This window comes from Wolffia australiana, chromosome 3, assembly GCF_029677425.1.
Source record: "Wolffia australiana isolate 7733 chromosome 3, ASM2967742v1".
Taxonomy (NCBI): domain Eukaryota; kingdom Viridiplantae; phylum Streptophyta; class Magnoliopsida; order Alismatales; family Araceae; genus Wolffia; species Wolffia australiana.
The window spans coordinates 2,686,582-2,829,010 of record NC_135837.1 but is presented as its reverse complement, the minus strand read 5'-3'; the positions used below and the strand labels follow the sequence as shown (position 1 = coordinate 2,829,010).

General features: G+C 39.9%; 11 protein-coding genes and 1 long non-coding RNA gene across 22 annotated transcripts in view; 6 read left to right on the top strand and 6 right to left on the bottom strand.

The window, feature by feature from the left end:
- LOC144700620 (casein kinase 1-like protein 3) overlaps positions 1-6,570 on the bottom strand; it is a 6,875-nt gene extending 305 nt beyond the window's left edge. Inside the window, exons 1-14 of the mRNA XM_078572067.1 lie at positions 6,256-6,570; positions 6,145-6,185; positions 5,747-5,816; positions 5,518-5,666; positions 3,671-3,766; positions 3,522-3,592; positions 3,388-3,449; positions 2,819-2,882; positions 2,654-2,738; positions 2,456-2,582; positions 1,239-1,351; positions 1,087-1,135; positions 682-746; positions 422-560 (exon numbers count right to left, since the gene is read on the bottom strand). Coding sequence (XP_078428193.1) covers positions 432-560; positions 682-746; positions 1,087-1,135; positions 1,239-1,351; positions 2,456-2,582; positions 2,654-2,738; positions 2,819-2,882; positions 3,388-3,449; positions 3,522-3,592; positions 3,671-3,766; positions 5,518-5,666; positions 5,747-5,816; positions 6,145-6,185; positions 6,256-6,331 — 1,197 coding nt within the window. The 5' untranslated portion in view covers positions 6,332-6,570 and the 3' untranslated portion in view covers positions 422-431. The remainder of the gene's footprint in view (positions 1-421; positions 561-681; positions 747-1,086; positions 1,136-1,238; positions 1,352-2,455; positions 2,583-2,653; positions 2,739-2,818; positions 2,883-3,387; positions 3,450-3,521; positions 3,593-3,670; positions 3,767-5,517; positions 5,667-5,746; positions 5,817-6,144; positions 6,186-6,255) is intronic.
- Positions 629-3,170, top strand: LOC144700621 (uncharacterized). Its single transcript, XR_013580803.1, has 3 exons — positions 629-761; positions 2,189-2,275; positions 2,716-3,170. It is a non-coding gene; the product is annotated as an uncharacterized LOC144700621 (long non-coding RNA).
- Positions 6,571-10,535: 3,965 nt separating the features above from the next.
- Positions 10,536-11,007, top strand: LOC144701468 (uncharacterized). Its single transcript, XM_078573275.1, has one exon. The coding sequence runs from the start codon at positions 10,570-10,572 to the stop codon at positions 10,987-10,989; it is 420 nt and encodes a 139-aa protein (XP_078429401.1). The 5' UTR covers positions 10,536-10,569; the 3' UTR covers positions 10,990-11,007.
- Positions 11,008-18,631: 7,624 nt separating this feature from the next.
- Positions 18,632-23,795, bottom strand: EMB2726 (elongation factor Ts family protein). Of its 2 annotated transcripts, XM_078572064.1 has the most exons (6): positions 23,637-23,795; positions 21,400-22,939; positions 20,991-21,107; positions 20,038-20,734; positions 19,607-19,648; positions 18,632-19,511 (listed from the first exon to the last, which is right to left on the bottom strand). In XM_078572064.1, the coding sequence occupies exons 2-6, from the start codon at positions 22,871-22,873 to the stop codon at positions 18,896-18,898; spliced, it is 2,946 nt and encodes a 981-aa protein (XP_078428190.1). In that variant the 5' UTR covers positions 22,874-22,939; positions 23,637-23,795; the 3' UTR covers positions 18,632-18,895. The 2 variants fall into 2 exon arrangements, with proteins under 2 accessions (XP_078428190.1, XP_078428191.1); XM_078572065.1 differs by lacking the exon at positions 20,991-21,107.
- Positions 23,796-39,543: 15,748 nt separating this feature from the next.
- LOC144700617 (eukaryotic translation initiation factor 2 subunit alpha homolog) lies at positions 39,544-42,815 on the bottom strand. Its single transcript, XM_078572063.1, has 7 exons — positions 42,310-42,815; positions 41,495-41,551; positions 41,331-41,417; positions 41,107-41,253; positions 40,928-41,032; positions 40,711-40,809; positions 39,544-39,862 (listed from the first exon to the last, which is right to left on the bottom strand). The coding sequence occupies exons 1-7, from the start codon at positions 42,691-42,693 to the stop codon at positions 39,707-39,709; spliced, it is 1,035 nt and encodes a 344-aa protein (XP_078428189.1). The 5' UTR covers positions 42,694-42,815; the 3' UTR covers positions 39,544-39,706.
- A 9,439-nt stretch (positions 42,816-52,254) lies between these two features.
- On the top strand, positions 52,255-59,247 carry VTE1 (tocopherol cyclase, chloroplast / vitamin E deficient 1 (VTE1) / sucrose export defective 1 (SXD1)). Its single transcript, XM_078572061.1, has 10 exons — positions 52,255-52,569; positions 53,152-53,396; positions 53,833-53,912; positions 54,565-54,641; positions 55,350-55,519; positions 56,446-56,543; positions 57,232-57,339; positions 57,511-57,627; positions 57,956-58,105; positions 58,993-59,247. The coding sequence occupies exons 1-10, from the start codon at positions 52,301-52,303 to the stop codon at positions 59,164-59,166; spliced, it is 1,488 nt and encodes a 495-aa protein (XP_078428187.1). The 5' UTR covers positions 52,255-52,300; the 3' UTR covers positions 59,167-59,247.
- A 1,644-nt stretch (positions 59,248-60,891) lies between these two features.
- Positions 60,892-64,538, top strand: LOC144700613 (RNA-binding protein-like protein). 4 transcript variants are annotated; one of them, XM_078572058.1, is made up of 4 exons: positions 60,892-61,162; positions 62,302-62,818; positions 62,892-63,259; positions 64,402-64,538. In XM_078572058.1, the coding sequence occupies exons 1-3, from the start codon at positions 61,000-61,002 to the stop codon at positions 63,229-63,231; spliced, it is 1,020 nt and encodes a 339-aa protein (XP_078428184.1). In that variant the 5' UTR covers positions 60,892-60,999; the 3' UTR covers positions 63,232-63,259; positions 64,402-64,538. The 4 variants fall into 4 exon arrangements, with proteins under 4 accessions (XP_078428184.1, XP_078428183.1, XP_078428185.1 ...); XM_078572057.1 differs by lacking the exon at positions 64,402-64,538 and having other exon boundaries at positions 60,894-61,162; positions 62,892-63,334; XM_078572059.1 differs by lacking the exon at positions 64,402-64,538 and having other exon boundaries at positions 61,021-61,162; positions 61,637-62,818; positions 62,892-63,334.
- A 26-nt stretch (positions 64,539-64,564) lies between these two features.
- LOC144700612 (aspartate aminotransferase, cytoplasmic) lies at positions 64,565-78,487 on the top strand. Of its 3 annotated transcripts, none has more exons than XR_013580802.1 (13): positions 64,565-64,820; positions 66,616-66,687; positions 66,803-66,864; positions 67,022-67,105; positions 73,428-73,527; positions 73,601-73,721; positions 73,822-73,985; positions 74,073-74,210; positions 75,055-75,176; positions 75,342-75,436; positions 76,073-76,193; positions 77,248-77,394; positions 78,111-78,487. XR_013580802.1 is itself a non-coding variant. In XM_078572056.1 (12 exons), the coding sequence occupies exons 1-12, from the start codon at positions 64,617-64,619 to the stop codon at positions 77,330-77,332; spliced, it is 1,368 nt and encodes a 455-aa protein (XP_078428182.1). In that variant the 5' UTR covers positions 64,565-64,616; the 3' UTR covers positions 77,333-77,527. The 3 variants fall into 3 exon arrangements, 1 of the variants encoding a protein (XP_078428182.1); XR_013580801.1 differs by having other exon boundaries at positions 78,107-78,487; XM_078572056.1 differs by lacking the exon at positions 78,111-78,487 and having other exon boundaries at positions 77,248-77,527.
- Positions 78,488-83,046: 4,559 nt separating this feature from the next.
- On the bottom strand, positions 83,047-83,721 carry LOC144700472 (uncharacterized). Its single transcript, XM_078571869.1, has one exon. The coding sequence runs from the start codon at positions 83,719-83,721 to the stop codon at positions 83,047-83,049; it is 675 nt and encodes a 224-aa protein (XP_078427995.1).
- Positions 83,722-128,350: 44,629 nt separating this feature from the next.
- LOC144700611 (coiled-coil protein) lies at positions 128,351-131,646 on the bottom strand. The gene is made up of 6 exons (XM_078572055.1): positions 131,382-131,646; positions 130,779-130,906; positions 130,507-130,610; positions 130,046-130,133; positions 129,168-129,229; positions 128,351-128,672 (listed from the first exon to the last, which is right to left on the bottom strand). Exons 1-6 carry the CDS (start codon positions 131,492-131,494, stop codon positions 128,520-128,522), a joined length of 648 nt encoding a protein of 215 aa, XP_078428181.1. The 5' UTR covers positions 131,495-131,646; the 3' UTR covers positions 128,351-128,519.
- Positions 131,647-137,976: 6,330 nt separating this feature from the next.
- On the top strand, positions 137,977-141,274 carry LOC144700610 (chloroplast processing peptidase-like). Of its 5 annotated transcripts, none has more exons than XR_013580800.1 (8): positions 137,978-138,387; positions 138,913-138,981; positions 139,067-139,135; positions 139,219-139,305; positions 140,032-140,099; positions 140,190-140,321; positions 140,770-140,831; positions 141,055-141,274. XR_013580800.1 is itself a non-coding variant. In XM_078572053.1 (7 exons), the coding sequence occupies exons 1-6, from the start codon at positions 138,007-138,009 to the stop codon at positions 140,305-140,307; spliced, it is 792 nt and encodes a 263-aa protein (XP_078428179.1). In that variant the 5' UTR covers positions 137,978-138,006; the 3' UTR covers positions 140,308-140,321; positions 140,770-140,969. The 5 variants fall into 5 exon arrangements, 3 of the variants coding, with proteins under 3 accessions (XP_078428180.1, XP_078428179.1, XP_078428178.1); XR_013580799.1 differs by having other exon boundaries at positions 140,190-140,345; XM_078572053.1 differs by lacking the exon at positions 141,055-141,274 and having other exon boundaries at positions 140,770-140,969.
- LOC144700609 (protein disulfide isomerase-like 1-5) overlaps positions 140,351-142,429 on the bottom strand; it is a 4,965-nt gene continuing 2,886 nt past the window's right edge. Inside the window, exons 4-12 of the mRNA XM_078572050.1 lie at positions 142,201-142,319; positions 141,898-141,978; positions 141,740-141,826; positions 141,469-141,540; positions 141,310-141,378; positions 141,163-141,240; positions 140,943-141,077; positions 140,750-140,803; positions 140,351-140,675 (exon numbers count right to left, since the gene is read on the bottom strand). Coding sequence (XP_078428176.1) covers positions 140,562-140,675; positions 140,750-140,803; positions 140,943-141,077; positions 141,163-141,240; positions 141,310-141,378; positions 141,469-141,540; positions 141,740-141,826; positions 141,898-141,978; positions 142,201-142,319 — 809 coding nt within the window. The 3' untranslated portion in view covers positions 140,351-140,561. The remainder of the gene's footprint in view (positions 140,676-140,749; positions 140,804-140,942; positions 141,078-141,162; positions 141,241-141,309; positions 141,379-141,468; positions 141,541-141,739; positions 141,827-141,897; positions 141,979-142,200; positions 142,320-142,429) is intronic.

The following is a 142,429-nucleotide window of genomic DNA, read 5'->3' as shown; positions in this document are numbered from 1 at the left end:
AATCTTATTCAGTTGTGAATAAAAAAATAGTGATTGAAATCTCCTTAATGTGACACTAATTTAAACATAAAACTGTAAACACATTTTTAATCCTATTGAATGATGATGAGTACGAAAGTAGAGATTGAAATCTCATTAATGTCACACTAATTCAATGATAAAACTGTAAATGGATTTTACTCCCATTGAATGATAATAATTTATAAAATCGTGACTGAAATCTACTTGACGTGACACTAATTTAAATACAAAAAATATAACAGGTTTTTAATCCTATTGAATGATGATAAAATAACCATTGAATTCTTCAAGATGTCAAAATAATTTAAACCCGGAACAGTGAATAGATTTTTAAACCGTTGAATTTAATATTAATTTTATTTGAACAATTGAATTTAATATTAATTTTACTGTGAAATACCTGTATTTCATTAATTTGGGGATTGGTTTCTGTGTAAGTTGGGAATCCATTGTGCTGATGAAGTGTTCTTGCTCCCAGAGCCTTGAGCGAGTTGGGCAGTTTCATATAAGCCACCAAACGGCTTAAGAACAGGACTAACCTGCAAAATAATTGCGATGAAAAAAATAAATTAAACAAAAAAGGCGCGCATGAATAAGGTAAAATATATTTATATTGAGAACCGTAGTAGTGTAATTTTCTATATTATAAGAATGTCTAACCGTAATTTCATGAGGGTGACTGCCAGGTGGCAAGGCACTGCTGGATGCCAAGTGATCTCTTGTCCCTGCATAGAAGCAAGGTTAGTTCTACATTAGTCTCACTTGAGGAAAAGATAAGACTTGAACGACAGTTTTAAATTTCACAGGAAAAACAACGAAGAACAAATAAAAAGTATTTTTTTTCCTTAAAATTTGGTCACTAGATACGTTAGATGTCTCAATAAGGAGCTATATTTTGCATAACAGTATATTATGTGCAGAAAATGAAGAGGGAAATAAACTCACAATTAGAGGCCCTATTAGTGTAGAGTAATAAGTGAAAGTAATATAAACAGTGGAATTAACCACTGTCTGGCAAAAATTATAGAGAAGTGTAAAAAGTTCTAAAAAAATGCTGAACCTCACCTTGAGATATATCAACATCCATAGGCATTCGTCGGGTTTTAGTCGTCGGCTGCGATTCGTCGATCAAAAGTAAAACTCCGTCACAAGAGTTGTACATTGAAAAAAGATGACAATCAGGAAGGAAGAAAGGTGATCATTGGCAGAGTACTAACAGAGAAAAGAGCTTGTGGTTGGCTTTCAGGTAATGGCTGAATCTGTTGATTCACTTTTTGAGCTTGCTGATACTTCAGAATCGTCCAGTCGAAGACGTAGTCGGCCTTATACCCTGCGTCCAATTTAAGAAATTATATTATCATAGGATCAAGCAATCTGAATCTTTTAGGATAATGGTCACAATATTCATGATAACGGAGAAAAAGGAGATTCTGAATCTTTTAGGATCAAGGGTGTAAGTTGAAGAAGTCCTCGCATGGCATCAAGCAATCATCATTAGCTTGGTATGTCAAGTTTTCCCACAGTATGAGAAAAATGGGATATTTTCATACTGTCTGTAAAGAATTCTGTGGCTGGGAAAGTTTCCATTGTGATTGTGAGTGGATGACATAATTGGTGATGATGAGCAAGAAAATCACCAATTGAAAGTCAAACTATTTCAGGCATTTGAGATAAAGTCCCTGGAACACTGTCCAAAGAGTTACCGGGAACTCTCTTCCATTGACTCGGCGACAAGCAAGGCATCAAAAGCATCTATCCAGCAGCTTGAGGGAGGATGTCGGACGAGGAGTGTATTGGCGTGTTTTTTGTTCTTTTTTTTTTAAAGAAAGATATGGGAGATCACACAAAGTTCGTGACCCTCCACTGTGATAAATAGATATGATCGTTAAGTACACATAAGGCCTAAAAGGCCGTCCAGTCCTTAAAACTGTGCAGCGGTAAATCATGCCACTGCTTGTACAACATCGTCCATAGATGCATCACGTCTGTCGAAGATGACTTCGTTACTTTGTTTCTCTATCTTGCATTTTGTATATTTGCGCTATGGTCCTTTTAATAGGCCCAGTGAGGATCATTCAACAAGAGCTGCCCACATTTAACCCACATAATTGTGTTGGGGGGAACCCTTTACTAAGAATAAAAAGTCTGTTTTTTTCTCTCTTTTCAGCTAGGGTTTCTGCAGGTTGGTGCTGACAGAGCCAGCGACAGCGACGCCAGCTGCTGGCAGCATCGTCCTCTCGTCGTCCTCATCCAGGTTGGCACCCAATACCTCTAAGACACGCAAACCAGACGTAGTTCTTGAATTTGGCTAAGTGATAATCCTGGAAGCAGGTTCAGGTGCCAATCCAGGCTTTTAACCATTCTCGATCTCTCGCCCTGCCGTACTTCGATGAGACCAGTTCATTGTTTTAGAAGATAAGTTTATAGTGGGTACCTTGGCGAGAAAACAAGTCCTTGAATAACCGTTTCAAAAACCCATAATCTGGCCGCTGATCAAACTTTAGAGAATGACAATAGTGAAAGTACGATGCGAATTCCACTGGATGTGATTTACATAAAACCTGCAAACAATCATGCATTAGAAAGAGAAAAATATTTGAAAATTTTGAACTCGAATTCTGAATCTACGCACCTCAATTGGGGTCGAAAGTTTCTTTTCACATATTTTCTCATATTTCTGCTTTTTTGTGGCAGCCCTCAGTCCTTGCCATGGAAGACTATGTTGAGCAACAGAAAATATGTACGCATCACTCTTCAGAGATGACAGATATGAAAAATTATACAGAAAGGCTTGTACCTTCCTCTTAAGAAGTATAGTAATACATAGCCGAGAGATTCTAAATCATCTCGTCTGCTCTGCTCTGGTAATGAGACAAGAAAAAGATAGATTAGATTAAATATCTGAAAAATAAGGATAACATTGACTTTAGGGCAGGTACTTCAATGTATCATCATGTCAACCATTGTCGTTATTGTATACTATTAGTAAAACTTTAGTTTATCATCATGCTTATGATACCTAATTTTGTTATTATTAACTCGTATCATTCGGCTAAATAGAATGGGTCACATAGAATATCGATAAGCATTGATAAAAATGGTGATTTTTTTAATTTAATGAAGTTGATTCCCTAAAATGAGCCAAAAAATCGGGCGAAATGAAAACTTGAAATAGAAAATTTGATTTAATCTCTTGTAAAATAAGAAGCATCGGCTGTGTCAACGATAACATTATCATCACCATTATAGTCGACCCCCTTTCATGTCAAGTGACAATTTTACACGTTAATGATACAGTTAGAATCTTCATTATTTCAGATGATGGATAATGCAGATGGCGATAACAGATATCGATGATTGGCCTACCGATGCCAAGATGAGTGTTGCAGCTGGCATAACGCGCCGTGCCTATCAAGCTTTTGTTTTCCCTGAGAAAGAAGAAAAATAACTATAAAATACATCCAATAATCAAGCAAAAAAAAAAGATTTAGCATTGATACTTGTAAGTAATATGCCGGTTGCTTCCTGGATCACGGTATCTTTTGGCCAATCCGAAATCAATGATGTAGACCTGAAGACCCAGTTTGTTCAGTATCCCATACATTCAAAATAATGAGAGGATAAAGCAGAAATTCAACAGAGTTCTTGCCTGGTTTGCTTTCCGGCCAAGACCCATGAGAAAGTTATCAGGCTTGATGTCCCGATGCAAAAATCCTTTTGAGTGAACATATTCGATTCTGGCGATCTAAGATTAAAACACATTGAAAAATCAACCACCCGATTACCACGATTATTTAATTTCACACCTACTACCCACAAATTAAAAAAACATTTGAAGAAGAAGCAATTAATAGTTTGAAATCAGAGCTGGCCAGAGGGCTTAAGAATAGTAGCCCTTTTTAGGAAACTGATCGATCTACTTGAAAATCAACCGTATTAACCATTGTTAGATTCAAGTGCGGACCAACTGTGTTAAAAGCTATAGCTTATATCAAGGGTACTACTTTTCATCTTTAAGTAGGATGTTGTATTTCGGCGCTAGACATGGTTGTTCTGTTCTTTTCGTTTTAACGAACAAAAAATTCGCACAAAAGAACAGCACAGCGCCTTGTTCTTTGTTCTGTCCTTTTTTTTTTCAAAAACGAACAAAATTCGCACATTCGCACAAATTCACACATTCGCACAAAAAATTCGCACAAAGCGAACAAAAGCACACGGGTCTGTGCGATGTTCTGTTCGAATTTGTTTTTGTTCTGTTTGGAAAACCGAACAGAACGAGCAATTCACACAAATTCTCACAAAAAGAACAGAACGACCATGTCTATTCGGCGCTCCCCTGCAACTGCCGCTTGCCTATTTATGGCCCATGCATGCAGTGTGTTGCTTTGGGGGTTCGAACCTGCCACTTGATCTAATACCATGTAAGATTCAAGTGCTTACTGACTGCGTTAAAAGCTATAGCTGATAGCAAGTAGACATGTGTGTTCTGTTCTGTTCGTTTAATTCGCACAAAAAATTCGCACAAACGAACTGCACAGGGGTCTGTTCTCTGTTCTGTTCGTTTGATGTGCGAAAATAAGAATGCACAATTTGCACAATTTGAGATGAATATACGCCGTGAAAGGGAGAGAGATTGGCGACGGGAGAGGGAGAAGCAGAGGAAGAGTGATTGAGAGAAGGGACAACGCAGAATTGGAGAAAAAGGGGAAGATGAACAGGGAGAGACATAGACATGGAGACAGATAGAGAGAGGATGAGAGATTGAGAGAGGAGGGTGGGACAGAGTACTTTTGAAGAAGAGAGACCGTGAGAGGGGGAGACATGGATATGGAGAGGGAGAGGGAGAGGGGCAGGAAGAATGAATGAGAGACAGTGGGGCAGAGAGTTGGAGATGAATATACACCGTGACATTGGCAAGGGAGAGGGAGAGGCCTAGAGGGGAGAGTAAGAGGGAATGTGGGAGATCGAAAAATGGAGAAGAATAGGGGCAGTGAGATCGTGAGGAAGAGTCAGTGAACGAGAGAAGAATAAGGAGAGGGAGAGGGAGAGGGAGAGAACGGGTGAGTTCTTACCTCGCAGAGGGTGATCCGACAGCAAGGAGGGCGGAGAGCGACGGCAAGGAGGGCGGACCAAGGGTTGAGGAAGCCCTAGAGGAGGGCGGACTGACGGCAAGGAGGGCGGCAAGGAGGAGGACAGAGGGAGTGGGGAGGGAGTGAGGACAGAGGGCGGCAAGGAGGAGGACCTAAAACACTCATTTCTTTCTTTTTTCAAAAAATAAATCGCACAATTCGCACAAACGAACCGCACAGGGGTCTGTGCAAAGTGCAATTCGTTTTAGAGTTTGTTCTGTTCGGAAATCCGAACAGAATGCACAAATCGCACAGATTCGCACAAAGCAAACCGCACGACCATGTCTAATAGCAAGGGTGCCACTTTTCATCTTTAAGCAGGATGTTATTCTTCAACAACCATAAAACTGTTTAAAAAAATACTCACCATCTGATCAGCCAACATTAATACCGTCTTTAAAGAAAACTTTCTCCCACAGTAAACGAAGAGGTCCTCAAGACTGGGACCAAGCAAATCAAGAACAAGAACTTTGTCCTCCCCACTTTGTCCACACCACCTGATGTTTGCAATACCAACTGAACCAAAGAAGTCCAAGCTCTATAAGGATAAAATAGATACGTATATATATTTTTTTAGAAAATTAAAGAAAAATCACCTTCCCCTTGAAGGGCCTTGTAGAGCTTCGCCTCATAAAACAACTGGGGATGTTTCGTCTTGCTTGTCTCCTGAAAAATTATTATAGAAAACAGCCTATCAAGATCCTTCACAGAGAGTAAAAGAGTACTTCCCACGGTTTAAGAACTCTGCTCTCTCAAGATCAAAAAAATCCCAGATTAAAAAAAATCCCTATATTCCATCCATAAACAATGCAATTAATCATACAACATTGAAATTTTCCAACAGTTTTAGAAATTCTTCCATTGATAAAGAATTGTTTTCTGCGTGATTAACTGTGGACCAGGCACAACTAATAGCCATTACGATTCTAAATTCCACCAACAAAGTAATTTCGTGCATTCCAATACAACGCAAAAGTCCACCGAAGAGTCTTACGATCTTAACCGCGACGGTCTCGAAGGTATCCACATGAGTCGCTGAAAAAAAAGAGAAAAAAAAGCTTAATCAGATTCCACATAAAGACACAATTCAAGTAGAAGAACGCACCGAAATAGATCTCCCCGAACGATCCGCTCCCGATCTTCCGACCCAGCTTATACTTCTCCCCGACGATCCGATCCATCAGCTCAGAATCTCAGGAGGAAGCTCCGAGGATCATCAGGGTTTAGGGATTATTTAGACCGTCAATTGATCCCCAAATCAACAAATAGATTGCCCAGAACGACGGAGAAGAGATCCAGCGATGAGATTCTTGCTGATCTGAGAATCAAGGCGGGGGGCGGCGATCGTCTTCTTCTACTGCGTCGATGGCGATCGTCACATCAAAATCTAAGAACGAAAGGCGCCATTTTTACCATCTGAACAACGCTCCTGCGACTTATGTCCACAAGATCAATTGTTCAATGACTTAAATACCCTTAGAATATTGCCTTTATCGCTGTCATTGTTTAGGTTTTTTAGTACTTTCATGTGGATTTTACCTGGGCCAATCGTGGCCGTCCGATGATTTTTGTATTTATTTTTCGTTTGATGTTGTATTGTTAATGCAATGGATAATGTACTTGTTTGGCAAGGGGGAAATAAAGAATTCCTCAATGGACTTGTGCTTTAAGTTTGTTCTTGCTGGAGGATAACATTTGCTGAGATTTCGTCAGAGGCAATCATTTTTGTATTTATTGACGAGGGAAATAATCTAATTAGCAAAGGGGATTGATGGTGGTTGCAGATGTTTGGTTCGACAAACGTCCTTCGTCACGTCTTCTGTCGTGTCATGAGCAGCATCAGGAAAGTTAGGGCTAGCAGGCTGTCATGGGGATGGAAGATGTGATGATTTTCCTGGATGACGATGATGTGATCGATGTTGATGGGGTAATGTGATGGGACTTGATGTCGCTATGACGTCAGTAACAACTTTTAGAAATGAGAAAAATGAAATTTAAAATGATTTTGTTGAAAGGAACAATTAGTTTATTTAATCAATTTTTACTATTCTAAAAATGTCAAATAATATTTCACTTTAATACAGAGTTTTTGAAAATGATGGACATTAAACCCCCTTTAAGTGAATTTCCACATATGCATTAAATGACAAGGAGAAATAATATAACTCTTTATATAATGTAATGATAAAAAATGTATAAATTAAATTGTCTATGAAAAAATGTCAATGTTGTTGATAATTAATGGATCATAATTTTGAACCTTACAATGTTTAAAGAACAACTAGGTATTTTCATTAAAACTTCAACAGTTCTTCAGTGTGAAACTTCTGTTAATATTGTAATTAAACAATCTCATTCTCTCTAGAGACAACATAGGTGGCATTAATTTGGTAAGCGATGTTTTTAATGAGATGGTAATGCATTTAAACTGACCAAGTATTATGGAGTTTAATAATAAAATGACAAGCCAAATGTTTGCATAAAACCCCATGAAATTAGTTTAACAAACTCCCTATTCTTCGTATGACATTGATCCAAACACTGCATGCTGACAAAATGTCACCATGTCAATGCCACAAAACAACTTGAATTGAGCTGAGTGACTTTTAGAATTTGATGCGTACCTTGCACTACTCCTAATTGGTAGGAAAGCCATTTTTCATCATCAACATTGTAAAGTCGTGAACTCTTGGCACACAATTGTCACTTCATAATGACAAGAAGCTCAACCCTTTCCCACCACATCTACCTCTGATTCCCTAACAGTCACCAATGTCCCCCCACCCCCATGGACCCCCCATCTATCATGTTAATTATAAACAATGTAGAACGGAGAGATCATGCTATGTTTCAAAATAATCTCTTCGAAAAAGTCAACATCTCAAGGGTAAGTCTTCCACTAAATAACCAACAACTAAATTACTCTTAGAGTATGAATGCTTGTACCAGGAAAGCTTTCAAATAAAAAGATTCATAAAAGCATACTCACCAACTAAACTAAATAACAGACTTTCATGTCTAGTTTCTGTGAAAATATCCAACATAGAAGACTGATAAAAGATTTAGTTTATTTAAAAAAATATACCTTATTCATATAAATTTGTCAATTGATGTCACAATAATGGTTTTAAAGTTGGTTTGCTAGAATATCTTTACTATAATCACAATTACCCTTAGAATTGCACACAAAAGCTGCTTACTTATGGGGGTAACATGAAGAACAATTGAGGCACACAAAATATAGAGAATCATATAATGATGTCTCCCACAAAATATAGCATAAACTTAGGCCTCAAAGACCTAAATTAAAACATAACATGATGAATTTTATTAGTTTCTATGCCCTTAAGTGATGGTCAGTTACGCTGTCCAAATGATGTGACTGATGTATATTATGCGGTCGTCATGCCTAACACACTTCCATGATTTATTTAAGTTCATTGAAAAAATTATTTGTTCATTCTTACTCTCAAGTGATGTTTATAAGGAAGTCCTTGAATACATGCAATGACTTAGGGAATTATGATGAGATCATAATACAGTGATAACTAGTCTTCAAGCATGTATGCAATATGTTTGGATGATCATATGTTCATTTGTGTTGAAATGCTAAGGACATAAAATGATTTCTCTTTAGACAAATTTTTTATTAAAATAATTTGTATGATTCCCCCAATTGTATTACGCATGAGTCAATGAGTTTGATTCATCTCATGGTTGTGTGAGTATTTCATCTCGTAACAAGGACATCTTGTGCATAGACGACCATGTGTTGACTAAGACGTATGAGTCCCTCAAGATGGGATTCACATATGTCTTACCTCAGAAATAACAAGAAATACATGAAGTTGATTGAGTGGTCAAGACATGATCGGGTTACCTTGGTTCGGGAGGAGATAAACTCAAGGAAGAAAATGAATCAAATTCATGGCTAGGGTAGTTGGGATATTGGGGAAGGTGTTCTCCAATGATCCTTGTTACGCATCAGTAATACCTGAATAACTGATTAGGGTTTGATGAATAATCATACTCTAAGTCATTATTGTGTCTCATGTGCATGAAGAATTATACACAGCAACTGATGACGGGAAAGTTCCATGAGAGACCTTGAATACAACTATGTGTATTTTCGAGGATGAGGTTTAGCTTGGCAACCCACAAGGTTGGAAACTTAACCTATCAATTGGATTAAATCGATAGGTTAATTATATAATCTATATATCAGTATAGTTAATTCATAAGGATGATCAATAAATATTATTGGGTCTTTAAAGAATTTAAATATATTGATACATTCTCCAATCATTCATTCATTCCCCAGAAACCAATAGTGACTTGACGATGATGTATTAGGATGATTATCTCTTAAATTAAGGGATGTATGAGAGGACATGGGACGTGATGAAGTGCCCATCACATTTTGTCCTTTCACTAGTCTTCGTCTGGCCCTTCATGTCATGTTCCATCAATGGAGAGGTACAATTTGGATTCACCACCTTTGATTGAAGTTCAATCAGACCAGCATGAACCAAGAGCATTTATTTGCCATTTTAGTGCAGACCAGCCTACAAGTCCGGTCCAAGGATCAAACCGGACTGAGGACTGATTATATTTATCAAACATTAACCATATTTTATACAGTAAAATATAATAAACATTGGGCTCTCGACTCATTGGAATTCCCAGCTCCTTGCTCGGTGTCCCGCTACCTAATGTTCGCCTCTTCCTCGTGTTCCTGCTCTCCAATCCCCATCCGTGGTCTCTCTTCCCCCGTCTTCCTCCCCCTTTACACCCCCCTCCCTCGTTCCCCATGTCCCTGCTCCCTGGCGTCTCCCCGCCTCGTCCCCTTTTTGAGCTACTCTGCCCCCTCTGTGCTCCCCGCTCTTGCTCAACCCTGCACTCCTTCCCTGGCTCTCCACTTCTCCCTAATCCCCACCAAGAGACCGAGTATGAGGACAGTGGGAAGTGTATGTCAACTTTTACATTGACTAGTCAGAGCAGACCGAACTCTCCACTCTGACTATGACCAGAGCAGACCTAACTTTAGGTAAGGTTTAGGTATTTGCGAAAAACCCAGATTGAACAAAGGAAAAACCAAACAGTACTCTCTATACTTACAACCGTAGACATGGTTGTTCTGTTCTGTTCGTTTGCAACAAACAAAAAATTCGCTCAAAAGAACTGCACAGGCCTTGTTCTTTAGTCTGTTCTTTTTTTTCAAAACAAACAAAATTCGCACATTCGCACAAATTCGCAAATTCACGCAAAACTAGAACAAAATTTGCAAAAAGTGAATAAAAGAACTGCACACGGGTACGTCGAATTCGTTTTTGTTCGAACAAAAACGTGTACTTATAAGGCTTCTATTTAAATCCGGGCTTTGCTTGAACAGAACTCTTTCTCTGCTCAGAAGATATCAATGGAGAGGGACGTGGGGAGTATGATCGCGGTGGGAATTGTGTGGGGTGCGACGAACGCGTGGATGCGCCAAGGAGCAAAGATCTGGGATGAAAATCTCAGATCCAAGAAAGGATTTGACCAAAAAATCTCAAGAAATCCTCGTCTTCACCGGCAAATTTTAGGGCAATTGAAAAAATGGCTCGATCTTGTCCTGGTATGGCAATACTCCGTCCCCTTCTTGTTGAATTTGTCGGCGTCCGCTTCCTTCTTCTACGTTTTGAGCAGTTCACCGATCTCCGTGGCCGTGCCGGTCACGAACGCGGTCACCTTCGCGGCGACCGCGGTCTTCGCATCGTTTTTCGGGGAGGAGCTTCGTGTTTGGCATTTCTTGTTGGGAACTTCTCTTATTGTTCTAGGGATTTGTCTTTGCATTTCATGATAAATTCCCGTTCGATCTTCTTCCGCCTCCGTTGATTATGGAAGTAATTAACCCATTCAAAACTCTACAGAATGGGAAAAAATACACAATAGAGTAAAATTTAGTCTCGTTTTCATCATACATACAACTGATTGAACACAATAATGTAGTTTCTGATATCGATCATCCGATAAGGGTATCAGATTTCTCGGATGAGATTGGAAGGCCTATCCGATCCGATTTTTGAAGTCCCAAAATTATCTGATATCTATTCCGGAACAGAGTTTCTAGCAAAAAATTAGAAGTTTCTGCCATCAATCCGAATGGGAGAAGCCGATGAGTAAACAGAAGCAGAATTATGAAATATGGAAGGTGAGCAAATGAAATCAATATGAAAAACTTGATGCTAGACGAACAAATTTAACGTCCTTGAAAATTTATCAAATTAGATGGTTTCTGAGGTTCAATGATTTTTGTGAGTGTGTGTAGATTATGTCGAGTTAGATCAGTTGAATAGTCTCTCTGTGTATTCAAAAGCAGGTTTTTGGAGGATGAACGGAGATTGAGGATGGATCGTCAATGAAATAACATGGGCTTTTGGGATAATCAGTTTGTATGTTTAGAAAGTATAAATGAAGTTTAACCTACTGAAAGGGACTCCACCATTTTTTTATTTTATTTATGACTTTATATTATATTTTGCGGTTTAATAATATTTAATATAAAGTACTATTCATTAAAAATCTAAACATCCATCATTAAAACTAAGAGTCTCATTCTCTTAGAGCACGGCGAGAATCAAAAAACGATGTGATGTTATTTATGAGATGATGTTATGAAACTTAAGTACTCATCTGCCACAAATTACTATGATCTCAAATATGTTGAATACTAATCAAGTTATTTTCCATATTTATAATTTCTTCTACAATTTGAACTCAGACTGCATCTAAGATGATGAGTTTAAATCTTGAAGAATACTGCTCCACTAGGGTTAAGTTATTCATATAAATATATTCATACTCATCCAGTTTTTTCATATTTATTATTTCTTCTACAATTGGAACTCGACTGTTTATAAGATGATGAGTTAAATCTTGAAGAATACTCCTTTGATAGAGTCAGTTATGTCATAATCTAATATTTTATCAGGTAGAACTTAATTTTTATAATAGAGTATAAACAAGAGATCATTACTACTAGATATTGGTAATCTTCTGACATCCCATCTTCCTAACTTTGACTGTTTGTCTTTAATTAGCTATATGGGTTTGGAATGCCCAAGGAGAATGATGTATCATTTTTTTTCTTTCGGCTAGCCTAAAGATTATGCTGACTCTGGACAAATACATCTCACAAATTTGTTTATTTTTCTCCATTATCATATTAACATATACTAATAACTACTACTCATTTTTTTATATAAGATACTTTAACCTAATTCAAACCCAATCAGCTATTTACATGGCTCAAATTACACTAACTTCAAGATACATTATATTATTCTTATTTTGTTTCATTTTTTAGTATAATTTAAATTTTTATTTGAGAATCCATATCTAGGAAAATATAGATATTTTGAGCTAGTTATAATTTTGTTTTTATATTTGCGTGTTGGCTTCTAATCCAGTGTTTCAGATTTACTTGAAAAAAATAAATCAGTTATTAAATGCAAAGTCTACCAATAAATTGTTACTCAAATTTCCCTGAAATTTTTAGTCAGGTTTTGTTTCTTACGCAAGAAGTAGGAAAAAAATAACATTCAATAATCTCAGTTTCATCTTGCGTTTTTTGAATTGAAACTTTAACATGTTACGGCATTTTACGTGTGCACTTACGAACGTTATGTTCAAAGTTGTGGACTCTGAATATTAATGAAATGAAAATTGAGAAAAAAATTGAATTCTTCAACTTAACGATCTAACCTATTGGGTGTATTAGTATTTCAACTTTTAAATGTATTTATCTCATGATTTTATCTTGTTTATTGAAAATTTGAGACACAATGTACATTAAGACCAAATATGTGAATTAAAATATTCAGAGAGTTATTAAGAAGTATAAAATGCATAACATATATAAATATTTACATTTATAGTATAAAGTTGGTTTTAAAAATTTTAAGACCATTAATACTTCAGTTTCTCAAAATTTATTGATTTCATTTATTTAGGGTTCTTGACTTTGTCTATCAATATATTACATTTCCAGAAGTACCAGTGCAGCAATGCACTAGACTGCAGGAGGGTGGGATTGTTTTATAATTTTTTAAACAGTGTTCTGTGACAAGATGTTTTAAGAATGAACGGAGCATAAAGATACAACAAAACATAGATAGCCCAAACTGCATGTAAACGGATAAGAAGGATGACCAAGTTGATGAAATAGTCATGACATGCCATTCCTGATTTTGCACTATCTAAACCCCCTTAACAAAAACAAACTACCTTCTCAAATGCATTGGGCTTGAGGTAGCTCCTCTTCGCATCATATGATGTATGCTATATAAAGTCCATGAGGGGGTGATGTGAGTTCCCATGCTCATTTTCAATGTTTCACAGGTATATCACGATAGATTTGCATGTTGTTTTTTACTGTTAGCCATGATATTCTACATTCTTGTCCCAAACAAATAGATAATAATTTTCCATTTCCCCCAGTATGCTGGGTTCTAAGGTTGGGATTGACATCATAAATATAGAATGTATAAAAATAGAATCATTATGGGCCCCTAAAATAATTTAAAACCAGATGATCAAATCATCTTTCCACAAATCTGATTTGTGCTTTCTTGGTTCCTTAAGCGTGTCATGGTGAGAGGTCCAATTCCCCAGCATCTAGACATATCAACACAATCATCAACACATCAAATCTCCTCCATCTTGATAAGCAATTTTGACTGATCCACCATAATCATTTTATCATTTTGATCGTATTGGAAGGGAGGCACCCAAGGAAGAGAAGGAATAATAATTATAATCACCTGAGGAACTCTTGGCAGGGCAAATTTTTTCCATGAGACTCTCTTATTTAAGTATATGACTCTCTAGGCAAGATACTTGTAAGATTATTTCTCAATTTGACACTCTTGAAGGATACACATCATGACATAGTGTATCATGAGTGCAACAAGTCAATGGCTGAGTGTGACCAACCAAATATTTCGGTAACGGGACTGTTTATTGTGTCAAGCCCATGAGACATTAGGATGATTTGGTATATGACCCAATTTCACCAACAAAAAAATTATCCTACACCTTCTGAAATGTCAACGACCATAAGGCAGGAGGATGATCAACTTGAATTGTGCAACAAAGTTATAAGTTCATTTTTGGGGTTAAAAAATTTATGAACTGTGTTCACCATAAACAGTTTATACCATATTTATTTAGTAAGGGGTCCATCCTTTAAGAAAAAAGGATTTAAGATATGATCTTTAAATTTTAGTAAAAAATGTGGAGTATTTTGGTTAGAAGAATTTATGAAAAGGTGGAAAAATCAAATAGAGAAATAATATTTTATGTAGAGTGCGGAATCCTGAGCTACATCAAATATTATTTCTCTATTTGATTTTGCCACCTTTTCATATATTTTCTCTATTTGAAATGAAGAGACTCCTTTAGGTATCTGAGTAACATATTTGTTTTCCCCAATCCATATTTGGAGATTGCCATCTATATTTTTTTCCATTAGGATCTACACGGGACTCCCGCTAATGGATTCGGTGAAAATTGTTTGCTATTGTCTTGATGTAAATGCTACATTCTTGGTATGAGCATTAGGTCAAGGGGAAGACCATATGATGTAATACAACGGATGCCGGGATCGAACGGCTCGCGTTACACATAGGGAGGGCGAGGGCAATCATGTCATGTAGTGCAGACGACTAATGTGGACATAATGCAATCACTTGATGCAACAATGAAATCACTGAGAGGTATAAATCCGGCGTCGACGGACACCAACAACCACTTGGCTACGGTAAGTGTGACCTGGGAATGCCACTAGGCTTCCGATGACCCAAACAACGGGTTGAGGGCAAACGGTGCAAGTACGACTATTTTCGCTCGTGCAAGCACTGTTCGAAGTGCCAACAAATATTGTACCAATAGAAACCTATTCCCACTTACGTATTCCTATCTATCACTAACCTAATCCCGGCGGTGGAGACATACTCGGGAGGCACTGAAAGAAATAACTGAACGCATAAGAGGGAAGAAGTGTGGGCGTACCTGATTCGGTATGGCTGGCCTGACATTTGTATAGCGATAACGGGGTGGCAGGTGACCTGGTGAGGACGAGCGACGACAGGGGCACTGACGAATGACGGCAGCAATGGGAGCAGCAACGGCGGTGATTTGTGTGGTGGCGGCATCGGTGAGCACGGCGGCAACGACAACGGTGCGACAGTAGAGTGGCATGGGCGCGACGGAGAGGAGGCCGGAGCAGCGGCGGGCGCGGCAGCGAGGCGTGGCGATAGGTACTGCGCCAAATGCGGAGGCGGTCGCACCAATGGGTGCGACGGCAGGAGCAGCGTTAAGCGTGGTGGCATAAGCAGCAGCAGGGCTTGGCGGCATAAGCGGTAGTGGGCGCGCCAACGATGGCAGTGTTTGGCGGCTCAGAAAAGAAAGTAGGGTGCTATGGCTAGGCGATAGTAGGGTACTGCAGCATGGAAGTTGCAGGGCAGAAAGGCGTGACGGTGGCTGGGCACGACGGCGATGGCAGAGCACAACTGTGGTAGCAGGGCGCGGCGGCGGTAGCAGGCGGCTGGCGGCCACGACGGCAGTTGCGGCTGGCGGCCGTGGCAGCAGTTGCAGTTGCGGCGGCGGCTGACGGCCGCAATGGCAGTTGCGGCGGCGGCGGCGGCTGGCAGCGGCGGCTATAGTTGCGGCTTTGCTGGCAATGGCTGGCAGCCGCGGCTGGTGGCCGGAAGGCCGTAGTGGCGGCCCGCTCGCCCGCGGCGGTGGCACGTGCGACCCAAGGGGTAGCGGTCGCGGGCAAGAAGGTTGCCGCCGCCAGCAGTGGCGGCGGTGGCGGCGGAGCTCCGGCAAAAACAGTGGCAGTTTCAGGCAAAAACAGTGGCTCGATCGACAGTGGTATTTTTGTAAATATAATGAAAACTCAATAAAACACTAAAAATCAAGAAAAATCCTTAAAAATCACATTTTCTTCAATATTTTTTTCTCTTCTTCACTCATATGGGCGGCCCCACCTTTTATAGGAGCAAATATGGGCCCTCCCCCTTAGAAATAAAGGGGAGAAGGCCCAATTAAAATAATTAGGGCCCCCTAATAGGAGAGAGACCCCTAACACGCCCACACATGGGCTCACACACGCGCAAACGTGTAGGTCCATACAGCGGTCCAAAAATGTACGAGCAAACAAAAACAAACACATATGCGGTCGACATACATGTCCAACTAAACAAGGAAAATGTAAGGAAATATAAGTCAAACCTTTGTGGCCCGTTGACTAGGCCGGATACTCAGAAAGCTGGGTCTCGTGCGTGAACCTCGCTCGATGAACTAGTTCGACGAGGTCTTCAAAGTTGGATGGTCCCTCATCACCATACCATATCCATGATATATGGGTATTTCTTTGTAGTATATGTGCTATTGTGAGTAGGATGTTTCAAATAATAAAGTCTAGATGATCAACCAATGGAGTGTATGTTACCCATGTGTTGCATCATGCTCAATTTGTTTTGTCCAGTGTGCCATTGGATGACTTTATTCATTTTCAACCAATGTAGTATCCATGCTTGTAAAGGCTTATTCCCTTGGAGTTACTCCATTTGATATCTCCATTCTCCAAATTATGAGCATTTTATGGCTCAAATGAGTGTATTCATAGTGGGTGTATGCTACATTAGTTTCTTGTGTAGCATATCGTGGGTGTCTTTTGATCTAAGGAAACTCAAAATCCCATAAAATTTCTAGAGGCAAACAGGATTTCTGCCATGATACTCATTGATGTTGTGATGGTTTTCAAGGTGTCTATTTGGTGAGAAAGTAGGACTTATATGTTCACAAACTATGTTGTTTCAAGGTTTTGTAGAGTGGACTGCTAGAGGGTGTAGTGAGATTGTCATGAGGGTATGCCAAATCAAGTGAATTCATTCACTTGGGAAATGGAGCCACCAATTAAATGTGTCGTAATGGAGACACCAATTAAAATTGATAAATATTTCTCTTGGAGACTGACCTCCAGAAGGCTAGAAATCACTTCAGAGAAACCAAAATATCTAAGCATATATGTAAGGAAATGCACTTGGAGTAGCTAGGTCTTATCGTGTATTTTCATTCCCTTGATTAAACTACCCTACTTGGAAGAGATAAGCCTATCTAGTACAATCTCGAACCTTCTTAAAATTAAATTGGATGATGTACTATAACACATTTCAGAGGATAAAGGGTACCATCTTTAAACGATGCTAGTCTTTCAACCTTCTGGTCAAATACTGTGATGATGTTTTTCCAGCTTTGAGGGAAGAAGTAGCAACCAAATGATTCTCCTATGGCAGTCTCTAAGTTCATTCCGACAATGATTATTTTATTTTAAATGGCATGTGAAAATGGTAGCAGTGAAATTATTAATATCCTCTAATTGTCTTGGAGTATTCTCCCTCCTCTCAGATTTCCCCTTGATTCAGTATCTACATCATTCTGTTTGTTTGGACTCCATGAAAGTTTACCAGAACCTTTGCCAGCCCTTGCAGAAGCTAGTGAATGAACTTCAATATCCGAAGCAACTAGTTCCTTTGTGTTTAGCTATGTATTATGCATGTGGATGTGCATAAATAATAGACATCTCTCAACAGGGAAGGATTTGTGGCATCACCCTTCCATTCACTTTCATTTTAAAACAACCATCCCTGCTGGCTCTCAGCCATTTTTTTTGCTTAGAAGTGGATTCAAACCAAAGACACTAGGATTTTCAGTCCTTCACTCTAACCAGCTGAGGTACATGAACCACTTTCCTAAACTAAATAGATTGAGATCTTTTTTAAAATTGATGCACTAATAGATGGAACAACAGCAAATAGTATCTTTATATCTTTACTTTGTAACATTGAACTCAATTTCATTTAGAGACATGCTTAATCAGTATCTATAATTCTAATTATGTGGATAGTTGAATATGCTATTAGATCCACTGATATCTGTTGAGTGTTTCTGGATTTCTGCTTGAGAGGGATTCTTTAGTGGAATGGAGCATGTCACATCTTGCATCCATCTTTTATTTACTACAATAGCTGGCCATTGTGTCATTCCACAGTACACTAAATTTTCTATCCTTCCATATCTCCCACAACAAGTGGGATAAATATGTAATAAGAGTTAAGACAGTGAGGATAAGAATTATCAACTAAAATAATAATAAAATAAGGCAGTGTAGTCTCCATTATGTTGTGTAGGAATAGACTATTTGAGGATCCACTTTCAACATGGAAGTCACCAGAGAAACTATGAACACTACAAGCAGGCTTCCAGAATAAAGAGCAAAATAAGGAGAAAAATACACTAAATCATCTGTTTTCTCTCTCTTTCCGTCAATATTTCTCCAAAAAATCCCTCCTCCCCCTGTCCCTTGACCAGAGCTCTGCCCAAGTGAACTGGGCAGACCTCTCTCCCTCACTCAAGATAAACACTTACTCCTGATATGAGATGCCCTCTGAATCAGATCCAGATTCTTATGAACATTAGCTACAATAGAAACAATCAGTAGCAGAGTCCACCAGAGAAACTACAAAAGCTGCAAACAGGCTTCCAGATAAAAAGGTTAAAAACAGAGAGAAAAAAATGAAAAACTCTAAACCAAACGTTTGCCCCCTCTTCCACTCTCTCTCTCTCTCTCTCTCTCTCTCTCTCTCTCTCTCTCTCTCTCTCAAAAATCTCTCTCCCAAACTTCTCTCTCTCCCATCAACTCAACCAGAACTCTGCCCAAGAGTGAACCGTGCAAACCTCCTGACTCTGATATTCTCACCCAGAGCAGCCACCGTCTGCTTCACCAGGTCCTTCACCAGCAAACTATCATCCTTGATGAAAGGCTGCTCCAGCAGCGCCAACTCCGACAGCCACTTCGCTATCCTTCCCTCCACAATCTTCTCTCTGATGTTCTCAGGCTTGCTGGCCAGATCCTCTCTCTGCATCTCTATCTCCTTCTCTTTGGCCACCACCTCTGCCGGAATCTCCTCCACAGACACATACTTAACCTGCGGGCATGCCGCCACCTGCATGGCCAGCTCGTCCACCAGCTCCTTGAACTTCTCGCTCCTGCCCACGAAGTCCGTCTCGCAATTGACTTCGATCAGAACTCCGATTCTGGCATCGTGCACGTAGGCGCCGACTCTGCCCTCTGCCGCCACCCTTGATGACTTCTTGTCAGCGGAGGCCAACCCCTTCTTCCTCAGATAATCTTGTGCCTGGGCCAGGTCCCCGCCCGTCTCTTTCAGCGCCTTCTTACAGTCCATCATCCCCGCCCCCGTCTCCTCTCTCAACTGCTTCACCAGTGCAGCCGAAACTGCCACCGCTGGGGCCGCACTGTAAAAAAAATGCCAACGAGGTCAAAGATCAAAACCCACTTTGGAATTCAATCCCAAGGAAGAATTGACTAAGAAATGATGCAGATCTCTTACTTTTCTTCGACTGCTGGCTCAGTTTGCGCGGGCGCTTCAACCCTGAGAGCAACCATGTTAGAGGCAAGTCAGCGTCCTACCATGGAGGGTTTGATATAAAAACTTAGACACATACATAGATAACGATGGATGGATAGATAAGTGTACAAAGACAGATTGATAGGTAGACAGCTAGGTAAATGGAAAGATAAATAGATGGGTAGATAGAACAAAAAAATGATAAGTAGATATAAAGATATATTGATAGGTAGAAAGATAGATAGATTCCTAGAGAGATAGATTAATAGATTGAAGGATGAACTAGGGACGGAGAAACTGAATGACATGGGCGGGGAGGATGGAAGATGGACAAACTGATGGAGGAATGGATAGATATGTACGTGCATAAATAGGTAGGCAGATAAATAGACAGATAGATGGAGTTTTCTCACTTGTTTTCAGTAGCTTCTGGGCTGCTTGGCGGGGGCTTGGCAGCTGTCTGGGCTGCCACTTCGGCTGCAAAATCCTGAGACTTCTTCTCCAGGCCCTCGCCGAGGTTGAAGCGGACGAACCTTGCGACCTTGATGTTCTCCCCGATGGTGGCAATGGTCTGCTTGATCAGGTCCTTGATAACAAGCTTATCATTCTTGATGTAGGGCTGCTCGAGGAGGGCGAGCTCCTCCAGCCGCTTCCTCATCCTTCCATCCACAATCTTGGCCCTAAACTGCTCGGGCTTGGACTGCAGGTCCTCTTTCTGCATCTCTATCTCTCTCTCCTTAGCAATCATCTCCTCTGGAACGTCTTCCGTAGACAAGACCTGAACTTGGGGGCATGCCGCAACCTGCATGGCAATGTCTTCAACAAGGTCCTTGAAGATGTTGCCACGTGAGACAAAATCGGTCTCGCAGTTGAGTTCGACAAGGACTCCAATGCGGCTGTCATGGATGTAGGAGGCAATTCTACCCTCTGCAGTGGCTCTACTCGCTTTCTTGTCGGCGCTGGCCAGCCCCTTCTTCCGGAGGAATTCCTGGGCGGCGACCAGGTCTCCACCAGATTCTGCGAGAGCTTTCTTGCACTCCATCATCCCTGCTCCAGTCTCTTCCCGGAGTTGCTTCACCAGAGAGGGGGAGATTGCTGCTGCCGCAGGTTCTGCCAAAAGAACACCGTGATGATCAGAGAAATACACTAAATTGTGTGATGATGATGATGATGATGATGATAAAATCCCTATAACAGGGCAAAAATTACCAAAAAATGCTACAGTGATAATGATGGCAGAGATAAAATCCCTGGAAGAACAAGGTGATGATCACATAAACCACTTGAAGTACTACATGATGAAGAAGATGATGATCATGCAAATGATGCTCAACTGTGTTTGGATATCTTGGAGATGTTCACTTACCTGATGGAGTGTCTTCGACAGAAGGGGCAGATGGTTCAGAAGAAGTGGGTTCCTCTGAGACTGGTTCTTCTACCGTGGCGGCAGTTGAAGGCTGCACTTCCTTTTCTTCTTCTCCTTCTGTCACGGCCTCAATGATTATGATGATGATGATAAAATACCAGAAAGAACAAGATCACGATGAGAGAAATATTAAAATATAGTGATGGTACTGATGATGATGACAATGATAAATCCCTGGAAGAATAAGGTGATGAGCAGAGAAATAGTAAAAATATTGCATAATGACAATAAATACATGGAAGAACATGCTGATGATCAGAAACCACATGAAGTACTACATGATGAAGAAGATGATGATCATGAAAATGATGCTCAACTGTGTTTGGATCTCTTGGAGATTTTCATTTACCTGATGGAGTCTCTTCAACGGAAGCGGCAGATGGTTCAGAAGAAGTGGGTTCCTCTGAGACTGGTTCTTCTACCGTGGCGGCGATTGAAGACTGCACTTCCTTCTCTTCTTCTCCTTCTGTCACGGCCTCAACAGAAGATTCTTCATCCTTAGAGATGGGAACCACGGATTCTTCTTCTGCAACGACTTTCCCCTCATCCTCTGAGACAGGCCCTTCTGGCGTAGTGGCTGTCAAAGGCTGAGCTTCCTTCTCTTCTTCTTCTTCTGCAGCTGCCTCAACAGAAGACTGCTCGTCGTTTGAGGTGGGAGCAGTGGATTCTTCTTCGGCAACACTTTCAATTGAAGACACTGTTTCTGCCTCGGCGACAGGTTCGGGGGCTTGCTTCAGCCTGTCTCTCTCTTCCAGAAATGACGCAATGTCCTTGTTCTTCCGGAAAGCGAGCTCAAAGGGGTTACTCGCCGCGTAAACCATGCCCTGATTGAGCATCTTGTTCAGCTCCTCAAGGTCTTCTTCCTTCTTCATTGTCAGAGTGACCTGCCCCCTGGCAACGCGAAGGACCCGGACGCTAACCTCTTGACCTGCCTGCAGAGATGAGGTTCCCAGAATGCTGAACCCATCTGCTTCCTCTGACGAGGGGAGAAACCCTTCCTCTCCCTCTGGAAGAGAGATGTAGGCCCCAGACCTCGTCAAATTTTTCACTGTCCCCTCCAAAACCTGCCCTTTGACAAACTTGGAGGTCTTCTGAGGAGGCTTGGGGCCGCCTTTTCGAGGGTTCCTCGGCTTGTTGTCCCTGCTTGAAGTCTCACTAGCGTCAGCCAATTCCTTTGCAATTGGCCTGCTCTTCTCTTCTCCATCCTTCATTGTCAAAGAGATTCTCCCAGTTTCCATGTTTGCCTCCAAGATCTTGACCTTGACTTCTTGCCCAACTGAGACGAAGCTTCCCACGTCCTTCACGAAACCGCCGCTCAAGTTTGACACATGGACCAGCCCGTCGGTGAAGGCACCGAAGTCGACGAAGGCGCCAAATGGCTGAATAGACCTCACTTTGCCAGTGAAAGCAGCCCCCGGCAGAAGCTCTTCGTTCTTCACTGGGGGCATATCACTCTTCCTTGTTGGCCTTGTTCTCCTCCCCTGATTAGAACTGGCAGTTCTCGGCGAAGATGAGGACACATCGCTGGCTTGTTCCTGGGCTTCCTCGGCAATTGTCGGGTTGGGCTCATTGGTGGCAACATCGGTGCCCACAGCGGCTAAGGCCTGGACGTTTGTCCTGGCACTTAGCCCAACACAAGATCTCTTCTTCTTCTGCAACAGCGCAGAAGTGAACGACTGTGGGAGCATGACTCGCTGCTGAAACGACCTCTGCGGTCTGCCATGCGTGCTGCATCGAGGAAGATGGCTTTCTTTGCTAGGAGTGGAGGAGGAGACGGCGAAGATGGCGACGCTGCCCAATGAATAAGGAATTGCAGGCACCATCTTGAACTGGACTGGTATTTGGAATGGTATTCTTGACAGTTTACACTATTCTCATGTTCTTCCCAGCTGCATGGAGAAGAGAGAAGGGTTAGATCACCAGGGTAGAAAAAAAACGATGACAATGAGTAGCACTCGAAAAGTGGAAAACAGAAATCGAACGGGGGCATGAAAACAAAAAAAAGATTTTCTGTCGAATATCTAGCATATATTCTATGCTAGTAAACCCTCAAGTCGGTTTTTTTCAAGTTCTGGCGCCTTCGTAAAATTTGAATTGGGCTCTAATTTGTGAATTCGATCCCTACTTCGCCGGAAAAAAACTATTATTCACTTCTCTAAAGATCGACTGGCATCAACAAAAAAATCATTTTTCCCACCAGACTTCTGAAAATTCAGGAGAAAAACTTAGGAGCCAACAAGAGGTTTCCCCGATATTCAAGGAAACCTTCTAATTAAATCTTAAAACTCACGGAGATAACACACAGTAAAATCCTTAAAACATTCAGCATCGCCGAAGAACAGTGCGGGGTTTTTACCAGCACGAACCAGATCTAAAATTTCTACGAAACACTGGCTAAACATTTCCAAATGGGTCAGCACAAATTCAACAAGAACAGAATTGCACCCATCAAAAAAACCCAAATTCAGGACTAGCAACACACCCGGAGGATGAATCTCCCAGACCCACAGAACAAATCCACAAGTGGGTAACAGAGAAACAGAGATTTAGAGAAGAGAAAAAGCAGAACCCAGTTTAACAACTCACCGAGCAGAGGAGAGGAGAGAGAGCGAGAAGCCTGTAGAACAACGGAATGGGTAAGATTAGGAGGAGGGCCGAAAGAGAAGATAGAGGATAGAGAAGGTGATGGCTTTATACCCTTATCTTGCAGGAAGCTAAGGATTTTGGGGTTCTGAGCGAGTGAGAGGTGGTAGCAAGAAACGGGTGACGTCACTCTCTTCGCTCTCCCCTGCACTAACGGCGTTCAGCCTCAGCTATTGGCTCTTGGAGGGTTTATCTGATCCCACGTAGGCTAAAGTTCTTGGAATGGACGGCTGAGATTGCATGAGATATAGATGGATAAAGAGATTGCGATAACAATAGATAAAGATAGAGATAGAGATAATGATAGCAATAGATAGAGATAGAGATAGAGATAGAGATAGAGATTGAGAGAGAGAGAGAGAGAGATAGGGATAGAAGTAGAAATAGAGAGAGAATTAGAGATAGAGATAGAAATAGATATATAGATAGAGATAGAGATTGAGAGAGATACGGATAGAAATTGAAATATAGAGAGAATTAGAGATAGAGATTGAAATAGAGATAGAGATAGAGTTAGAGATAGATATAGAGATAGCGATAGAGATAGAGATAGAGATAGATATAGAGATAGCGATAGATATAGAGATAGAGATAGATATAGATATAGAGATAGAGATAGATATAGAGATAGAGATAGAAATAGAGATATTGATAGAGATAGAGATACAGACAGAGATAGAAATAGAGAGAGAATTAGATATAGAAATAGAAATAGAAATAGAGAGAGAATTATATATAGAAATAGAAATAAAAGTAGAAATAGAAATAGAGAGAGTATTAAAGATAAAAATAGAAATAGACGCAGAAATACAAATAGAGAATTAGATATAGAAATAGAGACAGAGATAGAGATAGAGATAGAGATAGAAATAGAGAGAGAATTAGATATAGATATAGAGATAGAGACAGAGATAGAGATAGAGATAGAGATAGAGATAGAAATAGAAATATAAATAAAGAGATAATTAGATATATAAATAGAGATAGAGAAAGAGAAAGAGATAGAGATAGCGATAGAGATAGAGATAGAGATAGAGATAGAGATAGAGATAGAGATAGAGATAGAGTATAGATAAAGATAGAGATAGACGTATAGATAAAGATAGAGATAGCAACATAGATAGATATAAAGATGGAGTAAGAGACATGACAGAGACTGCCTTGGAATTTTGAATTTGGGTTTTAAGTATAGATTGGAAATTGTGAAGGCCTATGGAAATGAAGGTGGCGACTAATCCCAAATGTTAGAGTTCAAAGTATAGATTGTGAAATTGGTACTGTGTCGTTAAAATTCGTTGAAGTATTTAATATTTATTTAGGTTGTTTATAGATGCATTACCTCATTTTCTATGCACATATTTTTTAAAAAAATATTTATCCAAATTATAAGTATGTAGAGTATTAACTTGATATCTGATATGATTCATCAGCGGGTTTATGCTCGAAGGGCCCAACAATAGCCCACTACGATCCCACCCGCCCGGTCGACTTCGGCCCCTAGTTAAACCAGGCCCATTCTGGAAAGACGACAGGAAATTAGTTGCCATTGTGAGTCTTGCCTTCCCTCGCCCTCCTTGCCTCTCCCTTCCACTTTGTTGTGATCATCTCTCCATTCTCTCTATGCTCGCAGACCGATGTCATCCCCCTGCCGACCACAACTGTCTTCGACGTTCTGTCGTTGCCTCTCCTTCATCCTTCCCGATTTTCCTCTCCTGTACCACAGGAATATCTTCCTTCTCTCTCCCTCTCTATTCCATCTCCATCCTCATTGAACAATAGTGAAAGATTGTGGAACTACCAATTTTCATTTGAATGTTTGAGTTACAACTATGCTCTCTATCGTGACAGGCTGGGATCTTATCATTGGAACCTAAATTGGAGCACGGATATTCATCTAGTGGAGAGGACACAGTGGCGAAGGCCATCGCCAACGCCTTCAAACACCACATGGTGCTGCTCACCGCGCAGATGCAACTGCTCATGACGGCGCACCAGCAGCATCTGGCACAGGCATTGGTATCCCCAGCCACCGTTGACCCCTCTAGTGAAGCGACAGCCGCCTACACCACTGCAGTTCACGGCAACGCTTCACACCCCTGTCCCACCACAGAGGATCGGATTGTGGGCGACACCTCCAACGACGACGGTGAGGGGGACGAACTGCTACTTCCACCCCCTTTCTGCCCAACTACGGCCAACGTTACAACACCGGATTGGGGCCCTCGGTCATGGTGAGAGGACTCTGGCGCCGCTAGGATGTGCCACCACCAGATAGGGAGCCACGCTCACGTTGGGAGGTCCGTAGGCGTCGCTCCCATCCTCTGCCACCGCCTCCCTTGCCCCGCACGGACAACCTGGTCTCCCTACCCCAGCAAACCCTAACGGGCCGTCGCCGGGTGGAAAGGGATCTAGGACCCTGGGCAACCTTCGTGGGCCAAGGACAAGGGCCCCCTTCTACCACCGGGGGTGGGGGGGGGGGCGGTCCCGCCAGGCTTGCCCCTTGGGGAACCATTGGTACCCCCTTTGTACGAGTCAGCGCAGGGATCCACGGGCCAACGACAATGCCCACTGGTTTCCTCGCGCCAAAAGAGAAGACCGCCCCTTGGCTGACACGCCTTGCCGACTTCTGCCCATGCTTCCGTGGCACGATCAAGCTAGTGGGCTCATGGGGGAGGATGATGGGGGAGAGTTCAATGTGGAGGCAGACACTTCATGGTGATGTCCACCGCGACTGCCCAGAAAGATCATCCGAGCTTTCTTGATGGCCATCCTGACAGGGGTCACACTCGACTCTGAATGGTGGAACCCCCCATCTTCTTGGAGGGGACCCAGACGGCTGGTTGTGGAGTTTGGAGCAGTACTTCTGCTCCGTACCCGCAGACGACGTGGAATGCCTGCACATAGTATTGTCGTATTTGGATGGGAAGGCATTGGCATGGTTCTGCTTCATCGACAATCGCACGAGTTTTCAAGATTGGCTTGATTTCAAGTGGCAGCTCAACCGCCGCTGCAGCCCCAACCCTCACGTAGCGTATTGTCATCTTGTTCGACTCCAACAAACCAGAACAGTGGATGAGCTGGTGGCTTCTTTCATGGAGCTTGTGGGATACATGTCAACCCTCACTAGTGACATGGCCATGCATGTTCTCCACACAGCATCTGTCTCGCTCTCCGAGCTGAGGTAAATTGCCTCCGACTTGGCACTATTGACGAGCTGATTGCTTGTGCGTTCAAAGCTGAGGTGAGCCTCGCCAAGCTGCGAGACCCTAGGGACTTGCTGAGCGGCGAGGCCTTCCTAGACTTCGGCGGGTGCGCCTCCTCGATTACCAGCCGTCATGCCTAGGGGTTTGAATGGGGGCGATAGACCCAAAATATGCGATGTAATTATACATATTTTAAGGGAATTTTGGGATCATTTCATGTGTATTTTACCTAATTTATGAAATATTACACTTCATGCACTAAATAGAGGAAATGATAGAAATTGCATTTTAACGTCATTTTTTATACATGTTATACAATTGAAATATTTCCTAGTTAAATATACATGTCAGAGTGGTTTAATTTTCTAATGTGCTATTTAGTATGTTTATGAAAGTGCAGGGGTAAAGCCTGTATTGAATCTGAAGAAAAAAATAGATGAAATTAAATAAAAAAAGAAAGAAAAGATAAATAAAAAGGGGATCCTATTGGGCCAGCTATGGAGCGGACCAAGAGCCGGGCCTCAAGCTAAAGGCCAGTCCCTATGGAGACGACCTTCCTCATACTATACACTTTAGTAAGTTTCTATACTTTATTAAATTTATTTGATTGTAGGAAAATTAGTTCCAACGACAAATTAAAATTAACACTGCAATTTGCCTCCATCACATATTTTGAATGGGGGGCGGGATAGGCCTCCTCGGCACATCGCTTGAACCTTACGGAGGAGGAATTCCTTCGCCACCGAGCGTGGGGACTCTATTTTCAATGCAACAACCGGTTCACGACCGGGCATCATTACCAAAAAGACCTCTGCATTCACATCATCACCTACCATCCAGAAGACCCGGTCACAGACCCGACCAAGGATGGTATTTCCGAACGGGAGGCGGAAGACCAAGTGGTTGATGCCCAGCTCAATGCAATGTAGGTGGAGTCTTTCGCCTCCCTAGGTCTGGCATCTACCCATAGCCTCCAGATCTATGGAGACATCTATGGTAGGGTGTTATACGGTCAAATCCCGAGCTGGGTCTCTTGCTCGAATCTGACGTGTGCCGGCCTTAGTGCTCGGAGCAAAACGCTGAGCAGCCTTGATCTCTTGCAGTGGAAGTCTTTGCAATTGCTTAAGATCGCATAGAAGGGGTAAGAGGAGATGGTGGGGACGCAGCCCCATCAGGGAATAGGGTCATTTATTAATATCATGAAAGGTTACATCGTAGCTAGAACAATTACATGGAGGAAGACGAGGGGTGATACACGGCGCCTTACGCCGGGGTAGTATCTCCTCTCCAGCTCTAAGCCGCTGCTCCGCGTGCGCGTGCCCGCTTTGTCGCTACACAAGTGCCCCAGGCTGGGCGCCGCGCGCCCACAGGCGTGGCGATCACACACGCCACTTCTGCCTTGACGACCACACACGCCAACGGCGCCCGCATCGACACCTTTGCGCGCAGTCTGCGCAACGCCACCGCATTCGCAATGCCCCAAGTTGGGCGTTGCGTGCCCAGCACTACCCGCAAGAGCGCTACGCGCCCTCTGTGCTGCCTCTGCGCTCTCAGTGCGCCACATGCCTTAGTCTCATGGCGAAATGTCTCCCTACCCCGCGCCCCGCAGACGCAATGCGCACGATGCCCGCGCGGCTACTACACGGCACCCCGCACAACTTCGTGCGCTGCATCTGCGGCACGTCGCCTGGCTTGCGCATCTCGCGCCTGCGCGCAGTGCTTCCTGCTCTCGGGCGGTGCTTGGCGCTCGTGCGTAGCGTTGGCGCCCGGCGGGGCGCTTGGTGCTGGCGCGCGCGCTCTCACGCCGATCGGCCTGCACGCCCAGCACGCGCGGATCTCACCTGATCTGTCCTGCCTTGGGCATGGACGGGCACGCGTACCGTCTGTAGTGTATCACCACATACAGAAGCAATGTCCTGAAAGATCAGGTTTTGGGCATTGCTACCCATAATGACTTAGTCCTTTAATGTCGTGAGTCTAAAACGCGAACATGCCCTCCCAATAAGCACGCAGGCCTCTGGGCAGGGAATGTCACCTAGTTAGGGGCCTAACACGTAGGTCTTGCTTCTCCCCCATAGCCTCCAGATCTAGGGAGACATCTATGGCAGGGCAATATGTGTGTTCATTGATACGGGTGCTACGGTAAACTTCATATGCTACCGCCTTGCTCGCAAGTTGCGTCTCACTTTCACCTGCGCCCCACCATACCAAATCTGTTATGGTAACAGCACGGTCACCACAGGTACAGAACAGATTTGTGGGCGTCCCGGTGGGTCTCCAAGGGTACACGACGGTGGTTACGTTGATGTCGGTCCCCGACCTCAGTTCGGACGTCTTCTTGGGTACCCACTGTTGGGCACCCTTGGATGGATGCAAGCGCACTGGGACCTTTTCCTCTTGAAATTTCAAGTGGATGGGGTGTGGCACACCTTGGCGAGCAACCCCAACATTAGTCGCACAAGCACTGCAGGCTCCACCACGACCATGCTCCTGGCACTTTAAGTGTCATGTACACCTCGCCGATAACCCCGACGTCTTCCCAGGCGTCCGTGGAAGCGCATGCCTTCGTGGCACGGCAGTTTCCTCAGGTCTTTGCCTCACTAGAAGAGCTCCCACCTCAATGCGCTATCGACCACCAGATTGTTCTCCTTCTAGGTACGGGGTTGTCAACTCTTGCATGTATCGTTATCCTCATTGCCAGAAGAATGAGTTGGAGTGGCTCGTATGGGAGCAACTGGAGGCCGGCCTATCTGCCTATTGCGCAGCCCTTACTCGAGCCCCACTCTCCTGGTCTGCAAGAAGGATAATGCATGGCAGTTCTACGTCGACGATCGGGTCCTAAACAAGATTACAATTCCCAACCAGTTTCTAATCCTTGTGGTCGATGAGCTATTTGAAGAATTGCATGGTTTGGCTTACTTATCCAAACTTGAGCTCAAGTTGGGCTACTGCCAATCCGGATGCATGATCTCAAAATTGAAAAGACGACACACACCTGAGGCACTAAGACTAAGTCATCATGCCATTTGGCCTGTCTAGTGCACCAGCGATCTTCCAAGCCCTGATGAACCTCATCTTCCAGCCCTTGCTCCGGAGGTTTGTGCTAGTTTTCTTTGACAATATTTTGATTTACACCCACACCGGGGACAAGCACCTTGAACACCTCACTCAACTTCTACAACTCTAAGCGGACCATTCCCTCCAAGAGAACGCCAAGAAGTGCTTCTTCCTCCAATCCAATTGGAGTACTTGGGCCACTAGGTTTCATCTGCGGTGGTCGCCACAGATGCGGACAAGGTGCGAGCTGTCCAATAATGGCCGGCACCCCTCACTCTGCGAAAACTCTGGGGGTTTCTCAGCGTGGCAGGCTACTACCGGCGCTTCGTAGCTGGCTATGCTTCGATCATCTATCCCCTCATCCGTCTCCTCAAAAAAGGGATGTCGAGGGGTCTATTGAATGTCAAGCTGCATTCGATCGCCTCAAGTACGCTCTCGCCACAACACATGTTCTCAACCTCCTTGAATTTTCTCAAGAATTTGACTGGAGATCGATGCTTCAGGTGTGGATGTGGGGGCCGTGCTCATGCAGCATCGTTGCCTGATCACATATTTCAGCTAGACTTTTCCGCCCTCCATTCGTGCTCGCTCGACGTATGAGCGCAAACTGATGGGCATCATCCTTGTTGTCTGCAAGTGGTGCCACTATTTGTTTTTCCAATCTTTCATCATCCCCACATAACAACAGAGCCACACACACCTTTATAGCAACGTGAGGTCCAGGGTGATTACAACAAATGGCTCTCCAAGATCCTCGAGTATCGCTTTACCACCCACTATAAGGTTGGGTGCACGAATGTCCCAGCATACGCTCTCTTGTGCCTTCCTCCACACGAGCCCCTCATCCTCAATGAAACTTTTTGGTCCCACTAGGACGATGTGTCGGCCATCCGTCAGGCAGTATCTAAGGACCCCAAACTATCAACCATCATCCGCGCCATTGAAGCAGGCCAGTCTCCTCCTCTATACTTTGCTCTCACTAACGGCACCTTACTCTATGATGACATGTTGGTATTATCCAAATATTCGCCATTCATCCACATCATCCTTGAAAATTTCCATACCCAAGCACTTGGGGGACATGGTGGATTTCTCAAGACCTACAAGCACATTGCCGCACAATTTTTTTTGGACGGGTATGATGCATGACATCAAAGCCTTCGTCAACAAATGTCACATCTGCCAGAATAACAAAGCATTCACACTCTCCCCCTCAGGTTTACTCCATCCCTTCCTACAACCACTCGGGTTAGGGAGGACATTTCCATGGACTTCATCGAAGGGCTTCCCAAATCGCAATGAGTGAACACCATTCTCATCGTGGTGGATTGCCTTAGCAAATACACTCTTCGTCGACCTGTGACATCCTTTCACAGCCAAGGACATCGCCGCGCTCTTCATTGCCAACATCATCAAGCTGCATGGCACACCTAGCTCCATCATCTCTGATAATGGTTCCGTCTTCATGAGTGTTTCTGGTGGGAGTTACACTCCCTCCAGGGCACCATACTCCAGCACAGCTCGGTGTACCACCCCAAAACGGATGGATAGAGTGAGGTGCTCAATCGCAGTTTGGAAACTTGCCTTTGTTGTTTTGCAGGCGACCAACCCAAGCACTGGAGTCAGTGGTTACACTAGGCCGAGCTCAGCTGTAACACGTCTTTCCATTCAACCATCAAGATGAATCCCTTCGAAGCCGCGTATGGGCGTGCCCGCCCACTCTCCTCCGCTATGGTGCTGCCCCGTCCCTTGCCAGCTGTTGCGTGACTGCGACACCCATCTCGCCTTACTCCACCAACACTTGGACCGCTCGAAGGCCATTATGAAGACCCACGCCGATGAGCATCGCCGGGCCGTGGACTATGCCGTCAGCGACTTGGTCTACTTCAAGCTTCATCCATTTCGCCAACAATCGCTTGCCTCAAGGCCCTTTGCGAAGCTTGGTCCTCGTTACTTCAGGCCCTACCCTCTCACTCAATGGTGGGGTCCCATAGCCTACAAGCTTGCTCTCCCCCCCGGCACCCACATTCATTTGGTATTCCATGTCTCACAACTCAAGCGCGCCGCGCCTACTGTCGTCTCCCTGCAGCCACTACCTTCGGTGCTCACATAAGACCATATCTGGAAAGTGGTGCCTGTGAAGATCACTTCCTTCCAGCCCTCTCCAGTGGGTTGCCAAGTACTCACTCATTGGCATGGGCTACTTGCGTCCGAAGCTCCCTAGGAACTCGCTAGCACCCTCCGCAAACATTTCACCGCCTTCCAACTTGAGGACAAGCTGGTTCAACTAGGGGGGAGTATTGATATGATTTTTCAGCGGGTTTATGCTCGTAGGGCTCAACAGCAGCCCACTATGACCACTCCGGCCCCGCCCACTCCAGCTCCTACTTAAGCCAGGCCCTGCTGGAAAGGGGGGGAGGAAATCAGTTAGCGCTATGAGTCTTGCCTTCCCTCTCCCTCGCTGACTCTCCCCTCCACTTGGTTGTGATCATCTCTCCATTTCTCTGTCCTCACAGACCAACATTGTCCCCCCTACCAGCCACAACCGTCTCCGATGTTCCATCGTCGCCTCTCCTTGATCCTTCCTGATTCTCCTCTCCTCTATCACAAGAATATCTTCCTTCTCTCTCCCTCTCTACTGCCTCTCTGTCCTCAGTGAATGATATTGGAAGATTGTGGAACTACCCATTTTAATTGGAACGTTTGAATTACAACCATCGATCTCGTTCGCGACAAGCTGGGATCTTATCAATATCATATAGAGTTTCATTTTAACTTGTCACTATTTTTATAAATGGTTGAACTTGTCGCTATTTTTATAAAAAACTGGTCAATATTTTTATAAGATCAGCATAACTGTGGTGTTGACTTGACAAGTTCCGCAGTGCCCTCAATTGTTGTAGTCACCAGTTTTTTAGGCATGGAGCATGCTTAATATTATCTCTTATCCATGCCTATGAACAGATAAAAATCTTTCACATACTTAGCCAAGTAACCATGAAATTCTATGTAGGAAATACCATTTCATAATTTTTAGTGCACTATTTTAAAAGTTAAACTATGATACGGAGGAAACATCTAGATGCACTGGTAAGATTTTAGATGTGGAATTTTGAAATCCAAACGTCTTAACCAGTGGTGACTTTGATTATGAGAATTGAATATGCATCAAAATATAATAGAGATAAATATAACAAGAAGGGCAGAGGAAAATCAGGACACGTAACATTAGATTTTATTGAATCATCTTGTGATACATATTTAAATGTTCAAAAAATTGTACTGTAAACTATATTGGGTGATTACTTATCATTGAACATCCTTGAATATATGTCCAGATGACGTTATACACATATCCAAATGAGTTTTTGGATTAATTCAATGTTCATACTTTAATAGATTCAAGTTGGATTCGAAGGCTTAACAAGAGAAGCCTTCAGGGGCCAAGTCGAAGCAGGCCAAGTGCCATCACTTGATGGAAGGCTTTGGGGTAGAGGATGACAAAGCTTCAATGATTTTTTTTTTATCTTGGTATCCTTGCAGCGTTTTATTTCAAAATGTATTTTCTTGGGGGGGCCTTCACAAAAACTTGATCAGAACTCATCTTACATCAAGCTTGATACCCCAAATAGCTTTAAGGACTTGCCTAAACTGTCTAAAAATATAACTGAATCCATCCTATCATCTATATCATTCCCTAGATATAACGAATGTATCTCACATAGTTCTCTATATAAGAAAAAATGAAATCTTAAAGTCCAATTAAACCTCTCCCCTATCTTAGGTATACCTTAGCAGCCTTAGGTAGCACTTCATGTTTCTATGCTTCTGGAATTTTCATATTTCATAAAAAATATTTGTGGGTAGTCTTTTCAAAAATGATTCTTTAATAGAATCAATTAATTCCACCACCTTTTTTGGCTTTAATTTTAAAATCAGTATCCATTCAGTGCTTTTAAAATCAATAGTTTTGAAAAGAGATTATGAATGTGGGTAATAATCTACAAAAACATAACTCAAAAAATAAATTAAATTCCTCAGTAGAAAATGTGAAATTCACAATCACTCTTTGATGTAATGTGATCTAATAGATATTTTGAATCTGGCATTTTTCTTCATGTAATATGTTATTATGAGTAACCAAAGTACTTAATTTAGGCTACCATGGGAAACTGAATCGTGAAAGTATTTTGAATTATATTTTCTTGAGAGTGATGTGACCTTAGTGTTTTGAATTATATTTTGATGAGAGTGATGCGACCTTAGTATTTTGAATTATATTTCGAATTTAGGCTATTATTTGGAAATTTGAATTGTAGATCTCCATTAAATTGATGTTTTTTTTGGAATTCAAGTGGAGACTCAAACATCTGTCTAAGTCAAATTACATAGAATCAAAGTTTAAAAATCATTGTTATAGTGGTTGAGAATGTTCTGTGAATTTATTGTCTTGTTTATCTGTTGTGACACACCATATATCCTAAAATATGGATGTTGATATTCACTTGCGATATTATATTGTAGCAATATTTGAAGGGATTCTAATGAACTGAATCTGAATTGGACAGAATATTTTTCTCTATAATGTCTGATTACATGGTATACAAATCCTTGGATATTCATGAGAGTATGAAACGCCCTATCTTTCTAAAGTATTTGAAGATAATCGGATAATAAAATGCAAAGAGAGATAAGACTGAATCTTCTCTAGACAAAATAAATAACATATATATAACTAATTTTAAAGATACGTCAATAGATAACACAAGCCTTGAAAAAAATAAGATCAATTGCACAAAGAATAAGATCAAACTACATTACATTTTTCGTGGCGCAAAGAATTCTTATATGGCTCATTATTCTCTGATGTCCTTGTTGTGTCGCCAAATTGTCATGGTCGTGGGTTTAGATGTATGTCTTTAGTTAGACATTAAGTTATAGGAACAGAGAGTTGGAGAACTACTCTTCATATGTAGAATATAAATTAATTGTAACTAGTATAGAAGAGTCGTGCCATTATCTTTCTCTTGTTTCCATGAAAATTTTCTATAGACCACACAAACACATTCATAACTTAATGATAGTCTAATCAGGTGATGATGTGATGAAGTGTACCTTTTATACATAATTCAGACTCTTTATCTTATGAGATCACTACACACAAAAACTGAAAATACTTGCAAACTAAGTCAATGCAACCAGTACAAAAATCATCTTAAAGTCTCATACGCTCAATGAGAAATCAGAAATTCTTTAAGTTGTCTCAAATACTCATGTTCATAAGTGTACACTTTCAGAAACTTATAACAGTGCAAAGTAAAAATTATGTGGCCATCTTAGCAGAAGAGGGCGTTCAAATGGGAAAGAAGACAGTAAGTAGGAGGAAGAAAACAGTGCCTATAAAATCCAGTGATAACATATAACCTATGAAAGACAAGAAATTCATAATAAAGTCTCCCTTCCTACATTTCACTGGTGAAGGGACCTTTTGACTCCATGATCATGCTGAATCAAGTGTTGACAAAAAGATTAAGAGATACTGAACTTAAATAAAACCATGTTCTCTAATTTCAGACCAATTCAGGATAAAATTAGACTTATAAAGTGATATGACCCCATATATTGGAGATAAGAGCGGTCGGAAAATGGGTCATCAATGCAAGATGAGGAAGTAGTCAAAGGTCAACATGGTCATAAAAAGTTTCAATTAATGGATGACCTTAGTCCAACAAAGTTAAAAATAAAGAAGCTGATCATGTGTTGGAATGGCAGCGACAACCCAAAAAGGTATTGAATGCAAGAGAAGAGTCAAGAGTTGTAGAAATCCTAATCAGATGGAAAGGCCAACCGATTATAGATGCATTATGATATGCCAGTTTAACTGATCTGTCAGATGTTTCCAGGATTCTACCTTGGGGACAAAAGGTCTTTGATGGAGGGGGCATTCAAACCAATGCTGTATATTCAATAAAAAAAGATATTTTGGATTTTCGTTTAGTTTGTTTGGTTTTGAAGTGCAAGGCTTTGGGCTGGATTAGAAGATCTGGATTTGATGGTTAGATTTTTGTTTACTTGAATTGTAATTTATAAATTTATTGGACTAAAACTTGAAATGAAAAGAGAACAAAGGGATAAATTTAGGTGTGAAAATTAGGAGTGTTATGAGCAGGCTCTTAGGAACATACAAATGAATGAAATGAGCTGAAGCTTAGGCACGAGTTTACGAGCAGGTCCAGGTGCGAGAAGCGGGAGAGAAGAAATGAAAATGAAGAACAGTAAAAAGTTAAAAAAGATAGCAGTTCTTGCAGAACCAGGTTACGAAATAAATAACATAATAGCAGAAATACTGGAATAGAAGAAAAAGGGTCTTTATTTGTAGAAAGGAAGCATCAACCAAAAATATGCTTAGAGGGGCAGAGAGATTTGAAGGCTCAGAGATGGAATAGAGTCAAGAATAGTCCAATCAATGGTTAACCTTTTAATTTGAGACCATGAAAGCACAAACAGATTTAGGTTCTGCAAGAAGTTACCATAATTTAGGACTAGATATGAAATGGTTGAAGTTTATGATAAATCAGAACCTTCCCACTAACACAGTGTTACCTTTATCATGAAATATTTTCTCCTCCATCTGTCAGAAGATATTCATGATGAGCAAGTAAGAACCTACCCAAAAATAGAATATCAAATACCTATGACTTTGATTTCTATATTAGTGTAAGTGAGGTTATTTATTAATTTGTGGTTGGAGACATCACTAACCAAGAATCGATAAAGATAAAAAAGAATAGTTGTGAGAGTTGTGCTATTAACTTGTAATCTTCATTATGATGTTGGTAAAAGGAGATGAAGTATATTTTCCTGATAAATAAGAACCTTGATAAGAAAATAATATTAACAAAAAGCATTCAGTAAAGTCTAGAAATGATGAGCTTTAACCCATTAGCCATTACGTAAACATACTTTCACAGACGTGGAATCAATGACTTTCATCTCGGTATATACAACTATTGTGGTTATTTGAAGAAAATAAAGAGGATATAGATGCAAATATGGATGGGAAGACTCACTCATTAAATAGACTTTTAGTTCTGATTTATCAGAATGTTGGATGCTTCTGATCCATAGGAATAGGATGTTCTGAAAGAAAGTCAAATTATAATGAGTTGGTGTCAATCATTTCCGAGAAGCAATTTCAGTTTTTTACGATTGCTCTCTATGGATCCCTCCAGACTGCGCACAGGATAAGTAATTGGTAGGGATGAAAGGATTTGAACCCGAAGCCTTTTTACTCAAACCAAACATGCCACTAAGCAACACTAAATCCCCTTTTTTTAATATGCCACTAAAGAGATTCCTTTATTGTTTTCCATATCGTTATTTCTTCCATCAAAGAGGATTTCCATTTTTGCTTTTTGTTGAAGAAGATTGACATTTTTGTTGAATCCACACATTGTATGAGAACATATTATCTATCTTTGGGAACAAGGAGTGGAATGACCTCTCAATCTACTTACAGCTACTTTTGTCATCCTCTAGATGTTCCCTGATGCTCAAATCTTCTCGACGCCTTGGACGTTGTATGGGCCAAGAGCCAAAGTTGGTTGCCTTTTTGTTGTCTTTTTTATTGATGTTAATACCATAAAGACCAAGATAGATGATGTCTGCTGATTAGTAGTGAGAGGACTCTTAGTACCAAAAAAAAGAGGCACTGGTGAAGAGACAATCATTTCATTTAGTTCGGGTGACGAATGTTTGCAGTGGGAAAGTAGTATTTCTTTTTGCCAAGCATCGGTGCATTTCCCTCAACAACAATCCACAAACTGAAATTTCACAAATCCTCTCTGGAAAGTCAGATAACTCAGCAGTGGGTTAAGTTTCTTAACATAAGAAGTCGAAACATTATCCAGCGGATAAATAAGGAAACACAGAATTAACCAAAGTCATGTATGGTGTGACTCTATGAGTAGAAGCGTGGAGCAGCATGACAAGCAAATGAAGTCAATGAATCTGAAGATGAAAGGTATGCAGTCAATTCAGGTTGATAATAAGAATAAAAGGTTCAGGATGGTTGGTAAGCCTAGGGATAAAGACTATCTAGCCTGGTTCAGAGAGCACTTGTTGGGTTAAAGATAAGTGTTACAACATAAATGCTTAACTATTGACCATATTTGTTAGGTTGGGGGTTCACCCCAAAGTGTTTTCCAGACTGCAAGCCTACATCTGTTAGTAACTAAGTGCCACATGGCAAATTTCATTGGGAGGAATCACCAAAGAAAAGACAAACGGCATTGAAGTGTACTTGAGAGATCATCCTGACACTAAGGAGTGTCCTCATGAGTTTGTTGATCTGAAGTCAAATCACCCTAGGTTCCTCTGGTTTTCTTCTAAGTAGATATACTATTATTTTTTTCCAAAAGGACATACATTCATTTCTTTATTCCCCACTAACCACTAGGATTGAAAATAAGTGACAAGTCAAGGCCCGAAAAAGAGAAGGGCAGATGGTGGACATTTGGGAAATTCCAGCCAATAAGGTGTCTCCAAAAAAGTGTGGTTCTGAGGCATGATTAAGGAGCAGGAGCAAAGAGAGGTGTGTATTTGTTAACTCATTTCTGGGTCACACAACTTCAGGCAGATTAAGCAGCTATAAAATTATGCATGTAAATTGAGTAGGTGATTTTGTACTAGCTACTTAGGTTTCGGGTCATTTTAATCTCTTTTGCTTCTGCTAGTGCCCCAAGAAATTTTTAGATTTCTCCCAACAATTCTTATTTCTATTTTACCTTAACTGGTACTGTGGGGAAATCTGCACAGATAGGATCACATACTCGATCACCAGATGCAAGGGTTCTCTTGCATTGTAGATTCCTGTCCAAAACTTGCATCATATGATGCTGCCATGCAAATTGCGCGAAAAATGTGAAGTGTATGGCTAACCAAATAACGAAAGTTAGTATGGAGACTAGAGCAAGCTACCACGAGAGGAAGGATCTTCATTCTAAAGAGATCCAATTTGTAAGAATTATGTCCTAGGTCCAATTTTGAAATCATTCTAAAAGTTTTACCTTAGTTTCTCCTGCGACAACAAACAGTTAGAATAGACCCTAGTCAAATCGCAATGATTCAAAGCACTTCTTTTTACATTACACAATTTCGAAAGCACTATGGATATAAGTCTCAGATGAAGAAGGAAGAGAAAATGGCCAATGCAGGTCAGAGAAAGGGTCAACCAGTTAATGACCTTAGTTCAACAAAGTAGACGAGTACACAAGGTGGTCAAGAGTGAGCCAATTAAGGGCCAAAGACATGACTGTAATTTTTAATCTCTCTCAAGTTTTTAGTCGTCATTCTGGCTTAATCTACATTTCTTTAGAGAGCATCCCTTATAGTCAGGCATCAGTGAATCGTGTAGCCTATTTTCTTTCCTAAAATGTCAAGAATCGACATGTTTTACACTTCCTCCTGTCAATGACTTTCATCATTTTAATGTAGACATGCCTTTGAACGAATCAAGTGCAGCAAGAAAAACACTTCCATCGAAAAATTTCACCCACTTACCCAGAAAAATTAGAAAAAAATATTGACACTTAAAAGCAAGAATCCTGCAAAATTGATTGATAATAGTAAGAAACTCCAACCAAGACGAAAATGAAGTCAAGGGCAGCAGACACAAATGGGTTGATAATACGAATCGCAGGCTTCTTCTCAGCACTATACAAAAATCTAACCTCAAAACTGACCCCCGGCAGCTCATTCAGTTATGCCGCCAACCGCCTTGTCCAAGTCAATCTCCCCCATGCCTGTGTCTTCTTCATCCTCACTGCCCTCGTCACCGCTCACCTCTTCGTTTGCCGCGATAAGCTTCGCCATGTGCTCAGCAAGAAGCTTGTCATCCCTCTCGCTCACCTATTGTTCATTAGACAGCCATAAACATACGCAAATAACAAAAGGAATATGATTTCATTACTACCTTTAGGAAATTCGTTATATATGAATATGTCAGAGACCTATAATTCTATTGGTAAAATAGCCTCTATCAAAAAAAATAGATTTTCTGGCGCCCATCTTTTGACTGTTATCAACTAATCTCTTCAATCTTTGATCTACTCTATGCTAGAACATTTCTGTGAATGCTATTCCGATCTAGGAGCTGATAAATGGAAAGATCTTATCAATGTCGAAGAATGATAGATCATATGATAAGTCAAACTGCCGTCAAAATTGCATAACCATCAAGTGTAACCCCAAACGAACCAGATTCCGTAAACAACATAGAGGAACATCTCATAGATGCAATCATTTAAGTTTTAAAAGATGCGCTCAGCAACCATCTCCGTGTTGCAGGTGGGTTGATGATGTGGATGAGGAGGATGATGAATAGTCACTGCCATCAATCAGTTGATGACAAATTTCCTTTGTCGTTGTCTTTTGTGCATGTTAACGGCGACAATGACGAGTTCATCAATGTCATTGTCATTGTTATAAAAAACAGATGACGATGACAATGGCATGTACATGGGGCGACATGTAGCAAAATGTATAGGTAAACGCAAAATATGGACCAGGGTTGCATGTTGTACATAAGATCAGGAACACGCATCACCCTTAGTGTTAATATGACAATGACGAAGAATTTGCTGGGGTCCAATTTAGCAGTCGTCATTAACTATGTTTTCAGGACTTTCACTTTGAGGAGTTTAAGATTAATTTTTTGAGGCAAATTACAGGAAAAAATACACGGGAGTAGAACTTACAGCCCTGGGAGCCTCCTTCACAGTAAGCTTCCCCTTGTACTTGTCGATTTCCTCAGTGCAAGTTTGGATTGCATTAGTGAGGACAGAGATTCCTTGTTCCTAGAACACGCATTCAGAAAATTTTAAAAAGTAAATAGAAGTTACATTTATAAAATAAAATAAAGAGAGTAACTGAAAATAGAACGCCGCACAGGCAAGGATGTATAAAAAGGAAAACCTTGTCAAGCGTTTGAGTGGTGAGAACATATAATGGGGGGGCCACTAGCTTAATTTTCACAGGGCAATCGTGATTTCCAGCTGCTTCAGCTTTCCTCATTGCTTCCTAAAAACTCATGGAAAATGTAAAAAACTCGCTCCTTGAAGAGAAAATCCAGCAAAAACACTAAGAAAATAAACCTTAATATGAAGAACGCCATCAAAGTGAAAGCACTTCATTTCAATATCAGCGCGAATCTTCAGCGGCTGAGGAGTCATCCTCCTCCTTATGTTCTTCACCAAAGCATCCTTGACTTCCTCAGTCAATGCAGGGACCACTTTAGTCACCTGCAATTAAGGCACATGATTAGGACTAATTAAAATTAACATAAAATTAATGAGTTTTTCAAAGTAATCCTACAAACCTCTAGTCCATTAGGGCCCACTTCCTTGACTTCTCTAGTTAGAGTATCCAGGATAGAGTCGGGATCGTTCACAATTAACTTGAAGGCCTGCAGGGAAAAGAATAAAATTAGATGACGTATTTATGGTCAAGAAATCACAATAGAAGGTTGAATGCTGAAAATACCTCAAACGCATGACCGTATTTGCGGTATAAAGGCCATCCAACGTGAACATATAGATCCTATGAAGAAAGAACAAAGAGACTATCAGCACTAATTGGACATTATACATACCAAAGAAGAAGGTTACACAAAAAAAGGATTAAACCTAGAAATCCAAGAATAAGGCCAAATTTTTCAATGGTTTTGTCAAAACGCAGAAAAAATGAGAAGCTTGGACGGACAATAGAAGAAAAACACGCGATTAGCTCACAGGTTCTGCCGAGATTTAACGCTAGAAAACAAAGAAAATAACAAAAGATTTAACTAAATTCGATAAAATACACATCAATTAATAAGCTTACATGAAAAACAGAACAAAAACAAGTCATTAATCCACGGTTTGGGCAAGATTAAAGGCAAGAATCCTAGAAAACGTGAAACTGTCAATCAATTCGGTAAAAAATTGCGCATAACAAATAAGAGGATAGCACGCAAAAAAGTGCAAAAAAAAAACATTGAAGTCACAGATTGCCGAGATTTAAAGTAATAAATCCAAGAAAAGCGCAAAAGGCAACAATCAATTCAATAAAATGTACACATCGAGGAGAATTTTACACAAAAAACAGAACGAAGACAATCGACTAATTCACGGTTCCCCGTGATTTACCGCTAAAAAACCCAGAGAATCGTCAAAATTTTCAATCACATAAATATAATGCACAGACCAAATCAACAAAAACAACCAACTAATTCGCGGGACGCCGAGAATTATCGCTAGAAATCAACAGAAAAAGCGAAATTTTCAAACGAATTCACAACAGCCGGTCCCAGGCGCAACCTCAAGATCAATCAGCATGGTCTCCCCCACATGGCGCATGATCGAATGCACAAGCTTGCTCTTGTTGTACCGTTCCTCGCAGGCCTTGATGTCCTCCTCAGAAACCCTCCTCTTGCTAAGATCAATATACCCCTTTTCCTTATCAACACGCAGCACCATGACGGGTTCCTGGCGCCCAACTTTGATGAGACTGCCAACGCTTCGAATCCGGCGGCGAGAGAGCTCGGAGAAGAGGATCATGCCTTCGATATTGTTGTATTCGAGCAGAGAAACGTAGGCGCCCATGTCGGCTATGTTCTTGACCTGCACCATGACGGCCATGTCGACTTCTGGGTACTTGGCCTCGTACATCCGGCACTCCAGATTCGGCGAGTTGCCCGCCATTGATGATGGAATTCCGAGCTCGGAGATCTGGATTGGCCGCTCGAGCCGAGCTTCAGCTGGAATTCTCTGCAATGGCTTCGGCCCCCGAGTTTGCCCTAATCAATATTGGAGCTTCTATCAGGCTATAATTATAATACTGTTCTCTAGAGGCGGCCGGTGGTACTTTATTGCATTTGTACTTGGTATTTCTCTTCACTTGCCAAAACCCCTTGCAAGGTATTATAATACAGACATCTGATTACGGTATCGGGACGGATGCTGTACTTGATACTGAAAATCCAATTTTTGGTATCCATTTATACCTATATCCGGATATCGGATATCGGTTGCTACAATAGCGATAGGCCATATCGGTATCAGTCTCGATGTCATCATCCGCCTCCGTCTCTCGGATACGATGACGATATCAGATATCGGAGTTGGATGTCAGATTTTGATATCCAACATAGAAGGGTTGTTAATATATATTCAAGTTATTATATAATCCTCAGGCAGTCAGGCGTCATGGGATTGTTTTGATGGGATGCTTTGAAGATGTTTTTTTTTTCCTGATTTTTTTCATGTGAAGTTGCATTCATACTTGCTAAAATACATTATAATACTATGGCCATTTGGAGTTATTGTGCTTGATGGAATCATGTCTGGAATTGTTTTGGAGAAGTTTTGATGGGGTGCTTGGAAATGTTCTTTTTTCCCTGAATGTTTGCATGTGAAGTTGCATTAATGTATGTTGTGATTTAGTGCTTGCTAATGTACATTACAATAATGTGGACATTTGGGGTGCTTGTGCTTGATGGAATCATGTGTGGAATTATTTTGGAGAAGTTTTGATGGGGCGCTTGGAAATGTACATTTTTTTGCTGAATTTTTTAATGTGAAGTTGTATATATATGTTGTGATTTATTGCTTGCTAAAGTACATTATAATACTGTGGACATTTGGAGAGTTTGTGATTTGATGGAATCACGTCCGGAATTGTTTCGGAGAAGTTTTGATGGGATGCTTGAAGATATTTATTTTTCCTTCTTTTTTTCATGTGAAGTGGTATTAATACACCTTGCGATCTATTACTTGCAAAAGCCCCTTGCAGATAATTAAAATACTGAGGCCATTTGGGCTGACCAAGCTTAATGGAATCATGTCCGGAATTGTTTTGGAGAAGTTTTCATGGGAAGCTTGAAGATATTCATTTTTTTCCTGAATTTTTGCATGTGAAGTGGTATTAATACATTTTGTGATCTATTACTGGCTAAACTCCATTGCAAATAATTATAATACTGAGGTTATTCGGGCTGCCCATGGAATCATGTGTAGAACTGTTTTGAAGTACGTATCATGGGATGCTCAAAGATATTTATTTTTCCCTGAATATTTACATGCGAAGTGGGATTAATAAATATTGTGATCTATTATTTGCTAAAATCCCTTCCAACGAATTATAATATTGCGGTAATTTGGGCTGCTTGAGCTTGATAAAAGTGTGTCCGGAATTGTTTTGGAGAATTTTTTATGGGATGCTTGAAGATGTTCATTTTGTCCAGAATTTTTACATGTGAAGTGGTACTAATATATATTGTTTTCTATTACTTGCTAAAATGCCTTGCAAATACTAAGGCTACTTGAGCTGCTGTTGCATGATGGAATGATTGCTGATAATTATCTATGAAGAAAAATTAAGGGATCTTAGAAGATGTTTACTTTTCCAGAAAAATTACATGTGAAGTGGTATTAATATATTGTGTTATGTATTATTTGCTAAAATCCCTTTCAAAAAATTATGATACCATTTGGGCGCTCGTGCTTGATGGAACAATGATTATTATTGAAAATTTTTCTGGGATCCTTGAAAATATTCAGTTTTAAGCGGTATTAATACATATTGTGATCTATTTCTTGCTAAAATCTCTTGCACGTAACGATAAGATGATTGCCATTTGGTTTGCCTGTGCTTGATGGAATGATGTCTAATAAATATTATTGAAATTTTTATGGTGTCCTTTGAGATATTCATAATGCAATCTATCTTTTATGTTGTTTTTTTTGGGCTTGGTGTTGTCCTTTCAAAAAATTTAATGCATGGTAACAATGAAGGCAAATTACAAGTGTATTTAATGCATTTGTGATTTAATTTACCCAAATCATAACAAAACTTATAATTATACAAAACTTGCTCATGTTTGCATAATGAGTGAGGTCGTCTCCACAGGGAATGGCCTTAAGAGGCGAATCTAATACTTATGTTAGGTTAATTTATAATTTTGGATGAGAATAAGGGTAATTAAAGAGGTTAGTTATATGTTGAGTTAGAGAAGTAATAATAATAATAACGATAATGAAAGTTGAAGAATAGTCAGTAAAAAGATGTAGATAGGGAAGCGGAGAAATTAGGACTATATATGATGTTAAGTAATAATAAATAATGATAGAGAGAAGTTGTGAAAGGAAGAGGTAAGATAGTTACAATATAGGATGTTAACTATATTATTTATTAGGATTAATATTTATATATATTTTATATATACTAAGTAAGAAAGATTATAAATTTTATTTATAGTGTTACAATGAATGAATATATTAAGATATGCAGTGGAAGAGTTATATAAAATTAATAAACTAGAGAGAAAAATAATGTACTATTCGTAATAGAAGATAGGAGAATTATTTATTTAATTAATAGTAGGCTATGTATAAGATAGGAGATTTATATAGTAATGAGGAATTATTGAGTTAGTTATAGATTAATGAGGCAAGAAATATTTGTATATGATATAAATGTCAGTTTAAGAGAAATAGAGATTTTTTTTTTTTTAATTCTAGAAGAATATCTTATGAAAAAGGGAGAAAGGAATAGAAGGACAGAGAGATCATTAATAGGGGAGTTATGGAATCATCTGTGTATTAATGTATAGTTAGGGAATATGATATATAATAGCATAATACATTAGTATTTTTAACGAGGTAAAATCGAGGAAAATTTGTGTAAAATACCCAATGCCAAGAAGATGTTTGTCAAAATGCCTCAAAGAGGCCGAACTTAGAAAAAAAATTAAGAAACCAATTTTGACTTTCATTTGAATCAAATACACATGTCCAAATGACATAATCAAATACTAATCTACCTATGGAGTTAAAAAAACACCTGAATTGCCCTTATTTAGGAGAATGGTGACAACGATCTCTGCCTCCTAGCTTTGGTGTTTGTCTCCTCCTGCCTTGCTCCATGCTGGCATGAATCTGAGGAGTCCTAAGACTCCCAAGGTATCATCCTGGGTGTTCCAAGTATTGGGAGAGGTTTCACTCCTCTCCCCTGTTCATCTCACAACCAAAGTGTGTATGGATCAAAAGATGTGAAAATGGGGGGGCCTTCGACCCCTTTTTAAACCCTTTGGAGGCCTCTAGTGGTCGTAGATGAGTTGTACTTTTGGAGGATCACCCTAGTTGGTCCCCCAAAATTGGAAACTGTCGTGAGGCCATCAGAGGTGACGACCAGGGGAAAAGATGGACAGATGTGCCTGCTAGCCGTTTGATAGCCTTTGTAGGCAGTACAACAGCTGTGATAAAATTGTAGTGCTGGACCCCTTTTAGTTATGATGTACTCATGAGCCATGTCAGTGCCTTGGCATCAGGCCCATTAGCCTTTTTCTCCTTTATAATTCTTCCATGTAAGGGTCCCGCAATCCCCATCACTAGTCGTGGCCAATCAGAGGCCTAGAAAAATAAATAATAATAAGAGTCATATGTAACACAGACCATCCGATCCTCTGTATGAATATTGGACGGATGGGATTAAAATGCCAATTATAATTCAACACATTATGACGTGGGCTTTGGGTAGGGTCAGCTTGAAGCCCAGTCAAGCTTTCTTTTCATTTGTCTTAAGATTGCGGCCCATTGGTCGCGATCCTTCTTGTCACTTGTCATCCCAACCCATTGCAAAGTTGAAACAGAAACAATAGCTATATAAATCTAATTAGAATAAGATATATGAAAAATAAAGATTAAGTTTTAACAACATTTTAGCTCAATGCTTTAATGTGTGTTTTGATGAATTTTCAAAGTAATGTGTGCCTCAAAAAGGGTTGTGATCAAAGCACAATAAGTCCTCAGTCAACTAATTGACTGACAGTGAAGATTAAATAGGAGCCTTAGTTTTATTAAAAGGTTACTTAGTTCGACCATATTGTGAACAAGTCAAATCCTGTATTTAAGACTTGCACTTTCTGTGGTATTAAGATAAATATATTTTCTAGCAGTGTTCAAATATTTGTCTGAATTTGAATCCATTGATTTATTTAATAACTTATTAAAATTCCTAATGATTACCTTCAAGTATTTAAGACTGAATATACCAATGATTTAATGAAATTAATTACATGAAAATGACTACCGAATGGAAATATCTTGATTAAAATGATTTGGCAAACATACCTAAAAGTTTAAGATTATTTTAAAGTTGAAACCCTAGGCATGACGGCTAGTTTTTGCTCTTAACTCTTGTAAGGTATTTTGAATGTATGGAAAAATTGTAAATGTACAAAAATTTGAAATTAAAATGATTATTGTTTTATATTATTTAATCATAATCAATACACATGACTGTTGGACTTTTGAAAAATTACCATTAGGTCCTTTCAGATTTCTAAGTCTATATAGACAGCTTGAGACCTAATTTCAAATCTCCATTCTCATTGCCCTTTGATAATCGCAGTCCAAAAGCTAGAGAGATCTATCAATCCTTGGAGAAATTTTCAAGCAGTTCTTAGCATTCTTTAAAGAGATTATTTTTTCTAACATCAATCCAAGTCCAAAGAACTTGGTATGGTTTTTGGTTTCGGGTGTTTCAAGATTCAAAGGAAAGAATGCTGGCCTCTGAAATTTGCACATCCTCAATCTTGTGATAATTTTACAATCTTTAGCATAGTTTTTTTACTGATTTTGAGATTTTTTCAACATCAGAATCATTGCTAACATCCATAAAAAATCGAAGAAATTTGAACCACATCATTTGGTTGAGTTTTGAGAGAGTTATAGGAGTTTGAAGTTGGACACGGAGGAATCAGATGGTAAACTAAGAACTGATGAATATTATGTGTTTGTCAAGCCAATCACACCACCATGTTTATTTACATTAATTGAATAAAATATTTACGTTCATTATTATTCTAGTGTGATGTTCATAATGAAGTCCATGAATACTTGCAATGACATAGTGAATTATGATGAGATCAAAATACAATTATCAATATTCTTTAAACTTGTATTCTAAATATTCATATTTGATGGATAGTCAAGACAGACATCGAATTATCTAGATAGAATAACACTAGTTGATCCTACTTATACGATAAGTGTAACTTATCATGTGGCTATAAATGTGGCAACACTAATGATAGATATTTGGTGCTCTTTGGAGAAAGAGTTTACTAAATTGATCCGCGGGAATCCCTAAATGGTATCATACCTAAACGTAAATCAGGTCGATTCATGTCACCGTAATATAAGTGATCCACTGACCTAAGATACCAAGGACATCTCGTGAATGGACGACTACATTTGACTACAACTTAAGAGCCTCTAATCATGGGATTCAAACAAGGCATATCTCTGATGTAGTAAGAAGCTCACGGATATGATTGAGTGGTCAAGATGGGATCATCTGCCCTTGGTATAAGAGGAGATTGACTCAAGGAAGATGATGTATAAAAATCCCTGGCCAGGGTAATGAGGATATTGGAGAAGGAGTTCTCCATTGATCCCCGTTACGCATCAATACTAATCAAATGACAGATTAAGGTTTGACGATAAACCATACCCTAAGTCGTTCGAGAGTCTCGTGCGAATGATGGGTTATACATATACAGTAACCGATGAAGGTAAATGTTCCATAAGAGAGTTCAACACTACTCGATATCTTCTAGAGCACGATGTAGCTTGGCACCCCACGGGCTGAAAACTTAGCCGATCGATTGGGTTAAATCGATCCTTATTTAATTAATATATATGTTGATATAGTTAATTAATAAGGTTGACCAAAATTGTTATTGGGCAACTAAAGTTATTAACTAGAGCAATACAAGGGTGTAGAGGGTCAGACACATAACATTGGTAGATATATTTTACTTTTAAAGGTTTTTGAGAAAAAACTTAAAGTGAAATATAAATAGGGAAGGGCACTCATTTCAAGAACTTAGGCCAACCAGATTTGAGAGCCCCTCCCGTTCTCCACTTTCTTCTCCACTCATCCAAGGAAAGTGTCTTCATGGTGAGAAGATCTTCTAAATTTTAAAGAAGATTTGAAGAAGAAGACGTGGAGATCAAAGCGCCGAGTGATTGCATGGATACTTCTGAAGGCCAGACGCGTGAACAGCTTCAAAAAAATTTCGGAGCGGCAAAATCAAGGGTGGAATGAGTTCCCCAAAAGGTACATTCAATGTTTGATTTTAAAGTTCGAATATAAATTGATCAACACGCTTCCACATCAATGGAATCGTGTTTTCCATGGACAAACCAAATCACATAATCCAACAAGAACATGGAAAGAGTGATCTCTAGAGATTTATCTGATTTGATTTTGAACACACTGTGTGAGATAACAGCTGCGCGAAATTATATTACGAAACCACGTAGATGTGGAATCAAAAAGATATTTGAGTTTTAGGGACCAAATGTCAAATATGAATCAAGGAATTTCATCCAAAGAAAATCATGGAGGAAAAGAGGACTTGAAGAAAGAACGACCACAAAGAGGGATTTATTACTACATGGTAGTCATAGTTACATTTATGATTTTTTATCTCTTTATCAATAAATTTATGATCTAAAAAGATTCATGTTGAAATACATGAAATTGATCCTTGTCTTCAATACTATTTAAGGAGTTTTGATACTAAGTGTTGTTGAGGAGAAGATATAATTCCGAAATATATTGTTCTTGCTAGATCTTTGTGGTCAGTCAGGTTAAGGCTTCAGGGGCCATAAGAAGAAGGTTTTGGGGACAAAGTTAAAGTAGATCAAGCGATGTCGTTTTGTGGAAGTCGTTGGGAGTTGATGATTAGTAATAAAGTTAAAGCTTCATCGACTTTTTATTTTTCTTGGTATCCTTGTTCAACCCTATTTCCAAGTGATTTGCTCGGGGGAATTCACACAAATATGTTTAGTGCACATCATCACTTTGGGATGGATACCCCCAAACGTCATAAAGGATTAGCCTAAACTGTCTAAGAAAAATAATTGTGTCTCCCATTTCATCTACCTCCCATTTCATCTACCTCATTTCTTAAGTAGACCTAGTTCAACCCCTATTTTAGGTTATTCCTTGGCCACTTAAAATAATAAAATAAAATGACATCTCCCCCGTGAGCGTGTGATGGCTACCTCTATGTGGGATTTTGTGGGCTCTCTTTGATGGGCCTTCTTAGGCTTGGCTTTTTGTGTCTGTACGATTTTTGGGCAGTGTTTCTAGGGTGTTGGTGTTCGCCCGCTGCAGGTGGGCTTGAGCGCTCTATGCTCGCCTGCCTACGGCTGGCTTGTGCACTGTTGCGCATAGCTAGATGCCTTGGCCAGTGGAACTATTTTTTTCTGTATGTATGTGTGTGCGTGTTTTCTCTTATTCTTATAATTTTATTCCTTCTTTTACCTTCCACATTCTGAAAGGTGGAATAACCATCGGAGAGAGAATTTAACTCATTAAAATTAGTAATGTTAAAACTCCTTTTAATGAAAATAATTGGAATTCTAAAATTATGCAAAATTACATTAAAATATATTTTTTTAACAAAACACTCCATCTAATGCACGAGATGAATTTTTCTATAATAGGGTGATGCCAAAGTGGCCATAAAATATGTATAGTTTCATGTTTCATTTTGGGTTCATCGTGTAACCCATCCTGAATTGCTTCTACCACATAAAGCTTCACTGGGGAGCATACAATGGATGTTCATAAATTTCAATAAGATGTATCGTGCATATGGAAGTAAAAGGGATTTAACAACATTTTTCATGAATTATATGTATAATTCATGATATGCGAGATAATTGTAGTGCGGTCTCGTCATAATTCAATTATTATTATGGATGAATAATATTAAACATAGTTTGCATTGATAATTTTAAACAAGATGATGATGTGAGTTAAGCTTGTAGGCCATATAAATCCATCAAATTTTTTATGATCTATCCCTACCCAATTGCCCTTAAGTAGGATGGTTTCACATATAACAAAGTAGGGAAAGACTATACTCAAGTTTGATGACTACAATAAATGACAATCCAATCACATTTACATGGTTTTTTTAATGTGCTTTCTTGGTTCCTTAAATGAGCTGCGTTAAGATGTTCAGTGTGCAACCTCTGGACATATCCGTGCAATTGATCCATCACTGTTGTTTCACCTTTTCCATTACATCTGGAGGTAGGGCACAAAGGGGAGTAAGCACATGAGGAACTATTGTGTGGGTGAAGTTTTTTGAAGACATACTAGCTAAGTTAGTTTAGTTCGATGATGATGCAAACAACAACGTTGACGATGGGACGATGACCAACTACTACGTGGACCACGACAACAACGATGGGGACAATGATTGACGACGACATGAGGATGAATGACAACAATGGGATAACCACTGCTGGTGACAGCATTGATGACCGTTGATGAGGGGGATGATAACTGTCCTCAAGGGGGATAATGACAATCAAGGACATAGACGAAGACCATGGACCACTGGGACGACAACCATCGTTGACGAAGAACATAACTGTTACATGGAAGGTAGCGACAACAATTATCTCAATCTCTCTCTCTCTCTATCTTTCTCTGTCTCTCTCTCCCCATCTATTTTCTCGATGTCTCTCTCTCTCTATCTCTATCTCTCTCTCATAAAGCTTAAAAAATAAAACCCATTTCTTTGAAATCCAACTATATTAATGCCTATGAAAATAGAAAATGAGAGAGCCAAAGTAATGAGAAAATGACTTGTCACTGTGAAGCTATGTTCTCTTGCCTGCCTACTATCTCTCTCTTATTTATCTTTCTCGTTCCTCTCTTTATCTCTCTTGCTATCGTGCTCTTTTTCTATTTATCTGTATCATTCTCGCTCGTGCACTTCTCTTCCTATTTTCCACAACGAATGAATGAAAGAATGGGCCTGATGATGGCGTTGTGACGATGACAAAACATGGACGGATGACGACTCAGACAGAATGAAATGATGTGGACGAAAGACTGAACAGATATCCATTCAGTCATGTCGAGTCCGTCCGAAAGCGTCATCCATCTTTCGTCCAACAAGCATAGCTCTCAGAGCACATCATGGTATCCAACAGTGCTAGAAGCTCCAGACCAAATCAGGCAATTTAATTATTTTAATTAAAATCACCCGACTTAATAAAAATCAGGCATTTTGAGAAATCACCCGACTTAATATTTTAATTACTCTTTCTGTGGAGGGAAGCGACGAGAGTGAACCACGTCAGTAAATTCAAAAGGCGGAGAAAATGACACGTAGGCTCTTTACCAGTCGAGCAGCGTTCAACCTGTACCTATAAATACCCGAGCAGTTGGAACCGCTTAAGCCTGAACAGTTCGTGATCGATCTTCCCAGCTTCAATGGCCGCGGCGAATTGCCGTCTTCCTTCTCTCAACGAGATCCGACCGGCGTTGATTTCCGATCTGATTAGCTCGTGGAGTGGATCTGGCAAGGCATGTTTTTCTCCGATTTCTCGGCCTTCAAATGTGCGGATGCGACGTCGGGAGGGGTTTCGGACTGTAATGGCGGTCTCTGCTGCCGAGGAGCAGCAGGAGAGCTCGGCTATTGTTAAGAGGCCTGTTTACGCGCCTACTCCCAGCAACAGGCAGCTCCGGACTCCTCATAGCGGGTAGATTTATTGTTTTTGGTTAAATTTTGTCGCGATTCAATGCCTGCTGGCAGAATGCAGTCTATTTGGTCCATGTAAAAGTCGTTAATCATCATGCATGTCGGTGCAAGGTCATCGAGCGGATCGGTTGATTTTTGTGTTAGATTTTTTGTATTTCTCTGCGACCAGTGAAATTCATGTTTCGATTCCAATTCTCGATTGATTGGGATAATTGAAATGATTGAAATTATTTTTTAAGAGGCCCGTTTACGTACCTAAACCCATTAACGGACAGCACTGGACGCCTCATAGTGGGTAAATTTGTTGTCTGATTAAATTCTATCACGATTCAATGCCCACGGGGAAATGCAATCAGGGCGCTGAAAATTCGTCACAATCATGCATTTAGGAGAATGATAATAGAACTTGTTATTCGATCCGTGTATTTGATTTTTCAATTACGCGCCTACCGTCTCGTTTCGATGTCAATAATTATATGACTGGGTAATTAATCCCCTAAATCCTTCTTTCAAACAATAAAGCCCCTAAATATTTCAAAATATATGTAATGCAACCCGTCTCATCTCTTTGATTGTGAACCAGGTACCACTTCGATGGAACAACACGGCCGTTCTTTGAAGGATGGTATTTCAGGGTTTCAATTCCAGAATGCCGGCAAAGCTTCTGCTTCATGTATTCAGTTGAGAATCCTGCCTTTAACAAGCCACTGGGAACGTTGGAAAGTATTGTGCATGGACCTAGGTCTACAGGAGTAGGGGCTCAAATTCTTGGAGCTGATGACAAATATATTTGCCAGTATTCTTCAGAATCTTCGAATTTTTGGGGAAGTAAGCTTACCAGCCCAATTTCTTATTGGTTATTTTGATTATTTTTAATAAATATGGAGCATTTCAGATTCCAGGAAGAAAGCATTTGATGTTAACTTTTTAAACTAAATGTTGAGTATTTCAGAACCCAGGAAGAAAGTAATTGATGATGTAATAGTTTATACATCAACTTTAGAGAATCATTGGAAATTATTTTGTTACAGAGATCGCATTCATTAAGCTTTTATTTAGAAAAAATTCCCTAATGCGGATTTTGATGCTCAATCACTTCTTTAAGATAGTATCTCTCTATTATCCTTCTTTCAAACAAAGGTGTGACAACCGTTTCATTTATTTTTATTATTATCCACAGAATATGCTGATATTTCTATGTTGGGATCCTTTGTTATCTGGCTAACATGTGAAATTCATTAGTTTAATCGTACCTCAATGCTAGGCAGGCATGAATTGTCGTTGGGGAGTACTTTTTCCTCAAGGGAAGGTTCAAAGGCACCAAATAGGGAGCTTACGCCTGAGGTGCATATCTTTCACTCTTTAATCTTTCAGTATTCGTTCCAATATCTGAAAAAGTTGAGTGATCAATCTCTATCTGCTTATTTAGCCTTTTCATTGGGCTACTTGGAAAAATGATAGCACTGGTAAATGTCTCCCGTTATTTCAGCCAATGCACTGTTCTAGGAGAAAATTCAAATTGGTTTCATGTCGAGTTTAAGATACATCATCACCGGCTAAGCTTTATGCTGGAGATCATGCGCGTTTTATATGTGCTGTGATCGTCTCAAACATCTTACAGGAACTTATGATCATTTATCCTCTTTCCGACCATGCTAAATTAATAATCTGGCTTTAAGTATACTGTCTCAATCATTATTTTATAATATTTTTGTTTATCCTGGGGCCAACTTAAATTTGGATTCAGATCTAGACTTTCTCTTCCATTATGCTGTCCTTGCTTTGCATCTTAAACTGAAACAGGTCTACCATTGTAATTCATGAAAAGAGAGTGATCAAGACCTTAAATGTTACAAAACCATTTCCCATCCATCAAGACCTTAAAGATCGGACTACCTTTTTAATAAAGAAGTTTTCCACCTTCTATTATGCAGAGCGTTTCATTTCCATTCTATCCAGAATGTGATATAAATACTAGCATTGTCATCTTTCGTAGGAATTCAACAGTCGAGTCTTGGAAGGTTTTCAGGTCACTCCGATATGGCACCAAGGTTTCATTCGTGATGACGGAAGGTAAATTTTCTTTGGATTTATTCAACTTTTATGAATGACGTGCTGGTTATAAATCAGTTAATAAGTGTGTTAGTTAGTCATACCAGTGTCAGTTGGATTTATTCGACTTAAATTTATAGAATAATGCGTCCAGGCTGTTTAGCACAGGGTAAATATTTCATGTTTAAACTATTTCTCATTTAAAAGGGCTTAATCTATATTTTATTTTATCCAAATTGTTGATTTTGCTGAAAAACATCAAATAAAACATAACCCAGTAATGAATTAAAAAGAAACCCCCTTTCTTGAATTTGTTATTGGTGGCAGTTTTTTATCTAACAAATAATAAATTTGGTAGCAGCCCTAAATCCCTCTGTAACTTTCCGTCAAATGTTAGAGTCGGAGGGACGGCAGTTGGACTAAAACTTAAATAATTTATTTGGAGATTGATGCTCATCTTGAAATATACTTTAAGAGAACACAGCCCATGGTCCCGATAAACTGAGTGGATCGAGAGAGAGGTAGACTATCAGGCTTATACACAATAGTAAACTCGAACAGTGGTAAGATTCAAATGTCATTGAAGTTTTATAGCAAAAAACAGGTCTCGCCGAAATAAACTCATCTTATTCTTGACGAAAATTCACTCAACAAGGTTTTTGTTTATTGTTCTGAATGCTGAGTTGCAAGCATTGCATTTCATCACTGGGATGCAATCCTCTTTCACAGATCAAGTAACTTACAAACAGTAAAGACCGCACGGTGGGAGTACAGTACTCGTCCAGTTTATGGTTGGGGTGACGTGGAATCAGTTCAGAAGTCCACTGCGAGTTGGCCAGCTATGTTACCCGTCTTTGAACCGCATTGGCAGATCTGCATGGCAGGCGGACTCTCAACAGGTTTGTACTAATTTGACGTTTTTTTTTTATTGAAAGATGTACTAATTTGACGTTTTGACTGGGGGATTTTTGGGTTGTAATGATCTTGTCAAATCGAAATTGGTGTGCAGAAAAATGGCATTTTAAAGTGGGGAAATTTGCTTCCTTCTAGTTCTTCACAAAGCTTAGAATGTTAAATTCTCGATCTGTACACCTTGATTTTCTTACACTCGCTCATTCTAGACTACATGCTATATGAGTTGTAGTTCAATGATTAATTTAAGTCTGAACTTTGATTTTTTTTAATAATGAAGGGATTTCTCAGAAATATGAAGAATGGTCCCTCCCAAAAAAATATTCCAGATTAAATTGTCAGTAGTTAGGAGAGGTGCACCAGAATAAATTGTTCTAAACGGCAAGAACCAAATGTGCAAGTTTCCATGCTCTTGGCCCGTCCATGATAACTTCTTCAGATTTGCATGAACCAGTGGACAAATCTCTAGGTGGGGATGCTCCCTCCAACATATTGGTTAGGAATGAGCACCACTATCCCAGCTTGGATTCAACCATTATTTACTTCATAACATTTCATAGTTGATTCATCTTTGTGATGCTTATGCTCCAAATTACTGATAACTAATATCAATTTTCATGTTCATTTAGTCATTTTAAAATATTTATTTTGAATGTTCTCATTTATTTCTTGTAGATTCTGTATTAAAATTTATTTAAGTTGGTATATGGGATCTGACTTTTTTTAATCCATAAAGTGTTAGTTTGCCGATAATTCAGCATTTTCTCACCATTTCCATCCCTCTTTGAACGTTCAGCTAAAAAGAGAGCATGTTTACCAGCTAGGTGTTACAATTGTTGGACTTATTTCTTCATCATCTCTAAAAATGCATAAATTCTCTTAAAGTCTTAAATGACTGGTTATGGGATGTCAGGCTGGATTGAATGGGATGGGCAGCGTTTTGAATTTGAGGATGCACCTTCATACTCTGAAAAGAACTGGGGGGCAGGCTTTCCCAGAAGGTGGTTCTGGGTTAGTATTTTTTATATTTATTTTATTTAACATACTGGAAAATATTTAAAACCTGTAGAAAATATTTTATTCTAAGATTTCTGCTCACACTTCAACCACCTAATCTGCAAAATTGAATCAGATGAGGATTGGAAACAAGCTCCTTCCGACTTTGAGAGCTGAAACTTCTTATATTCTCTAAATTGGGATTAGTTATGGGTTTTGTCTTCATAGAAAAGTGTTAATTGATCATAACACTGGACAAATCATTCATATTTTCTCCTCATTTGAAGTCTTTGGTCTCGGATCTACCATTTGCGTGGTTAGATCTGCGTCCGTTTTGTTGAAGCTGTAAAATAGTCGTAATGAGATAAACAGTTTCATATTGCACTTATCGATGAGTTAAATTAGTTTTTCAGAATAATTTGACCACGAATCAAGATTCATTTACTTGAATGATCTCGAAAGAGATGTTGAATCCTTTTGCAACCCAATGACAACCCTTTTCTCAAATTTCCAATGCGATGTGTTTTGAAGTAGCATGTGTCCCTCGCATGCCATGACATTATTTATTTTTTGAAGAAATAGAGGGAAGATCGCCCCAGATCAGTGATCAACCCAATTCTAGGTTCAATGCAATGCATTAAGTGCGACCATAATCTTGATGTCTATACATACGTGTTAAGAAATGAAGAAATACATTTTTTAGGTTCAATGCAATGTCTTCGAAGGAGCGAACGGTCAAGTGGCGTTGACTGCAGGTGGCGGGCTACGTAAGGTGCCTGGGCTAGTCGACATTTATGAGAGCGTTGCCATGGTATTTTATCTCTCTATTTCATCTTTTTTCTCCTCTCCTCCAACTTCTAAATCTGGTAGCTATGAACAACTTATGATGCTCAGGATCGTATCTGATCGGTCACAATAATTTGGAGTTAAATTGGATCTTTTTTCCCCATCCGTCATCTCCTTTGTTCTGGTATTGACGCAGATTGGAGTGCACAATGGAGGCAAGTTCTACGAATTCATTCCCTGGGACGGCGTTGTTAGCTGGGACATTACTCCGTGGGGTCGCTGGAGGATTTCAGCTGAAAACAAGTCATTTCTGGTGATTTCCCTACACTTATCGCTCTAGAAGCAGTACATATATTTTTACTTTCCAAGAAAATTCTTCTGGGATATTATTTTGGCCAAGTACGGTGCACTTTTTTTTATGTTTTCGAAATCTTGATTATGGGTTTTATTTTTTATAAATTTCATCATCCTGATACCTTCAATCCTCTTGGAGTTAAGCCATGAGAAGATAATTGATATGTGCTCTCTAATCAGGTGTCCATTATCAGGGACATCAGAAAAAACAAGAGTCTTACTTCCAAACATTTTCAATTATTTAATTTTTGTTTTTGATAAATGATGAGAATGTTATTGCGGGGCAGGTAGAATTAGAGGCTGCTACGGAGGACCCGGGAACCCCTTTACGAGCCCCAACCACCGAAGCGGGGTTCACCACGGCATGCAAGGACACGTGCTTTGCTGACCTCTCCATGAAGATATGGGAAAGAAAGTATGACGGATCCAAGGGCCAGGTACTCTTCAACATCTTATTTTCAGCTCCCTTAAACTTATAGAAATTAATTTATATCAGTTTTAGGAAAAACAAATGTGCACAAAGAAGTATCGACAACACTGGAAAGTCCAATTTCAGCTGCTCTCAACTGTAAAAAAATGATTTTCTATGAGTTTTATGAATAACCCTTCGCATGAAAAGGTGTATCAAGGACTGTGAAAAATCTTATTCCAGTTTCCCTGAATTAGATAATTCATATTTTTGTATTAGTTTTGCGAGTTATCCTGCACAGAAAGTGTCGATGGCTCAGGAAAATCCTATTTTCAGCTGCTGCTAGTAAAATTTGATTTATAAATAATCTTGCTGGTACTTATTTTAGCTGCTCCAAACTTCTTTCAACTGATTTTTTTAATGGATTTTAGGATGAATTATCTACATCTCCGGGAAATCCTGTTCTCAGATGTTATAAACTTCTTTATAAATGATTTTTTAATGAAGTTTAAGAAAAATCACGCTCATAAAAAGTGTCAACGATTCAAGAAAATGCTATTTTGACTGGCCTTAAATTAAAAAATGAACTTCTACGAGCTTTAATAATAATCCTGCTCATAGAAAATATCAAGGGCTCTTGAAAATCCTAATTTCAGTTGACCTAAACTTTGAATGAAAGTTTTTTTTCCTGATTTTAAGGAATAATACTATTTTCAGGTGCCCAATTTTATTGAAAATAAGATCCTATTTTCAGCCGCCTTAAACTTTAAAGAATGAATTCCTTTGCGTTTTAGGAATAATCTTTTATATGAAAGAGTGTCAACTAAAGTGCATTTTTTTAGTCGCAAGGTAAAATCATTATTTTTATTGATTTTTAATGATTTTAAGAATAACTCGGGTGGACTTGGTTGGCAGCTGGTGCTGGATGTGACTAGCAATATGGCAGCGGTTGAGGTCGGCGGGGGGCCGTGGTTCGACTCTTGGAAGGGCTCAACTCTCGTGCCCGAGCCGATTCAACAGATCCTCAGACTCCCCATAAACGCGGAAGACCTCTTCCCCATTCCCTTTCTGAAGCCCCCTGGGCTCTGAGTTGACTCTTTGCTGAGGTCAATGGTCAAGTCAACCTCATCATCTTTTACATATCCTATTTTTTCCCTCTTCATCCCATGAGGTCGGAGATGGTACTAGACAACAAAATTGACATCAATTCACTTAAATAATAATTGAGAAAATGAGTATTATTAATTTGTTTTTGAAGCGCTCGTGTAGGATTGGAGCGCGAATGATGGATGGTCGTCCCAACCCATCATCTGTCACACACCACAGGATGACTGTACAAAGTCATCTCCATCATTCCCGTCACTGATCATCAGCCATCCATCATTTCCGTCATTAGTCATTAGTCGTCCATCATTTGCATCATTAATCATTAGTTATCCATCATTTCTGTATTAGTCATCCATCATTTCCGTCATTAGTCATCAGCCATCCATCATTATCCTCAATTAATGATCAATCATCCATCAATTCTGCAGTTGGTCATCGGTCATCCATCATTATCCATAGACAGAGACAGAGACGGGACAGATTTTGTTCTCCTTCATAGACAGAGACGGGTCGGGACAGATGGAGGCAAAATTTGGGCGGAGTAGAGACTTCTAATCCTCCGAATGCATGACTGAACTGACAGCCATTCAGTCCTGGTCCATCGAGGGAATGGCTGTCCAATATCCAGTATCGGACATCCGATATCTGATATCCAGAAAAAATCAGGACGGCGTCTGATACCGGATATCAGATATCGAACGGATACCGACAGTCATGTAAAACGGATATATACGAGGTAAGGACGAGGCGGATATCGGATTCTGGATATCAGCTTTCGATATCCGAATATCTGAACCAGTATCCGGATATCGATATCCGGTATCAAGAGAAATAATCAATAATGAACATGATTTTAGATGTTTAACATGAACAACGCCCAAATCTTTTACTAATGTTACCTCGTTTCATAAATGTGCTTCAAAATTTTCATTTTCTTCCGTATGGGATAATAGCATTCGTAGTTTAAACTTCGAGTCCTATTATCCCATATGGAAGAAAACACAAAATCTGAAGCGTATATATGAAACAAGGTAATAATATAGTATATATCAAATGAGGTAATAATAACTTAAAAGTTCTCTACTTGCCTCCGAATCCTATTCTCCCATATGGAAGAAAACAAAACTTTTGAATTGTATATATTAAACGAGCTGATAATATATTTGAAAAATTCTCTCCAAACCATTGCAGGATGACAGCTTCAATGAATAAATATATTTTTACAAACATTTCATGTTGGATTTTGAAATCTGATATCCGGATAAATTTTTAAATCTGATATCATCATCCTTCCCGAGAGACGGAGGCGGATGGCGACATCGAGACGGATAATGATATCGGAAATATGACATCGAGACGGATATCGGTACTGTATCAACCAATATCCAATATGATATCCGGATATCAGTAAATACAGATATCGGAAATGTGATTTCTGATATCTGATTCAGCATCCGTCCCGATCCCGTAATCTGATGTCGGTATCGGGTCGGGCGAACACTATGTCTGTCTATAACCAACTCCCATATCCCGGCACAATTACATTGAAAGTAAGCAAAAAAACAGATCTTCTAATGTTATTTATTTATTTCTGAGGTCGCATTTGTTTTTTCCTTTTTACACCACGAGTGTGAGATTTGAAATAAAATAAGACAATTAGTTTAGTCAAGCAAATGGCAGAAAATTTCGATTATTTTTCTATTAAAAAATAAATAGCTCAGGGGATTAAATAACAAATAGCTACGCGTGGGGTTTAAATATGAATGGCCTCGTTGGATTTGAGTTAGGGCAGATCTTGCGGAGAGGGCGGGAGAGATGAGACCGCGAGAAGGAGAAGAGGAGACGGAGTCGCCGGCGCGGCCGTCGAAGGGAAGCCTCAGCAGCGTGGTAGTGAGGCCTGATCGAGCTCCGGATCGCGGTGGAAGCAGTGAAAGGGAGAATGGTGATGCTCGTAATCGGAGATTTTCGGATGATTCAGGTCCGGCGACGTTCTTCCTCTGATTTTCCCTGAATTCTTGATTGGATTTTGGTGCTTCCTTGATTGTTTTCTTTCGACTGGTTCTTGTTCTTGGGTCGGCTGGCTTCGTCGCTTGAATTTTCGTGATTTTGGTGGCCGTTCTTGTTCTTATGATCGAAGGATCTTTGCTTTGCCCGGTGATGTCGCTTCGCACGGTTAGATATTGATGCGAGGTTCATAGTTTTTGATATTATCTTGGTCTTTTTATCGGTCTAACTTTTGTGCTGATGGGTAGTTTTTTGGCCCCCTGAGTTCCTTTGGTTAATTGCATTCAAACCATGAATGATGGATTGAGATAACTGCTGCTTAACATCTGACCACCCCTCTCAAATCTGTGGTAGTGGGTTGAAATTTGTTAAAAACATGACCCAAGTGATCATTGTGGCCAATTTTTCTGGGTGTGAAGTAAGATGTGTGGTGTTGTACGCATTTCAGATTACGGGTTCGATCCAAGAACATTTGTTGATAAATAAAACTGAGGTTACTGTTGCGAGGACCAGTCCTGCGTAAAAAATACCTCCATCTGCTGATTGAATTTTGCTTTTCGTTCTGCCAAGGGTGTCAGAGATTGAATTTTGCTGGAGATTTCTGCGACATTTCCAGATCACGGTAGCCAAAAAGATACTGGTGGTTCATGCAAGATAGAGGATCTATGAATCAGAAGAATTCTTTGAGATCTTTGTCTGAAGTGTCTGTCCTGGAGCTCTTATGTTTATCTTTACAACTCCCTGGAGCATTTGGGCAAAAATTGTAAAAAGAGAAGAAGTCTGTCTTTGTCAGAGTCTCCTTACAGGGATTCAAATACAGGGATTAAGTAAAGTTCGGTTTTGCTTCATGATTTTTTTAAGCAAAAGGAAATTTGGGGGAAAGAAAGCTGTGCAACCTGCTGGGTGCTGATTAAAGACTTAAGCTTTGGCTGATGGGTTAAATTAACTTAAACTGCTTAGATTGACTTGGAAATCCCTGCTTCGTTAGGTCAACTCTCCTAGTTTGGTCAAAAGCTCTTGAATGATGGATGGATCACTGGTCGTGGGATCCTTCAGTTGTTGCGCCTCGTGGCTCGGTCTCTCGACTTGGGTGCTCACTCTTCTTCTTTCCAGGGTATGGCACTCGTGCGGATTCCCCATTGTCGACACAGCCCAAGTACCGTCACTTTGACCGGGATGACATGCCATCAGGAGATCCCCAACCTCGTCGTCGCCCCAATGCAGAGTTCGACCTGCGCTGGCGAGGGCCACATAGGCGGCACGATCAAGAGTATGATGATTTCCGGCGATCGCCGAGCGTTGACCGTCGACAGTGTGGGTTTGGGTTTGACGGCGATAGCCGTGAGTCTTGGGGTGGCCGGGGCAGCAGTGGTGGCTGGTATAGTGACATATCTCAAGCTTATGTGCGCAATGGCGGTAGCGGCAGTGTCAAGCATCCGGATGTATCGCCAGGCTATATGTGCAATGGTGGCAGCAGCCGGAGCTTCAGTCCACCGCCGTACGGTCGTGGCGCGCTGTCAGCATTTGACAGGGCCCGAGATTGTTGGCATCGTGACGGTCCCGACGGCCAAATTAGGAATGACCCCAATTTGGCCCCACGAGCCGGGGACTGGATCTGCAAGAACCCTCTGTAAGTTAGTGAGGATTAAATTCTCTGAGGAATTCTGATTTTTTTTTGATTTGTTAGTTTTTTTCTCTTTCAGGTGTGGTAACTTGAATTTCGCCCGCCGGGAGTACTGCAACAAGTGCCACAAGTTCCGCTTCGAGTTCGCGGGCAGCCGTGTATTTGTATCTCCGCCACGGGGCCGGAGCAGAGACAGGCCAAGGATGAGTCCTCGGCGGGGAAAGCCGGGACTTTACCGGGACGAAGTGGGATTTAGGTCTGGGGACAGAATTCCCCGGGCAGCGGCGCCGAGGTTAAGCCGGGAGCATTGGGATGTGGAGGTGCGGCGGCGGAGCCGATCCCCCCCTTCTCGACGAGATTATGGCCGAGCACCCAGCCTGGGTCCAGGCCAGGGCCAAAGATTCCGTGATTGGCCCTAGTGATGCTTTTTTTGGCAGGATTATGCTGGTGAGAGGTCTCAACTTTACTGAATATATGCTCGGGAACTTTGCTCAATTTACTCAATATATTCACATCTCTCTCTCTCTCTCTTATTTCTAGCCTCTCTCTCTCTTGTTTCTAGTCTATTTCTTCCTCTCTCTCTCTCTCCTGTTTATTGTCTCTCTTCTCATCTTTTTTTATCTACTGTTTCTCGTCAATCTCTTGTCTTTAGTCGCTCTCTGTCTCTCTGTCTATCGCTTTTCATCTATCTTGTTTCTTGCCTCTTCTGATCTCTCTCTCTTCACTGTATTGTTGCTCATCGCTCCCTTGTTTCTAGTTTCTCTCTCTCTCTGTCCCCCCCACTGGCATCTGTCTTTTGTTACTTATCTCTCTCTCTCTCTCCCTTATTTCTAGTCTCTCTCTCTTTCTCTCTCCCGTTTCTTCTCTCTCTGGTCTATCTACCGTTGGCCATCACACTCTTGTTTCTAGTCTCTATCCCTCTCACTAGTCTATCTATTCTTGCTCATCTCTCTCTCTCTCATCTATCCGACGTTGCCCATCTCTCTCTCTTTCTCTCTCACTTTTCTATCTATTCTTGCACATCTCTCTCTCTCTCTTGTTTCTAGTCTCTCTCGTCTATCTGACGTTGCCCGTCTCTCTCTCTCTTGTTTCTAGTCTCTCTCGTCTATCTGACGTTGCCCGTCTCTCTCTCTCTCACTAAAGTCTATCTATTGTTGTTTTTCCCTCTCTTGTTTCTAGTCTCTCTTTCTCGTCTACCTACCGTTGCCCATCTCTCTCTCTCTCTCTCTCTTGGTTCTAGTCTCTCTTTCTCGTCTACCTACCGTTGCCCATCTCTCTCTCTCTCTCTCTCTTGGTTCTAGTCTCTCTTTCTCGTCTATCTACCCTTGCCCATCTCTCTCTCTCTCATCTATCTACCGTTGCCCATTTCTCTCTCTCTTGTTTCTAGTCTCACTCTCTCATCTATCTACCGTTGCCCATTTCTCTCTCTCTGGTTTCTAGTCACCTCTCTCATCTATCTACCGTTGCCCATTTCTCTCTCTCTAGTTTCAAGTCTCTCTCTCTCGTCCATCTATCATTGCTCATCTCTCTCTCTACCGTTGCTCACTTCTCTCACATTATCCTTTCTCGTCTCCGTCAAACGGGGTAAGGCAAGCGCACCGCAACGGTGCGTATCGAAACGGATGGGGCTACCTCGGACGGCGAACCAAACTCAGCCAGCTGCCCTATCCAGGACACAATGCAACGGTCGCCACGTCACTTTCCCTCGCAGGATAAATACCGGGGGGCGGCAAACGGGGGCCGTCGTGGTATTCGCGCGCGCGCGAGAGTGGAAAAAAAATAAAAAAAAAATTTGATTATTCGAATGATGCCGATGTGCGAATCGACCACCGGCCGGAGATTAAATACACTTGGAAGGCATCTCGCGGCTGATCGTTGCGATCGAACGAGCAGCTCTTCTTCGGGTATGGCGTCTCAGGGAACGATCTCGCCGTCGCCTACGGCCGGAGTCTTCGCCGAATCGGTGTTCGGGAACGTTGCGCAGGCTCCTGAGGATCCGATCCTCGGGGTGATGATCTCGCCTTCTTTTTTTAATGTTTTTTCTTCGCTTGATTGTGCTTCCGTGCTCGTTTATGGCTCCTGCTGCGTGTCAATGTTTGTTTGTTGTTGATCTGGTCGGTGGATTTTTTTATTTTGTTCTGGTTCGATGAATTGCTTTTTTATGGCTCCTGCTGTGTGTCAGGATTTTTATTTTGGTAATTTGCGGAGTTGTCTTGGATTTTGTTCGGCTTTGATGGATCGCTGTCTTTCTCTCTCTTGATTGTGCTTCCGTGCTTGTCTATGGCTCCTATTGCTTGTCAATTTTTGTTTTTCGTTGATCTGCTGAGTTGAGTTTTTATTTTGTTCCGGTTCCATGGATCCTGTCTTTTTCTCTCTTGATTGTGCTTCCGCGCCTTTTGCGTGTCAGGATTTGTGGCTCCTTTTGCGTGTCAGGATTTGTTTTTTTGTTAGTCTGCTGAGTTGATTTGTATTTTGTTCTGGTTTGATGGATCGCTGCCTTTCTCTCTCTCTTGATTGTGCTCCCGTGCTTGTTCTTAACTCCTGCGGCGTGTCGAGGTTTGTTTTTTTGGTAATCCGCTGAGTTGTTTTTTTATTTTGTACTGGTTTGATGGATCGCTCTCTTTCTCTCTCTTGATTGTGCTTCCGTGCTCGTTTTCAACTTCTGCAGCGTGTCAAGGTTTGTTTTTCGTTGATCTGATGAGTTGATTTTTATTTTGTTCTGGTTTGACGAATCACCGTCTTTCTCTCTCTTGATAATGCTTCCGTGCTTCTTTATGGCCACTGTTGCGTGTCGGGGTTTGTTTTTGGTAGTCTGCTGGCTTGGTTTGGATCTTGTTCTGCTTTGATGGATCGTTGTCATTTTCTCTCTTGATTGAGCTTCCGTGCTTCTTTGTGACTCTTGTTGCGTGTCAAGGTTTGTTTTTTTCGTTAGTCTGCTTAGTTTCTTTTGATATTTGTTGTGGTTCCATGGATCGCTCTTTTTTTCTCTCTTGATTATGCTTCCGTGCTCGTTTTTGACTCCTGTAGCGTGTTTTCTTCCAAAATAATAACTCCTCTGGGGGGGTTTGTTTTTTAATTTAATCTGCTGAGTTTCTTATTGTTTCCTTTTGGTTTGATGAAATCGTTGTTTTTTCTCTATTGATTGTGCTTCCATGCTTTTTATGGCTCCTGTTGTGTGTCAGGATTTGTTTTTTTGGTAATCTGCCGAGTTGATTTGGATTTTGTTCTGATTGTGGTGAGTCGCTGTCGTTTTCTCTCTTGATAGTGCTTCCGTGCTCTTATATGACTCCTGTTGCGTGTCAACGTTTAACTTTTTGGTAATCTGCTGAGTTGATTTGGATTTTGTTCTGGTTTTGATGAATCGCTGTCATTTTCTCTATTAATTGTGCTCCCGTGCTCTTTTATGACTCCTGTTGCGTGTCAAGGTTTGTTTTTTTCGTTAATCTGCTGAGTTTCATTAGATTTCGTTTTGGTCTGATGGATCGCTGTCTATTTCTCTCTTGATTTTGCTCCCAGCGCTCTTTTTTAGCTCCTGCAACGTGTCAGGTTTTGTTTTTTCGTTAAAATGTCGAGTTTCTTTAGATTTTGTTTAGCAAAATCGTGTTTTGCTCGCTTAATCATTCAACACTTAATTGTTCGTACATTCTTTCCTAGAATTACGAACATACTCAACGCTTTGATTCGCTTTGAATCTTCTAATATCTTTACGTATCGCTCAAAAAGTTTTATCTTTTCCTTCAGCCCCGTATATTATCTTCATTTGGAAAGTCATGTAATTTTCTTCTTTATTTTGGGTAATTTAGGTGACCGTCGCGTTTAACAAGGATCCTAGTCCTATCAAGGTTAACCTAGGAGTTGGTGCTTACCGTACGGAGGTGAGATGTTCTTGTTTTTGTGATGTTGCATTCCGGAATTTTTTTGAAGGAATTCTTTGTGTGTTACGTTTGACATTTGAGGAATGCATGAACTAAAGTATTTGAATTATTGTAGGAGGGTAAACCTCTTGTTTTGAATGTTGTGAGAAGAGCTGAGCAGCTTTTGATTAACGACCAGTAAGTTCTCCTTCGATGAAGCACCTGTAGACTTTCAGAAGTTATTTTAACTAGATAGTCGAATTATCATATTTATTTCAGGAAATATACACTCTTATTCTTGATTAGCTCCAGTTTAATGGTATGATATTGAACCATCGGAACCTTGTTTCTTCAGGACACGGGTAAAGGAATATCTCCCCATCACTGGTCTCGCGGAGTTCAACAAATTGAGTGCAAAGCTAATTTTTGGTTCTAACAGGTGAAATGATCATCCAGTTTAATTTCATTTTTTTCATTGCATGTCCATATAACAACTCGCCTCCAAGTAAGGGTTTGAATTTTCAGTGGCTTTAACATTAAATCCAATGCTGGAAAATCGCTTCGCTGCGCAAGCATTTGAATATATTTCCAAAATTTTTCGAGGGCGTTGTTTTTCTTGGTCTGTAATTTTTCTAAATACAAGAAAATGACCTGTGAAAATTTTTTTGTACGATTGAAGTAAAATGCGGCCACGAGCATTTCTACTGAATTTCAATGGTTTTGTTCCACTCTCCCAGGGTTATATTTCATTTTTGTTAGACTGCAGGGTTAAAATGTCACTCCATAATCTACTAGCAGATTTCATATGAAAACATATATCTCTATCTCTCTATCTAATGCAGAAAGAGTGAAGTAAAACAATAACCTTTTCACTGATTTTTGTTATCCCCTCTATAAATATTCCTCATATTTATAGAACGGCGAACGGGGAAGTGAGAAGGGAGAACAGCGGTGAACGGGGAAGGAGAAGGATCTACGAGAACGGTGAAAGGGGAGAAGAGTGAGAAGGAAACGGTGCTGAAGGGAGATCTGCGAGAACGGCGAGAAGGGAGAAGGGAGCTCGGGACTGAAAGGGGATCAGCGAGAAGGGAGAAGGGAGCTCAGGACTGAAAGGGGATCAGCGAGAAGGGAGCTCGGGACTGAATAGGGATCAGCGAGAAGGGAGAAGGGAGACCTGCGAGAAGGGAGAAGGGCGGTATGCGATCTGCGATCGGCGGTGGACGGTGATCTGCGGTCTGAGGGAGAGATTGGGAGTAATAGCATCACCATCAAACGCCGTTCTCATCACCGACCCCGACCGGCCGGCGACCCCCGACTTCAACCGGCCGTGACCTCCAACCTCGGCCAGCCAAGACTCACCGGCATCCTCCGGCCTCTGACCTCGACCTCCAACCTCGCGACTTCCGAGCTCCGACCTCGCGACATTGAGGGGCGATGAGACAAAATCCAAAGTCACTCGGCCAAGGCAGCATTGTCAGGCAAAATGAGCGTCGGGACCTGCAGGTTCGGCGATCTCGTTTCAACTACTAGCGCGGAGTCGACGGGCGCCGCAATGGGGTGAGGCAGGATGCCGAATGGCTAGGTCCGGGAGGGAGGTCCCAGAGGGGCGACCTGCAAGGGGCATCGTTCCAAGAAAAATTTCGCCACGGTTACCTAGGATCTGCGCATCAAGATGGAGGACGTCGCGCCCATGTCGGCAGGACCTCCAGTAACCGAAGAGGCCAACGAGATGACGGTCGAAGGTCATCATGCCGCGGTGCCAAGCAAGCAAAACAAATCTTCGACAGAAGGCCTCATCGAGATCAAGACGACGGGTCCGCCCGGGACACCGGAGGAAACCCACAACATGACGTCCTGCACATATCCAGCTGGCGCGATGCGGTAGTACATTGTTACGACGACAGAAGGGTGGAGAGATGGAGGCCAATCCGAGGCGGTTACCTCCGCACAGAAGACGAGAGCGCCCCCCGTTGCAGCGGGGAGCTCCGACAGAAAGGCCATCGCATGGGCTTTGTCCAAGACTCCCATCGAGTTGTCCAGGCACACTCCATAAGAGAAGGGCCTGGACGAGAGGAAGGCAAGCGAGGCATCTCCAATTCAAGGCAGACGCTGTTGAAAAACAATGAGGGAACACTGGAGGAAGGGCGGGCAGACATCAGAGGAATGGTGGAGGACAAGGAAGGATGGGTGACCGTGAGGTCTCGACGTATTAAGAATACACAAAGCAAGAACAAACTGCCCCACTGGAGAGGAGGGTCGAGTCTTTCGGGAGACTCATGCATATCATTTCGTCGGGATTGGAGTCCGGGGACCCCAACGTGGTAGTGTTGGAAGTGGAAATGGTAGAGGGAGATCTGATACCACAGTCAATCCAGTTCCCTAGCTATCAGAGTATTTTCAGGGCAAGTTTCCGAGCTAGGGCACTCTCGCCGGCACCTTGCGTACCCGGGGGTCCAGAGGCGCGATGGGGCGAGATGCCGCGAAGCTCCCCCATTCAAGCGCAACCGACAATGCAGACGAGGGAAGACATGCCAATACTAGATGGAGATATAGGGTGCCAGGCTCAAGGAGAGTCGGAGACATTGATTCCTCCGGCGGCCCCTACTGCAGACGCGCAGGCAACTGAGTGTGGTGGGTCAGGCCTTCCACAGTTGTCAGAGGAATTGGCTGAGGCGGTCACACCGGTACCTCAAGAGGGGGACGTCGCCATGAAGGGGCAAGGCCCAGGAGGGAGGAGGTTAAGGATGCCCCAAAGAACACGACGCATCAAGAAGGGTGATTTTAGCCGGTTTAAAGGCATTGTGTACCGTGGGGGGAGATTAGCCTTGACGGATGCGGAGGGTAAGGAGACATGGCTAGTGGCGGGGAAAAATGGTCTTATGCGTCTGAGAATGGAAGGACCATCAAGAACGGTAGTTCCTAAGCGGGAATGAGGCGACGGAGATTGCAACTCCCCCAAATCAGGGAGCGGATCTCGTGGTAGAGCGAGATTTGAACATGCCATTGACGGTACGAGAGTTGGCTGAGAAAGTGGAGCTTCTACTGGCGCAGATACAAGGGGGGCCACCATCACTCTGGATATGAGATGCATCTCCTGGAATGTACACGGTCTCCGTGACGAAGGGAGACACGGTGTGATAGGAGGGTATTTGCGGCAATGGGGAGCATATATAGTATGCTTGCAAGAGACGATGCTAGAGAGATGCGACGCTAGGGCGTGGAACTTGGTGGGGCGGGGTTTCTTGGAGGGTTACGTGGCCATTAATGCAGTCGGAAGATCAGGGGGTTTACTGGTGGCATGGAACACATCGACCTATGCTAAAGAGGGGTCCTAGACGGGGCAGTATGTGGCTGCAGTTAAACTCAAAAGAAGAAGTGACAATGTTCAATGTGTGGTGGCATCAGTCTATGGCCCCGTTATCACGACTCACTGACAGGGACTATGGGAGGAGCTGGAGGGGGTGGTTGCGCTCTTCTAGCGGATCCCAATGCTTATTTGAGGGGATTTCAACGTGACGCTGGAGTCGGATGATAGACCAGATGGGACTGGAGGACAAGACATGGGTTCGGAGGAATTCTGGTCCTTTCTTTCATGCGCGGGCATGCAAGAAATGGGGCCTACGAACTGTATCTACACATGGAGGAGTACGAGGAGACCTAATACTCTCTCCCGGCTTGATAGGTTCCTTTGTTCAGTGGAGCTGTTGGAGGAATACCCGCTGGCCGAGGTGCATGCACCCCCTAGACCATTGTCGGATCACGTCCCAATTATCTGGCGGGCAAGTGTTGGCCAGAATAGATCCACATACTTCAAGATGGATAGATCGTAGTTGAAGGAAAAAGGGTTCAGGGAGGAGGTGAGTTCATGGTGGTCATCCCAAGCCACCCAGGGCACAGCTACAACACAATTGGCTACCAAATTGTCAGGTTTGCGTCTTCACTTGATGAAATTGAAGAAAAAGATCCGAGAAGAACGACACAATCGTAGAAATGAGGCCTTGTCACGGGTCCAACAGCTCGATGCATTGGAAGACGTAAGGGGCTTAACTGATGCTGAATGCTCGGAGAGAAAAAGTTGCTATGGCAGGCGGCAGCACTCTCGCCAACTATGGCTATCTGAAGGAGACGCCAATACTCGATTCTTTCATCTGGCAGCGAATGGAAGGCGTCGTTCGAATCAAATACTACGTTTAAAAGTGGGAGATCGAGAAGTTAACGGGACACAAGCTGTGGGAGGAGCGTTGGCAAACCATTTTAGAGAGATGACTAAACAAGGGACTCGAAATCAATGGAGATGGAGCGGTAGAAGCGCATCCAAGGTGACACAAGGACAACAAGCTGAGTTGGTGAAGCCTTTCTCAGTGGAAGAAGTGTGAACAGCGATCAAAGGTTTAAATGAAGAAGGTGCACCGGGTCCGGATGGGTTCCCTGTTTTTTTCTTCCGTGAATTCTGGGAGGTGGTTGGGCCAGAGTTGATGGGTACACTAGACCAGTTTCGGCGAGGGAATTATGGCGTGGAGCGGCTCAACCGATCCCACCTATTTCTACTGCCCAAAAGGCATGGCGCCATCAACGTGGGGGATTTCAGGCCCATTGCACTGTCAAACTCTATATACCTTATCATTGCCAAGGTGTTGGCAAACCGGCTATGGGTGGTAATTGGGGACCTAGTTGGGCCGTTTCAATCGGCCTTCATTCCTGGAAGACAATTGGTGGACAGTGTGGTGGTGGCGGGGGAGATTGTATCATCATGGAAGACGAATAAAACTAAGGGTTTCATGTGGAAGGTCGACTTCGCTAAAGCGTACGACTCACTCGATTGGAGATTCTTATGGTCGGTAATGCGCAAACGCGGGTTCCCCGAGGAATGGGTGAGATGGGTGAGGCAATGTGTTACGTCTCACTCATTCTCGATTCTGCTCAACGGTCGAGCTGAGGGAGGGTGGATCCACCCACAAAGAGGAGTCAGGCAGGGATGTCCGTTAGCACCGTTGCTTTTTGTTCACCTGCACACTTAAAGCTTGCGAGCAGGGCCTACTACGGGGTTTTCAGACGGCGAGCTACTCAGAGGGAATCCTGCTCCTGCAATATGCTGATGACACCACTTTCTTCATTGAGGGCTCATTGAGAGAAGCTCGTATCTTATCCGCATTGCTTGAACTATTTGCGGACTTCTCGAGCCAAGTCTGCCTTTGTGGGTTTCGGACTTTCTTCGGAGGAAAAGGCACAGTGTGCAAGAGCTCTAGGTACACCTCAAGGCTCGCTCCCGATGGGCTAATTGGGTCTTCCGTTGACCGGGAGACGGATCCTAGCAGCGGAGTGGCATCCGGTGGTTGAAAAAGTGGAAAGGAAGCTCGAAGGTTGGCAGAACAAGACACTGTCAAAAGGGGGTCGTTTGGTGCTGCTACGGTCAGTCCTGTCAGCAATCCCGTTATTCTACTTGTCAGTATTCAAAATGCCAGCAGTTGTGATAAACAGATTGGAGGGGGCTATGAGAAGGTTCTTTTGGGGAGGCACTAGAGAGGAAGGGGGCAAGGGAGTGCCTCTTGTGGCGTGGGAGATATTTTGCAGACCTATGAAGCAGGGAGGGCTGGGGATCCTTCATTTGGAATCAATGAATCTGACATTGTTGACCAAATGGGTGGAACGGATTATGAAGTCAACAGAGGGACTAGTTTTCAATGTCCTGAGAGATAGATATGGTTCTGAGATAAGTTGGGATAGGCGTTGGGCTCGTGTCAGGGGAGAATCCCCCTTTTGGAGCAGTCTACGCCGCACGATACCTCAAGTGCGGGAGTTTTTTGAGCCCAAATCGGGGGATGGGGCAAGGTTCCATTTTTGGACTGATAATTGGTCTAACCAAGGCACCATGAATTTGAAGTTCCCAAGACTATTTGCACTAGCGAGACACCTAGAGGCCAAAGTCAGTGAGTGTTGGGACGAGGCTTGGGTCCCTATATTGACAAGAGCCTTATCAGAGCCACGTTTTGAGGAGTTTTGCGGATGCAAGAGTCACTTCTACCACTCAGCCCTTCAACTGAAAGTGGAGACGGTTGGACGTGGGGGGGGGGTCGGCTTTCTCAGTGAAAGAAGCATATTTGAGGATTAGAGGAGAAGCGAGGGATGACGTGACTATCAATAGGGCATGCCACAGGTTGATGAAGCTCAAAGTTCCACTGAAAGCGCGAATTTTCAGCTGGTTATTGCGGAGGCAGAGGCTGATCACATAGGTCTATCGGCGGAGATGGGCCCCCATGGATCCTGCAGACTGTCCTATGTGCGCTAGGGGTGAGGAGGACTACTCACACCTATTCTTCACGTGTCACTTCGCCCAGAGAGTCTGGGCATCGCAACAGGTACCGGATGTGAATGTCTCCTCAGATGAGGCCTTTTGGACTTCAGTCATAGAAGGAAGACACAGAAGCGGAGTGGAATGGGGGCGACTACTTGCAGTGCTCTGGGCGATATGGCTACATCGGAATGAAGTGGTGTTTAAAGGAAAGGCAGCTTCGGTAGTGGACGTTTCTCATGCCGTAGAGGCACTCGTGTATTTTTGGGTTGGAAGGGGAGGATAGTCCTTTTTTGGTCGGGTTTGTACATTGTTTGTACAAAACATTTACAAGTTAATGATAGCAGGTTGGCCACCGGTTCCGGGTGGCCTTCCATGTTTTCTTCAAAAAAAAATAAATCCTCATATTGATGTATTTTATGGAAGTTCCCGGCGGTGGCTGTCCTAATATCTCAGTTATATCGTTGTGCAGCCCTGCCATCAAAGAAAACAGGGTAGCGACCGTTCAATGTTTGTCAGGAACAGGCTCGCTGAGAGTCGGAGCAGAGTTCCTGGCCAAACATTACTATGAAGTAATCTTCTGGTCTCTCCTGCCTACCTTATGTTCTCTAAAAAAACAATTTTTAAACGGTCAACCTTTTTCAGAGAACAATTTACGTTCCTGTCCCCACCTGGGGAAACCATCCCAAGGTTTTCATAATGGCCGGGCTGTCTGTGAAAACATATCGGTACTACGACCCAGCAACACGTGGACTAAACTTTCAAGGTCCTATTTCATACCATGATTCATATTTTTTCTTTAATATTTGTTTATTTATTTGAAATTAAAATCATAAATATTCATGACTTTTATTTTCATGCTGCAGGTCTTCTAGAAGACCTTGGCGCAGCGGAGCCTGGTGCTATAGTACTTCTTCATGCATGTGCTCACAATCCTACTGGAGTTGACCCCACGCCGGACCAATGGGAACAAATCAGACAGTTAATGAGATCGAAAGGGCTTCTACCTTTCTTTGACAGTGCTTATCAGGTTGATTCCTCTTATTTTTTTAATCTCATCGCCATGGGCTTCATCCAGAATATCTTCTTATTATTAAAATTTCCTTTTTCCAATTAGGGCTTTGCAAGTGGTAGTCTGGATGCAGATGCACACTCTGTTCGCTTGTTCGTTGCAGATGGGGGTGAATTGCTTATGGCTCAAAGCTATGCAAAAAATATGGGACTTTATGGGGAACGTGTTGGTGCCTTGAGCATAGTAAGATTTTGCTGCCTAGCTACTTGATTTCCTGACATTTTGGCAAATTTAAGCCTCTTAATTGTGCTTGTCGGGATTGTTAGTAGAATGTAGAGGGTCATGGTGAAGATGATGAGGAATTGTCACCGTCCTGGTTGTTGTCATCCATCAGTTGATGTCGGATCATCATCATCATCATTTATTGGTTCACGACGAATCATCATCACCGAGCCATCAGCATTCGTCCAAGACCAACGATGATGGTGACGAATTCCTTCGCATCATCATACAACCTAGTCGCAAGTTTAAAATTTGAGTGATGGGAAATATCTGAAACGATGTCAATGAGAATCATCATCCTCGTTGTTGTTATCCATCTGTTGATGATGGACCATTGTCTTTGTCATTCATCAAAGCCCAAACGTGGATTACAATGATGACGAGATGCGGGATGGCAAAACTTTCATCATCTGCCTTTCCTAGTTCGATGTCAATGATGATGTCAATTACGGGTGGACACTGAAATCGACAATGATGAATTCATCATCATCTTTGTCCTTGTCATTTACTGGTTCGCCGCGACTCACCATCGCAGCGGCATCGGCATTTGTCCAACCACAACGATGACGATGAAAAATTCCTCATCGTCATCATCCAACCTACTAGCAAGTTCGAAGCTTGAGTCATGAAAAATCTCTGAAATGATGAAAATTTTGACCTTTGCCTCACTTTTCCGAGAGTAATGTTTTTCCCCCGATTTGAGATAAAATATTTCATCTTATGGCATAGTTCAGAGCTATGAAATCTAGGAAGATTGGATGATGCGGTAGTAAGTCTTGTTAAAACGATACATTTTGTATTCCAGGTGTGTAAGGCAGCTGACGTGGCATCGAAAGTCGAGAGCCAGCTGAAGTTGGTCATCAGGCCAATGTACTCCAGTCCACCTATTCATGGCGCAGCCATAGTGGCCACCATCCTCAGGGACAGGTGATTCATGAAAAATAATTATTTTAATTTTCATTTATCTCGTGAAACGGAAAAAGAAAATTGTAATTTCCCATCATTTATTGTTACATCCTTGTCTATGTATTAAAATATGGTGTTTATTTTGTTTCAAAAAAAAATATGGTGTTTATTTGTGTTCTATTGCAGTGAATTGTACAATGAGTGGACCGTTGAGCTGAAAGCCATGGCAGATCGCATCATCAGCATGCGCACAGAGCTGCAAGAAGCGCTCTTGACCAAAGGTACTTTATAAACTTATAATTTTTTCAATTTTTGGGCAATTCTTTTGCTTCTCGTGGTCTCAACTTCTATTTAGTTTTAGACACCTTTCAGAATTCGACATGTAGGATCAATTGGGAGAAACTTGATTAAGATTGGGAAACGATGGTTTAAATTTATTTGGATAAAACTATTTATTTATTTCAAGGAAAAATAGAATTTATTTCCTTCCAGTTACTCCCTTTTAGAGGTCCTATCTATATTCACTTGTTACCTCCTAGAAGAAAGTATCACTAATTCTTTTAAGCGTTTGATACCCTGGTGTTATTTTTTTAAGAGTTTTCTTGAACCCATGAAAATATGTTTGATCCACAATCCGATTCGATAGAAGTATTAATCTATTTTATTTATAATTTATTTCCTTCCAATCAATAATCTTTTTTAGCGTCTCAAACTCTTTAAATGAGAAATTTCTCTGGCGCTATCATATATTTTAGGAAAAACCTATTGGATATTAATATTTATTCATTTTTCGCTTATATTTTCCTCCCAATTACCTTCCTAAAAGGTCCGATCAACAGTTTTTTTAAAATATTTTCTTATGAGGAGAAATTTCTTCCAATCTCTTGCTAAAAGATTTTGAAAACAATTGGATGCAGGGACGCCGGGGGACTGGAGTCACATTCTGAAGCAGATTGGTATGTTTACGTTCACGGGGCTCAACCCAGACCAGGTGGCCTTCATGAGAAGCCAGTATCACATTTACATGACCTCAGATGGGTAAGCTCCTTTTTTTTAAATTAAATTACTTGACAAATATTGATATGATCTCAGATGGGTAAAAGCTCCTTTTTTTTATAAATATCTTTACAAATATTTATATGACACCAGATGGGTAAGCTCCTTTTTTTAATTAATTACTTGACAAATATTTATGTGACCTCAGATGGGTAAGCTCCTTTTTTATAAATATCTTTACAAATATTTATATGACACCAGATGGGGTAAGCTCCTTTTTTTTAATTAATTACTTGACAAATATTTATGTGACCTCAGATGGGTAAGCTCCATTTTCATTAATATCTTTACAAATATTTATATGACCTCAGATGGGTAAGCTCCTTTTTTATAAATATCTTTACAAATATCTATGACCTATGATGGGGTAAGCTCCTTTTTTATAAATGTTTCTCAAATATTTATTTGACCTCAGATGGGTAGGTTCCTTTTTTTACACATATATATTTTTTACCAATATCTATGACCTATGATGGGGTAAGCTCCTTTTTTATTAAATGTTTTTACAGATTTATATGACCTGAGATGGGGTAATCCCCTTTTTTAATAAATGTTTTCACAAACATTTATTTGACCTCAGATGGGTAGGTTCCTTTTTTGTACACACACACAAATATATATATATATATATTAAATTTAGATGACCCCTTATGGGTCAGCTCCTTTTTATAAAACGTATTTACAGATTTGTGACCTCAGATGGGGCAAGCTCCTTTTTTTACATCTTTAAAATAAATATATATGACCTCGGATGGGGTAAACTCCTTTTTTATTGACATATTTTTAAAAACCTTTGTATGAAATCAGATGTGGCCAGCTCCTTATTTATTACTATTTTTACAAATATTTATACGACCTCAGATGCGTAAGCTTTTTTATTCATATTTTTTGAAATATTGTAGATACATGTTTTCACTAATATTTATCTGACCTCAGATGGATAAGAACCCTAATTTCATAAATATTTTTTAAAAGATTATATGATTTCAGATGGGTGAGCTCCTTCATTTCTAACTTTTAAAAATTATTTTTCCAGGAGGATCAGCATGGCAGGGCTGAGCTCGAGGACGGTGCCACACCTTGCTAACGCCATCCACGCCGCTGTCACCGGAACCGTCTGATTGGGAACAGCGAGTTTTCATAGACGGCATAAAATTTGCCAGGGAATCTTTGATCTTTCTTGGTGAGTTTTGCCACCCGTCTTTTTAATGTAATAATAAATGTATGCTCTAAAGATTTTACCAGGCTCAAGGGAGTAAACATTTTGAAAGGTTTTGCAGAATTTGAAATAATAAATGTTAGAAACTATTGGGCTATGTTTGGAGGAGTGGGAGTATTATCCATTTTTTATCGTAAAACAAGAAAAACTGAAAAAAAATATTGTGAAAATCTCTTATATTTCTTTAGCTAACACTGAAGAAAAGGTATGAACGTAAATTCTCTTTAACGCTATCTTCTCTTTTTCTAGTTTTTCCGTAACCGGGGAAAACCATTTTAATATTTCCCTTTTTTGAAATAAAAATTTCACTTCTTTTATGCTTCATTTTCTTCTTAACAAAAAATTCTTGGGACATGTAAAGTGAAATTTAATTCTTGTCATTGTCTATAAAATCTGAGTCAATAGCAGGTTCAGCATGAACCACAAAATGAGCTTATAAATAGTTGTTAATTATTTACCTTAGTACGGAGGGAATCAATTTTGTGAAAGTTTTTGGCAGTTATGTTAATAGGCTTTTCATATGATTTTTGGAAGTTCAAGAAAATCTAACTACATTTTTTCTATTTAATCTTGAATTATTGGAAACTAATTTTTTGGGTGTTAGATGCTTGTTATGATTTTTAGGGTTAAAAATAAATTTAAATTAATTACCTTTGCCGGTGACTGGCGGTGTCAGGTAGTGGGTGGTGGTGACAGTGGAGAGTTGTGGGGTGCGCTGCCAAATAGACCAGCTGGTCTAAGGCGATGAAGCGAGACGAACTGGTCGGTTCACTCTAGAGATATAGGAAATCTGCTTCACCGACTCGACTCAATATGGACCCAGTCAGCTTCATCAAAAGTTTGGAACCATGGATATCACAGGTGGTAGTTTTGCTATCTGCAGAAAAAGGTGTGTACAGTAGTGTGGGAAAGCATCACGGCCTTCCCAGGGGATGTTTTCTATTTACATTCCTGTCTCTTAGAAAGGGCTGCTAAACGATCAGACCAGACAGGTGCAGGTAGCTTTACCGCTTTACCCGTCATTGAAACACAAGCTGGAGATGTATCGGCCTATATCCCTACCAATGTGATCTCCATAACAGATGGTGTGACTTTAGGAGCAAAGAACATGATTCAAGAAATAAATACATTCTGATAAAAATAAAAGCATAGTTATAAGAAAGAAGGTTATCCGAAGGTGATGCTTGGTATGAAGGAGAGTTTTGTGTGTGCCTGCTAAGGTTAAGCAGTTAATTGATAGTTGACTTCTTATGCGAGTCACCTTCTTTTAGGCTCAGAGTCACCTTCTTCTAAGCTCCGCTGGACGAAAAACAGGATTCTCGTTCAAGATATCAAAATAGCCTGCATTTCCTCTTTGTATTCTTGATCTGGCATCTGGAGCTCACAAGGTTAACATTTATCTCTGGTTGCACTCCCCCTAGTAACTGCAATCATTCATTTTTTTGATGATTTCTTCTGGTTCTGGAAACAATTTTTTGAGCTTTTGGATGGTCTTTGGGGTCTTGGAATGCTCTAGACCTAGGTTATCAAAACTGACACAAAACACAAACCAATATGAGTGGAAAAGGTGGAAAACCACACAAACCTCTATGGAGGTAGTCCCTTACTGAACTTTGGTACTCCCCTAGATCTGCTTCTCCAAACTTCAGACCAATTCTACCTCCTCTCTTGATTACTCAAGGGTGGAGTCAAACGATATTCTGGCGAAGTTTTTTATTTCATTAATAGACATCATAACAAAATCAAAGGTGAAACAACCGTGGGAAGGAAGAGGGAGTCATGTTAGGCTGAAGACCTTTCTCACGATCAAGCTCTCACTCAAGTCTAGATCTGTCAGCTAGGGTTTTTGGAAAAGAAAGCTCATTCATTTCACTTAGCTCCCATAGTCCTATGGGGTTACATAATGGGCCCAATAACTAACTGGGTCGTGTACAAATACAAGTAGAAGGTACTTACTAAAAAAATACAAGTATGAAAAAAGAACATAAAAGAAATAGAAATGCTAACGAGGTCCCTTGTTGACACCCCTTTTCAAGCTGGTGAACAGATACTTCTGATCCCAAGCTTGCTTCGTATACGACCAAACAATGTCCTCGTCAGTCCTTTGGTAAAGACATCTGCAATGTGATTAGCAGACCTGACTTGCGCAATCTGAACACGTCCCTGGTCAATCTTCTCCCTGATCCAATGCTTGTTTAGCTCAATGTGCTTTGTTATTTCATGTAGAACAGGGTTGTGGGCAATATCAATTGCTGATTTACTGTTGCAATACAGGACCATAGGTTTCCTTTGCTCCAGCCCAAGTTTCGGTGAGAATATTTCTGATCCACGATGTCTCACGAATGCCTTTAACCAATGCTCTGTATTCTGCCTCAACACTAGATAACGAGATTTCAGATTGCTTCTTACTCCTCCAGGTTACTAAATTTCCTCCCAGAAATGATCAATATCCTGATGTTAACCTCCTGTCTATCAGTGATCCTCCCAAGTCAGCATCTGTGTATACTTCCACATCTGCTCCTCTGTGACGATGATACAATATTCCATGGCATGCGGATCCCTTCAAATAGGCCAATTCTTTGTATGCAGCTTCTAAGTGAGATTTTCTAGGGTTCATGAATCTACTCAGTAGTCCGACTGCGAATGCTATGTCAAGTCGAGTATGATTGAGGTAGATCAGTTTTCCAATCAGCCTTTGCTATTGCCCTTTGTCAACGGAGGATTCTTCTTCACAGATACCCAATTTCACATTGGGATCGATTGGCACAGTGGACGTTTTGTAACTACCCATTCTTGTCTCTTTTAGAAGATACAACACATACTTATGCTTTGAGATAAATATCCCATGGGCAGAGTAGGCCACCTCGATTCCCATAAAATATCTCAGCCTTCCAAGTGCTTTAATTTCAAAGAGTTCTGATAATTTGGCACTTAAGACTCGATTCTCGACTTCATCATCTCCTGTGATGATGTTGTCGTCCACATACACTAGTAAAATGGAGATTGTTTGTGACTTGGAACACTTCACAAGTAGGGCGTGGCCACCGTTGCTTTATTTATATCCCATATTAATCAAGCTGCATGAAAATTTGCCAAACCATGCTCTTGGGGATTGTTTAAGTCCATATAACGCTTTCTTCAATTTGCATACTTTTCAGCCAGACTCTGCCTGATAGTACCCAATTGGTAACTGCATATAGATCTCTTCATTCAAGTCACCATGGAGGAATGCATTCTTTACATCATACTGTAATAGTGCCCAATTATAATTAGCTGCCAGTGCAATTAGGATACACACTGTATTAAGTTTAGCAACTAGAGCGAAGGTCTCTTCCGAGTCAATTCCACAGGCCTGTGTGTAGCCTTTGGCTACAAGTCTTGCCTTATATCTTTCAAGCGTACCATTCGCTTGATATTGCACAGTAAATATTGATCTACATCCCACGGGACGTTTACCATGTGGAGCATCGACAATCTCCCAGGTGTTGTTTTGTATTAGTGCTTCCGTCTTAATATCCATAGCCTTCTTCCAGTTCATCTCTTTGAGTGCTTCTTCATATGTTCTTTGAATAGATACGGAATTGAGGGCTGTAATAAAGGACTTGTACTCACTTCCCAAGTGTTGATAGCTTACCACATTGGAGAGTGGATACTTATCCTTCTGGGTACACTGCCTTTTTCCTTTCCTCAAGGCAATCGGACATCCACTATCATCTTCTTCTATTTTTTCATCGGATCGATCAGGATTGTCACTTGTTTCTTTCTCTGGCGGTTCTCCAACTTCACCACTTTCACTTTCACCAGCATCACTTGATGAGCCAGCCAGATCATATTCAGTCCTTGGGAGTGTTTCATGTCGAATATCCGGTATGATTTTAGCCTTGTCCATGATGATAGAAGGACCATAATACATAGTTATATCCCGACTTCCAGAGAATGGTGGAGTAGAGATTTCATGGAATGTAACATCACAGATATCAACATTCTTCTTGAAGTCGGATCATAGCACTTATACCTTTTTTTGTGTATGCGAATAACACATGAATACACATTTTACAACTCGAGGACTAAATTTATCCCTTGGATTATGGATATGCACAAATGCTGTACACCCAAATATCCTTGGACTAAGATCAGTCTTCAGCCGAGCCTGTGGATAAAATTTCATCATCAGATATATAGGGCTTTCGTAGTTCAACGTTTTTGACGGTAGCCTATTGATTATCTGCACGGCTGTCAAGATGGCCTCCCCCTAGAAACTCTTGGGAACTGCATAATGTAATAGTAATGATCGGGCCATTGTAGTTACATGACCTATCCTCGTTTCTGCTACCTTGTTCTGTTGTGGGTTATACACACAAGATGACTCATGTACTACACCCTCCTGAGCAAATAAGGATGACAGAGTCTTGTTGAAAAAACTTTAGCATTGTCTGACCATAGTCACTTAATTGAGATACCGAACTGATTCTTCACCATGCGAAAGAAGTTTCCAATTACATCTGCAACATCAGAATTGGATTTTAATAAATACACCCATGTTAGTTTGGTTCAGTCTTCAACCAATATGAGATACCACTTTTCTCTCGTCAAAGTTGTAGTTGAGGATGGACCCCATACATCACCATGAACGACAGAAAATGGATGTGTACTCCGTTCTCCTCTCCCATTAAAGGACACACATTTATGTTTAGCATAATGACAAATATCACATGACTCATAAGAAGAATTCACTTTCTTAAAGAATACATGAAACATGAGTTTCAAAAGTTCAAATGATGGGTGTCCAAGACAAGAGTGCATTAGCTTAAGTTGCTCCAACTCTCTGCTACACTCCTGCTCCTGGACAGCACCCTTGGATATGTGAGCCTCCCCAACAAGATCACTCACGTACACCAGTCCATTCTTCTCCTTAAAAGGTGAAGTCTATAGGTTCTTGGCCTTGTCATAAATAAAGCACCCATCAGATGTCATGGTAAAAATGAGGTGTAAATCTTTTTCAAGTTTCTGAGGAGATATGAGCTGTGCCTGAAGTCCTCGAACATATAAGACTTGTTTAATAATACCCAGATTGGCAATTTTAACATCTCCTATACCAGTAACCATAAACATTTCCCCTCCTGCAGTAAACACTCATCTACTCCCTTCGTAAGGAGCATAATTATGAAAATTCATATAGTAGGGAGTCATATGATCTGTGGCACCTGTATCAATAATCCAGTCCGAAGAGATATTAGAAGAATAAAAAATTGTCTCACCCACATGAGCCATGGATGTAGAGCTTATCATAATCTTCAGTTTATCAAATTCCTTCTTCAATTTATCATAATCTTTGATCTGAATAGTTCTGCCACCGTCAGCTTGCCCTTTCCTAGCACCAGAATCTGCTTCTTTAGCATCAGTAGAATGGGCTTGGGCAGGTCTGACATGTGGATTTAAAATCCAGCAATGCTCCCTTGTGTGATTTCTCCTCTTACAATAGGAGCACTGCATGTTAGACTTATTTATACCACCTTGACCCCTCTGATTTGGAGCATCTTCCCCCGGCTTCTTCTCATATTCTCTTGACGAGACACCCTTCGGTTGCTTCGCCTTTGCTAAGAACCCTGTCCCAGCTTAATCTTTATCACTATCTGGAATTAACTTGATGCGACTTTCTTCATCAAGTACAATATGAATAGCTTCTTCCAAGTTGGGTACACGCTCATGATTGAGAATTTGACTCCATAAACTTTCATATTCTTTGTTCATTCCCATCAGGAATCTGAACATGCGGTCTTGTAAGGTTGACTGCCACTCCTCAGGATTTTTGATTGGTCTGAAATGATCAATTGCTAGCCACAGAGTTTTAAGCTCTTCTGCATATTCTGCCACTGACATCTCACCCTGCACCAGCGTAGTTGCCTTAGTAACAAGCTCAAATATTCTCCAGGTGTGGCTCTTCCTCATATTACTTTTCTGTTGATGATCCCAAATTTTCTTCGGTGTCTTCAGATATAAATATTTCCGGAAGCGATCTCCAGCCATACTACTCAGCAACCATTGGCAGACATTTGCGTCTTCACGTTTCCAGGCTTTGTATCTAGAGTTACTTGGGTCAACCTCATGTGTAAAGTGATCATCGAGTCCTCTGCTCTCGAGAACCATCTCAACATATTTGCTCCAATCAAGAAGATTGAAGCTGTTAAAGTTGAATGTTTCATCCACGATAGGAAATATTACCTGGTTCAAAGTCTCTTGTCCAGCTTCACTAGTCTGAACGATGACTTCCTGGCTTGCTTCCGCGGCCATATTGAAGAAATAATCACCTATGTTGATGAGGTCTTCTAACAAACACGTCAGATGCCTCTTTGTTTTCCTGGGAACAATGCCATTACCTATGGAGCTTCAAACGACTTTGCACCATTCAGCCGAGGAAAAAACAATATCCAATGCAGGTGCTCGACAAGACTCCTGTTGAACTTTGCCGTAGCCTGATGCTTCCTTGCGTTGTTATGTTGACCATGGATGAGGAATGCCGCCGCACGAGGACTCTTTCCTTGTTGAGAGATTCAAGAGGGAGACCTTGTTCGTGGGTGTCCTATGCCTGATGCTCTGATACCATGTTAGGTTGAAGACCTCTCTCACAATCAAGCTCTCACTCAAGCTCCTTCGGCTAGGGTTTTTGGAAAAGAAAGCTCATTCATTTCACTTAGCTCCCATAGTCTTATGGGGTTACATAATGGGCCCAATAACTAACTGGGTCGTGTACAAATACAAGTAGAAGGTACTTACTAAAAATACAAGTATGAAAAAAGAACAAAAAAGAAATAGAGATGCTGACGAGGTCCCTTGTTGACAAGTTGACATAGAAAAATTCAAAGACGCTAGCTTGTGGGTGTATTCCATGATTCTGAATGGCCATCATTGCTTCACATCTAAGCTCTTAGCCTAAAAAAATCAGTTGATTACCCATTCAAAGCTGGCACTCATCCCTAAGAATAGGGATGCATGTAAGACCATCTTGAACTCCTTAAGTGGACCGTCTCTTATGGGTTTGGACAAACTCCTGCTTCTCATTTCCTTCTTAATTATTTCTATAATTCATTTTTAAAAGCTCATAAGTTCGGCATGTCAATTCAACTTCAAGATGATGTGAGGATAATTCCACTTAACTTGATGAGTGAAGTGGGCTTAGTCCTAAAAACCTTAAAGAATCACATAAAATAATATTTATGATAGTCATTGAATTTACACAAAATGACAGGTGTGATTTATCATTTTAAGATGATAAATTAAATTATTTTAGCGGTAATTATCATGGAATATTTGTTTTTATCAGGTCATAAATAAATTTGTTTGAGGCTGATTTTTCTATGAAGCAAATATCATCTATCTTCATCTTCCTGAACTGTTTCCTTGAGGTGAAGAACTTGAAGGCCCTTTATTATTTCTATTCTATTTTATTAAGTACATCTATTCAGTCTTGACTATTTCATTTTGATCTACTTACCTCTTTGAGTCAGGCATTCTCATATGAATTCTATTTCTTATTATAATAAGTATTTGTGTTTTATAATGTTATCTTAACTTCATATTTGTGAAATTATCTTTGTTAAAAGAGTATGTTTTCATACTCATGATGGACTCCTCCATCTAGCTTTGTCTCTTGTCATCAATTTCCTTCTCATGAATTTCTTCTTTTTGTGGGTCATTAAGTTATCCCACAAGTTCATTAAATGTTTTATTATTGAATCCGTAATATTTTTGTATCATTGTTCCACTTATGTTTCATTCATCTTCCTAAAAGAATAAGCTTTCTTCTTCGTGATGGAGCCCTCCATCTATCTCTATCCCTTGACATTAGTTTCCTTCTCCTGCCTTTATTATTTTTTTGGGTTACTAAATGATCCCAAAATTTCATTCTTGTCTTTCTTAAATCGTATTTTCATTTATATTTCATTCATATAAAAAAAGAAATCACACTTTTCTTGTTTATTCCAAACTTGATTAGGTTTACTGAAGTCTTTCACAGAGCTAAGACACTGCTCTTGTTGTCCCAAAACTTCCTTTGTCTTCTCTCCATCATCCACCATCATTTATCTTCAAGGTCCCTATGTGTCTAGTTCACATATTGTCCCACATCATTTTTACTGTCCTGAGTGTTGAGAAACTTTTAGGTTCGTTTTACTTGATAAAGTAGTCTATAGTATTGATGAATTTCAACTTCAATGATAATTCATATTAGTCAAACTAAACTAAATTATTACTCATCACTTATAACAGTATCTTGAAATTCTTGCTCATAGAAATCACATTTTCCAGCCATAGGATCTATTCCTACATGCCAAGTATGGCAATAAGATCTACTTGGGCTCTACTACCACCTTTTCTACTAGCTTGGGAAAACCTAGGTGGAGGGGGGGGGGGATGAAATAGGTATTTTAAAGCACATCCTCGTACAAAGGAATAGGCAAACAATAAATACATATGAAAAAATCTAATTTTATATAAGCGAAAGAGCACAAGATAATGAATGTGACACTATTTTTTACATATTTACTGTTTCCTGTTCTTGTCCTATAAATACCCTTCTTCCAGAATTTATAACTCAATATCTCTAATAAAATATCCAATCCAAGTAAGGATTTTTTGACTAAAAAAGGAAAGTGAAAAAATAAAATGATAAGTTTAATGATGATAATGTAAATTTTATATCACTCACATTTGAACATTATATAACAAAGGTAGTGTATTTATGCTTTTTATTTTAAGTCATAGTTATGCATATTTGTATGACTATTATGGTATTACATATGATTTCAATTTCTGAAAAAATGCATACCATTGCTAATCATGAATAGGAAAGGTCCTTTAGTGCGATCGGTTCGAAAACCATGCGATGTGTGGTCTGGTTCAAATTTTAGACTGCACATCAAACACATTGCAGGTAATTCACACCTCACATCACACAAAGCCTTGTGTGGTGTGAATGTTTAAAATTGGTGGAATATAGAACTAGAAGGTAAAAAAGTATGAGTTAGCCATATGGGTGTTTGAGCTTCAAAATCGGTGGGGCTTCTTGAGTTCTTCATCTCCATAGGGTGCTGGATGTTCAAAGAGGGTGTTCGAGGAGGATAATGTGGTTCTTATATCACTGAACTTACATATTAATTTACTGTTAATTCCTACATCTGAATGTTCTGAACCTCTCAATCTCTCATTCTGATCACCGCTTACCTCTCCCCCTCAAAATCAGAAGTTTCATTTGTGTGATATTTTGCTCCGACTATTGATTGGATCTTAAGATTGCACGTTGAGATGTAATCTGGGTTATTATGCCCCTTTTCTTTTGTTTAATGTGTCGTTCTTTGCAGTTCATTACTAATTTTGCAGTTTTTTGCCGATTCCATCATTGGTAGATCTTTGAAAAAAGTGGCTGTAAAAGGCATTTGTATATTATGTAGATGTGATTATGATGCACAACTCTGTTAATTAGAACACTGGAAGCTTCCCCTTACCATATAATTCTACTTTTCATGGGGCATTGTCAAATAATTCAGGCCATCAAGCTCTGAGATGCCTCAATGTCATAAACTCAACATTCTTTAATCTTCTTTTTGTGCAAAGGGCCTCAGTATGGTTCATATTTAAATGTTCAAGTTTCCTTTCTCTTATCTACAACAGAACCATCACGAGGTCAGTCATAAATAAATTCAGTATTATGGAAATTGCGATGCAAGACTTAGGCTGCCACAAAAAAGGGATGACTATCGACAGTGAAAATTTTCCCTTAAATGAGTTTGAGAGATAATTTTCCCTTCATTTTGAGATACTTGACAAAGAGGATGTGACAAAATGGTTGCAGACATACTTTCTATAATTTTAGTTGCTGATGAGAGACTACTAGTGGTCAACTTCAGAGTAGACTTTATGTTTGATCTGAGTTGCCTCTAGTCAAGAATCAACTCTTAGAGTATAGCCCATTCTTCGTCATAGTCAACCTTTGAATTTACTACAACCATAGTCATTCTTGATTAGAGTTGACTTTAGACCATAGTTTGTCAATGTTCATAGTGGAATCTAATCAATAAATGACTCTGTTTGTAGATGATTTTTTTCACAAATGGACTCTAAACGAGATAAATTTTGGAGCAATGAATCAAAAGCATCACAAGTTGTGCATCAGAAACTTCTGTTTCATAATTTGGATGATACAACGTTCTTCAATTTCCAGTTTTTCCAATATAATATTCATCACATCTCATTGATGTATTACCTTTATAGAATCAACAATGATTTCTCTCTCAGTCGCTATCTCATTTCTCCCTCTCCCCTGTCTCTCATTCTCTCATTTTCTCTCTCCCTCTCTCTTTGTCTCTCCCTATCTCTCTCTTTCTCTCTCTCTCAATCGCCATCTCATTTCCCTCTCTCCCCCTTCTCTCTCTCTTTTTCTCTCTCTCTGTGTCCCTCATCTCTCATATTTTCTCTCTCTCTCTCTCCTTCCCTCCCTCATCTCTTTCCTTTTGTCTCCCTCTCTCCCTCTGTCCCTCCCTCCCTCATCTCTCTCCCTTTCTCTCCCTCCCTCCATCCCTCATCTCTTTCCTATTGTCTCCCCCTCTCCCTCTGTCATACCCTCCCTCACTTCTCTCTGTTTGTTTCCCTCTCTCTCCCTTTTTCTCTCTCTCTCTCTCTCTCCCCCTCCCTCATCTCTCTCCTTTTCTCTCTCTCCCTCTCTCCCTAGCTCCCTCGTCTCTCTTCCTTTCTCTCTTTTACTCCCTCCCTCATCTCTCTCTCTTGCTACCTCCCTCCATCTCTCTCCCTTTCTCTATCTTGCTCCCTCCCTCCATCTCACTCATTTTCTCTCTCCCTCTCTCTCTCACTTTCTCTCTCTGTCCCTCATCTCTCATATTTTCTCTCTCCTTTTCTCTCTCTCTCTCTCTCCCTCCCTCCCCCCTCCGATACTCATCTCTCTCATTTTCTCTCCCTCTCTCTCAATCCCTTCTCATCTCTGCCTTTCTGTCTCTGTTTCTGATTGGGATGTGATCAAGTTATGATCCTGGTTACAAACCTCATTGAATTGGCTCAGAATCTGATGTGGGATTTGATCAGATTCTACTAATTTTCCAAAATCAGGCTGATCATCTTATGACTGGTCTATTTATTCTGTTATTAGAATTTGATCTTAATGTGAGCATATTATTATTACTAGTGTTGGATCTAACATCTGATTTCTTTATGATTACAATATATTGTTTTCATCTCTCTACGGTGAAACAGGTTCAGCGCGTAAAATATCGTGTCAAATATTTATTGTATAAAATAACAATTAAGGAGGTGTGTACTTCTCAAGCCCATTTTTATTTCTCCCAAGTCGTAATTTATGTTCTTTCATGCATCTACATTCCTTTCATAAAACTTTAAATTCATAGGATGGAACAGGGAATGTCCTCAAGTGAGCTGGATTTTGTAGTCATGTCTATGGAAGATGAATCTAATGATAATAGTGAAAATATCAAACAGAAAAGAACTCGACTTAATGCCTGTGATGCATTAATGTAATACACATATATGCGAAGACAGAAGTTCAAGTGCAACTTATGCAGTGTTAGTATAGACCACAACAAATACGAAAGCATTACTCCTCTCTAGAGACATCTAGAGAGGTTTCATCGTAAAGTGTATGTTATATTGAAGGGAAACATGAGATGATTTCCAAGGGACAGGTCAGTGGCTGACTACTTTGACACATAAGATAGTAAGAAGCAATATTATACTGGCCGTACAATAGAGAATGAAAAATAAGAACTCGTGCTCTTCATATGTCTTTCTAATTCGCCAAGAAAAAATGGTTGGACGTAGTTCATAAGACTTCTATGTCATATTGCACAACAAAAGATATATATATATATATATATATATCCCATCATTGGGGGCTATTAAATCCAAAACACATGCACTTAACAAGGACATGAAGAATACGTACGAAGAAAATTGGCCAACGTTGCACGTGTATCACTAACACTTGCTGGGTAGACTTGAGAGGACAACATTCCGTTTTTAGGGTTGAATTTACATTGGGTAGACATGGAGTGGAAATTATGTGAGCGTGTGCTTGGAAAGGCCCCCACATTGGGGAAAACTTGAGTACAAGCATCTTTAAAATTTTGGTAGAGTTTGAGATGAAAACAAGGTATGCATCATATTTTGATGAATAATATGTTTCTTCTCGATTCATTTTTCAAATTAATATGTAATTTACTCATGTGTGTCCGGTGTCTACTGAAAATGCATCAACTAAAGCCAGTAAACCCTCATTTTAATCCAAGTAGACATGTTCTATGCATTTTGTACATTGTAAACCTTGTAGTCCAGGACAGGCTAAGCTCCTTACATGTGCCTGAGACACCACCAAAACAAACCACTATAGGTACTAATGATATCCTTGGGATTAACGACATTGAACAGTTGAAGACATATGATGACTTTGGTTCATCTACGTTGGGCGGTGCCATACTTTGGCTTAGGGACATGGTTACTTCAATATGTGGCTCAACGCAACATGAAGAGCATTATGTATTGTTATGAAAGCAGTTTGGCCTACCGAACCAGAGGAAGGCTATCTTAGATTGCCTGATAAGATGAAATTCAATGTTTGAGATGCTGCTTTCTAGTGTAGAGAAGAGGGACATTCTTAACATGATGGAATTTAATGTGTCAAAGAAACCTGTGTTGGTTGACAAGGAGGGACACATGATCAAGGATTTCACATGTATATTGCCGCCCCTTGTGATGGATGTCGCACTTGCTTTTAAATCAAAGTCGCAAAAAGCAAATGAATCAATTGTTATCATTAGAGTTATTCTGAGACATCTCAATAATGTCATGTGCATTATTAGAGAGGTGACCAGGTTTGAAGTAAATAATATCATATCATCATAACAACAAACATTCATCTACAATTCTTTTCTGGTGATGACAACCAAAATGACTAAATATGCAACAATCCTCACTCACTACCAGGCCTACACCATTGCTGCACAGATTGATTCATCCATGAAGCTATGTTTAGTTGACTGTAACTACTTGGATGGAGTCATATCTTATGTGAGGAATTTGTTAACTATGCATGGGGTCACTAGTGATCAGACCATGGTTCATTTAGTTTCTTCTAGATGTTTTGATCCAGCTTGGACAACACCAACTTTTTTTATTGAAACACTTAACGAGTTGTTGCCAGATAAGGAGCATACACCCACTGTTGATCCCATGCATGAGCTAGATGTCTACATTAGCTCACCTCCTATCAAGAGACAGAACCAATGCACACTGGTAGAAGGTCACAATGAACACTCATGTACAGACTTAGTAGTGGTTGTGAAGGAATTCATGTTAGTTTCGGCAACATGTGCACCCTCATATAGATTTTTCTCCATCGGTCTTGCCGTCATCAACTACAAGAGATCCAGGTTGATAGTGGAGAGTATCAAGATACTCATGATAATGAAGTGTTGGTGGTGAGCAGATGACAACATCAACAGTGATACCGGCAAATATGACGTAGATAGTGACGACAACCCAAAGGTTGATTAGGCTGACCCTCGTTTTCTTGATTTAGCATGTTGAAAATTTTAAACAATGTTTTCTTTATTGATGAGTGATGTGCCGAGACAACTAGTTTTTATTTTCATAAATCTATATCTTGAAATTCATTTATAGAATGTCTCCAATTTTTTACTCAGAAGTATTTTTTAAAATACTTCATGTCCACATTAAAACTGATGTTCTAAAAATATTAAATATAATGGCTGTAAGTTTTACTAAAATTATAAATATTATCTAATTAGATGAGTAATCCAATAATTATACATTTAATTTGTGATTCATAAATATTTTATAAAATACTACATGCCCACGTTAATCATAATATCTCTAAGTTTTTTAACATTAGGACTATTGTGTATGTAGATGAGTAATATAATGATAGGAAATTGAATTTATGGCTCATAAATATTTTGGAAATACTGCATGACCACGTAATCTTAATGTTCTTCAATATTAATCATAATGACCCTAATTTTGACTTATATTTCAATTATTATCTATTTAGTGGTGGAATCCGATAGTTACCGATTTAATCATGATGTTAAATAATGTTACTCTAACATTAATCAGGATGCCCCCAAGTCTGGTTATTTAAATATTAACAAATCTTATATACACAGTGGTGAAATCCAATAATTATTTTATTACTTTAACTTTGTGGGGGGGAATATCTGAGTATGGTTATTTAAATATTTTTTTATTCTAATAATTTTCTATTAGTAAGTAAAATTTTAAAATATTAAATAATGGGCCTTTCACTATTCAAATGTGTGCAATGTGTGATTTGAATTTCTGTTCAAGTTTGCACTAGACACCACATAAGGCTTCTCGTGTGACCAAAAAATTTGTATCGGTGATCAAAATTTTGGACCAGACCACATAACCTGCCCTAGTCATGAAACTACTAGACCACCTTTTCCGATATCTATTCACACATGAATTTATATAATGTCTATGGGCTTGACAACGACATAATATTCATCAGTCTCCTACTTGGACTAAAGCCAATCACCCATATTCAAAAACCCATTGTTTTGCAGTGATGCTAAAAAAATATATTGAGCTAGGGGCTTCATCATTGGGTTTACTAAGATGTCTCTTGATGGAACCCTTTCCATCACAATATCTCTAGCAAATGAACTCCCTAATGAAGTTAATGTACTTCAGAATGTGCTTTGACTTTTGATAAGACTGCAGATCTTTTGCTTGTGCCATTGCACCATTGCTCTCACAACATTCAGAGATCAAAGGAACAACACCTAGTTCGGTAATGAATTTCTTCAACAATAGTGCTTCCTCGGTGGCATTGACTACTACAATGTACTCAACTTCTATCATTGAATCTGCATTAGTGCTATGCTCCATACTTTTTAAAGAGATCTCTATTCCATGCATTGTGAATAGGAATCCTGATATAGATCTGCTATCATCTGAGTCTGACTGAAAATTTTGAGTCAGTACAACCCTGAAGCTTCAACTCCTCTCATCCATAAATTAGAAATAAATCCTTTTTCTTTTTGAAGTACTTGATGATAAATTTCACAATTACTGGTGTTTCTCTCTTAGGTCTGGCTAAAATTTGCTTGTAACACTTGGAGAAAATGTAATATCCGGTCTTGTACATATCATTCCATGGATGACGGATTTCGATAGTGGAAGCATATGATAGTTTCTCCATCATCACTCTATCTTTAGAAGTTTTAGGTGAGTGCTCCTTAGATACTTGAACTCCATTTCTCTTGGTGTTCTCCCTGCCAAGCCTTTTGACAATGGAGTCTGTGAACATAGATTGTGATAATCCTAAGAACATCTTCAATCTATCTTTATAGATACATATTCCCCATATGTACGTTGCATCTCCCAAAGCCTTTATGGAGAAGTTCTTGGACATCCACACCTTTACATAAAGTAATATCCCTACATTCTCAACGATTAGAATGTTATCCACATATAAAATCATGAAAGTGATTGTGCTCCTACTAGTGTTCAGGTGCATACATGGTTCATCTTCATTCTTAATGAAGTCATTTGATCTGGTGGCTTCATCAAATTTAAGATTCTAGATTCTCAAAGCTTGCTTTAATCAATAAATGGATCTTTACAACTTGCACGCCTTATCTAGAAACTCCTCGTATCCACAAGCCTAGGTTTGTATCATATACACTTCTTCCTCAAGGTTTCCATTAAGGAAAGTAGTCTTGACATCCATGTTCCAGATCTCATAGCTTTAATATGCAGATATGACGAGATGGATGCTGATTGGCTTAATCATGGAAACTAGAGATAAAATTTTAGTTATAATCAACTCCTTGACTTTGATGATAACCTTTCACAAATAATCTTCCCATGTATGTATCAACTTAATCATATGTACCAATCGTTTTCTCAAATATCCACTTACACTCAATATATACTATACTTTTGGGAGAGTCAACAAAGTACCATAGTTGGTTTTGGTGCATGGAATGAATTCACAATAAATGCAATTCAACAATAAGGAAATAAATGATAAAAAATCATATGGAAAAATTAAAATATTGTGACGGTACACGAATGCGCAAATGTACAACCACAATTGATAAAAAAGAGAATGATGCTAACATGGCGCACAGAAGTAATCCCCACGTAAATCAATCATTGGGGAGTGTTCTCTCTTTTTCTGATCTGAATTTCATGCGTGAGCGTGTCATTTATCAGAAAATGATGAAGAGAAGATTATTATGATGTGGTGCATGCCGACACATCACTATGTGATAATGTTTAAATAATTATATCAATTAATCTTATTTGTCTTTTTCTTCTACGATGTGACACATGGCTTTCTCATAGCGGGTGATCATGGAAAACAATGCAATCATGTTATTCATTAAAGGAATGATGATCAGACATTACAACAGCCAGTCTAAAATGGATGTGTTTTCTGTCAATGACGAGGAGGGAGAAAAGAGATAGCTTGTATTTCTCCAACGTTAAAGCTTGATATTTTACAGTCTAGAAGGCGGATTGGGCTGAAAATGTGAGGGGTGCTTCTTCTTTGACGAACTCAAAGTTAGGGTAAAATTTTATCATTGTTTGATTTGAGTTTAACCAATAAAATTTATTAAAATTTAATCATAAAATAATTTGACGAGTTAGTGATGAGTAAGTGTCGTCTCCACATGGAACATATATTAAGGTTTAAATACTCGTTAAACGGTTATTCAAGAGGGACAAGAGAAGATATGTATAAAATAGGGACTGTGATGTAATGAATCTGAGGTGGTGAGAGGGTAATAATAATTAATTAATAATGATGAAATGATTAATAATTTTATGAATAGGTAGGATGATGTGGATAGATCAAATGGAAATGGGAGCGTAAGAAAGATGAAGACATGAAGTGATGATGGGTGTAGAAGATGATTAAGAAGAGAGGATGATGAAATGGGTGAATTAATGTGAGTGGATGTGGATGGATGATGGTGAGTAGAATGGTTGAAGACTAAATGATAATGATGTAACTAATGGATATGATGGAAGAATGGATAGGTGGTTGTGAGATGGAGAAGAGGATGAGAGACCATATTATTTAGGGCTTTTATGTGAGATGAAGATGACAAGATTGATATCAGAGATGGATGTGGTAGGGTGAGATGATGGAAGATGGTGATAAGAACAAGGACGCAGATCTAAGTACAGAGTTTGAAGGAGAGAAACCAATGAAAGATAAGAGACTAACCTTAGATATCTTATTTCACGAGGATCAAGGATCCTTTCTAATGCAGATCAGACTCTTCACTTGTCTATTGATTTTTCCCAATTACTTAAAACACCATGAACACATTGATGGACCTTCAAAACCTTCACTCTCTTTCAATCAGCCTCTCTAAGAGGAAGTGAGTTCAAAGATAATTTTTTTACAAACATTTGAGGCTCTACTTATAGATCCAATGATAATGATAAAAAGTGGCATGAAAAAGGAAACTCTGCACAAAATTTCAGCCCGAAACTCTTTCTAGATCATCAGATATCATAATTGGAACTTGGATCATTATTAGCCCTCTAATTTTCTCTCTCCTCATATTTTCTCTCTCCTCAAATTTTCTCTTCTTCAATTTTGGAAATCCAAAAAATCAATGAGGCATTAAATAATTCCAAAATAATATACAGTTATTCAGAAAAATATTAGAAATATATATTTTGAATATAAATGCCAAACAATTTGGGAGAATTATATTCCGACTAAATAATTATGTTATTTCATAATTTGACCTCATAAAAACCATTACAAGTACTTAAAAATTCATAAATTTCAATTTATCAATCTAAAAGTAAATTTAATCATTTTACGCTTGATAGCACAGATATATAATTAGTTTGATACAAATAAACATGTAAATATTGTCGTATCAGCCTACTGAAAAAGAGTGCCATCAGTCTTCACCCTATCTTTTCATCCATGCCCTCTAATATAGAATAGATATGTGGATCCATGTCAAAAGGCATCCTTAAACTTTCTTACTAATCATTTGAGCTGATTGAAAGAAAATATAAAAACTTTGAGTTCTTGAGATTCATGAAGCTTGTTCTTGGTGTCTTTGGTGTGTAGGAAGAGGTAACATAGTAGAGGGGGAGCTTACCTGCTCCCAAAAATTGCCATGATCCTAGCAGAATGTAAGGGTCTACAATAAGTATCCTCACCTTACATTTATTCTTCTCAACCTCATCATTAGCATGTTTTAATTTCACCATTATATTCCACCGTTGTATTGCCTCACATTTCTATAGTCTCTAAACAGATCTTGCCATTTTTACCTCACTATCTCGTTGTCATCTTACTCATGATTTACCATATACGAGTTGATCTTTATACTGATCATGTACATTCTCTTCATTATCGTCACTTCATTCTTGCTCTTTCTCGATCGTTTAAAAACCTAATTATCGATATCTACTACCTACTATAATCTAATTAATTATAGGAATAATTATTATTGTCTCGTTAACATTTTCTCATCACTCGACTCTGTATTTTATATGTATCTCATCTCATCACAATAATCAATATTTAAAGAATAATAAATATTTAATCACAGTTTCCTGTGGAGATAATCCATACTCATCACTATCAAAATTTACTTAAGTGAGTACGTGTTTATTTTTTTACTGATTAAATTCAAAAATAACAACAACAAAATAAAACCCTAACTTTTGAGTTTATGAATCATCATCCTCAAGATGTAGCACCTAAATTGATGGAAATATATGTGGCCAGCAAGCCAATCACACATTGCACGTCTTGTTCCATGTTCATTAGTAGAACATATTTATTCTAGTGCATGTGCGATGCTTATTATGAATTCCGTGAATACATGGTCTGACTTAGTGAATTATGGTGGGATCATAATACGAAGATCACTAGTTTTAAGCATGTTTTCTAAATATTCCTATTCGAAGGATACACGACAAGGGTATCAAAGTATCCGATAGAATAACACTATCTAGCCTCACTTATGTGATGAGTATTACCGTTCCCCTAGCCATTAGTGTGGAGACACCAAGGACAGATAGTGGGTGCTCTTTTAGTGGAAAGATGATGTAGTCCAGTCCTGTTCCCACACTGTTCGCGTAGTAAGGCTGTGTTAAAAGAGTTGACTGAATTCATTTGTATGAATCCTTGAATGGTCTTATATTGAACTGTCAATCAGGTTGGGCAAGTGGTCCTTAGACCTGAGACACCAAAGACATCTTGTGGATGAACAATTGTACTTTGACTATGACCAACGTGCCCCTATTCATGGGATTCTACATAATCTTCATTCAGGTGCATCAAGAAGTTCACGAAGACGACTACTAAGCTAAATTTTACTGTAATTAACTAGGTTAATTACTATCATTGTTTGTAATCAACTTATACAATAATATTTATGATAAACCCTCAATATTAAGATGTAAATGACAAGTAGAGGGATGTCCTCAAAGATTTAATTCAATATAATTAGATTGGAATTTGAATAGATTTAATCTTGATTAGATATCATATTCAGGGAATATCTGGCCTCTAAGATTAAATAGGGTTGATCTCCATTGATTTCCCTTCTAAGTAAAAGGGTAGATCTTTAGAGATCAGAAGTGAAATAATTGAGGAGGAGGAGGTATGAGAGATGATAGAAAGTGAAGAGAATATATGGCCTCACTTTATTCAACCTAGTCGTCTAGAGAAGATCCAGAGTCACAATTGTAATAAGATAAGAAGAGTACTCATTATAGGGTTTTTAAATAATAATGGTTGGGGAAGAATGTTGAGATTTAGAGGGAGGTAAGGGACAAATAATCTATCTAATTTTTAGGGTATTTTTATGTCTGATAATGGAATCTGATCATTAGCTAACTTCCTTCTACAATCAAGACAAGGACTAGTAAAACTCTCCCTAGCCAAAGCTTAAATAAAATACCAGGATAAAAATATCCAATGAGAGCTCCCTGCTAACTACAGACTGTGGTCCAGCATCGAAGAATGAATAAAGAGAGAGATAATTAGGGATTTATACCTACGGTTAAGAGATGAGACAATTGCACTTTTTCCCCTTAGTATTCCTTAATTTTATTTACTTTGGGACTCCTCTTGTCGATCCATCCATACTGATGGAAAGAGGATACAATGAGAGATCAATCCAACGGTTGGATCTTCAGATATTAATGTTTGAATATGGAGCAATCTAAGGTGTTTGATCATTTTGGCATTCTTTCTCTCCACAAAATTTGCAGAAAAACCCCTATGCTTTTGCAACATTTTATTGGACGCCGCCGTTGAGATATTTGAATATGCCCCTCCACTCCTATTTCACCTGAAAAATTGTGAAAAACATCTCTGTTCTTCCAAAACAAGTTAAAATACCAAAAACTTCAATAAAATAGGAAATTTACGCCTACAAAACCACTGAGAGCATTTTTAAAGCTATTTTCTTCATGTTCTCCACTAAATTATTTCAAAAAATTCCATAAAAATCTGTAAAATAGGGAAATTTAGGAGAATATAATAAATAATTTTTTTTTTCATTTTTAGAATGAGAACACAAAATTAGAATCATTTTAATGAAAATTAAAATGTAACATCTATGAAATTAGTTCTGTAATTTTTTCATGCAATTATATTCATTTAGTGCAAATAATGTTTTTATGTGTTTTTATGAATAGACCCACATAGTATAAATAGGCTAAGACCCTGAATGAAATTCACTCAGGCCAGATTTGTTCAGGGGCCTTCCCTTTCTTCTCCATTCTCTCCGCACCTCCTCTCCATTCCTGATGCGATCAGGATGACGTAACAATGTCGAAGAAGATTGAATGAGGCTCATCAATGAGAAGGAGGAGATATGACGTGCCAAGGACCACGTGGATCCTTATAGAGGTTGCACACATTATTTGGAACAGATCCTCAAAAACTTACGAACAGATTCTAGAAAACGGATCCTTATTTGGAACAGATCCTTAAGAACCCAACATAGACTTCAGCTGATGTAATATGTCCAATATAATGATTATGTTGTCTCACTATTCTTATTGACTTACATGTCTCTTGTGTATGTATTATTGCAATTTTGAAACATAATATCAAATCGAAAACGGATCTGAAAACCAAGAATACAAACCAACCATTATATATAACCTTTGCACAGATCAAATTAGTGATTTATTGGTTCCTGAGGTGAGCATCTTAAAGTCGTTCAGATTTCCAACCTCTAAATGTATCCACGCAATCTTCAAAGTGTTGGGATCTCCTCTTCTTTCCACAAACTTTGCTGTTGGAAATCACATTTCCTCCCCATCTTGTCCCTACTAGAAGAAATAGTTAGGGAAGAAGAAGAGAATTGAGAGGGGGGCACTCAAACTTACTTTCATGGATGTCAAATGAGGGTAGGAACCTATATTTATATTGTATTAGAATAATTGTACAAAAGTTATTGTCCATGGGAATAGTTAATAAAAGTCCACAAACTTTGAGTACATCTAGCAACATTCAAAAACCTTGCACATGTGAACATCTAGTTAACATGTATTTATAATCCCTCATCTGCGTGAGACTCCTGAATGACTTAGGGTACGGTTAATCGTTAAACCCTAATAGGTCATTCTTATTAGTACTAATGCATGACAAATCATCGAAGAACAACTGCTATAATAGTTCCACTACCATAGCCAGGGATATAACTTCATTGAGTCTATCTCCTCTAATACCAAGGGAAGACAATCCCATCTTGACCACACAGTCTTTGTTGTCGGCTTGTTGATGCATATGATCTAGGATGGTTTAAAATCCGTTGATAAGAGACTCATAGGTCATAATTAAAATACAATCATTCATCCACAATACATCTTTGGTGTCTCAAGACTAAGTACCACTTACACAATCGTGACATGAATCAACCTGATTGGCGATATGTATAATACATTTAGGGATTCACACAAATCAATTTAGTGAATTATTTCCCCAAAGAGAACCCACTATTTGTCCTTACTGGCTCCACACTAATGGGTACAGAATTGAACATAATCGTCATATGATCTGGACTATACAGAGGTATTCTATTTGAATATTTTGATGTCCTTCTTGAGTATCCTTTGAATAGAAATATTTAGAACACATTTTTAAAGACTAGTGATCTCCGCATTATGATCTCATCGTAATTCTCTTAGTCATTAGATGTATTTCTTGACTTCAATTATAAGCATTGCATGTGCATTATAATGGATATATTGTATCAGTGAGTATGGAATGAGGTGTAGAATCCACGATTGGCTTGCATGCCACATATATTTCCACCACGTACTTGAACATGTTTCAGAATTGAGCCCTCACCTGATGAGGTGGTAACCATGCTTTGGCTTGGAGTTTCTATTAAGACTACTTTACTCCCATTATTCTCTCGTAGAAGATATTTTTCCTCCTGGAAAATACTCCTCTTTGCAACGAACATTGTTTTTGGGTATCCTACGAACCAACACATATCAATCCTTAATTTGAGGTTATCGGATTGTGCCTCTTCACATGTGCCAAACATCCCTATACTTTCTAGGCTACATGTTCAATATAGGTGATGATGTTTCAAGGGTCTATCCCACAAGGGATACCTGTAAATTTGAGATGCTTATCATTGATCTCAAGATGTCTACAAAGGTTTGATTTCTTCTATTTGATATTGGTAATGTGATAAATATGTCTATAATTACACACATTTTATATGAATTTTATCATTTAAATATTGAATTCATCGTGCTAATGAAAACACAATTGTCCATCCACATGGTATATTTGGTGTTTGAGGTCCATGGACAACTTACACAACCGTGACATGACTCAACTTGATTGTCAATATGTATAATATTATTCCAGAATTCATACAGATCAATTCAGTGAAATCTTTCTCCAAAGAGCACCCACTATATCTGAATATATATGAATTTCACCATAAAAATACTTTATTCACATTTTGGGTATTTTATCTAACTTTGCTTCACTTTTGTTTTGAGCATGTTTTATTAATGATGAGTATTTTTCAAGCTCCATGTGTGAAATAAAATTATAGAAGGTAAATTTGATGAATATCAATGGACTATAGCATCTCCATGTGATTTTTAGAGCTATCTATTTTGGCTATTAGGCCAAACTATAGGATTTTCATTTTTGGGCTTCAAAAGAGCAGTTAGAGAGGCGTAGGCCATATAGTGGATCTCTAACTTCCCTTTTAGTGAGGAACATGAATGTCAAATGAAGGATTTACATAAATTAAAATTCAACAAATGGGAAAAGAGGAAGGAATGGCAAGGAGAGAAAATTGGAAAACAATAGAAGGGCAATTTACATCATGCCCAATGTATAAATATTCTCTTCATCTCTCTCTGTCTCTCTACCTCATTTTGGACGTTCTCTAGCAGTGGCTAGCCAGCAGGATAATGCTCTCAAAGTTTCTGGTTGTTCAACCTGGTTGAAGTAAGTGCTTTTACGTGTTCTTCCTTGCTCATCCTTTCTCACATACTAAAAATTCCTGGTCCTGGCTAAATATAATGATACAATTTAGGAAGAGGCATTCAAGCTCAAGACACAAACATCAGTGTTTTAGGAACCTAGAGCTAACGTTTCATCATCTTGGATGGCAAAGATGATGAAACGTTAGACCACTTTCTCTCTCTAGATCCCATTTCTGTAATGTTCTCACTGCAACCCAAAAGTTTCTCTCCCTAAACCTTACACAATATCTCTACTCTACTCACTCACAGTTTCATTAGAAAATTTGTCCATTTACCTTTATGAAATTGTGATTTATTAGATATATATTCAAATTCTGTTAAAATCTCGTTCTATTTTTAGTCTATTTTAGAAGGTTTCTCTCCCTCTCCTTTATCCAGACTTGGAAAAAAATTGACTAAGTAGGGGTCACTCTAGGCGAACCCGTTGGTCTGGAGCCCACCTCTGTGGATCCGCCTGAAATTCCATAAACAAGTATATAAATCATATTTATTATTTCTAGGTTTTTTATCAATTAAACAAATTCTATACAAATATTTAAAATTAGTATTTGATTTGTAGTCATTTCTGCATTTGAATTTCATTCTATAAAGAATTACAAATCCCAAATAGTGTATTTCTCTTTTCTAAAATGAAATAAATTTATGATAAATCATCATGTTTAAATATATTTTTACCATTTTCTTACTTCCCTGCTGAAAAATATTTCTATAAAAAAAATTAAAAAGATCTTAAAATATCATTGTTAGTTGTGATCTTTTGTTTCATTTCGAAGTATATAAAGAAATGAAATTTACTTGCTGCTTCCCGGTGGATTGTTGACTTACCCTATATTATTTATAGTGTATTAAATTGAAAATAATTATAAATATTATTCCTTAAGTATAAGGTAAAAGAACGACATAAAACCTTTAACTTGGACTTGTCAGTTACCCCATTGATCTGAGTCAGAGTATCATTATCCTTCATGAAGTATGTGAAATTTGTACTTATGTATTCTCCTTCTTTATCTGATCAAGGAGTTTTTATACTGTTTCCAGATTATGTCTACTTCATTCTTAAACTCTTTGAATTTGTCAATGATTTAGATTTATACTTCATTAAGTATACCATATCTACACTAGAGAAATCATCAGTGAAAGCAATGAATAAAGAACACACCACTGCTAGCTTAGTCAAGCATTGAACCACATACATTATTATATCACCTAAAATGCTGTTGGCTCATTCTGCATTTCCAAGAATGGTGATTTGGAGAAGTTACCCATAATTCAAGAGTCACAGGTTGGGAATGATTTAAAATCAAACACACCCATGTATGCATCTTTATGCAACTTAATATATCATTTCTAACATTTCGAGACAACTCTTTTTTGTACGAAACATAAGGTGGTACTTTATTCTGTTAGGGGGATATCTAACACCGAGTTGTGACAAGCCCAAACCATAAGTTATGTGTGGCCCACCCAGATAAAAATGGAAACATAACAGTTGAACAATGATATCAAGAAAGTGAAAACCTAGATCTACGTGTGAAATGAAAGTATAATGATTATGCTTATTGAAATGACTATACTTTCCTATCATATATATACATCCACAGCCCTTTAGGCAGTCATCCTTTTAAGGGCTGACCAAATGTTCGGTATTGGTTCCCATTCCTACGTCGAACCAGACCGAAGACTGCACCCTCTCCTTCTCCCCCTCTCTCAATCTCTCTCCCTCTCTCCCTCTCGTCCTCTCTCCCCCTCTTCTTGTTTCTCTCTCTCGCCCTCACTCCTGCTCTTCCTCTTTCCCCCTGAAAGAGCGGGAGATCTTTCTCAAGAAAAATAAGAGGGAAGAAGAGGAGTAGAAGGAGAGGACACTCGAGATAATGAGATCGAGATCATTGTTAATCCTCAAAGATTGATGTTACAATTGGTTGGTATTTATCCTAATAACTAATATTTTTAACATAGTTAATTTCTATAATTTAATCTTAGCCATTATAACAAGATATAACAGCAATGTTAAGATGAATCTTGTCCGTTGGATCTTCAACTGTCTATGTTTAATCCTAGCCGCTAGACCGTTACCTGTCTGTATATTATCCTAGCCATCTATCTTTGATCCTATATTTAATCCTAGCCACTAAATTCTCATAATGAGTATAGGGTATGTGTCCCAATTTTACTAGTTAATCTTGTTAAGAGTCCTATACGGATGCTGAGCTGGGTGGTGATGTGGTGCTGGGTTTCCAACTCCGTTATCACCCCCTCTCTATCTTCCTCTCTCCCGCTCTATCTCTCTCCCACTCTTCCTCGTTCCCCCCTCTCTCTTCCTCTCTAGCGCTTGCTCTGTCTCCCTCTCTCCCTCTCACCCCCTCGTTCTCTCTCACTCTCGCCTTCTATCCTGCTCCCCCTCTCTCATTCTCGTTCTTCCTCTCTTACTCTCTCCTGCTCTCCCTCTCTCCCTCTTTCTCTCACCATCTATCCCCTTCTAACTCTCTCCTGCTCTCCCTCTCTCCCTCTTTCTCTCACCATCTATCCCCTTCTCTCTCTCTCCCCCTAGCCCCCTCGTTCTCTCTCACTCTCACCCTTTATCCTGCTCTCCCTCTCTCACTCTCGTTCTTCCTCTCTTACTCTCTCTCGCTCTCACTCTCTCCCTTTGTCCCACTCTCCCTCTCTCCCTCTCTCTCTCTCTCTCTCTCTCTCTCACCGTCTATCCCCTTCCCACTATCTCCCTCTCTCCCTCTCTCTCACCCTCTCTCCATCTCATTCTCTCCCTCTCCCCATCTCGTTCTCTCCGACTCTGTCACCCTCACTCCACCTCGTTCTCTCAGTCTCTCTCACTCTCACTCCATCTCCTTCTCTCAGTCTCTTTCACCCCCACTCCATCTCGTTCTCACCCTCTCTCTTGCCCTCTCTCCATCTCGTTCTCCCCCTCTCTCTCGTCCCCTCTCCATCCCGTTCTCGCCCTCTCTCCATCTCATTCTCTTCCCCTCTCTATCTCGTTCTCTTCCCCTCTCCATCTCATTCTCTTCCTCCCTCTCGCCCTCTCTCCATCTCGTTCTTGCCCCATTCCCTGTAAAGAAACGAGAAGAATGATAGGAGTAATGGAGAGACAAGAAGGTAGAAGAGAGAAATCAATCTTATTCTGTATCGCAAAAACATGTACATGCTGAGTTATTTATAGTGCAGCAAGAAGCGCTCGTTTAGGTAATTTGAGGCCTTAACGGAAAGTTTCCGTTCGGACATTCTTGAAGAAATTGTACCGTTGAAAGGTCTAATTTTAGTTTCATTTCTGTTTTCTATTACGTGGGATATGTGGCTGTTTCTCATTTGTTAACCTATTAATTGGATTGTGATTGATTGATTACCTCATTTTCGTTTCTAATTTTCTCTTTCTTGAAGTGGGGGTACGTGTTCTTATTATATTGGTTTTTATTAAGTCCTTTCCTATTGGTTGGATATTTTAGTTAGGTTGAGTCAGATAGGCTCGAAGCCTTTGTTCTGACTCAGATAGGCTCTGAGTCCTGAAGCCGTTGTTCCGGTTAAAAGCCTTACCTGGGTTTGTTGTGTCTTCAACATTCCCTCTCTCCATCTCGTTCTCTCCCCCTTTATCACTCTCTCTGTCCATCTCGTTCTCTTCCCTCTCTCGCCTCTCTCCATCTCGTTCTCTCCCCCTGTCTTGCCTTCTCTCCATCTCATTCTCTCCCCTCTCGCCCTCTCTCCATCTCGTTCTCTCCCTTTCTCACCCTCTCTCCATCTCGTTCTCTCCCCCTTTTCTCACTCTCTCTCCATCTCGTTCTCTCCCCTCTCTCGCCCCCTCTCCATGTCATTCTCTCCCCCTCTCCATCTCGTTCTCTCCCTCTCTCACCCTCTCTCCATCTCATTCTCTCCCTTCTGTCGCCTTCTCTCCATCTCGTTCTCTCCCCCTCTCTCTCCCCCTCTCCCTCTCGTTCTCTCCCTCTCTCACCCTCTCTCCATCTCATTCTCTCCCTTCTGTCGCCTTCTCTCCATCTCGTTCTCTCCCCCTCTCTCTCCCTCTCTCCATCTCGTTCTCTCCCTCTCTCTCACCCTCTTCCTGAAAATGTTTGCCCTCGCTCAAGATCAAGAAGAAGGAGAAGAGAATAGGAGAAGAGAAGAGAGAAAGGACACAATCAAGGCGTTAGGATCGTTGTATTCTCATTGATTTATAATGTTTAACAATTGTTCTTATTTATAAGGTTTCTAGTTATGACGTAGATAGTTAATTTTTTATAATCATAGCCATTATAACAAGTATAACAACTATGTTAAAACTAATCCTAACCATTGGATCCTATCTATGTGAACTCCTATCTATATTCAATTGTAGCTGTTATAATAAGTATAACGGCTATGTTAAAACTAATCCTAACCGTTGGATCCTATCTATGTATAATCCTATCTATGTTTAACCCTAGATCTATGTTGGAACTTATATTGAATCCTATTCAATCTATTCTCTAAAGAGTATAGGGGTACATATCCGGTTATTACTAGCTAATCTTTATTGAAAACCCTATTGGTCCACGTCAGCTCCGCGAGTTGCTTTGTCAAGTTTGTGACTCCTCTTCACTCTGTCTCTCTCGCCATCTCTCGATCTCCCTCCCTCTCTTTCCCTCTCTCTCACCCTCTCCTTCTCTCTCTCTCTCTCTTGCCCTATCCCTCTCTTCCTCTCTCTCTCACCCTCTCCTTCTTTCCCTCTCTCTCTTGCCCTTTCCCTCTATTCCTCTCTCTCTCACCCTATCCCTCCCTCCCTCCCTCCCCCCCTCTCTCTCTCTCTCACCATCTCACTCTCTCCCTCTCTCTCACTGTCTCTCCATCTCCCTCCCTCTCTCACCCTCACTCCCTCTCTCTTTCACCTTCTCTCACCCTCTCACTCTCCTCTCTCCCTGTCGTTCCCTCCCTCTCTCTCACACTCTGTCCCACTCTTACTCACCTCTCTCCCTGTTATTCCTTCCATCTCTCTCACCCACACTCTCCCATTGTTACTCTCATCTCTCCCTCTCTCCCCACTCTCAGTCTCCTCTCTTCTTGTTAAAGATACATCGGTAGAGGATCTTGAAGAGATCCAATCAACTATTGGTGGTGATATGAAGAGGCACAAGGGCATATGAAGGGACACAAGGGATGATTAGAGACATTAGCTGGGGCTACTTTAGGTGCTATTTTAGAGGATGTTTCAGGTGATGGTTCAGTTGCAGTTTCAGGTGCTAGTTTAGATGCTGGTAATGAGAAAAGGGTTGTTGCTAATGGAAGATGATAGCTACCAGAATCAATATGTTAAATTTTAGAATCATAAAACAGATAAATCCATACCCTTTGTGGTGTGCACTGTAACCGATCAAAACACATCGTTCTGAAAGTTGGCTTAATTTTGTTGCATCATAAGCCCTGGGATTCAGAAAGCACATGCACCCAAATATTTTTTGGAAACTGTAATCTGGTAGTTCATTGTAAAGTACCTCATATGGAGAGCGATTTTGCAGCATTGGACTTGGCATTCTGTTGATGAGGTAGCCTGCAATAGCAGTGGCTTCATCCCAGAATTTTTGAGGGATTGGTGCATGACACATTGTGGCAAGTGTGGTCTCTATAACATGGTGATGCTTCTGTTCAGCAGTTCCATTCTCTTGTGGTGTACGGGGACAAGATATTCAATGTTTGATACCTTCAGTCTTAAGATGTTGATGAAGTGATCAATATTCATGACCCAAATTGTATTTGAATGCTTGGATGTTTTGGTTGAGTTGCTGTTCCACCTAGCTTTGGAATTGAAAAAAATTTGAGAGAAGATCAATTTTCTTATTAATTGGGTAAAGCCAGGTGAATCTGCTATAAGCATCAATAAATGAAGCATAATAGTAGAAACAAGAGTGAGATAGAGTAGGGGTTGGCCCTCATAAATCAGGGTGAATGAGTTATAGACGTTTTGAAAAATGTTGAGTAGAAGAAGAAAAAGGTAAATATTTTGGTATAGCCATGCAACAGGATGTACACACATGCTGTTGAAGCAAGTTTGTAACAGGAAACCCAAAACAAGCCAAAATAGAGTTCAAACTAAGATAAGAAGATGTCCGACATGGTGATGCCAATCAGTGGACAAGATTCTCTTGCTGAGATGCACTTCAGATGTTGACAAGAGCAAATGATAGAGCTCTTCCTTCATGTTACCCTTGAGAAGAATTTGTCCGGTCTTGTGATCCTTAATGAGACATTCAGGGTGAAATTCAATAAATACATTATTGTCTTGAGTAAGCCGTTGTATAGAGAGTAAGTTTTTCTTTATATTTCGCACATGAAAAAAAATTACGTAGATCAAGATTTTGGTTATGAGTGAAGATAAATGATGAGCCAATGGATAAAATGTGCAAACCTGACAGATAGCCCACAGAATTGGTTTTGTCCTTGATACGTTGTGGGTTGGAATACATGTTGTGCATCTGATACAACAGGGTGCATGGCACCACTATCTGGATACTAGTGAGAGATAATGGGCAAGGTTGTTGAAGGCAAACCTGATTGAATTCCTTGTTGTGATATGTAATATTGAGGTTGATTCTGACGAGGTGAGTGGTTCGATGGCGGTGGAAGTGCAGCAAGTGGTGCAGCAGTGGGTGCTGCTGAAAGAAGTCCTAGGCACGTTCCGAATCTGTCAAAGAATACACAGCTATTAGATGAGCATCAGTTCTCACTCTCACATTCTCCCTCTCACTCATGCTCTCCCTCTCTCCCGTTCTCACGCTCACATTCTCTCTCTCACTCTCACCTTCTCTGCCTCTCTCTCTCACCTTCATGCCTGTTCTCCCTCTCTCCCATCCTCCCCCTCTCACTCTCTCCCCTCCCCCCTTCTCTCGTAGTCCTTTTGTTTTGCATTCTCTCCCTGTCACTTTCCCCCTCCCTCTTGCACTATCTCAGTCCTGTGCTGTCTTTCTTCCCATCTCTTTCTCCCACTTTCTCCTTTTCTCACTCTCATTCTCTCCATGTTTCACTCTCTCACTCTCTCATTATCTTCCTCTCTCCCCCTCTCATTATTTCCCCTTTTTAATGTCTTACTCTCTCACTCTCTCCTACATTCCTTCTCACACTCTTTCACTCTCTAATTATAGACATGTCACTCTTTCTCTCTCCCTCTCTCACTCTCTCATTATCAAACACTACTTCGGCAACCAAGGTGGCATTCAGATGGGCCCAACCTTGCATTGACTTTCACATTGATTAATCGACATGATCAACCAAGACCGGACCAGACCAAAACCAGATCAAGACCGAGACCAGACTGAACATCAGGTCTAGGCTTAGGTTTTCGATAAAATTGAGATGGGACCATGTCCTTCTCTAATTGGACTGACTAAAAGGATATCTGACAAACCATGATTTAAAGTAATCATTATCTAATTAATAATTACTTCTAACATGTAAGTATGTAATCTCATTGGAAGATATGTTGATAAACTATAAATTTCATCCCATAAATTTATAGTTTATATTATTAACTTATATCAATCCAATTAATTTAATGACATCAACAGAACATCATGTAAGTGGTTTAGGAAAAAATTGAAACAATTAATCCTTTTATTCAGTCTCTCCTATTGTAAGTAAGAATACAGTATTAAATGATAAGTAGATTTAAACCCAAAAGATGAACATTTTAGAGAAGTGGACTACTGGTAACCCCATATTTAGTGTAATTAGACCTTGCTTTAACTTAGACTTATAAATAATATTTCTATGAAATTTACCTTAAATGATATATATATATATATATATTAAATGTACATAAAGTGACGGTCAATACCAAGGGAGAGATGAACTTTTTTCTTTATGTATGTTAAAAAGGAAAATTATAAAATAATTATTTTGGAAGAAGGAAAATTATGGATCAGGGTAATAGTGATGGTCTTGTGCAATTATTGGTCAGTAGGGAGGCAGATGGTGCACCATTAAGTCTGAGAGAAACAATCAGTTTGAGGAATATTCCGCAATTGGTTGGCTGGAAGAATGTGGATAGCACACTTACTAGGTAGCTAGAGGGGCATGGATCACACACTAGCTTGGTGAAAATTTAAGTGGTTCCAAAAATTGTGGGCCATCATACTAATGACACACTTTCCGGGTGGGTTAGCATATGCATAAAGTTGACTGGTGCATTGCAGCCTCACTTGAACATGACATGTTGTAGGGAGTGGTAGAAAGAAGGAAACGAGGAGGATCACAATGACGGTGCCAGATCACAGAGAAGAAAATAGTTTTAGGGCTCTCGAAGAAAGAGAATGGTGGAACAATAAATAATATATTTCTGGTATGCTATTAGAATAGTCAAAGACCAAATACTTATCAGAACAAACATTGTCCAACTAAATTCACTTGTATCTTAAAATCACCTTTGTTAATGTGGACAGATTTTTCTGACGCTCTCTTATGTCTTTTCCCGAAAACCTTCACATGTCATTTCTTCTTGTTTTCCCCACATCATGGAACCGTTTGACTAGTTCTTGGAAGCCTTATTATTTTTCTCATCATTGTAAGTCCTTGGGGTGTGCTTGGTCTTTCTTATTTAATGTGATCATGGCTGGTTTTATCCAAATAAATCTAAAAATCAGTAAGATAACCTATGCATATGATTTCAAATAAATGTAAGAAGACAAGAGAATTTAATGTGTTGATGAATATTGATAAGCTCAAATTAGGTGGTTTTTTACTGGTTAATCGCGTGAGGATTGAGCTTATGCAACGATATTTATAACCTCGCAGCCGTAGGGCGAGCAAGGTGTTGATCCACAGAGAGCAGTTAAAACAGCAGTACTTTCTTTTCAAATCAATATGTGTGTTCAGATCTATATATTCAGTCGCAAAAAAGTCAATTAAAATTTTTCAGTAAAATCTACAGAGTGTTCTTTTTTAAAGTTTCAGTTCAACAAAATCTTCAGTAAAGATTTTCTTTACTGAAGATTTTACTTTTACCCTTGGAGGCAAATCCACGAACACCCTATGGGCGCCTTGCAGATGTCTCTGCTCGCGGCCTGAGCTGCTTGCAGAGGCGGAAGCAGGGCGTCCGTGTGCTGCCCTGGCTGCATGGGCTGCCGGTAGCTTGAGCTACTAGCGGCCTTGGCTGCCTGCAGCTCGTGCTGCTGGCGGCCTTGGTTGCCGGCAGCGTGGGCTGCTGGCAGCGTGCGCTGCTGGTGGCCTTAGTTGCCGACGGCATGGGCTGCTGGCAGCGTGCGCTGCTGGCGGCCTTGGCTGCTCGCAGCTTGCGCTGCTGGTGGCCTTGGTTGCCGGCGGCGTGGGCTGCTGGCAGCGTGTGCTGCTGGCGGCCTTGGCTGCCCGCAGCTTGCGCTGCTGGCGGCCTTGGTTGCTGGCGGTGTGAGCTTCTGGCAGCGTGCGCTGCTGGCGGCCTGGGCTGCTGGCGGCTTTGGCTGCCCGCGCCCTAGGTGGGTGGTGGCTTGGGCTGCTGGCAACCTAGGCTGTAGCCTTGGTTGCTGGCTGCCTCAGCTGCTGGCAGCCTGGAAGCTGCTAAAGGAGGCGACTTCACACTGGATTGTGAAGAACAACAATGGGTTTTTTAGGAGGAAGAAAGGAAGATCAATTTGAACAGACGATGAACTCGAAATCAAACTAGAACGAAGAACAATCTTGTCCGGAATGACTGGAAGCACTGCTGAGTACCTTCCAGTCCCAAATTCGATTGTCTTAGAAAGGAGAAGAAGACTAGAACTGAAACTGGAACCCTCACACCTCCTTGTGTCACTCCCTTCCGGCAAGGCGATGATCGTCGTGCTCCAGCTATTCCTCAGCTTGCTTCTCTCCCAGCTCCAATGCTCATCAGCTCTTGGAGGTTTCAGAATTCTATCCTCCAAGCCCTAGCCTGTTGAGGTTGAATTTCTGGACAACCTAGAATGAGCCCTTGTGAGGCTATTTATAGGTTTCTCTTAATATGGCTTCTTTGAGATTTTAGGGCTTTTTCTTCTTCCTGATTTTTGCCAGCTCCTCTTGATCAATTTCATCTTTCTTTGGATGCTTAATCCATATCTGAACTCATTAATCAAATACATGAGATCTAATCCACTTGATTCAAAGAATCAAGTGGGGTTAGTAAGTTGGAAAAATAATGCATATGAATGATAACAAATATAGATTAAATGAATGCAATGGATACTTAATGCTCAAGAAACTCATTAATAATTGATGACATATTGAGAGTCATCAAATATCCAGGTGGTTAATCCCATAATATCAATATATAATATTTAATTCAGAAATTAAATCACAAGTTAATGTCTTCATGAGCTGAAAAATAATTTGTGCATTGTAATATATATTTTCTAACAGTTAAATATGTATGAAATCAACATTACTACCAAACTTATACAACATATGTCAGCTAGTCATTATACTAAAAATTTAGTTGGTATACAATGATTCTTTCCAAAATACGATAAGCCACTGAAACCAATAATTTCTCTAAAGAAGACACTATCGCTGAAACTGACATTTCTCTTGGACCAAATGTTTCCAAACCATTTTAAAGATTTCCATAATTTTGTGTATAAAAATCTCTTTAAAATAGCAACACATTTACAAAAACATCAAATTTTACTTTTGGTTGTGTAATTTTTGCTCTACGTACTTTTGTTTCTCTCTGAATATTTTTTTATCATTCTTTCTCTACCTCTGTGTCTCTCCCTTTCTCTTAATCACTCTCTTCTCTGTTTCCAGTTTTTATGTCTACACAAAAGATTTATTTTCCTTTCTTCTGTGTCACGTCTCTATTTTTAATAACTTTTTATTTCTTTTTTCTCTCTCTTCTCCATGTTTATTTTTAATTCTTGTCCTCTTACTTTGTTATGTTTTTCTGCCATTTTACTTTCTATAATATTTTGCGTCTTTATCTGTTTATCTGTCAACTGAATCTATATTTTTGTCTCTCTCCCTGACTTGGTCCTCTTTTTGTCATCTCTAGTACTCTTTGTTTATTAGTGTTTGATGTCTCTCCCTTTGTTCATTATTTTAAAATCTACTTTTTATCATTATTTATGTATTATATTAACCATATTTCCCAACTCATGTGTAGCTCAATCTTTTGGATATCCCTCTATGTTTTTTTATCTTTATCCTTTAATATATATATTTAGCTCTCTATTTATAGATTTTATCGAGTGGATACCACTCTGTTTATCTCTAAATACCGCAGTTGTAGTAAAAGGACTTTTGGATTTGAAATTTCTTTATAAAAAATAGATAAAAGTTTTCCTTCCAGTTTTCTATATAACTCTGCAGCGTACTTATTTTCCTAGTCAATTGTGATCCTGTTTCCATCCTTCAGTATACATTTATCTATCTCAGTATTAAATATCAAGAACCCACATACCATATACATTGCTGGTCATACAAATCCTGACAAGAGACCAATCGCAAATTTTACCTGGGTGAAAAGTAATATTAGATTGTGTCACTTGTGGTGCGTCAAGTTTATGGTTCGTCTCCAACAACATCTCTCCTTACTTTGTCGAGCTCCAGAATCTAGGAGTAAAAAATGATCAAGAGTGCTACTCACAGAATGGTCCGGAATCTATCTATGCCGGTGACAAGATGATCTACTGCCCTCTTTGGTCTAGTTACTTGCAAAATATCATGGGTATAAATCAAATGCCCCTAGAATGATAAGGATTTACTTATCCTCTTTATTCAATAGTGAACTCCACTCAGGCGCCAATGATCAACACCATGAAAACCCTAAACATGAATCATTTAATTTGCCATAAAAATAAGAGTGGCGGTAAAATTTTCATTATTTTCAATATGCTATGTACTGAAGGATTTAATTTATCCTTAATTTTTAATGTTCATATTTTTAGTGGAACAAACATTGGAACAAAAGAGAATTTTATCGATAGTAAAATATCTGGGATGGTAAAACTCGTATTCCGCTAAAGCATTCCTCGAAGGGGGTTGGATGCAGCTTGGATTCCTTCATTTGCTTTAGGATTCCACTTCGTGAGTTTTCTAACATCAGAAATAACTGAAACTCAGATGATCAATGGATATATAGATATCAAGAGTTCAATAAGGCCAACTATGAATAAAATTTTCTATTTTGGTATTGAATTAACCAATCTTCATCCATCAGAATATATCGATATTACCTCTATACCTCTGGAATATATATAACTTATAACAAAAAATTATTAAAAGACTTTCCTATATTTATCAAAAGTATTATAAATCATAAGTATCTCATAACAAAAGTATTGTTAATCATAGCCAGTATATCATTTATAATTTTAATTCAAATTATCTTACCCCTAATTTATACAGTTTTGCATACTATGGAAAGTTTTTACATTGTAGAGTTATCATAATATCTGATAACTTGCAAATTACAATGTTAAATTCATGAATATTACAATACATATATGTGTTTTATTGGTCATATTTGCATGTTATCATACATAAATGGACATAAATGACTTGCACTATGATTTTATGATTGTTTTTAATTTTTTAGTATTTCTACATGGCATTTAACCTCAGTGCATTGAAGAAATATTTTTATGTAGGGCTAAAATACTTGGCTAGAGGTCGTTAACTGTTTTAATAATTTGTCTGGAATTTTTCCATATTTGTTTATAATTTTCTGACCATTATATATAAAATGAATATTTTTTTAGAATTAAAAGAATATTTTTTATGATTTATTTAGTATTTAAATTATTTTTTATGAATTTTATGGCATCCACGTCTTTCACCCAAAAATTCAGGCGAATGATTAGATGCGGTAAATGATGCTTTATTGGATCATTATGGCATCGCAATGCGCGATGCCATGATGAGCAAATCATAGTTCCGAAAAGCTTCACTGGCGCGGGTGGCGAGGAAAAAGGTATGTTTTGTTTTTTATTGTCTTTTTCGTGTAATAAATGCACACAGAGAATTGATATCCGCGTGCATTTATAAAGTCAGAATATTCCTTGTACGTGCAATCGATTAGCTGCATGCATTCATTGCAGGCAACAACCGATTCCACGTGCGTTTCTAAAGTAAAAAAAAAGAGATTCCTTGTACGTGGAATTGATTAGCCGCGTGCATTGAGTGCACGCGGCAATCGATGCTGCATGCATTTAATACACGGTAAGCTCATCTTATTTTATTATTTAAATGAACAGGATGTGACGACGTGGCGTGTTCTCATCTGCTAAAATGCATCATTATTCTGCAATGATTGCCGCCTGTGGAAGCGTGTAAAGACATGTCAGAACACGATCCAAGGGTGGAGAAATCAAGGTGACAAATAGAAAAAAGGAGCATTTCTGATGGACCGCGCCCAAGCGTCATCGACAACACGTCATCCGAGCCGTCTTCGTCGACATTAGCATCACTGCCGGTCCGTGTCCAGCCTGGCCGGCACGCCAAAGCGTCCCTGAAGACGCTCGGGTTTAAATACCCCGGGTAGAGCACGCGCGTTTTCGTATCTTCGCATTTTCCGTTATCTTTTTCGTTTGGTTTAATTTATGTTCCGTGTTCATCACGACGAGTGCCCCTACTCGTCGTGACACGTCCGTATCGTTTTAATTTCGTATCGATTTCTTTCTTAGTTTTCTTATTTATGTTGTAAAATGGGGTCTCTATTGGGCCCCTTGTTGGACTCTTTGTAAAGGGCCCATCATGGCCCTATATAAAGCCATGATGAGTCCCACGTTCAGAGCTAGATCTGAATTTCCTTGTTTGGCAGTTATTCCACGTCCAGATCTCACCAAGAGAAAGAGGAAGGAGAGGAAGAGGAGGAAGAAGAAGAAAGAAGGGAAGGGAGAAGGAATACGGCGGGTCATGCACCACGCTATTGCACTTGACCGGACCATCGCACAGTTGACCTAGGTTGGAGTTCGAAACGCTGACCACACATTCCCCGTTGGTCTCGAGAAGGCTCCACCTGTCGTCATGTTCAAAAATCCAGTGCACCGCAAGGTAGAAGACAGGTGAATCCTCGTGCCGCCGTTGACCAACCGTCCGTTGTCCGTGGTCGATTCCCGCGCCGTGAAAATTAATCCCTGCATCCTGAGTATCGCCGGACGACTCTATCGATCCCTTGACCGCGTATTCCCATGGTGTGGCAAGTTCCTGCGCCGTCGCCAGACCAAGCCTTCATTCTACAGGTCAAACTCGCAGCCGCGCAATCAACCACACCACGAAGGGTCGACCACGCGATCGCGCGACCACAACGTCTCGCAACGATTCAGCAAAGCGACTGCGCGGCCAAACACCGTGCGACGGACCGATCCTGCGAGCTTCGACCAAACAGCCGGAATCGACGACGCATCTGCTCTTCAACGACGTCATTTTAATGACGACCGGGATCGCGTGCGGTCAACCGGGTTCACTTGGGCCGGCATTTTAACGGCGACCGACAAGCCTAATCCGCCGTGTGGGTTGGTCGACCACCCAGGCATTGGCTGAGAAGCATCGACCGACGAGTCCGATCCGCAAGCCTTTGGTCTCCGTTCCAGCCATTCCTTCGCCAGCTGCGGTGCAGTCGCACCACGATAGTTCTGACGCACCCGGGGTTGGTCCGCGCTGATTCCTTGGCACTGATCCACGTGCGGCAAGACCCCTGCAACGTCCTCGACATCTACTACGTCCCTCGTGACTACGACCGTGCGCTGCGTCCACGCCGAAGCCAAAATTGTCGATCCTGCACGCTACTCGTGCTCGTGTCCTGCCGCAGCACCACACTAAGTCATCGCGCTGCTTCCCTACCGCCGGTCGTTGCTCCGAATTGTGCCAGCCGATGAGCCACCGACCACTGCTCACGTCTGCCTCCAGATTCTGCTAGTGACGATATCTGTCAAATTCGGACGACTGTTTGAGCCCCTTGCCGCTGACCGTCTCGTGACCTTTTCTCTTCCTCCCCTTCGACCTCCAACCACACGCTCCTATGCTGTGACTCCGCCGCCAGTCGAGCCAAGCCGTGTTCGTCAACGACACGCCTCTGCCTACCAGCCCGTACCGGCCCGTGCCCTATGAAGATGCCACAACGAACGCCGCCACCGACGAGGTACGTCGTTCCCCTTGCTCATCTGTTATATTACGTTGATGGCGCAGCAGCAGCCGCAGCCCCGGATACGTCTTCGGAGACATCACCGTCGCCCCCGACACCGCCAGCCATACTTGTTCAACCTGCTCGGCAAGCTAAGGCGACGGTACGCACGCCCGGATTCAAATATCCCGGGTAACGGACTCCTTAGCATCGTTATTACATTCTCGTTTTGTTCGTCATTTTGGTTTTAGTCGTCACCGTTCATCGTTTTAAATTCGTCATGGTTACATGTAAGGCGAGAGGTTTATCCTGTCAGGATCTCCTCTCCCTTCCCTCTTGTTTTCTCTCTTCTTCCTTGTTGTTCCACTTCCTTTGGTCCTAGGTCATAGAGTTTCCTTTATGATGTCTTTGGGTTTTTGGTCTAAGCGGTCACCCACACTCCCCCCCCCTATAGAAGGGAAGTAGGGTTGCCCTAAACATTCGGTATCTCTGGTTGATTTTGAAAAAGAATAGTTCCCGTTGAAGATTAGGGTTTTGACCTTTGAGAAGAAGAGAGGGAGGAAGAAGGAGAAGAAGAAAGCGAAAGGAACAAGAAAAAGCTGGGAAGGGGGAACGAGGAGGACGACTGCCGGCCGCCGCCACTCCTGGCCGCCGTCGGCCCCTCCCGGCGCGGCCCGCACTGTCCACGGCCTCGCGACGCACCACCGTGCTGCAGTCGCCCTGCGCGTGGTCGCCGCCCCTGCAGTAGCAGCCCGCCGCGAGATCGCCCCGCGATGCTGCACCGCCGCCCCTCACCGTTTACGTCACCATCGAGCCCGCCGCCTGTTGAGACGCCCAGTTGCACCTAGGTAGGTCGTTGTCGGTGCTCTGCATGAGCCCGTGAATGATGCCTTCGCGCGCGCAAGTCCAACCCAGCGCCCTCTGCGGACGCCGTTGAACCGCCTCCTTGCCCGTTTTACTCCCCACCGACCTCGATGACGGTGTTTCCCCCTGGGACGCGTCCGCCGTGTCTGTGTCGCTCAGTTCCGCCGCGCCACACGCCACTCTGCGCGTCCGCGCACGGCCAGTTCAAACCATGCACCTCACCTTCGGAAAGGAGATTGCACCACGCCACTTGAGTCGCTTCGTCCTGCCGCGCCGGACACAGCCGCCGCGGTGTTCGCCTGCTGTTGCGCAGCGACCCCGCCGCGCCCGTTCGCGCCTCCGCGCCGCACCCTCTGTGCGGCCCCGCGCCTTGTATTACTTGCCGTGCTGCGCCCCTTGCGCACGCTGAGCCGCACTCTGTGCCCCAACCACCGCACGTCCCCGCCGTCGGCCGATGTGTCCGTAGCTGTCAGCTCTCAGAACCTCGCCAATCGGCCCGTGCCGTGCCTCGGTACAGTTACTCGTCTCCGCCACCTCGACACCGACCAGTCGCCACCGAACCACTCCGAGAATAAGAAGACGAATCCCTGGACGACAACGAGGTACGCCGCTCCGTCCCGTCTCTTATTTCTTGCAGTATACTTTCGGTCGCCTCCACCGCGCTCGGGATAGACGTAGGTGAGCGAGTAAGGTTGAGAGAATATTCGCCAAACTTGAGCGTATTACCCGTTTGGTACGAGTTGAGTCCGCTCGTCCCGTGCGAGCATCCACCAGGGGGATTCATCCCGTTCGGCGCTGTAACGTCCTTGTCTACCCCGACGAGGGTCGGAAGGCCTGCCTCCCGTCTCCGGGCGACTCCGTCGATACCCCGGAGGTCGGCCCCCCTTGGCTAGCCGGCAACTGCACGTACGACACCCTTTACTCGTCCATTTCACGTAGGTCATCCCCGTAGGAGACCTGTGTGGGACGACTACCTCTGAGTAGATGTCGTGCACTGATGATATCGACACCGAGTCTCACATCTCGGTGTCGGCAAGACCTCATCCCCGACGTTGTCCTGCATCTGACGACTGTTTGAGCCCCTTGCCGCGGACCGTCTCGTGACCTTTTCTCTTCCTTGCCTTCGACCTCCAACTACACGCTTCTACGCTGTGACTCCGCCGCCAGTCGAGCCAAGCCGTGTTCATCAACGACACGCCTCTGCCTACCAGCCCGTACCAGCCCGTGCCCTATGAAGATGCCACGACGAACGCCGCCACCGACGAGGTACGTCGTTCTCCTTGCTCATCTGTTATATTACGTCTTCCAGTATATTTTCGACTGCACTCCACCACGCTCGGGTTAGTTTAGTGAGAGACAATTATCAAGAAACCACATGTTGAGCATCTTGAGATCTAGCCGTCCGATGAAGCTCAAATTTTGAGGGTAGGTTTGTCTTTTCACCCTCTACGATCTAGACGATTGGATTTTAAAGTAGAGGTCGGTAAGAATGGGAAATTCACTTTGGAAGCTCTCCCCCAAGAAATTGACCAGGAAGGACACAGGTGCTGCTTTTGAACTCGACAGATCTTGGTTCATTATTCAAAGTTGTAAGTTTCTACTTTACTATTTTAACTTCTTTATTAATGATTCTAAAACGCCAAGGCATGGGCAAAATGTACATGCCCTTGAAGTTTATTTGAATGGTGATTAGCATGATTTTGATTCAAGATCTGACTATTAATATGTAGTTATACATTTTTTTTCATCCCATTTTGCATCTTAGATCTCTAGATTAGGGTCAAATTTCATCTTTTATTCATTTTCCCCCAAATTCTTCTACTTTCTCTCTCTAGATTAATTCATCTAATTTATCTCTCTAGATTTAGAAATTAATTGCTTGAAAATTCAATTCAATATATAAAAAACCTAAATCCAAAATTTCATCCAAAAATTCGTCCATCTTCAAGTCCAATTTTAAAAATCCGTTTCTTGATTATTAATTCCCAATTTTAATGCATAAAAATTGTCTTCAGAAATCATCTTGTTTGGAATATTGGTAATCCAAATTAATCTGATATAAGAATAAAAAATATATTATCTAGAGTGTCTTGACCGAAAATATTACGATCAAAATTAAGCTTTTGCTTAATTTTAATTAATCTCAAACAAAATTAAACACAATTAAGGCCCATTGAATGCAAAATTAATTCATTCTTGAATTAATTCATTTGAAATAGAATAAAAATTATTACAGAGTGCCTCCCTGTGGTTCGACCCCTTGCTTGCTCTATACATAGTATTAGGTGATTAAGGGCTATTATAAATTTTATTGCATATGTCTAAAAGTGAAAATAACGACATATTTTACATACCAATTTTAGGATTATCAATACCCCAAATCAGGCGTACAAATATCAGGAAAGTATATGACCTAAGGATGTGGTAACTTAATTTACCATGTGAGTAGAAAATATAAGGGGATGCTTAGGGTTGAGGCATGTAAGGATTTCTTGTTTGGGATCTTGCGGGACCTGTGCAGCCAAAGATAAAGAATCTTATTGTAGTATACATTATGTTATGCATTTAGGTGTCTGTTATATTTGTAACATCATCAAATAATTTTGCATTGACGTTATACAACTCAATTGATTATGTTCCTGATATGTTTTTTCTCTAAAATGGCTACCCCTCTATTAATACTTATTTAGATACTTAAAAAACCCGTATGATTTTAAGTAGATCCACCAACACCCATAAATCTTATGTGTGTGAACCTCTAGGCCCATGTATTAGTCTAGTTAATTACTTTTATACCCCAATGGCATTTATTGGCCTACCATATTAATTAACTATATCACCATATATATATAATCAATCAAGGATCAATTATGACATCAATAGGTTAAGTTTGAAGCATGTGGGTTGCCAATATACATCTCATGTTTTAGGAGATACAAAGTAGTAACTGAACTCTCTCATGGAACCTTTACCAACATTGATTATTGTAATGTATAATGCTGCATTCATGCGAGACTCCCAAATGAATTAGGGTATGATTATTTTTCCAACCCTAATCCATCATTCCAATTAGTTCTTATTAATAGTATATAATTGGATAATGCCTTCTCTAACATTTTCACTACCCTTTCATGGATTTAATGCTTCTTCAAATCAATCTCCCCATATAGTGAGGGAGTACTATCCCAGATTAACCAGTCAATCACCTTTGTGTACCTCTTTCTATATCTGAGCTAAGAATTGTTTGAATCCTGTATCAGAATATAGTTTTTCTTTCACAAAATGTCATTGGTATGTCAACTAAAAGGACTAATTATAGATCTGTTAAATTTGTTACACAAATCAGTCTGATTGGCATTTAGGTATAATATCATTCAGGCCTTTTACATATAATTTCAATGAAATATTCTCTTGAAGAGGATTTTTTGTTTGTCCTTAGTGTCTCTACAATAATTACGACAGTATCAGCCTTACTTATCGTATGAGTAGGATCAAATAGTGCTAATCGATCATGGTAGTATGATATCCCTCGAATAGGAATTTTAATAATACATCTTTAGAGAGTAGTGATCACTGTATTATGATCTCATCAAATTTCACGAAGTTATTATAAAACACACAAGAATAATAATGATATTTATTTCTAGAGAAAAGGCAACAGCGAAGGACCCTTCCAACGGTGGCAAGAGCAAAAGGAGGTGAGTGACACTGCTCTGACGACTCCAGTCATTCAGGACGGTGCTAGAGAGAGCCTAGGGAGATAAGGTTTCGTGTGAGTATGGAGGAGAAGAGCCAGGGAGTCGCACACCAAGGTTATGCGGCAAACAACCAGCGCTGTCACCCTTGCTTATTGACTCAAGGCAAATCAGGTTGTATCTCTGCTCAACCTGGTAGAAAATCATTTGATGCACACAATTGATCCAACTCATTTTGATTTGAATAGAGGACATTATCGATTTCGTTATTTTTTTGTGAATCACTTTCATTTAGGCATTTCTTCATGCGCCTAGTGTGCATTCGAAGATATCAATGAATTTATCTAAGTTCCTATTCATTCAACCTTAGAAAAAAGGATAAAAAATATAGATATACATATCCACTTACTCCTATTTTGGTCTATTTCAGGCATTCTGTCAAACACCTCTCGGCTGTTGATAGAACGACCCTTATTTCACTCTATTTTTTACTATAAAAATATATTAAAAATATAAATATATATAACTATATAGTAAGTACTAAACCTACATAAGTTGTAGCCTACCAGTATCATATATTATCATTCTTATTTCTCATCTTAGTCTCTTTATTTACTCTTAATCTATCACTCTTCCTATCTAGCTACTTAGTTATACTATAAACTAGATAATTCCTTCTTCTCTCCCTATTTATCTTAAACTTAGTATTAAATTCTTAGCATATACAAATACTTCTCTAGCTTACTTATCTAGACCTAATTAAATATTCTCTCTTCCTATCTATCAAAACCCTACTCCTATTCTTCATTATTCCCTGTCTAACTAAGATATTACTATCATTATCCTTACAGACACTTCATATTCACATATATCTCATTACTAGTTAATTAAATAAACTTTTAGTCTCTATTCATAATATTTTACTATTCCATCTATCTTATTACTCTTCTCTACCTTTTCCACTCCCTACACTAATATCATCCTTAACTATAATATCTAATATCTTACTTCTTTATTATTTCCAGTCTCTATAAACAGAAATAAATAACATTTGATATTATTTCTCTCATATCTAGGCTCTCATCCATCCACTATTCTCTCCATTTACTTACTTCTTATCTCCTCGTACGTTCACTGTCTTTAGTACTAATATTATTGCTCATTTACTATAACTCAAGTATTAAATTCACATCTAAAGGCCAGTCCCTGTGGAGACGACCTTGCTCGAACTATAGTTTTGAGTGAGTTTTATATATTTATAAAATTTCTTTGATTTTGGAAAATTAAAATTACAACAACACTACAATGACACATGTAAATTTCCTTCATCATAGGGCTATGCTTGGCATGGGCGGAGTATAAACTGATGTTAAGGCAGATGTCATACATGCAGCGGTAACAGTATACAGGTCGGGGCTTATGGCCTAATAACTCTGATCCAATGATATGTTCGGTCATGTAGTATGAACAAGAGAGATGGAGAGGGTCTCTAGTGGGATGGAGAATGCCAAGGGGATTTGAGGACGAGTAGAGTTGGCAGAGTGGGAAATAATGATTAGACATTTTCCCCATGTAAATGATGAGAAATATAACTAGTATAACCATTTTCTATTGTATTTTAACTTTTTTGCTGAAGTATAATGTCATCTTCAGTTAAAAACTTGGTACCAACAATCACACTGACTTGGTGTATATAGTTATATAAATAAACTTTATAATATATATACTCCACCCAGTTTATAAGAAATAACACATGGTATCACAAACTAGTTAGTAAATAATGGTTGAACATATTCTTAAGACAAAATTATATTTTGAAGGAAACTACATCTTATTGTAAAATATTAAAACAAGTACTTTGAATCTAGGCAAGAGGACATTGTATAGTTCCCCAAAATATGAGATGATAAACAGATAGAGAAGCTACTGCTAGGTTTCTGTCTTGTTTAGTACATTTACAGTTCACAACTTTGACACACCAGGATCAGATATAATCTTGAGGCAATAATTTATTTCAATAGCCTTTGGTTGGGTGCTAGGCGGCACCTGGATAAAATTTCAGACTTATAATAGGCTTCAAAAATTTTTCCCAAAAGGGATGATCCATGGCATCTCAATCAGAAAAATCAGTAGGTTAACAACTAGGCTATGTTTCAACTTAAAATGAATTCTTAGTATATGACAATGAAATCTATGTAAGCTTGTGAGATAATTATTTAATTTTATTTCATTCCATTTTGAGATGTCAATGGAATGTTCTAAGGGACTCAATATTGCCTGAATTGTAAAAATAATGACTATAAAAACAACAATCTAATATTCAAGTCATGTATAAACATAATTTCTCTCATATATAACTGAGACTCTAGCTTAATGTGGACAGGATACCTCAAAGATATGTCAAGAGACCTCAAAGTTAATGTGGACATATTTTGAGATAAAGGGACATTAGAGGCTAACATAAATGCATTATTGCAGATTTAGGAATTTGGCTGAAGTAACAAAAGCCACCACACCATCATTAGAAGGAATGACGAACAATCTCTTTGTCTCACCTTTATTTGAATATTGTTTGGCTTCATCCAATGTAGCCAAAAAAGTGAGGTATGAGTTTAAAGGAGAGAGAAGCTTCAAATAAATATTGTATTTAGAAGGACGTGGTTTCGAATCTTCAAATAAATATGTTTTCTGCATCTTTTTATTTTTTGAATGGGTTTGATTTGACTTTACCTCTCATAAAATCAACCTTTTCCCTTTGCAGATGTATTCATGTCTTAGGCTTGGAGCCTAGTAGGTTAGGGGGTTACAATGGTCAAGAATAACCCTTGGGCTAGTAAAAATTTACTCAGATATAATATAAATTGTTAAATAGAGCCCCTTAATGTACTTTTGTTTCATTGATTAAGTGACTCCTTTGTGTGTATTAAGTCACTTAATATGGGCCAGGCTTGGGCATTGGCCCGAGCTCGCTCTTGCCATGGGCCCAGGCCCAAGTCATCCAATGTATCTCATGAGTATTGAAACGCCAAACTCTGAGCACAAATTAAGGTTGTCTTTTTTCCTTCTAAAACCTTAAATCTGGAGGTTGGCTACTGGTCTTTTCTGCTCTAGCTGAGCTGACATGATATCATAGCCATGACACGAATGCCATTGTCTCAATTTATCATTCATTGTCCTCTGTCGCTGATCGTCACCAGCATCCATATGGCCTGGTGCCACTAGGAAGAAGTTTTTCCTTCAACCTATATGATGGAGCGAGATGTTGCATCTAGCATTGGAGTAACTTCACATTGATGATATTGTGTAGAGAATCATGTTTTTATGAAGATCCTACATTCATTGCTCGAAGTACCTCACAAAGTTCCACACAAATTCTACATAACAAATTTCTATCTGTGTCTGAAGTTTTTTATGATAACACTGAAGGCTAGGTATTTGAGTAAACACTTAGTGAACGACCAAGTGATAGAAGATATCCCAGGGTTTGAAGCCTGGGTCACACAGACGGGCTTCATCCGAACTTGGATTCTTGTCATTCTAGCCCTTGAGATGTATGATAACTTTCTCCACATTGATATTGTGAAGCAAATGAGGGATATGATCCACACCAATTATTCCAAGAGGAATGATATTAGGAGGTTTTATGCTCTCATTGACCGAGATCAAAAAGGGACGCACGGTAACCTGTCTATTATGAAATATGCATGTCAGTTCAATGTAATTTGGTGTCAAGTGGATCACTAGTAGCATGTCAAGTCTCCTAATGGGAAGATAAGAAACACACTCGTAGACACCAGATGTTTATGTTTTTGGTAGGTGTGAATCTCATATATGAACATGTTAGGAATCAGAACATTTTGTGGGAGAAAGTATCAAATTTAAATGAAGCAATCCATAATCTCACAGAGGAAGAAAGCAGACTGAAGTTCTGCTCTGCCAATGAGAGGCATGACTCCTCGCCCTTGTTCTCTAAGAGAGTTCCTCCGCCAACTAAAGGACAGGAGGTCGAGCAGGAGTGTGGACAGAATTTTCTTTGTGGCAAAAAAATTGACTCAAGAGATGGAGTCAAGGAGGATCTAAGGGATAGCAAGGATTTTCCCACAGAAAATGAAATCAATATACCACGGAAACTTGTTTCGAGATCCATGGATATCCTTAGAGGAAGGAGAAACAGAAAAAGGTCTAAATTTCCCAAACTTACAGAAGCTCAAAATACATAATGAAACTAATGGGCATGCTCAATTCTTCATTCCTCATCAGATTTAATGAATATGTCATCACTTTTGGACTTCTATATCCTAATATTTTTCCATAATGGTCTTGGATAATGGATACTAAGCCCACTAACCATATGACCATGTACAATGTTAAATATATCAATTATGTTAGAATTGATGGTCAGAGAAAGGTTATCGCTGCTATTGGATGACTTCAGGTGGCTGTTATGGGTGGTTTTAAGTTGGATGAACTGGTAGTCATTAATAATGTTTTACATGTCTCAAAGTTGAAGGCCATGTTTCTTTCTCCCTCAGAAGTTTGTTTCTCATATTAGCTGCTCAGTCACTGTGAATTTCGATGGATATTTTCTATATGACAATGAGGGGAAGAATACTACACAAATTAGAGGCAATGGAAAACTATTATTTTGGAAGAGAGAGATCATCAGTGCTTCTCAGAAGATTATCATGGGAATAAATTTTTCTGCATCGTGATTGAGTGGGACATCACTTCATTTAAATTCTCAAATGTTTATTTCCCTCTTTGTTTATTGGTATTGATGTTAAAACTGTTGTATGGGTGGCATGTCAACTAGACAAACACAAGAGAGCTACTTTTGGTCACGTCAGTGAACCTACCCAAATTTCATTCTTTCGTGTCACAGTGACATTTGGGGGCTCATGCCTATCTCTGGTCTTACAGGAGCACACTGGTTTATTTTTTAAAATATGAGAGTGCAAGTGTTGTGAGATGGTTCATACCCAATTTGGGTTTACCCTTTAAAGGTTCAGATCTGACAATGCCAAAACTACTTTAATTATGAAGTGGCTGATTATTTTGAGTGATGGGCCATCGCTCATGAATCGTCATGCATGAGAACACCTAAACAAAATGGGCTCACCGAAAGATGTATAAGTTGTGTTGTGGAAACTGTTAGGATATTGTTAAATCAGTAAAATGTCCATAAATTATATTGGAAAGAGGCGATTTAGGCAAGTACCAATTTAATTAACCACATCTCATTAAGTAAATTTCAAACTCATCTTCTCCATCAAATTTTTGGGTGTGTAGCCTACGTGCACGATTCCTCTCCAACAATTGGGAAACTCAAACATGTTCAGTCAAATGCATATTCATTGGTTATTCATCTCATCAGAAGGGTTGCAGGTTCTATCACCCTTCATTAGATGTTTCTTTGTCTCTTCCAATGTGACATTTGATGAATGTGTGGCATTCTAAAGAAGTGATATCCCTCAACAGCCAACCAATGTGATAGTCAATTCACCGGTTGATCCATTGAGTCTGCCATTTCACTTAAATATATAAAAACCAGTGAATAATATGGAGCAAAACTCCCAGGAGGATTGTGATGACTCCTGTATCATTGACATGCAAAATCAGCACCAAGTCCAGAACATCCACAAGTGGATAATGAGGAAGCAACTCCTGCTGTGTTTGAGTCGGGGTCTGGAGAGGTGAACTAACCAAATAAGGAAGATGTTAGTGGCACATTGCATTGCTCTCAGGGACCCCTTTATCTCATTGTGATGCTTATCAGACATGCTCTCCAAGGTGGATTGAATTGACGCTCCAAGTCAGTTGAGCAAGCTCTTTCTAGCAACAAAAGGAGTCAAGTTATGGATGAGCAAATGACAACGTTGTAGAAAAATGGCACTTGGAAGACAGTAACACTACCTCCATGCAAGAGAATCATCGGAATTAAATGAGCCTATATTATGAAGTATTGACCTAATGGAGAATTGAAACGTTATAAGGCTTGGTTGGTATCCAAGGGTTTTACACGGTCATATGTATTTTATTATTTTGAAATGTTTGCTCCAGCAGACAAGCTGGATAGTGTACAGATCCTTCACGCCTTAGCTGCTCACATAGACTGGAATGTTTGACGTATATAATACTTTTCTCAATGGTCAGTTGGAAAATGAAGTTTATATGACCATACATCATGGATATAAACATGCCCATAAGGCATATACGGTTTGTAAATAGAAGAAGACCCTATATTGTCTAAAGTAGTATCCACAAATGCGGATTGGCACATTTGCCAAGACTATGAAGAAACTGGGGTATTGTCCAAGCAATGGAGATCACACCATATTCGTTAAAAGTCAAGTGTCCGGAGTAACAGCCTTGATCGTATGTGGACAACATTTTAATTTCTAGGGATGATCCAGTGGAAGCAAATGATCTCTAGGAATCACATTTATTAGTATTTTATATTGATGCATTGGGGAAACTAAGATATTTCTCGGGCATGACGGTTGTTTACTCCACATACGAAATATTTATGTCACAAGAGAATTACATCTTAGTTATTCTCATGGAAGCATGTCAATTGTCGCCCAAACCTGCGAGCACTCCGGACGATCCAAACACAAAACAAGGTACTGGAGAGGAAAGCCTAGTGACCTGAGAATTATACAAGTGGTTGATTAGGATATTAATTTATCTGAATCATGCTAAGCCTGATATTGCATTTGATTTAAACCTACTCAGTCAATGTGAAGTACGCCAATAGGCCACTCATTGCATTCTGGCATGCCTAAAAGGCACACCTAGCACAGGTGTCCAATTAAAGAAAATGAGAAATAAAGTGTTACGGTTTACACCGGTTCTGATAATGCAAGCTCTGTGATGGACAGAAGGATGACATCGGGGTATTGTGCATATATGTGCAAGAGCTTTGTGAGCTGGAGAAGTATGAACAAACATGTTGGCAGATCTAGTACTGAAGTGGAGTTCAAATGACTAGCTCAAGGTATATGTGAGATCATTTGGAAGAGGAATCTAACAAGACCTACCATTCCAATTGGAGGAAAGACTGTGTACACTATGACAATAAGTCAACACGATTGCCCGAATCATAATGAGATCGATCGTCATCTCATCAAAGAAACAAATGGAGCTGATATTCTCCAGCTGCTGTTGGTGGAATCCTCAGATCAGGTTGGAGATATATTTACCAAGGGGCTTCAACCTTGTGCAACCTTCAAGGAAGACACGTGACACATGATAGGCGAAAAGAAATGATACAGAAAAGAGCTGTAACCCCCTCCTAATGGTTATTAATCATCATAGCTTTTACTTGAGATTAAATAGAACTTAGACTGAGAACAGAGCAATGTTGCTTTGTGGATAATTGAAAATTGTGGTCGCATTGTCATATTCATTTCTTAAAATTTAACTGATGATTGTTCAGCAAATCAAAAGGGATTTTTTTCTGCGGAGAAGCGCACAAGATGCTCCCTAAGTCCCCATTCAACAGCCATGATGGGATAAATGAGAAGTCCAAGGAAATTTCAAGCCCTTGGTTATATTTACGACCCAAAAAAGTTTTAACTTTCTTCCAACAAAGTTTTAACCAAGTATTTTTCGTCCTAGGATTTTTTGCCAACTGGTGCACTCACAGAGTCATACTAATATTGTAATTGCTGAATTACGCCATAATACGGTAAAAGAACATACACACGAACAAGCCCACATGATTCTAACATTACTCTAAGAATATATAGAGGCCCTGGCAAAATATCTCAAAGTTTACAAGTGTATATATATCGCTAGAGTCATCCCACCCATCTCCAAAATGTCCTCATTATTGAAGTAGAAATTTCACTCTCGGTGGGTCAAATCCAGCAGGAAGAATGATGAAGCACTTACAAAGATCACATGAAATCTTCTTCCAGTTCCTGCAAGGACTTGCTGGCAGATGCGATCTGCCTGTTGGACGTCATCTTCTCCGCTACCATGAGGCCTTTGTAACTTCTAATCTCTGCTTGCTTCTCCTTCTCCTGCCTTTCCATTTCTTCGCGCCGTTTCTGTGTTCAAATCAATGCGTAAATACCTGGATTTTCTGTTTTCTGCATTATTTTCCTTCATAACATAAATTTTCTTTTCTCGCCAGATGTTCTACATTAATAGATCAATTTGTGCGTTCAACTGGATGCATGAATTCCTGGGTTTCATATTTTTTTGTATTCCTTCTCTGCATCAAATGATCTTTCTTTGTTCACCAGACGCTCTACATTGATCGATCAATTACTTCATTCAAATGGATGCATGAATCGAGGGTTTTTGTTATTGCGTACCCATTCCATTAACCTTACACTTTTTGCTTTCTCGCAAGATGTTCTGCATTGAACGATCAATTTCAGATTTAAAATGGATGCAGTAATCCCTGGATTTTCTGAAAAAGACATTTGTATTCCTTCTCGTCATCTAATTACATTCCGCATCGATCGATCAATTTCAGTTTCCTTAGAGAGAACGTACATTCATACGCATTTTCACCAAGGCAATTTTAAAGTGCTCACCTTATCCCTCAATTGAAGTTTCCTCTCTGCTCTTTCCGCTGCATTTATAGCCTCACGCTCAGCTGCACAATAAATAAACCTTTAATATCCATAAACAATCCCAATCCCATTTCATATATCATATGAATGACTAGATGAAAACATGACATATTATTTCCTCCTGCACATTTTCATTCAAAAAAAAAAAAAAAAAATCCTCCTGCACACAGCATTATTCACCAATAGTTTAGAATTATGTTACGAACCTGCCCCATGCTCCAAATAATTATTAAGCTTTTTCGATATAAAAACAATAGACTGTTAATCATTTGGGAACAACACACGCATCAACTAACTTGTTATGGATGAAGACTAATGAAGATTGCAGAGTTGAGAGAAAGTGTTAAGACCCCAATCAGGGCTTATCAGAAGTAAAGGTGGCCCAAATGGCCCCCACTATTTCCGGCCCATAAAGTGGCTGAATATGACTCACGGTACACCGGTGAGCCATAAAGGGGGAGATCAATCGAGAGACGGAGACAAACCCTTGATAAGAACTCCCCATTCTTCTCTTGACTCAACCCACCCTGATCACTATCTGTTTCTGTCGTGGTCTCCAGCGAAATAGTCGACTATGCGGCTTGGACATCATGTTGGATTGCGGGAAAAACAGCAGCATTGCTGTTTTTTCCATTCTCTCTCTCTCCGTCCTCACCTGTTCTGCGACTTTGCATTCTGGAACATTGATAGCGTTGTTTTGAATCCAAAATATTTGAGCAAGGAAAGGGTCCTGGCAGATAGTATCCTTTGTGGCGGATATTTTACAGAGAAAACATCATTTTAAAACTAATGAAAGTTAAACATTTGAACTTATGGGAATAAAAGACACAGGGAATCACCTTTCAAGTCGGGCTTCCTTTCGACTTTCGACTTATTCAGCCGGTTCACTATTTCATTTATCCGTTTTTCTACCTTCACTGTGCGCACCTAAAAAGGGCAAGCACAACAGCTCTCAGATCTACGCAGATAGAAAATAATTTAAAATATATCGACCGAGTTGTGTAGAAAAATGTACATGCACAAAAAATTATCATCAATTTTCTTTCATGTTGCAAGCATATAGAAGAAATATCATGCTTTCTGAGATGCTAAATTCAGCTTTTCAAGATTTCAAGTCCAAGATGCATCTGAGTCAATCGGTAAAATACAAAAAAAGAGGATGGAGAAATTTTTACAGGAATAAATTAATAGGACATAGGGCTGGCGTGCGGGCGTCATCGGAGGAATGATTGTTCAAAAAAAAAATGTGACATAGCGGTTTTGGAAACCTAGAGTGAACAAATATGTGCACGTGGCATACCATTTTAGGATTATGAAAACCAACTTGCCCAACATCCATTGAAGGAGTTTTCTTCAAGTTGTACCATGGCGTGTACACGACATCAATATTGTTGACCTTGTTACCTGCCAACAGAGCAACATTCAAACATTTTGTCTGTGTAGAATGATTTTTTCCTTTTACGAAGCCTTAGTTTTCAATTCATGTTTAAGAGAAACAATAGTTTGATGTTCTTGGTATTTGAACCAGGTAATAACAAGAAATTGGATTTAAAATACAATGGAAGCGATCACCTTGAATGGAATTAGCTTTGACGAGTTGCCCACAATCTTCCAATAATCCTTCACTAATGTCGTCGATTGTCTGACCCTTATTTAATCTCAGGTAGACATGAGCTGAGGACATTTTGTCCACATGAAACCTCAACAGAAGAAAAAATGAAAAATAAATTCCGATACCTTTCGTTGATGCACCTTGAATCTGGGTAAACGATAAAAAAATAGAGAGATGTGAAGGGAATCGCTAGGCGCATGAAAACTAGCACAATCGGCAAAAACTTCACAAATTTGGGAGAAATGATAATAATCAAGAAAATGAAGTTCACGACTATTGTAAGTCGGAATCATGAACTAATATTGAAATCACGAACTCATGAGGAATTCGACAGGAAAGAGGCCATCAAATCGACCATTTTTCTTCCAAATAGAAGTCAAATGACTCAGGAAAAACACAAAACCCCCACCCCAACAAATACGGACCAACAAAATTCCATGCACTAAAGTCAATGCCACGCGCGGCGTACCATAATCCAGTGCAACCACGTTGAACGAAATCCGCAATCATAAAATTTCAGCAAAGAGCCGAATAAAAAAGACACGCATCAAGTGAAGAATTACCAGATATCCTCGGGGAAGCCGTACTTGATAAGCTCCTCGTTTTCGTGCTTATCAATGCCCATGAAAATGGTGTAATCTCCGGCCTCGGGCCGAGCTTTGAAGTAGAAAACCATATAGAATACACTCGATCTCTTCCTAATTAAATACCTGATTCACCGATCGCAGCTTCAATGGCGAATTAGGGTTCCCGAAATCGTACTCCCCCAGCAAGATCGCAGCAATTGCAATCAATCAACTCCGCCATTGATAAAATTGGGGCCAGTCCGGATGAAGAAGACGCATCCCCCCTGACAAACTAAACGGACGGTTCAGATTTGACGATCGCTTTGGGCGCCACGAATTAAATGGTCCGGATCTTGTCCAGCATTGATTAGACTTTAAATATAAAGAGGTTGAAATAAGTTGGGTATTATAAAGGCCTTTCGTTTCCACTTATGAATTAAAAATAGTTAGATAATAGAAAATCCCCTTTGATTTCGATATGGATTGTTGGGACTAGTGGTTTTGATTAACTCTAGCAGAACTGGATTGCGAAGTGTAATATTGAATAAAAAATGAGTCTGAAAAACAAAAAAAGCATAGATAGAACTGAAAAGATCACCTTGCAAGGATTAAAGCTATGATTTCTTGGTTTCTCGAATGAGCATCTGCACGTATCTACACAATCTTTTTAGCACTGGATATCCCTTTTTTCCGTCAACCTATGCTAACAAAATATGATTTCCCCTCCATGTAGTCTCAATAGAATCAGCACTTGGGAAGAGGAAGAGAAAAGGGGAATTGCATAATTGATCAACTCAATCCCAACTCAATCTTAACAGAATATCGAATCAATGAAGGATCTCAAAATGAAAACATGTATGGAATTGAAAACATACATTCATAATGATCAAATATGCATTTTCTTGAATCCTTTACAAGGCATCTTCAAGCCGTTCATATGTTCAACCTCAAGACATATTCACACAAGTTTCAAAGCATTGTATCTCCTCTTCTTCTTTATGGACTGTGCTGTTATAAATTTGTTTTCTTCACCATATGGTCTCATTAGAAGTAATCAGGAAAATAAAGTGAAGAAATGGGAGGGTGATAGATATTATGTGACCATCAAGGCCATCACGCTCTCATGTCATTATTAAGATTATTAAAATACTGATAATAATTTTATTATTGTGTGATTTTTATAATGAGTCGTTGAAAAATGAAATGACTTAGTGAATTATGATAAGATGATAATACAATAATCACTAGTCTTTAAACATGTGCTCTAAATATTCCTAATCAAAGGAGAGAAGCAAAAAGCTATCTAGAAAGAATAGCACAATATGATACTTCTTATATGATAAGTATGGTTGATCTTTTGGACATTAGTATAGTGATACTAAAGACAGGTTTTGGGGTCAAGATGAGTGACCAATATGGGATCGTCATCCCTTGATATAGAAGAATATTGACTCAAGGAAGAATATATATCAGATATCCAACTAAGATAATAAAGATATTATAGAATACTTTCACCAATGATCTCCATTGCTCATCAGTACTAATTGGAATGACATAGTATGGTTTGACAGTTAACCATACTCTGAGTCATAAGAGAGTCTAGTGCAAATGATGGATTATATGCATACACTAACTAATGTGGTAAAGATTTGACAAGCTGGAATATTTTTCTCCTAGAGCACAATGGGTAGCTTGGCACCCTATGTGCCAGAAACTTAACCTATTGGTTGGGTTAAATTGATCCTTCATTCGTATGACATGATAAAAATTCTGTGAATAAATTTAAAAAGTCTGTCAAAAAATAGTATTGGGCCATTAACATTATTAACTCGAAGAATACATGTGGTAGAGGGTCACAAGCACAAGACTTGTGGATGTTGGTATATACACATAATTACATGGGCAAACAAGTTTAAATACAGGGGGCACCCATTTTAGGTACCCGAGCCAGCCAGATCTGGTTAGCCACCCGTGTCTTCTCCTCTTATCAAAATACTCTCTTTGTAGTGGGACCTGATGACGGAAAGATCAACTAGACCTTTAATGAGGATTGAACAATTTTAAGAGGATATCTATCATTCTAGTGAATATGTGGATACTCTATAAGCTAAACACCCCAATAGCTTGAAGGTCAGAGCAAAATGAGAGGGTGATCAGTTCCACCTAAGGTGATGGGACCATATGATAACTTACTACACAAATTTGTTTTGTATCTTCAATCAAGCCCACAAAACCCAACAAAGGCCACTTAAAAGGACTCAACTGGGGTATCAAATGAAGATTACCTCTTTTGGAAGCATCAATCAGGTTGCGGAAAAAAAGAAAATGGAGGGAATTCAAATACTCACATGGATATCAAACATGTGTCTCCCTCAATTTATACCCTAGAGGAAATTTTCTTAACAAACCATATTAAAATTACATAAAATTCTCCCATCCTTAAAAATGAATAAAAGTCCCTAAATTTATTTTATAACCACCAAGGTCTCAACATGTTATGTGTAGGGCTCTAAAAACCTATTTATTAGTCTAGTTAGTAAATCTAATGGCCAAATAACCATTATTGAATAACTTTATTAATTAATTACATCACCATCTAGATTAATTAATCACATATCAATTTAACCTAACCTTAGTTTTAGTTCCCAGCCCTGGGGTGCAAAACTACACCTCATGCTCTATAAGCTACAAATGAGTATCTATACTCTCTCATGGAAACTTTATCACCATCAGTTATCATGTGTGTATATGAATTAGGATGTTGTTAATCATCAATCCTTAATCAGTTATTCTAGTTAGTACTTATGTGTGAACAATCATAAATGAAAATCTTCTCTGGTATTTCCAATATCTTTTCTAGAGATTTACATAGGTAATCTTCCGTGATTCAATCTGTTTTTATATTGAGGGTTGATGATCCCATTTCGACCACACAATCATTTTTGTGAGCTCCTTGATGCATCTGAGTTAAGAAAATTTGGAATCTTAGGATTAGACCTTTTAGGAAATATTTAAAATACAGCTCTCCATCTACATGGTATCTTTGGTTTCTCAAGTCTAAAAGCCACTTACACAATTGTGACTTGAATAAATCTAATTAACGGTTCTGTATAGTACCATATAGAACTTTATACATAACAATTCAATGAAATATTTCTGAAAAAAGGACCCACTGTTAGTCCATAGTGCCACCACCCTAATGGATAGTGGATCAACATTACTTATCATATTAGGACTAGACACATTTGTTCTTTCTTGATGTTTTGATATCCTTTTTGAGTATCAGTTTGAATAATAATATTTAGAATGTATGGTTAAAGATTAATCATCATTATATTATGATATCATCATAATTCATTTAGTCATGATATGTATTCATGGAATTCAATTATAAGCATATTGTGTGTGTTATAATAAATATAATGCAGTAAATATTAAATATGACATAGAAGTGTGATTTTCTTGAGACCACTTTATATGTGTATATATATATCCCGCAGATTATATGTTTATATCTGTATCCCGCAACTGCCACCCCAAAATATAGACGAAGGAATATTATTTATTAATATTAATTTTGGCTTTAAAATATCCCAAAAATTATTTAAATTATAATCAAACTATTATAATGTAATCAAAATAAAAAATATTTATTTTAACTATTTTTATTGGTTAAATTCATTTTTGAAATTAAAATCATAAATCACACAACAATATGTACAAACACTTATAAAAATATTCATATGTATATATATTAATTAGACTTCATTGTTTCAATAGATGCTCTCTATGGATTCAACTATCAATTTGTACTTCATAAGAAACTCATAATCAATTATTTTCTATAAATAAGAACCTTAATTCAAGATTTTAACCTTGAGCTCTGGTTTATCAAATGTGCCACCCTTTCAAGTTGCATTTATGCCAATTTTATTCTTCATAATTTCTTGTGCTGTCAATTGTTTGACATGTCCACTTTTTCCCCTGAATATGTTTTCTTGCTATGTGTCCCTGTAGATACAAACAAAAAGAATCAAAATATGGTCCATTGTGGTATCACAGATCAAAATGCCATATTAACAACATTTTACAATGATTGTGGAAGCTACTCATTGGCCTATGCCATAGATTGGCCATAGCCAATGGTTTCTCATATTCCCAATAAATCAAATTCAGACACATTGTGCAACGACATTGAATCTTGCTAAAATGCATCTAAATACGTAAAATCATTTCAATAAATCCCTAAAAGCATGTGTTGTGATTTTAAAGATGTTTTCTTTACAAATATGATGTGAGAGAACACCATAAAAATATACTTTTACATAAAGAATTTTTTAGTTTAAGAAATTTTCATAAAAAACAAATATATTCAGACTTCAAGAAATATTCTCTTTATGATTATGATGTCATAAAATTTCAGAAAAATACAACAAAATCCAGAAAAATCAGATTATCATATTTAAACTATATTTACTCATTTTAATATTGATAAAACACATTTTATGATCAATTTAATAATACTGTATATATGATATTGGTATAACGATTAACATATTATAATTGATCTAGGGGAGAGCTCTATGATTCTCAAGTAGTGATGATGCACATTCACAAATATTATCCTCGACTTTAATATTATCCCATTAATATTCTTCAACTTCTTCTCATGAGCTGACTTTTTAAATTGATAAAATTCCTCATACTCTCCACCCCCATGGGTCCTCAAGGAATTCCTCAGTTCAAAACTCCATCCCATCCATTGTGTGGAGGGGACAATAATATTTTCCATAAACATGATAACCAGTCGAAGTTTGCTAGGTGCATATTTACAAGTAATGGAATGGGAAAAATTGTATTAATATCTAACTTACTCTCTAAGTATATTTATTTAAGTAACAACCTGAGGAAAAATGGCCACACACAAACATCATGAGTCAGCAACTACGCTGGGACAATGGCAATGACTGAAGTCATCCATTCTATTATTGATCACGGATGAATGACTGAACAGAAATGACGGAATGATGACGACGACTGTACTCATTGGCTCTATTCTTCATTGCAGACAAACAACTAAGCGAGACGGATGGCGTAATGATGACAGTGGCAAAAGTCATCTGTTCCATTCTTCATCACAGATGAACGAATGAGCGGGGCCGACGGAATGATCACGGCGACTAAAGTCATCGGTTCCATTCTTCATCATGAACTAACTTCTGAACGGGACAGATGATAGAATGATGATGACGGCTAAAGTCATCTGTTCCACTCTTCATCACGGACGAATGACTGAACAATGACGACGACTAAAGTCATATGTTCCATTATTCATCCCGGATTAAATACTAAACGGGAATGAAGACAGAACAATGACGATGACTAAAGTCAACCATTTCATTTTTCATCAAGGATGACGGGACCGATGGCGAAATCAGATCCAATGACGGTTGAGAGGCAATTATTCTAATGATTAGGTTTGACAGTCCTGGCCCGGTCCGGATTTCTAGCAAAGCCCTAAACCTTACCTAAACTATGGTCCGGTTATGGTCTGTTGTTGTCCGGTCCCAGTCCGGTCTGGACGGGTCCTGGTCTGGTGAGGTTGACTAGTCAATGTCAAAGTAGAAAATTTATGTTCATAGTAATGTTTAATATGCTCTACATCAAGCGGTTACCTACAGATGGTCAAATACATGGCGTCTACGCTGAGCTCAATAGGAATCTCTTCGTCGAGTTGGATTTGACATTTTTAGAATTTTATAAAAAAAATATTATATAAATATCAAGTAATGAACTTCCTGTTTTGGTCCGGTTTGGACAAACCGGTGTACCCTCAAATGGAGGACCTGTGGTTCCCGGTTGGGTCCGTTCAAACCGGTCCTTAGTCCTAAGTAGGGAACGGCAGCCGTCACACGTCACAGTGACAGCAATGTGGCGGATGTCGTGACAATGATGGTGATGAAATTACGGGCTCGGGACGGTGACTGTGACGGATGACGAACTGGGCGTGACAGTGACAGAGGGCCTCGTACGAGTGATGTGACGGGACAGCCGTCACGGATGACAGCCGTGACGGATTTTTAAAAATGACAAAAAAGCTTAAAAATCATTAGATTTAAGCTTTTCGATGGCCGAAATTTTGCCACATGGTGTCGCTAACTCGATTTCTTGACATTTTGCAGAAAAGTCCCTGCATTAATTCACGCGTGCAAAAAGATGCCATCCAAAGATAATTGGAGATATGCCCCTCAAATTCTCTCATCGGCATGGTTATTTTTCCCGTCACACGTGACGGTGATGCCCTCTGGTGACGGCGACGTGACGGGGACGCCACAAACCATGACAGTTACATGAACATGATGGATTTTTCCAAAATTCTAGGACGTGTGATGGGACGGTGACATGAAGAAACATTCGTCACGTCACTGACCGTCACGGATAGTCATCTGTCCCGTCACGTCCCGTGCCGTCCCCTAGTCCTAAGTGTCCAACCCTACTAATGATTAGATGACCTAAGGGACGGCACTAAAGTCTCATTCCGTCCTTTCGTAACCGTCATCCGTCATCCATGATCTTGGCTTAAGCTTTTTCGAATAGCTTATCCTGTTTGTTGAAGGGGAAGATGGCCACTCTCAGGCTGCTCCTCCCTTCGTCCTGGCCCGGGGAGCGCGAGCTCTCCCGAGCCATCGGCGCGCCCGCCGGCTCGATCCGGCTCGCCAATCTCGCGCCGCGGCGCGAGGTTGGGCTCCGGCTGGCGGCCCGAAGCCAAGCCAGGTCGACGGGCGGCGGAGATGGCGGCGAAGGCGGCGGAGACGGCGGCGGAGAGGAGAAGAAGGGGTTTTTGCCGGAATGGGCGAGCATCACGCCAGACGACGCGAAGACCGTGCTGGCCGCGTTCGCCATCTCCATCGCCTTCCGGTCCTTCATTGCGGAGCCCAGATTCATTCCTTCGTTGTCCATGTACCCAACCTTCGACGTTGGCGATAGACTCGTCGCTGAGAAGGTTAGCTAGTCCTGTCTCCGATTCTTTTTCTTTTTTTGTTTTTGAACTCGATTTTGTTCTTCTTCTTGATCGGTTAGATGAATTTCTTCTTGATCCAATTTTTCAAGTCAAGCATACGACGATGCTGTTCTTTATTAGGTTTATCTGCAATTTCTCGATATCTCAGATTTAATTTGTTGTCAATTGGGGAACTTCATAGATTTCTTATGAGACTGTTCTTCATTGAAAAATCAAGTTCTCAAACTGTCTTTACATTGTACCCTGACCGTTTATGATTAAATAATTATTAAGTTTCAAGTTAGATTTGTGTTAAACGTTTTTTTTTGGAAGATATTTCTGTTAAAAGTTACAAAGTTAATTATCCCAAGAAGTAGAATGCGCCTACCTACTAAAATCTGCATTCTCCTTAGCTTTATTTATTTTTTTGGACATCTTTTATATGTTATAGTTCTACCCATTATTATCATTTTTATCTGGCATGAGATGATATGTTATTCATAACAGGATCTCTTTCATCATTGCTAGGTCACTTATTACTTCAGAAAGCCATGCGTAAATGACATTGTGATTTTCAAAAGCCCCCCAGTTCTACAGGTATGTCAACATCTTATCTGTAGATTTAGAGAGAGACATACAGAGAACGAGAGAGATATATAATGATCCATTACCATGCACACAGGAGGCTGGTTACACTGATGAAGATGTGTTCATCAAACGCGTCGTCGCCAAAGAAGGCGATGTTGTGGAGGTAAATCAAATGGGTTTTATTTAATTAGCTGTAGTATATCCTCAATTTTACTAAGTAATGTATTTGATAATTCTCTCTTGAAGGTACACAAAGGAAAGCTCATCGTCAACGGAGAGGTCAGAGACGAAGGCTTCATTCTTGAGCCTCCGATGTACGACATGAGTCCAACTGTGAGTTTTTCCTCCACTATTGATGGCCATTAGTGTTCTCTCGATTTGGTCGTGCTTCTGGTTTCCGTTCCCATCATCATAAGAAAGTGGTGATCTTATCATGGTGAAGGCGCGACTTTAGGAGCGTGTGAATCTTGACGAGAGGATAATCACGAATCGTCATTGCCCCTGATAGGTTCGGCATTTACGTTTTAGTTAGTTTAGTTAGGAATAAAAAAAATCATTATCCAAAGATTAAAATTGAAGTTTTTTTAGATGTATGTCAATTGGAAGTAAAGGTATTTTTTTTCTTTTTTATTACATTAAAGTTCCATTTAAATCAGGACACTGGTCACATTCAGTGTCGTCTGCATTAACCTTCATTGATATTAATGATGACGAATTGCGTATGGACAGTTTACTATGACTTTAACTGTCAATGTCAACCTTTACCAATCTCGTTGACAATGATGCTGATGGATAATTCTCAGATCAACGTCGATGATGACAATCAAAACATCAACAGCTAATGTCATCATCATCCAGAATTGCTAACTCTAGTCTCCATTCTCGCCTCTGCCAGGATGACGGTGACGACTTTGTCCTCTCATTATCCCTTTGCTAACCTTGAGCCGATGACGAAACCATGATTGTTACTCGTCTGCAACGAGACGACTATGATAAACAGGATAATTCCCATTCCTACTGTTTTGTTCTTTTTCCCTTAACCTTGTGCTAAAACTATAGGTGGTTCCCAAAGACTATGTCTTTGTGATGGGCGACAACCGTAACAACAGCTACGATTCACACGTGTGGTAAAATTCTGCAAATCATACTGTTCATGTATTCATTTCTCTCTCTTTGTTCTCTCTAAGCTGATCTGATCTTCAATTTGCATTTCTCAGGGGGCCTCTTCCGGTGAAGAACGTATTGGGTAGATCTGTGTTCAAATATTGGCCCCCGGCAAGAATAGGCAGCACACTCCTGGATAAAGGCTGTCCTACGGAAACCCCCACTTCATAGAATGTGACATCAAAGTATTCTTCTATTTTTTTCTTGAGGTAAATTAAATAAAAGTATCCGTTTTCATTGGGCCAAGCCAAACCTAAGTTTTTAACAAGTTGTCATTGCTTACAAGAATTACAGAGCATCTCCTACATAAACTGAAGAAAAACATTTGTTATTATTAATTTACCTTACACCCCATTTATGTAACTGCTTGCTGTAAGTTTTTTACCAAATTTAATGCACAAAGGCATCTAGAAACTTGATCGATTTCATAGCTCATCTTTGGTGGGCTGCTCTGAAGAGAGGCCCTTGGCTTCAGGGCCAACATATTTGTTAACGAAGGCCACTAGTGCTTCAAAACTTGCTTTTTTCGAAACTTTGACCTGAACAGCCAATAACACAACATAAGAAAACAGCCAAAAATTATAACACAACTTTCTGGGACTAACTTGCTCACCGGGTATGATTTATTTCCAGATGGGTAGAACAACAAGGTTGGAAATATCACAACCTGCAGACAGCCGGATTCAAAATGTCAAGTAAGATCATTCTTTCTGAAGTTCCCCGTTAGTGCCCAGGAAATTTCATTATTGAATCATGTATCTGACTTTTATACGAATTTAGACATATTTCATTTAAAATTTGAATACCTGAAGTTTTGGGTGCTCATTTAACGACGCATCTATCCTTCCAAATATTAAGTTGCCAACTCCTTGAAAGTGCTCAGCAAGCTTCTCTATTTGCTTGCTTGTTGCCTCGCAGTCGATGCACCATGGCGAGTAGACCTAGTTGATCGGACGGTCAGGAACAAACCTCGAGAAAGACGTTCTCAGAGCTTTTACCATGATTAAGTCTAGCCAATCAACAAACCTCGAGAAAGACGTTCTCAGAGCTTTCTAAGATGACCGGGCCAAAATTTCTTCCCACTATCTTTTGAACTACACCGGTCTGCATTTCGTTCATAAAATGGAATTATGAATTTCTCGATAATCTACAATTTATGGAAGAGATACTTACAATTTGTGGAAGAGGTTCTGACTTGAAGTAAGGTAGAGCGGTACCATTCACAAGCCCATCGCAGAAATCCTAGAGAAAAGCAGATTGATAAATGGAGTTTGGAAGAACAATCAGACTCTGTTCTACCCAGGGATTATGGATGGATAGAAAATATTTTACTTCTAGATTTGCCGGTGTATAGTCAAGCTCCAACAAATACTTTGAACCACTTCGACTATCAAATGCAGCCACCTGCATAGGGAAAAGTTGATATCATTCACCAACTTCAATAGAAAGAAACTTTATATTATCTATTTACAATACGAGCTCCTGTTTGTTCAAAGATGTGCCAGTTTTAGTGCCGTGACAAGGAAAGACATGATACGAAATAATACTTACTTTAAGTCCATTCAAACACCCAAAATCTAGCGCATAAATATCAGGAATTTACCACAGGTTTATCTGCTTCGACACCAAATAAAGTCAGAAAGGGTTTCGCAAGATTATCATCTTTGATGTCTGCATGAATAAACATAATCTGCATGCAACGAAGGGTTATCTTAGAAAAGTTGCTAATTCGATTCTGAGGGTTAAAGTTTTTATAAAAACCTTGGTTTTGTACTTCCTGGCAGCATCCTGAAGAGACAGGTGAAGGGATTTGAAGTCTTTCTCTTCTGCAAAGAGAAACAACTGCACATCATTATTAGTAGCTTCCAAGTGAAAATGATAGACATGAACCTTAATTCAGTTTTCCTTTTAGATTATTGCGAATTTTCCAAGAAAGATATGCCGATTATTACCTCTAACTTTGTCAATCACATCTTTTGGCGGACAAATGAGGAAGTTATAAAAATATTTATGTTGGCATGTCTGTATTGATACAACAAAGAAAAAACGGAAACAGGTACTCACCTGCAGATTCATAGGGCTTGAGAAAACAGTAGCAGAATTTAGCTCTGTCAATGTCGTGACTAATGGGAACTTGTTTAATTCAATGAAACGCAGTATTTCTCCTTCCTTGAAAATACCCACTGAAAGATTGCAAAACTCAATACTCTAACTAATTATAAAAATCATCAAATCGATAAAAAAGTTCCAAATATCAAGAATTTTAAGGACTCCTGAAATAAAACGCGTAAAA

Coding starts and splice junctions, on each gene's coding strand:
- LOC144701468 (XM_078573275.1), top strand. CDS start 10,570: ATGGAGAGGGACGTGGGGAGTATGATCGCGGTGGGAATTGTGTGGGGT.
- EMB2726 (XM_078572064.1), bottom strand. CDS start 22,873: ATGGTGCCTGCAATTCCTTATTCATTGGGCAGCGTCGCCATCTTCGCC. Junction 20,735..20,990: donor TGTCGAAGACACTCCATCAG/GTAAGTGAACAT, acceptor TTCTTTTGGCAG/AACCTGCGGCAGCAGCAATC. Junction 19,512..19,606: donor GAGCCAGCAGTCGAAGAAAA/GTAAGAGATCTG, acceptor TTTTTTTTACAG/TGCGGCCCCAGCGGTGGCAG.
- LOC144700617 (XM_078572063.1), bottom strand. CDS start 42,693: ATGGCGGGCAACTCGCCGAATCTGGAGTGCCGGATGTACGAGGCCAAG. Junction 41,552..42,309: donor CCATGCTGATTGATCTTGAG/GTTGCGCCTGGG, acceptor CTTTCTTCATAG/GATCTATATGTTCACGTTGG. Junction 41,033..41,106: donor ATGGCGTTCTTCATATTAAG/GTTTATTTTCTT, acceptor ATGAGTTTTTAG/GAAGCAATGAGGAAAGCTGA.
- VTE1 (XM_078572061.1), top strand. CDS start 52,301: ATGGCCGCGGCGAATTGCCGTCTTCCTTCTCTCAACGAGATCCGACCG. Junction 53,913..54,564: donor ATAGGGAGCTTACGCCTGAG/GTGCATATCTTT, acceptor CATCTTTCGTAG/GAATTCAACAGTCGAGTCTT. Junction 57,340..57,510: donor TTTATGAGAGCGTTGCCATG/GTATTTTATCTC, acceptor GTATTGACGCAG/ATTGGAGTGCACAATGGAGG.
- LOC144700613 (XM_078572058.1), top strand. CDS start 61,000: ATGAGACCGCGAGAAGGAGAAGAGGAGACGGAGTCGCCGGCGCGGCCG. Junction 61,163..62,301: donor GAGATTTTCGGATGATTCAG/GTCCGGCGACGT, acceptor TCTTCTTTCCAG/GGTATGGCACTCGTGCGGAT. Junction 62,819..62,891: donor TGGATCTGCAAGAACCCTCT/GTAAGTTAGTGA, acceptor TTTCTCTTTCAG/GTGTGGTAACTTGAATTTCG.
- LOC144700612 (XM_078572056.1), top strand. CDS start 64,617: ATGATGCCGATGTGCGAATCGACCACCGGCCGGAGATTAAATACACTT. Junction 75,177..75,341: donor GCCACCATCCTCAGGGACAG/GTGATTCATGAA, acceptor GTTCTATTGCAG/TGAATTGTACAATGAGTGGA. Junction 75,437..76,072: donor AGAAGCGCTCTTGACCAAAG/GTACTTTATAAA, acceptor AATTGGATGCAG/GGACGCCGGGGGACTGGAGT.
- LOC144700472 (XM_078571869.1), bottom strand. CDS start 83,721: ATGGCCGCGGAAGCAAGCCAGGAAGTCATCGTTCAGACTAGTGAAGCT.
- LOC144700611 (XM_078572055.1), bottom strand. CDS start 131,494: ATGGTTTTCTACTTCAAAGCTCGGCCCGAGGCCGGAGATTACACCATT. Junction 130,134..130,506: donor GTTTTCATAATCCTAAAATG/GTATGCCACGTG, acceptor TGCCCTTTTTAG/GTGCGCACAGTGAAGGTAGA. Junction 128,673..129,167: donor AACTTCAATTGAGGGATAAG/GTGAGCACTTTA, acceptor ATTTGAACACAG/AAACGGCGCGAAGAAATGGA.
- LOC144700610 (XM_078572053.1), top strand. CDS start 138,007: ATGGCCACTCTCAGGCTGCTCCTCCCTTCGTCCTGGCCCGGGGAGCGC. Junction 139,136..139,218: donor AAGAAGGCGATGTTGTGGAG/GTAAATCAAATG, acceptor TCTCTCTTGAAG/GTACACAAAGGAAAGCTCAT. Junction 140,100..140,189: donor AGCTACGATTCACACGTGTG/GTAAAATTCTGC, acceptor TGCATTTCTCAG/GGGGCCTCTTCCGGTGAAGA.